This window comes from Hevea brasiliensis, chromosome 12 (genome assembly GCF_030052815.1).
Source record: "Hevea brasiliensis isolate MT/VB/25A 57/8 chromosome 12, ASM3005281v1, whole genome shotgun sequence".
Taxonomy (NCBI): domain Eukaryota; kingdom Viridiplantae; phylum Streptophyta; class Magnoliopsida; order Malpighiales; family Euphorbiaceae; genus Hevea; species Hevea brasiliensis.
Window position 1 is genome coordinate 11,666,422 of NC_079504.1, and position 124,077 is coordinate 11,790,498.

A 124,077-nucleotide genomic window follows, 5' to 3' on the forward strand; every position below is an offset into this window, starting at 1 on the left:
CTGTCGCCTCCACTTGTAAATGTGGAGAAGCTGTAAAACGAAATATTTATAATGGAGAACTTTTAGCATCATTCAAGATGGAATGGGGTATATTATTATTTCTTCCATAGAAACAAGAGAACAAACATATAATAGTTGGCAAAGTACAAGGTAACAACATGAGGAAGAGGAAAATTAAGTGAAACCAAGTACCCATTATTATCCCTTGAGCTCCTCTGTAGTAAGAGCTAGTAAGCGTTCTAAATCTCTCCTGTCCAGCTGCAAAATGAAACAAATCATAAAATTAGCCTTTACTAACCAAAGCATGGCTAATGCTTGCTAACAGCTAAACCATACTCCCATAACAGATAAAGAATTCACATTATTGAGAAAAGGATTGAAGCTGTACATAATTAGAATAAAGAAAAACAGCATGGCCAAAAATATTGAGAACCTCATTTCTCTCCTTATAATCAGCATCTTTCAATAATAAAGAGTAAGCCGTTAAGCTCTTCTATTAATTCATCATTCTTGGAGGAGAAACATTTCAATCAAATGAGAAACTGCTACTCCCTAATCCACAATTTAGGTCAATAATGATATATCAACTATGGAAAATCAGCTCTCTGAATTACAGCATCATATTAAGAGCATAAAAACCTATTGAAGAAGTTCCGCTATTTTTATCCCAAGACAAATAGAGGATTATAAATTAACAAGAGACATACAAACAAGATTTAATAAATATTACAGGAAATAAATCATTAAGAAACAAAGTATTACCTGTGTCCCAAATTGCAAGTTTCAACTTTTTCCCACCTATGGTAACATGCTTTACCTTAAAATCCACACCTACAAAATTTAGCAAAATTTAAAATCAATCAAGGTGCTTCTTTGTAATCCCACAAATGGAATGTTGATACTCTGAAACCAGGATTATATCAATGATGTAAAAGACAATATATTTCTCTTTCCCAAATGCATGATATCCATTGAAGATGGGCACTAACTTCACATACGCTCAAAGTGCACATAGAGCATAAATAGTATATTAACGCCCCACTATTGCAATTTAAGCATAATTCTACTCCTGTGGGGGCATAAGCCCCACTACTCCAAGTTATGTTCTACAATTCTACTTGTCATGTGAAAATAGCGTTCATGAAGATGCATAAACTCTCTCAAAAAGTACCATTTCCTGTTTCCTCAGCGCATGGGAAAATCAAGCAGCACTAAAGCATGTCATTTCAAATTACATTTCAATTAACACAGAATAATTGAAACGACCCAGATAAAATTTAGGGAAGATAACAGGAAAAAGGTAAGCTCACCAATTGTAGGAGAGAGATCCTCAAAAGTCTTGGAAGTGAAACTCAATAGCAGACTACTCTTCCCCACACCAGAATCCCCAATCAACAACAGCTTGAACAAGTAGTCAAACTCTGGCTGACTTGAAGACGATTCCATTTGCAACCCAATAATCCCAAAAACAAATTCTCCTATAAATCATCAATGCACAGCCTCAAAAACACAAAATCGCAGATAACAATCACTACTCTACAGACGCACCCAGATGACAGAGAAACAAGGAGGGAGAAGAAATACCTGGAAATTGATTAAAGGGAAGATTGTATTAGATCCGAAGTTACACGTTTTGGTATAGGAAGGAAGAGTATAGATATGGAGAGCGAGAAAAGGGAAAGGAGAGATTGCAGAGAGACAAAGGAAGCTCTAAAGTCTTCTTCTTTCTTTCTTGTAAGTTGTAATGGCTGTTTTCATTTGTGCGCAGGTTGCTTTGCTTGTGCCAGCAAGTAATGGTTTTGGTACGGTGATACAAGGACTATTTGTTTACATTGTTTCTGAGGTATGTAGCCGTCAGATCAATTGCGATTAATATATTTACTATTGAGCTAAAGTGATTGATTGATTTTTTTTTTTTAATTAGGGATCTAAAGTGAAACAATTAAATTATACATGCCTTGAGCTGCCCAAATATATATTTGATTATTTGTGCAGAAAAAATTGGAAAAAGAGAATTTTGTGGAGATGATGAAGAGAAGATGGGAGGAAGAGAAAAAAAATGGGCTGCCTGTGTGTTTTGAATATTTTAGATTACAAAGGTATCAATAATCACTTTTCATTAATGCATTAATTTTTTTTATCCATTCATTTTTGTGAAATGATAGGATTGAAATCCATTAACTTTTCTTTGACAAAAACAGAAATCAATTAACTTTTCTTTGACAAAAACAGAAATCAATTAACTTTTCACATTAAATTGCCTTGTGACTTGAAAAATACTACACAAAGATCAATTTATTTTTATTGATATATTTACTATAAATTTAAATTTATATAAAAATAAATTTAATAATTATTAAATTAAATATTTATATTAAAATATATTTATAATTAATTAAATTTTATATAAAAAAATATATAAATTTAGGTTTTGTTTATTTTATGAAAAATATTTTTTTAGAAAATATTTTTTGTATTTTCTGACGTTTGAGACATTCAAAAAAATTGATCAATATAAAATATTTTTATGATCAAAGAGAAAATTAAATCGTTTTTAAGAAAAATTATTTTTATTTTTTAAAAGAAAAAATTATTTTTTATTTTTTAAATTTTAATAATATTATAAAAAATAAACATACTTATACATATATAATACATAAAATAAACACATATTATTAATTTAATATTCTAATCAAATAATGAAAAATATTTTTATACTTGGAAAATATTTTTATTCATATACAAGTTGTTTTTAGCAAAATAAATGAAGCCTTAGATAGAAATGTTTAATATGATTATTGTTAAATTCATTTTCACATAAATTCGAACTTACAGTAGTTATACCTTGCTTTTTATTTTTATATAAATTAAGAAAGTATAATTAACATAGTTAAAATAATAAATTTTATTTAATCTTTTTTTATGTACCTTTACTCATATTATTTTATTAAAAATTAAATAATTTATGTTACTAAATTATTTTTGAAACTAATAGATTCCCTTTTTCAATACATATTAAATATAAACATATTAGTAAGTTCATAAATAAATTACTATATTAAAAAGAAAAAGAATTTTTTTTCTCTGAAAATAAAAAATAAAATAAATCTATCTTTGTGGAGAAAAAAACTATATAATATACATTTAACTTTATTTTAAAAAAAAAGATATAATAATTAAATTTATTAAAAGTCAAGTTCAAATAAATATAGATATTAAACTTTATTAATCAAAATATGAGTAATTAATTGGGTGATTTATAATTTAGTCCTTATATGTTACCATTATTTATAAGTCAATCCCTACATTTTGAAAAATTCATTAAAACATCCCTATCCTTTGCCACCATTAACAATTTAGTCCTTCCATCTATTTTCAATCTTTTTTTCCGTTAAAGCAATGAATAAAAAGACTGCTTTGCCTTATTAATGGAGGAAAAAAAAAATTTAAAATCTCTAATTTCTAAATCGCATGAATTTACAGGAATTAAATCTATATTATGTTTCAGTTCTTGAATCTGATGATGATGACTCTGCAAAGAGAGGAAAATAAAAGAAGGTGATGACCGAAGGAAGCATCAAAGAATGTGCAATCTCTTTTCTGAGGTGATGAAGTTGATTGATGGCATTGCTGAGTTCCAGATGGACTAATATAAAGAAGTTTCTATTCTCATCATATGCATATCGCACACGTGTAAATCTGAGGGATAATGGAGAAATCTTCTAAGAGCTAGCTCTGTGCAAAAGCAGAAACTGGAAAAGAATTGTGATTTCTCTGGCATTCCCACGAGCTACACCTCCAATGGCAGTAACACTTCTCATTACAATCACAGAAAGATCACGGCTCCTACTTTGTGAAGCTCGATCGAGTGGTAGTGCTCACCGATACTCGGGGCTCCTTGTTTGTTGACTGTGATGGAAGAGGATGACCGGGACGATGAGCCTACTGAGCTCAATAAAATGGTGTTTGCATGAAATTGCATGAAATTGATTTTTAATTGATTTTGTTTGTATATGATTTGAGCTACACAAGAGTTTCTGTTAGGACCTATTAAGGATTTTTGTATGCATCAAATAGAATGAGATGCACTCTAATTTGTTTCAAACAACTTCCAAGATTACTACTTTAGCAAAATCAGGTTGTATTGTACACGTTCACAAACCGTTCAACAAAATGCCATATAGAGCCACACTTGCTTAGAACTCATTGCTTACTAGCTATTCTCAACTGGGGCTGATCACTTCACCTTCGATTCAGCAACAAACTCCTGGCACTAATTTCTTCAACAATTTGGAGGACGATTTTGATGACTCCAACATTGAACGGATCTGAGACCAGTTCACTAAATTTAAGAAATATCATTTTATAAAAACAAGTATATACATAAGAGTAACTATAATAATAATAATAATAATAATAATAATAATAATAATAATAATAATAATAAGCAATGCTCTCGTTTTATTGTTTTTTTTTTAAATGAATGAGCCACCACTCCCATAATGAACCATGGAGGGAGAGAGATTTCTTGTTTTAAATCGAAATGAGAGTTTTTTAGCACTTATTTAAAAATATAAATATATAAAATAAATAATTTTATTAATTTTTAATTTTTAATTTTTTTTTATTTATTTATTTTATTATTTTTTTTTATTTTTTTATTTTATTTTTAGAGAAAATTTTTTTTTAATTTTTTTTCTTTTTCTATGTTCTCTTAAACATTAATTTTTTTTTCAAATTTCTTCTCTTCATTCATTTTTCTTTTTTTCATCACATTTATTTATTGTCATCTCTCATTTCTCATTTATATTACATTGTTTAAAAAACTTAATTGAATTTTAATTACGCCTTATTCAAACAGAATTAGTGTTTTCATGGAGTTTGCTTGAGAACATGAAAATCTATTATTCATTAGGAGAATCCATCAAAACCCATAAATTAAAATAAATAGATAACCCTAAATTCACTAATAAATAAAAAATAGGAAGAAAAAAAAATCATATCTAATTTATTTGCCTTATGACTTTTTCTTTTCTTATTTGATTAAATAATTTCTTTTTTAATATAGTTTGCTTGATATCTCATTGTTTTGAATACGGTTTAATACTATTAAACTAAAATTTACAAGTTAAATAAAGGTTTTTTTTTCTAAATAATAAAAAGAGTAAGAGATAATTATAACGAGGCAGCATCTATTTTCGGGCCCATTAGGAGTATGAATTTTAATCAGTCTCTAAGATTTTCTTCCTATTCTATTTTTGGTTTTAATTATGATTTAATTTGGTTCAATCAAATTTTAGTCAAATTCAATTATTTACATTTTTGAAAATTTTAGTCAAATTCTATTTTTTATTTTTTTAAAATTTTTTAATTTAATTAAACCAATTGAAATTTGTTTTAAGTTTAAAATTGATATTAATATTTATTTATTATTAATTGATTATAACTTTCGAAATCTAATCACATCATTGAAAAGAGTTTATTTATTATATCTATATTTATATTATATTTTTTTATAAGAAATTTTATTTTTTTCTATTTTTCTATATTTGATATTTTATATATATTAAGGCTAAAATAAAGAGAAAGTCTTTTCCATTTTTTAATTTTTTTTATGTCCCGACCCAACCTATGAGCTAGACCAGCACTAAGACCTAGGCCAGCCTAAAGCACCCGAGGCCCGTAGTAAGCCTAACTATTCCTCAACCCAATTCTAAGGCCTATTTGGGCCCAATTTCAAGAATTCAACCGGATAGAGTCCGGCCATAAAATGGACCATTTAATGGGGAGTTTTTGACTCGCCCAACCTGTAAACACAATATATAATAAATTGGGGAGCTCACCGCACCCTCCTCATAATCAAATTATCATAATTCAAATTGGAGCTCAGCTCCCTCATCCAATCTCATCATGCATGCAGATAATAATTTTACAAATCCAACATAACTTTTATAATATATGCCCAAAATAAAATAAGTGCTCCTAACACATGCGGAGTCTAAAAATTTAACTCAATTATACATAATACATTAAGTACTATCAAAGGACCTACGAAGAAGAAGAGCAGGTTAGCCACAATAATAATCCTCCTGTAGCCTGAAAAATAGATAAACAGGAGTGAGCGTTCTACTCAGAGAGTAAAAAATCAATTTTAACCATAATCTTTATAGCTATCTAAAGCTAATGCACCATGTGAAGTGAAATGCAACATCATCATAAATTTCATACAAATCACATAAAAAAGGCAATCTGGAGCACTCACACACCCACACTGTCAAACAATATATATATGGGAGCTGATCCCCTATACAGCCGTTTTAATCCAACCTCTGCCAGCGAGTGTCTCTCAAGCCGGACTTTCACTTAATAAACCAAATGTGGGGTCCCAACAAGTGTCTCTCAAGCCGTATTTACCCCGAAGGACCGAGTCCCAACGAGTGTCTCTCAAGCCGTATCTACCCGTCCTGTCCATATCCAATACCATACCACACGCACGTCACGCACACACACTGCTCCAAATTACCACAAACAACATCCATGGCACTTCAACATTTATGAATGCAATATAAAACGTGCCTAGTGTTTAACTACATAGATACATATTTATAAGTGATGCATGGGCATGCTTGAACATATAGTAATATCGAAATTATAATTAAAATTAATATTTTACTCACAGACTCAACTGAAATCACTGTGGGGGCTAGGCGGAAGAGGAAGGCTGTCTCGACTCACCTGATAATTTTTATTACAATTATTTAATAAATTTGACTCAATACAAACTAAGAAAATACCAAAGATGTCCTAAGTCGTGCCGAAAATCTGGCAGAGTCTCCCTATACCTAGGACCTACCTAACCTGCAAAATGGCTTAAAACGCACTTCTATATCCATAAATCATACACTCACAACTCAATCATATCACATAGCCTCTCCGGGCTCATCCAAACAGTCAACAATCATAATATGAAAAATTACAGTTTAGTTCTTATAATTAACCCTTTTGCAAAAACTACCCAAATGAGCTCTAAAAATTCTAAAACTTCGCCCCGTGATCCTTAACAATATTACTAAGCTAATGCAAAAGGAATTATAATTTTCTAAGCTACTACGAATATTTTATGAATTTTTAATCCAATTCAAGCACTAAATAATTAAGAAAAAGTAAGGTTCAGGTTTACCTATGCCGATTTTGACCTTGGGAACGCGCTCGGGACATTTGACAATGGTGGGGTAGCCAAAATCTCGACCCAATTCCAAGACTTTTTCGGTAGCCTGTCTGTCGAGTCCGATATTTACAAACCCGCAATCATTGAATTTTCATGAATTGAAGGTACCTACACGAAGCCCACAATACAGGGGTTAGTATATAATTTTTACAGAATTTTCTAAGCTCATTTAGTGCTCAGAAAAACACTACAAAGTTTCATGGGACCCATCGAAAAACGGTGTCGAAAAATTTTGAAATTTATATTGCCGCGAAGCTCTCGACGAGTGGAGTGCTCCAGTACTCTCGGTTTTCTCATGGGATTCACGGTTTGCAAGAAATCTAGCCCAAATGTCACAATGAGCTAAAACTTTCCAGACAAAAATTGGGCAAACCGCTAGATGGATTTCAGTGTTCTTGGTATCTATGGAAAGCTCTCGAGGTGTAGATGAGGTTTGACATAAGACCAGGTCCGATCGTGGCGGATCAATTTTGGTGGGAAGGAGAAAAAGGAGGTTTCGTGAGAGTCGGAGTGGAGAGGGTTGGGATAGAAGAGGTGAGAGGAGAGAGAAAACGGGAGAGGAAGGAGGAGTGACGAGCGCGCGCCTTAGGAAGGAAGAAAAGAGAAATGGCCGATCCGATTCGACCGGTCCAATCCAGTCTTGTTCGATTCGGTCGATCCGATTCGGGATACAAAATGTTGAATTTTTACTCTGCCTTGGGACTAAAAACGAGACCCAAAAATTCTGAAAAAATTCTAAAAAACTCAGAAAAATTCGTAGAGTCCAAATATATCTTTAGTTTTTCCACGTAGTCTTTAAATTAATTTTTAAAAATTATCAAAGTCTTATATTTTCGAAAAATCGAACCCGATTTCTAAAATCTAAAAAATTTTAAATAATTTCCTAAAATTTAAATAAAATAAAATATTAATATTTACCCACAAAATAATAAATTTAAAAATTAGGGGTGTTACATTCTTCCTCCCTTACAGAAAATTCGTCCTCGAATTTTACATAAGGCAGAATAAAGTACAGAATTACACATTGAATAGATAAGGGTACTTGCTATGCATATCCCGCTCTGACTCCCAAGTGCACTCTTCCACTGATTGGCTTCTCCACAAAACCTTAACCATAGGGATCTGTTTTGATCTTAGCTGCCTCACTTGGTAGTCCACTATGGCTACAGGTTGCTCCTCAAATGTTAAGTCTTGTTTCATCTCTACTACATCTAGTTGTAACACATGAGAAGGATCAGGTATGTATTTTCTAAGCATGGAGATATGAAATACAAGATGAACATGAGAAAGGTTGGGTGGTAACTCCAACCGATAGGCAACTGCTCCAACTCTATCAGTAACCTCAAAAGGTTTAATATAACGAGGTGCCAATTTGCCCTCTTTCCAAATCTCATGACTCTCTTCATTGGAGAAACCTACAAGAATACGTAATCGCCCATTGCAAACTCCACATCCCTCCTTCTGGGATCTACATAACTTTTCTGCCTACTGAAAGCTGTTTTCAATCGTTCCCTGAGCAAAGGAATCATCTTTGAAGTGTACTGCACTAGGTCTATATCATACACCCTCGCTTCTCCCATTTCTGTCCAACACAGAGGAGACCTACACTTTCTGCCATATAATGCCTCATAGGGTGCCATCCTTATGCTGGAATGATAACTGTTGTTGTAGGCAAACTTCACCAAGGATAGCTGATCATCCCATTGACCTCCAAAATCCAAAACACACATGCGAAGCATGTCTTCCAGTGTTTGGATTGTTCTTTCAGACTGCCCATCTATTTGAGGATGGAAAGCGGTACTAAAGTTCAACTGTGTGCCAAGTGCCTCTTGCAACTTCCTCCAAAACTGAGAAGTGAACTGGGGCCCTCTGTCAGATATTATGGAAACAGGAACTCCATGCAATCTGACTATTTCTCAAATATAGAGCCAGGCATACTGTGTAACAGAATATGTGGTCTTCACAGGCAAGAAATGAGCTGATTTAGTCACACGGTCTACAATTATCCATATCGAATCATATCCCCGCGTGGTATGAGGCAACCCAGTCATAAAATCCATAGTAATCATTTTCCACTTTCATTCTGGGATAGGGAGCTCTTGCAGCTTCCCCGACGGCCTCTGGTGTTCAAACTTCACCTTCTGACAAGTCAAGCACTTGGACACAAAGTTTGCTATGTCTCTCTTCATGCCATTCCACCAGTAGCTATCTTTCACATCATGGTACATCTTAGTGGAGCCTGGGTAGACATTGTATAGTGTATAGTGTGCCTCTCACATGATTTCATTTCTAAGATTATCCACGTTGGCACATATATCTTGGAACCTTGCATAAGGGCACTATCATTGGCAAATCCAAACTCACCACCTTCACCCTGCTATACTCTTTTTACGATCTTCATCAATTGTTGGTCTCTGTGCTGAGAAACTCTAACTCTATCTCGCAGGTCTGGTCTCACTGAAAAATGGGCCAACAATACCCCCTCATCTGAAAGATCTAAGATCAGACCTTGATCCATCAGCTCATGTACTTCCTGAATTAACGGTCTCTTCTCCGTTGATATGTGCGCCAAGCTACCAGAAGATTTTCTACTCAAAGCATCTGCTACTACATTGGCCTTCCCAGGGTGGTACTGGATGGTACAATCATAGTCCTTCAGAAGCTCCATCCATCTCCTTTGTCTCAAATTTAAATCCCTCTATTGGAAGATGTACTTCAAACTCTTGTGGTCGGTGTATATCTCGCACACTTCACTATATAGGTAGTGTCTCCAGATCTTTAGTGCAAAGACTACAGTCACCATTTCCAAATCATGAATGGGGTAGTTCTGCTCATGCCTCTTTAGCTGCCTTGAAGCATAAGCCACTACTTTTCCATTCTGCATCAAAACACACCCTGAGCCAACTCTGGAGGCATCACAATACACGGTATATCCTTCACCACTCATCGGCAAGGTCAACACAGGAGCAGTGGTTAGACACTCCTTAAGCTTCTGGAAACTTTCCTTACAATCATCTGTCCAAATGAATGGAACATTCTTCCGAGTTTACTTAGTCGGGGGAGCTGCTATTCTAGAAAAATCCTGCACAAAACGCCTATAGTAGCCAGTTAGGCCCAGAAAACTTCACACCTCAATGACTATTGTAGACCTAAGCTAATCAGTTACAGCCTCAATTTTCTTGGGATCCACTTGAATGCCTTCACTAGAAACCACGTGTCCTAAGAATGAGATATTTTCTAGCCAAAATTCACATTTTGAAAATTTGGCATATAACTGGTGCTCCCTCAAAGTCTGCAACACCATCCTTAAATGCCACACATGTTCTTCCTCAGTCTGAGAGTATACCAAAATGTCATCTATGAATTCGATGACAAAACGGTCTAGGAATGGCCTGAACACCCTGTTCATCAAGTCCATAAAGGCTGCTGGTGCATTAGTGAGTCCAAAAGACATCACCAAGAACTCATAATGACCATATCTTGTCCTGAATGCTGTTTTGGACACATCCTCATTCCTGATTCTCAACTGATGGTAGCCTGATTGTAGGTTTATCTTGGAAAAGAATCTAGCCCATTGGAGCTGATCAAACAAATCATCGATCCGAGGAAGTGGATACTTGTTCTTCACAGTCACCTTGTTCAGTTGTCTATAATCAATACACAACCTCAAGGACCCATCTTTCTTTCTCATGAATAGAACAGGAGTGCCCCAGGGTGAAGTGCTCGGACGTATGAAACCCTTGTCCAAAAGCTCCTATAGTTGCTCCTTTAGCTCTTTCAATTATGCTGGTGCCATCCTGTAAGGCGGCATTGATATGGGGTTTGTACCCAGCACAACATCAATGCAGAACTCTATTTCCCTTCCTGGTGGTAACCCTGGAAGCTCCTCAGGGAAGACATCCATGAATTCTCTGACAACGGAAATATTTTTCATGTTGACACCTTCTACAGATGTATCTCTCACCAATGCCAAATACCCTTGACATCCACGCCTCAACATTTTTCTAACACTAATTGCTGACACCAAATTATATAGAGCCACGCTCCTATCACCATCAAAGCTAAACTCTTCCACACCAGGTATGTGGAAATACATCTTTTTGTTCCTACAATCTAAAGTAGCATAATGAGTTGCCAACCAATTCATTCCCAAAATTACATCGAAATCCATTACTAGTAGAGGAACCAAGTCTGCTGGGAGGATCCTTCCATCCACTACTACTGGACTACCTGGAAAACCATATCTACATCTATGTTGTCACTAAGTGGGGTAGCTACAGACAAAGGGCATTCTAAAGTTGTATGATTCCTACCCAATCTCATGGCAAACACTGGTGAGACAAATGAGTGCGTAGCACCGGGATCTATCAAAACACGAGCCTCATAGGAACAGACTAGAAGAATACCTGCCACAACTGCATTGGAAGCCTGAGCATCCTGGTGGGTCATGGTGAAAACCTAAGCTTGACCCCTAACCTACATTGCAGAACCCTGATATTGACTTCTACCTCCTGATCTGCCTCCAAATCCATGTCCTCCTTGTCCCCGGCCCTGTTGGCCATTGAACTAACTGCCTGCCATGCTGGAAGCACCAGGATACAACTGACGATGAACATTTGCAATAGAACCCTGTGACCCCATCTGTGGCTTGCTGAACACTGGACATTTTCTAGCAAAGTGACCCTGCTGGCCACATCAGAAACATACTCCTGAACCCATCATACAAGGTCCTAAATGTCCTCTTCCACACTATGCACAAGGTGCAAAGGAGGATCCTAAACCTATAAGATCCATACAATCCTCAAGATTTGTGTTTAAAACCACCGTTCTTGTTGCTTCTACCTCTTCCTCTATAGTGACTTTGACTGCCACTATCTGTGGTACCCGTGTAGGGAACACCTGAAGAACTTTCTGCTCTATTCTCTTTTGCTCTTCCACTGTCATCTCCTGTATAGCTAATCTCAATCTGTCAGGCTCGATCAACTACTATATCAAAAGGACATCATGGCTTGCATACCTCTGTCCGCCCCTTTAGGAACCTTTTACCTTCATGCTTGGGGCATACTTCTAGAAATTCTATAGCATATTCATCTACAGATCTGTCATTCTGCCTTAAGGCCTCGAAGGCCCACTGCTTTTGATCTCTAAAGCTTTCTGGCATAAATCTGTTGATAAACAGTTCCACAAACTGAGTCCAAAACAAACCTTCAATTAGAGGTAGTACGTAGTCTGTCATCCACTGTCTTGGCACTGGCCCCAATACATGCTGCACACACTCTATAAGCCTCCTATTAATCAACTGCAACTCCATTCCTGCCTATTTGTAGGAATCCAAAAACCGATAAGCATCGTCTGACACATCATAAGTACCAGGTACCAACTTTTTAAAATCAATTATTTGTTTGTAAGGTTCCCCTCTTGGGAGGGTGGACCATATCTTTGTGCCATCATATCGATGGTTCTCTCCATTGGGTCCATGGGACCCTGCGCCATAAAAGATTGATCCTGAACTGGTGGCAGTTGCTCTTCTACTTGAGCAGCTGTAGGCATTCTACACCGCCTCCTCGTGGCAGGCGCCTCATCCTATGCCGACACCTCGTCAGACACATCCGGTTCTGGTGCAGTGGCAGCTCTTCTGCTTCTACACATTTTCCTGAAATTCAGTAGCATTAGCGCACAAAAATTGAAAACAGCATGTTACACATATAACACCCCTACTTGTATAGCCTGGTATATTTCACTGTTCTGGTAACTGGAGTCAGTCCGGACAATTAAGGGGATTAGAACCACATCTAAGACAACTAAATAAGCCATAAACACAAATAATTAGTAATTGCTAATTAGTTAAGTATAAATAAGAAAAACAGAACATAAGAAGTTAAATGAGCAGAGAGTCACAGCGATGGGTGACCTTCTCAAAAAGGACTCCAAAGTCATTTTAAACTCAAATTTCGAACCTTAAAAAGTGACGCTACGGTCCTTAGGACCATTACGAATACAGTGAAAAAGAGAAAATCATGAAAAAGAACTGTTAAGCCAGTCAAATAATTAGGTCAGAGAGCCGAAAGAAATATTGAATTAATTACAAACCGGGATAAACCGGCGAGGGGCAATTTGGTTAATTGACCCCGAGAGCTGACTCCTGACCTAACTGTCAAATAAAATCGGAGAAAAGAAAATTTTGAAATCGAGAATTAAATTAAAGAACTAATAGAAAAATAAATAGAAAAAAAAAAGAAAATGAAAAAGTTAAAAAGGTGATGACATCATGCATGACATCATGCATGATGTCATAAAAATAATAATTAATATATTTAATTAATTAGATTTTTGGTCTTCCTAAGACATAAAAGAAAAGAAAAGAAAAGAAAAAAAATAAATAAATAAAGTCTTCTTCTTCAAAAAAAAAAAAAACGTGACCCATCTCTTTCCTCCCTTCCTCACCAAAAACTACCATTGAAGCTCATCTTTGAGCTTAAAGACTACAAAATCCCACCATAGAAAATTGTCTTACCATGGTTAAAGTTTGTTTTGGCAACTAGAAAAGAAGATTCAAGGGAAAGAAAGAAGGAGAAAATTAAGAAAATGGAGATTGAAAATTCTGCATTCAAGGTTAGTAGCTAAACTTGGAAATTATAGTTTAATTTAAGTATTTATAGCATGAAGAACATGGAAATATACTTAAAATGAAAAGAAATTAATTGTTGGAGGACTAGATGGAAATTTTGGCAGCTAGGGTTTGTGATGAAAAGCATGTATTTTGATTGAATTTAATGTGTTAGGCAAGCTTATGTGAATGTGGCAGTGAGATTGAAATGTTTAGATTTGGTTAAATGCAAAGAGATTGTGAACTAGGGTTTTGGACTTAGGATTTAGAGATAAAAATGGGAGAAATTGGTAAATAATGTCTTTAACCTAATGTGAAATGAAAAATGGTCATTTGTGACCAAATGAAGTGTGTTGGAATGGTGGGAGTTAAGGCCAAATTCGGATGGAGTATGGTCATGCTGCTGGCAGCATGACCAAATTTCCTTTAAGGGACCAAAAATGAAATTTTACAAATCCAATTGGTATGGGACCAATTGGGGATGAAAATAGACACTAAATGACACAATTTTCATTTAGAAAGCATGCCCAAAAAGTGACCAAAACCTAGTGAACAAATTGATCAAACTTGGAAAATCTCAGTCTGCCCCTGTACAAACTGACCAAGTAAACAGTGTTTGTTCATTTGGCCATAAGTCGAGCTAGGCAGGTCTAAATGATCTGAAATTTAACCAGTGGTTAGATGAGATATGGACCTAAAACTTTCATGAAGAACACCAATCCAAATTATGCCATTAACCAAGTCATTTGGCCACCCCAAGTTGGTGACCCAAAACTGCCAGCACCAAAAATTGCCCAAAATTCTGGGTTGAATCCAATCTAGAAGCCATGGTTCAAATGGCTATAACTTGGGTTACAAAACTCCAATTGGAGTGATTCAAAAAGGAGAATAAACTTAAGACAATAGGGAACATTTTCTGTGAAGAAAGTTTTGCCAAATTCTAACAGAAAAGTGACCAATGGAACAGTGCAACCTTAGACACCAAAACTGAAAATTTATCAAATTTGCCTAAAAGACTTAAAATTTGGATAAACAACCAAAACCAACAAATTTAGTGACCAAAATGTGGTATGTGGGTGAAGTTGGAATTTCCATACCTATTAAGCCTTAGAAAGTCAACAATTTGACTTGAATAGTAGTAAATAGTAACCCCGAAACACAAAATTTCAAGAACGTCGAGTTTAGCACGTTAGAGCTAGGTAAAAGTGAAGTTAAATTTATTTTTGGATTTATGCTAAGTTATGATACTGAAACACTATAAAATTATGTGTTTCAGTTGAAAAGAATATCGGGAAAGAACCCGAGGAACCGAGTCAAGGCCAAAAGGCGACTCGCTTGAGGTTTGTGCACAACATCACTATGCTTTAAAATTCATTGATAAAGTGAATGAAATATGTATTTTACTTTTACTTTGAATTGTTGAAAGTTTATTTGTGACATTATTTATGATGTTTTGATTTAAAATGTGAAAGTTATTGTGTATATTTGAAATAGTAATGTTTGGCAAATTATTAAGATAAGTTTTGAAACCACAGTGTCATGACCATATATTTGAACACCTCACTAGCATGACTAGTGGGGGTAATTAGTTTCGAATTTTGATTCCTTCTCTGGAGAAGTTTTGAGGTGTGCTAGTAGAAGAGGATTTGAATGGATATCCATATATTTGAGCTAGCTAGCCTTGTGATGTGACTTCTCCTTAGCCTCTGGCTATTGAGATTATATTTGTTTCGAATGGCATGATCTAACTGTGAGTTTTATGAAATATGATTTGATATTTCAAAATGAAATTGTTTGGGATTGAAATCTCATAAATTATGTTTTGTGTTTAACTCGCATGCTCAGTTCAAATTTTGAATAAATGTGATTTTATTTCTGCATAAAGATTATTTTAGTATGTTGTGCACCACTGAGTCCTAGTACTCTGCGATAGCTTTAATTTAGAGACTAGAGGAGCGAGGTGTGAGGAGCTATCAAGTCATCAGGTATAATTTATACCCTGCCTGTAAATATTTCTTTTGATGTATGTATTGCACATAAATGTATGGACATGTAAAATGGGTCTTGAGCAGCTTGTACAAAGTTTGTATGAAGTTTGTAATAAAAATTTAGTTTGAATTTCCTTTGATGTAAAATTTGTAATGATGTATATATATAAATTGTTTTGTCTCTAATGAAAAATGAATGGAACTATTTTATTTAATTTGAATGACATGAATGGCTAGTATTTTGAGGATTATTGAATTTTGGAAATTGAGAAATGTTGATTGTGGAATCTTGAGATTTGAGATTGATTGAGAATTTGAAGTAGTGGTTGAGAAAAAATTTTAGAAGTGCTTTTTACAGGTATTTGAAGAACTGTTTTCTCAAAATATAAACAGAACTTTGTCAAAATTTTTATAAAACTTGCTGAAAAATAAAATGGGCCAAAAGTTTTAACTAAGTTTTAATTTCAATTAAATATTTTAAACACCTATTAGAAAACGCTCACCACTTAACAAAAGTAAGAAAATTGTTTTAAAATCCCTTGTAGGGTACTTAATGAGTTATTGGTAGGTGAAGTGCGGTAGTTCATTAGGTATTCTACAGGATCATGTTATGCCTTACAAAGGGGTAAGGTGTGACAACACAACTCTAGAGACTTATATTTACACACAATTATATAAAGCAGAAACTAGAAGCAAAGATGACAATGCAAGACAAATATGAACCCTATTTTCCGCATGTGACTCCTATTAGATTCTTCCCAACATTTTAGATGAATATTCCCTATGAATCTGGAGCCTAAGCTCTAATACCACATTTGTCACGACCCAACCTATGGGCCAAACCGGTACTAGGACCTGGGCCATCCTAAAGCTCCCGAGGCCCGTAGTAAGCCTAACTATTCCTCAACCCAACTCTAAGGCCCATTTGGGCCCAATTTCAAGAATTCAACCAGACAGAGTCTAGCCATAAAATGGACCATTTAATGGGGAGTTTTTGACTCGCTCGACCTGTAAACACAATATATAATAAATTGGGGAGTTCACCTCACCCTCCTCATAATCAAATTATCATAATTCAAATGGGAGCTCAGCTCCCTCATCCAATCCCATCATGCATGCAGATAATAATTTTACAGGTCCAACATAACTTTTATAATACAGGCCCAAAATAAAATAAGTGCTCTTAACACATGCGGAGTCTAAAAATTTAGAATACATTAAGTACTATCAAAGGACCTGCGAAGAAGAAGAGTAGGTTAGCCACAACAATAATTCTCTTGTAGCCTGAAAAAATAGATGAACAGGAGTGAGCGTTCTACTCAGAGAGTAAAATATCAATTTTAACCATAATCTCTATAGCTATCTAAAGCTAATGCACCCTGTGGAGTGAAATGCAACATCATCATAAATTTCATACAAATCACATCAAAAAGGCAATCTGGAGTACTCACACACCCACACCGTCAAACAATACATATATGAGAGCTGATCCCCTATATAGCCCTCTTAATCTAACCTCTGCCAGTGAGTGTCTCTCAAGCCGGACTTTTGCTTAATAAACCAAATGTGGGGTCCCAGCGAGTGTCTCTCAAGCTGTGTCTACCCCGAAGGACCGAGTCCCAGCGAGTGTCTCTCAAGCCGTGTCTACCTGTCCTGTCCATATCCAATACCATACCACATGCACGCCACGCACACACACTGCTCCAAATTACTACAAACAATATCCATGGCACTTCAACATTTATGAATGCAATATAAAACATGCCTAATGTTTAACTACATAGATACATATTTATAAGTGATACATGGGCATGCTTGAACATATAGTAATATCGAAATTACAATTAAAATTAATATTTTACTCACATACTCAACTTAAGTCACTGTGGCGGCTGGGTGGAGGAGGAAGGCTGTCCCAGCTCACCTAATAATTTTTATTACAATTATTTAATAAATTTAACTCAATACAACCTAAGAAAAGACCAAAGATGTCCTAAGTCGTGCCGAAAATCCAATAGAGTCTCCACTATACCTAGGACCTACCCAACTTGCAAAAGGGCTTCAAACGCACTTCTATATCCACAAACCACACACCCACAACTCAATTATATCACACAGCCCCTCTTGGTCCCATCCAAACAGTCAACAATCATAATATGAAAAATTATAGTTTAGTCCTTATAATTAACCTTTTTGCAAAAACTACCAAAATGAGCTCTAAAAATTCTAAAACTTTGCCCTGTAGTCCTTAACAATATTACTAAGCTAATGCAAAAGGAATTATGATTTTCTAAGCTACCATGAATATTTTATGGATTTTTAATCTAATTCAAGCACTAAATAATTAAGAAAAAGTAAGGTTCGGGTTTACCTATGCCGATTCCGACCTCGGGAACGCGCTTGGGACATCTGACAACAGTGCGGTAGCCAAAATCTCGACCCAATTCTAAGACATTTTCAGTAGTCTGTCTGTCTAGCCTGATATTTACAGACCTGGGCAACCGTTAAATTTCCGCGAATTAAAGGTACATACACGAAGCCCACAATACGGGGGTTAGTATATAATTTTTATAGAATTTTCTAAGCTTATTTAGTATTCGAAAAAATACTACGAAATTTCGTGGGACCCACTGAAAAATGATATCGAAAAATTTTGAAATTTATATTACCGCGAAGCTCTCGACGAGTGGAGCTCTCCGGTACTCTCGGTTTTCTCGTGGGGTTCACGGTTTGCGAGAAATCTAGCCCAAATGTCGAAATGGGCTAAAACTTCCCGGACAAAAATTGGGCAAACCGCTCGATGAATTTCGGTGTTCTTGGTGTCTATGGAAAGCTCTCGATGTGTAAATGAGGTTTGACACAAGACCCAGTTCGATCGGTGGCCGGATCGATCGGATTTTGGCCAGGAAAGCAAAACGGCATGCTGCGCGAAGGGAATGTTTTGCGCAGCTTTTCTGGTGCCCTGGAGCGTCGGCCGGTGGCGGGGAGGTGCTGAGGCGGCCCTCTGACGAGTGGAGAGGGCTGAGATGGCAGTGGCGTGGAGAGAGGAGGTGAGAGGAGAGAGAAAACGAGAGAGGAAGGAGGAGTGTCGGGCCACGCGCGAGGAAGGAAGAAAAGAGAAATGGCCAATCCGATTCAACCGGTCCGATCAGGTTTGGTTCGATTCGACAAGTCTAATTCAAAATACAAAATTTTAAATTTTTACTTTGCCTTGGGACCGAAAACGAGGTACAAAAATTTCCAAAAAATTCTAGAAAACTCAAAAAAATTCGTAGAGTCCAAATATATTTTTAGTTTTACCACGTGGTCTTTAAATTAATTTTTTAAAAATCATCAAAGTCTTATATTTTCGGAAAATCGAACACAATTTCTAAAATTTGAAAATTTTCAAATAATTTTCTAAAATTTAAATAAAATAAAATATTAATATTTACCTATAAAATAATAAGTTTAAAAATTATGGGTGTTACATTTTAATTTTTTCATTGTTTTTCTTGATTTTCATTGGATCACTTGAGATTTTTTTAAAGTTTAAAAATTAATATTAATGTTTTTTATCATTAATTATAACTTTAGATAAATCACATCTTTTAAGAAGTTTAATTTTATTCTATTTTTATTTTTTAGGAATTTTAAATTTTTATTTATTTATCTATATTTTAATATTTTATATATATTAAGGCGAAAATAAAGAGAAAGACTGTTCCATTTTTTAGAAATTTTTGAATTTTTAATTATTTTTCTTTATTTTGATTGGACCACTTGAATTTTTTTTTAAGTTTAAAAATTAATATTAATATTTATTTATCACTAATTATAATTTTAGAAATCTAAATCACATCATTTAAAAAATTCAATATATATACATTCTATTTTTCTTTTTAAGAATTTTTATTTTTTTTATTTTGCATTATTTTGATATGTTGATTAGACCAATTAAGATATTTTTAAATTTAAAATTAATATTTATTTATAATTAATTATGACTTCGGAAATCTGACCATATTAATGAAAATTTATTGTATGCTATTATTTTTCTATTGTATGATTTTAATTATATATTTTGAATATTATATTAAGAAAATGTAAAGAAAAATAGAATATATATATATATATATATATATATATATATATATATATATACGTCTTTTTAAGTTTAAATTAATATTTAATTTATAATTAATTATAACTTTGAAAATCTTACCATATTAATTTTCATACCGTTGTTTTTATTTTTTTCCTAAATTTTAAATATTATTATAATATTATTGAATATTTTATAAGATTATATCACTATTTTTCGATATCAATACTATTGATAGTAGATACTGTCTAATTATTTTATTAATTGAGTGAAATTTTTTTATAAAAAAGTAATTATTTATAAATTCAATTATTGACTATATGTAAAATATATGCTAATGATTAAAAAAAATTTAAAATTTTCACCCATTTTTAATTTTAATAAAATTTTTATTTATTTAATTTTAACAACTAAATTAAAAATATATAAAATTATTAACATAACATGTTAATTGATATAAAAAAATATATTTTATCATTATCTTTCATATTTTCATTAAAAAAATAAATTCTTATCAATCTTATAAGATCTGATCATACATTTTCAGCTTCTTAGATATTTATGAATTAAAAAATTATTTTTTTTTTTATTTTTTCTAATTACAGATTAGGAAGCTCAGAATCCAGGCTCTATTCTCAAATTAAAAACGAATGGAATAAAGAAAGGATTAGAATATAAGGAAGCTGAGAAAGAAGAGAAATTTAGTTTGGCAATTGCAATATCAAAATATTTAATTAGTTTCCAATTATATTTCTTTTTTAGATGCAGTTTCCAATTATGCTTTTAACTTGTTATATATTATTAATTTATAAATAATGATAATTTAGTGAGATTCTTAATTTTATTTTTTTTAAAAAAAATGTAATATTCTCAATTCTTATTTATTTTTAATATATAACTTTTCAAGAAATAAAAATATGCATGGATATATAAAATATAAACAATAATTTAATTAAAATATATTTTTATTAATAACTTATATTTTAAAAATTAGCAATCCTATGAAATATTTAAATTCAATTTATTTAAACATAATTAAAAAAAATTTGTACATTGTAATTAATTAATTTATTTTAATAAAATTTAATTAAATTAAATATTAAAAAAATCATATTGGTCCAAATTCAATGGTCTTTTCAGTAAAATTTACACTATATAGAAAGTGGTAAATAATATAAGTAACAACGTTCGGTGTTAACCGTGTTCATCTGTATGCATGTTAATATGGTAAGATAATTATGACATGATGTCCATATTCTCTGCTCATTCATCATTATGTATATACACATTCATGTCATGAAATCAATACATGCATATAGCTCTGTTATCAAAATATTATTATTTTTTTTAAATATTACATAAAAATTAATGAAATATACTTATTTTCTTACGCTAGCACATGTAATTATCAACTCAACTAAACATTTATACAAAAAATTTAGGGTCGGCTAAGCACCTGCAATTATCAAATAGGAAAAAAAAGAAAAAAGGTAGGAGCCAATGATGGGCCTATTCTGCTATAAATATTGCTCAGGGCGTTCACTCTCATTCCATAGCCAAACAGTAAGAGTAGATTGCTACAGCAATGGAAGAAGTAGTGGTCATTGTTGGAGCTGGTCCTGCAGGCCTAGCAACTTCTGCATGTCTCAACCGTCTCAATATCCCCAACGTAGTCCTTGAAAGAGAGGATTGTTATGCCTCTCTATGGAGAAAAAGAACCTACGATCGCTTGAAATTACACCTCGCAAAACAATTTTGCGAGCTTCCCCACCTGCTTTATCCCTCTGATACGCCTACTTTCATCCCCAAGAATGGCTTCATTAGCTACTTGGATAAATATGTCTCTTATTTTGGCATAAACATTCGATACCATCGTTCTGTGGAGTCTGCTTTCTTTGACGAGGGTGCAAAGAAATGGTGTGTTGTTGTAGAGAATAAGGCTTTGAATGTAACTGAGGCTTATGGTGCGAAGTTTTTAGTTGTTGCGAGTGGTGAAAATAGTGAAGGTTTGATACCAGATGATGTGCCTGGACTCGATAGCTTTGAAGGGAATTGCTTGCACTCAAGCGAGTATGAGAATGGAGAGGAGTTCAGAGGCAAAGATGTTTTGGTTGTTGGATGTGGAAATTCTGGCATGGAGATTGCTTATGATTTGTATGACCATGGTGCTAATACTGCCATTGTTGCCCGTAGCCCAGTAAAAATCTCTCTTTCTTGAAAAAGTAAAAAAAAAAAAAAAAAAAAAGAAGCAGCTAACGATTATATTTACAATGTTTTCATTTTACGATTAATTATTTGATCTGCAGGTACATGTGGTTACCAAGGAAATTGTGTTCTTAGCCATGAGAATGTTGGAGTTTCTTCCTTGCAGCGCAGTGGATACCATTGTTTTGATGCTCTGCAAGTTTAAGTTTGGGGATATCTCCAAATATGGCCTCCAGAGGCCGAAGGAAGGCCCATTTTATCTGAAAGAAGCAACTGGTCGATCTCCCACCATTGACGTCGGAACCATAGGGAAGATTACATCAGGGGAAATCCAGGTTCATAAATAGTTACTCAAGCATGTTCATTTCTTCTTTTCATGTTTATAATGTAATTCATGTATAATCAATTCCTGGTGCATGATCTACAAGTGCAGGTTTTTCCATCCATGACAAGTATAAATGGGAAAGAAATCACGTTTGAAAATGGCAAGATTAATTCGTACGATGCTATTATTCTTGCTACTGGCTTCAAAAGTACTGTCCGAAACTGGCTCAAGGTATGTATGAATCAGCAGCACTAGTTTTCCATAACAAAAACAATTTACTTTTTTTTTTTTTCATTATATGGGAGAAAATTTCAAAATCCCATTAAATTTCAAAATCCCATTCTTTTTCAGGATTTATATTCATAAAAAAAAAATCCCAATTGATATTTTTTTTATGATGATAATATCAAAATGATTCTAAATATGAAAAGAAATCCCAATTGATACATCTTTTATGATGACAATATTAAAGTGATTCTGATAATTAATTTATATTTGATTGAGCAATACAGGGTGGGAATGAGCTTTTTAATGATGAAGGAATGCCTAAGCGAAGTTTTCCAAATCATTGGAAAGGGGAAAATGGGCTTTACTGTGCTGGATTTTCAAGAAGGGGATTGATGGGCATTTCAAGTGATGCTAAAAATATAGCCAGGGATATCAGTTTTGTAATGGAGAGTCAAACTCCTAACTAAATAAAGACGAATGCAGGGATTAGCTGAATTTGATTATGTAAAATTTTTCTTATTTTTTAATAAAATTTTGCTTATAAAAAAGAAAAAAGACAAATGCATGAAAATTATGGGTTATATCATCTACCTTTTTATAGCATATGGTCTGTCTCTGTGAGTTTGATCACTTGTAATGATAGTGGCATTTTATCAAATTATTAGCATTTTTGGTTCAGCCATAAATTCTCCTTTGGTAATCCTTTCTTGACTTAGTTTACTCAGTTTTACGGTTAATTTTATTTACTATCCCTTCGATTATTTTAATATCATTTTTGAAATTATGTGGAAAACGATCAACCGAACTGAATTAAATTGATTTTTTCAGATTGATTCAATTTTTTATTTGATAAACGTTTCCTTTTTTATTCTTGGATGGGTTCAAATTACTCTCTCTTACTTCCTCTACATCCATTTTTGCCATAGGTCCTTGCGCTCATGAAACCCAGCAGGTTACACTAGTTGCATTTTCTGCCTTCACCACCGAACCATCCATTACTCCTTTCACTCCGTCTCCTGAATTTGTTCAGCCATCTACAACTTCCCTAAAGTTCCATTTGCTCAACTCCTAACGTCTTCATCTTACCACTAACAATTCGGATTTTTGAGACCCACTCATGTTTCTGTCTCCCGACTTATCCTACCCGACGTGGATCTCTCCTGGTTTTGCAAATCAGTTGTTAGCAGTCTGTCTCTCCTCATGTTGCAATACTTGGATGGTGGTGGCTATAGCGGATAGTGCAAGAATCCAGAGCCATACTTGCCAAATCCCATTCACAACTGCTAGACTTGGCTATTACAGGTAACTTAGTATTGATTGAAATACCACTTTTTGGTCTGGTATAGGCTTGGAGGACCAAGTTTGTTGAACTAAAGGCTATCTAGTTGGTCAGAACCACTCATATTTCAAGTGAATTTGCTGCATATGTGGAGCACGTAGTGTAGGTTGTGAAGCATGGTTTGATTTGAAGAGTTGGAATTACGCACACGAATACTGCAAAACAACATTGAATTATTTGTCCATTGTATATTTTGTAAATTTTGTTTGCTTTTGTATATTGAGCGGATCGGATTTGGTTTTCTCATTAATGAAAACTTTACAGATGATATGTAGTTTGATTTGTTCTATTTTGTACGTAATCCGACATTTTTTTGGCATTAAATTAATTGATTCTGTTAATCTCATAATTGCTTGATTTATGATGGATTTCTATTTTTTTGATTTGAGAAATGTATTGGATTCTTGGGTTTAGGGTGGAGAGAGAGCATGTAACACTCTAGGCAAATCCCACATCGACAAAACACGGAAGAGATGCTGGGTTTATAAGTTGGTGGTTCGTAACCCTAGTGACCCGTTTTAAAACCGTGAGGGCTTTGGCCCAGAGCGGACAATATCACTAGTGGGTTGGGCCATTACATTTGTGGTGGGCAAACCTCAGCGAGGACGCTGAGTCCCATAAGGGGGTGGATTGTAACACCCTAGGCAAATCCCACACCGACGAAACACGGGAGAGATGCTGGATTTATAAGTTATTGGTTCGCAACCCCTATTGACACGTTTTAAAACCGTGAGGATTTCGGCCCAGAGCGAACATGTAACACCCCTGATTTTTTATATATTATTATTGGGCTTCGTGTAGGTATCCTCAATTAATTTAAAGTCTGATCGAGGTTTTAACCTTTCTTTTTCGTAATTTTCTAGTGCTTAAATAGGATTGAAAATCCATAAAATATTCGTGGTAGCTTAGAAAATTACGATTCTTTTTGCAATAGCTTAGTAATATTTCTAAGGACCGCAGGGCAGAGTTTTATAATTTTTAGAGCTTATTTGAGCAGTTTTTACAAAAATGATCAATAATAAGGACTAAATTAAAATTTTGCGTATTGTGATGGGTGATTGATTTGATTGATATGATTGAATATGGATTGTGAATATAGAAGTTTTCTTTGTTTGTATTGAGTCAAATTTATTAAATAGATGTAATGTAATTATTTGTCGTCAAGTTTGTGAGTAAAATATTAATTTTAATTGTAATTTCGATATTATTATATGTTCGATGCCCATGCATCACTTATATGCATATATTTATGTAGTTAAACTCTAGGCACGAATTATGTTGCATTCATAACATATGTTATGATTGATAGTGTGAGTGCTCCAAATTTCCTTTTGATGTTATGATGTGAAAATGATGTGGATGTTGCATTTCACTCTACATGGTGCATTAGTTTTAGATAGTTATAGAGATTATGGTTAAAATTGATATTTTATTCAAAAATTTTTACGAGGATATTTTATTATGGGTTAACTTTTATACTTAGTTGTTTATCGATATTTGTGTAATTTTATTTACTCCTAGAATTTCATGTGTTAGATAATTATTTGAATTTGGTGTAATATTATTATCATGTTGGACTGTAAACTTAATATTTTAAGTCTGTTTTGATGGATTGGATTTGTTTCTAGATTCTAGTTCCATTATAGGAATCATATATAAATGGATGTAAATCCTTTGAATTATCTTAAGTTTTGGAATTGAGTAAACATGGAAAATAATAATAATAATAATAATAAAAATAATAATAAATAAAATTGGTATTAAGGGTATTATGTAAGTTAAAGGATAAGAATAGAGATCATACAATAAAAGTATGAATTTCTTGAGTTCCTTTCTAATTTCAAATTATTCAAAACAATAGTATAATCTAATTATAATAGTGTTAAGAGTAATAAATTAGGAATTAGTGTTGGAAGAATTTATTAGTGAGAGAAATCTTTCTGATAGATATGAATCATGTATAAGTAAAGTTAATAAATTATAAAATATTATGTCAAGAAGGAAAATTAATGATAACGAGATGATGAAATTTGGAGATAAAGACCAAGAAACTTAGGTGAAACGTTATAATATGACAATCGGGTGTAGTTGAATATAAGAGGATATTTTCTTTCTTTTCAAGTTTAGCTTGTGCTTTTGGTTCTGACCTAGTTATTGAGAGTTTAGTAGGCACAAATTCATACATAATTTATTTATGGTTGAGATTCAATAGATGAAATTAATTTGAGGTTGAAGTTTAAGTATCTTGTTTGGAATTAAGGCATGACACATATTTCCTATGGAACTTATAGTTTATGGGGCTCATATTCATCCAGATAAGCAATTTAAAAAAAAAATTTTCTATCTCTCCACCCATGATTTGGAAATGGCGTCTTTGCACTTAAAATCCACAAGAGTTTAAAGTACATCTTAGATGGATGGAGCTTAGACTATGATTGCATCATCCGAAGGCCAATGTAGATGCTTTAAATTTTTTTAATCCTAGATCTTTCGGATGAGGATACGTTGGCTCACTTTTGAGGCTAGACTTGAAATGAAATCATGCGAGAGGCACACTACACCACCGAGTTCCACCAAGATGTACCATGATGTGAAAGATAGCTATTGGTGGAATGGCATGAAGAGAGACATGGTGAAGTTTGAACACTAAATGATCACTATGGATTTTGTCGAGGATATGATTCGATATGGGTAATTGTAGACCGCTTGACCAAATCAGCTCACTTCTTAAAGACTACATACTCTGTTGTCCGGCTCTACATTCGAAAAATAGTCTTGCATGGAGTTTTCCATAATATCTTTTGGAGAAAGTTGCAGAGGCACTTGGCACTTGAACTTTAGTACGGCTTTCCACCCTCGAAGGACAATATAAACATCGGAAGACATGCTTCGCATGAGTGTTTTGAATTTTGGATGATCGTGCATGATGTAAAACACTTGAGAGATAGTTCCTTTAATCGAGCTTAGAAAATAGCTTTCAAAAGTTATTTTCTCCAATGAAACCACCCAACCTCTCTCACGTTCATCCGTGTTTCACATCTCCATGCTCAGAAATACATTCCCGATCCTTCTCATGTGATGTGATAGAGCTAAATTAATGTAACAGATTTTTATATATTATTATTGGGCTTCGTGTAGGTATCCTCGATTCGAGGAAATTCGCGGTTGTCCGGATGCGAATTTACGGCGAACAGACCAGCTAGGAAAAGTCTCCGAATTGGACCGAGGTTTTGGCTAGCCCCCCATTGTCAGACGTCCCGAGCGCGTTCCAGAAGTTGGAATTGGCAAAGGTAAACCCGAACCTTGCTTTTTCGTAATTTTCTAGTGCTTAAATGGGATTAAAAATCCATAAAATATTCGTGGTAGCTTAGAAAATTATGATTCTTTTTGCAATAGCTTAGTAATATTGCTAAGGACCATGCGGCAAAGTTTTAGAATTTTTAGAGCTTATTTGGGCAATTTTTGCAAAAATGGTAAATTATAATGACTAAATTGACAGTTTATATGTTTTTATGGATGATTTATTTTGTGTGCCCATGAGGGGCTGTGTGATTTTATTTATTTGTGTACATATGTATTGTGAATATAGAAGTGTGTTTTTAGCCCTTTTGCGGGTTGGGTAGGTCCTAGGTATAGGGAGACTCTGCCGGATTTTGATGCGACTTAGGGCGTATTGGTCTTTTTCTTTGTTTGTATTGAGTCAAATTTATTAAATGATTGTAATAAAATTGTCGTGTGAGCGGGACACCTTCTTCCTCCGCCCGACCATCACGTAATTTGTCGTCAAGTATGTGAGAAAAATATTAATTTTAATTATAATTTCGATATTATTATATGTTCAGCATGCCCATGCATCACTTATATGCATATATTTATGTAGTTAAACTCTAGGCACGATTTATGATGCATTGATAACTGTTAAAGTGCCATGATGTTGTTGTGGTAATTTGGAGCAGTGTGCGTGCGTTGGCGTGCGTGTGATGTGGTGTGGACTATGGATAGGGCCAGGCGAGTCACGGCTTGAGTTCTTGGGGACCCGATCCTTCGAGGGGTAGTCACGGCTTGAGTTCTTTGCTGGGACCCTCGATTTGGTTTATTAAGCGAAAGTCCGGCTTGAGTTCTTCGCTGGCACCAGGTTGGATTTAAGAGAGCTGTATAGGGGATCAGCTCCCATATGTTATGATTGATGCTACAGGGTGCGTGAGTGCTCCAAATTACTTTTTTGATGTTATGATGTGAATTTGTTGCTGTTGTTGCATTTCACTCTACAGGATGCATTAGTTTTAGATAGTTATAGAGATTATGGTTAAAATTGATATTTTACTCTCTGAGTCGAACGCTCACTCCTGTTCAATATTTTTTCAGGCTACAGGAGGATTTTATTTTGGTTAACCTGTTTTTCTCCTTCGCAGGTTATTTATCAATATTTGTGTAATTTCATTTACTCCTAGAATTTCCGCATGTGTTAGAAGTATTTATTTGATTATGGTCTGTAATATTATTATCATGTGGGACCTGTAAACGTATAATGATATGCATGTTTGATGGATTGGATGAGGGAGCTGAGCTCCCATTTATTTTTATGAGGATATGAGTATGTGGAGGGTGAGCTGAGCTCCCCAATTGAGTATTTATTATGTTTACAGGTCGAGTGAGTCGAAAACTCCCCGTTGGAAAGTCCATTTTATGGCCAGACTCTGTCCGTTTGTTTTCTTGATATTGGGCCCAAATGGGCCTTAGAGTTGGGTTAATGAACAGTTAGGCTTACTACGGGCCTCGGGGGCTTTAGGCTGGCCCAAGTCCTAGTGTCGGTCCGGCCCATAGGTTGGGTCGTGACAATTATTAATTTGATTTTATTTGAATTTGGTTATCATAAAAACCAATGCTTATGAAGCCTACAGTTTAGATTTAAATTATTATATATTATTATTATTATTAAGTAGATATTTGATTAATAAATTATTAATTTAATAATTTTTAAATATTTATATCGTTATTTATCTTATTATTTGAATTAGAAATTACAATGGAGTGAGTTAGGAGCGAAAATAACTTTTTCTATTCCCACTCTATAGAATATTAGGGTTAGGTGGAAATTTCCTGTCAAGGAGCAAGGCAAATTTCTCCATGAGAATTTTTTTTTTAATTTTAATTTATTATTATATAATATAAATTTATTTATTAAAAAATAAATTATAAGTTAAAAACAATCTTAATAATAATATATATTTTTTTAAAATTATAATATTTATAAAAACCATTATTTAAATATTAATAAAATATAAAAATAAATAATTTTTTAAAATAATATATTATTATAAAAGTGGTTACGGAGATTTAAGGTGGGAAGATATTCTCCCATCCTTGCTCGCATACATAATATCTGAATAGAGGTGAGATAATAATATATTTTTTTTCTTGGCGTTCTCAGTGGGCCTAAGGGTGCATTTTCATTTTGATTTTATAATTTTAATTTTTTTTTAATTCTCCAAAAGGCTATATTGTGTGGTGCATTTAGAGTGTGTGATTCTAATTCAGATTAGAAATAGTTTTAGTTTCGTTTTGTGTTATTTTGATTTCAATTTAGTGTGTTTCTCGATTTTTCAATTCTGATTTAATTAAGTATAATTTTATTTTAATTTTAAAAAGAATTTTATGTAATTATTTTTTAAAAAAATCATATTTAAATTAATATTTAATTTTAAATTAAATTATTAATATATATAATATATTTTTTAATTATTTTAAATATATAATTTAATATAAAGTGTATATATAATTTAAAATTAAATATATAATATAATATAATAATATAAAAATATAATATACATTTAACTATTTATTTAATATTTAATTATAAAATATAAATACAATTATAATTATGAATTAATATATATAGCATAATAATATATTTATAATTATGAATTATAAGATAATCTAATATATTTATAATTAACATTATTGAGAAAATATAAAGAAATAAAATATAATATTAATGTTATTTAATTTATAATTAAATATAAATATATAAATATATATAATTATATTAAAAGAATATGATATATCTAAAAAAAATAAAAAAAATAAATATATAAATTTAATTTTCGATTTAATTTTGTTAAGTTACTAATTCAATTTTTAGTATGAACTAAAATCAAATTAAAATATCAAAATAATTTTAATTTTTTATAATTCCTGTTAATTCGATACGATTCAAGACCCTAAAAATTGTGTATAGCATTAAGTACATCTAATCTTTTACTTGTTCTTGGATTTTCATTCTTAATTTGCACAGAGGAAAATTTTTTCAGAAAATCAAAATTTTAATACTTTCATGAGATTTCAGTAATATATATTTTATTTTATTGTTTTTATATTATTATTATTATTGAAAATTTTTAAGATTAATCTACAATAATTAAATGAAAATGTCAATAATTAAATTATAATGAAAAATTCATAGTTTCACATATTAAGGATAAGCGAGGATGAAAATATATAAAATATGGTTGGTGATTAAAAAAAAAAGAGAGAGAGAGAGAGAGAAAGGAAAACCGCAACAACTAAGCTTGTTTTCTTATTTTTTTTTGTGGGGGCGGATACGTAAAGTTCAATGCTCTAGGAGTTTGGTACGGTACCCAAACGAATGACATTGGCGTGCCCTTTAGTTTCAGGGTCCTAAACTAAAAGTCTATTGATGTGTTTCCTGGAAAATTCTCTTCTAGATTGTTCTCGTCAGAAGACAAAACCTTTATTTTTAATATCTTGCGGACTAAGTCAGCCCTACGCCTCTACCTGCCCCACCACCAAATGCAATGTACTTCTTGGTCAAACGCATAGCTTTTCCAGGAAAGTTTCATTCAAATTGATTCCAGGAAGTGAAACGAAATTCACAAAGCAAACCATCAGATCGTTTTGATTTATAACTTCTGAAGATTAAAAACTGTATTACAGGATCAGTAGCATTGGAGGAAAAAAGAAAAACTATTGCAGTTTATTTTTCTATATAATTATACATAAGCATGAACTTGTTCTCAAACTTCATATTGCTCAAGCTGGACGTCCTTAGCCTTCAAAGGAACATACTCTCCAAGCAGATAAACTTCAAGGTGATCTGATAGGGCTGATTTGTCGATGTTTTCATGGTGATATGATTTGCAGACGAAGTAAATCACTGTTTGGATTACAAGTAAAAACAGAAACAACTTAAAAAGCAACAAGAAACAAATTATCCCATATGATACCCTATTCACCATGCCTAAGGATCTTCCATGAACCACCAGCTTCTCAAATGCTACCTGAATTACGAATAGAGACACATTCAGCTTGAAGAATATGATGGTTGTTACCCACATCTTACCTTTTATCAGAGCCCTGCTCTTCACCATGGCCTTAACTCCACAAGCCTCCTCTAACACGGACACAACACTAGACAGCTGCCAAATTATGCTCATGTACACAATACCCACGAAATACAAAATCAATAAACCAATGAAAGTCAACACCCCAATACTTGTTTCTGAAATAAAAAAAGCCCATGCGATAAAGAGCAGGACAGCAACTATGTTGTAGGCAAAAAGAGCAGCAAAAATACACAAAAATGTGACCATGAGCCTCTTCCAAACCTTAGGGACTACGCTCATAACCTTGGCGAAAGTGACTTCTCTCCCTGTATAAATGCAAGCAATGGTGTAAACAACTGCTGCGGTTGATAGAAGGGAGAAGATAAGAAAGATAGTGAAGTATGCAATCTTGAAGAGCCAGAAATAGGTCCATTCGGAGGAGAGGAGATTGTTTAGTTTCTTGTTTCTTGGAGAGCCAGCGCTTGTATGATCTAACTGTATTTCGTCATCGATGATATTGGAGAAGATGAGTTCGGATATCTGGATGTGAGCTAGGAAGATGAAAGATAGAGGAAGAATCAGGCTAAGAGTGATCTGGCTGAAGATCCTCCTCCATGTGAAGATGATCTTGTAGGATTCTTTGTAGATGTCGAAAATTCCAAGAAACTGCATCTCTTCTTGTTCTCTATCCATGGCTAGATGGTCAGTTTCTTGAATGATTTTCTTGGGAAAGGAGGAGGGTTGGGGGAGAAGGAAGAATTGAACAGATAAGAGGATAGAAAATGGTTAAGGACGATGGACAAGAAGATTGGACGGAAACTGCTATAGAAAACAACTTGCCAAGTCAATTGTATAATAAATACTGAAAAATAATTTAATGTCAATTGGGTATATTTTTTAATTTTTTTATTTTAAAGTAAATAAAATAAATCTTTTTATAATCAATTAAATTAATAAATCATTGAACTGAACAGTTCTCTGGTTAGTCTATTTTAAATTAAATTTATGCATTAGGTAGATTGGACTCAATGGGTTGAGATTTTTTTATACATTTGCAATTTTATCTAATCACAATGGTTGGGAGTTGAAACCAAATATATATATATATATATATATATATATATATATAACATTATTAAAAAAAAAAAAAGAACCAGGGGCGGAATTGTACATTACATAAAAGCTATGAAGAGGGAATGATGGGATGAAAATATATATATATATATATATATAGTTGAATTTTATAATTATAAATTATTCTCTATTTTAATTGGTTAAAAAATAATATATCTATTCATTATTATTTAGAAATTTTGAATTCGATTATATTTTATTTAAATTTTATTTTTATTTTATTAAGAAATATAATATAATTTTATTAAAAATTCTTAGTTTTAATTAAAAAATAAATTAATCAATATATTATAAATATCTTCTTTATTATAAATTAAAACATTTAATTTCAAAAGGACATTTAAAACTTAATTCTAATGGAGACGTATTGTTATTTTATATGTAAAATCAAAATTATTATTTCCTAACTCTCTCGTTTTTTTTAGTCTAACTTTGTGGTAATATTTAGAAACCCATATGTTAGATAATAAAATAAAAAATTTTGCATGTTATTATAAGAAATATGTGATACGTTTTAAAATTTCAAATAAAATAATACAATCATTTTATCAATTTTTTTTAGTAATAATTATTTTATTAAATTTTATTATTCAATGAAATTAAAAATATATATAAATAGAAAAGTATTTTTTTAATAAAAATAAAATTATAATATATGATTTATGAAGAGGCAAGATATATAATTTATTTATCTATTTGCAATATGTAAAAAGAGTACTAATTAAAAAAAATAATTAGTAAAATTTATTATTTGTAAAAGAGGAAAATTGATTAATAATTATAAAATAAATTTAACGTTGGACCTAGGAGTTTTAATTTATGTTTTAATGATAATAAATAATTAGTGTGCTACCAATATACCTTGAAAGTGTTTGTGTTAAGATTGTAGATTACAAAATCAAAATTAAGAAATTACTTGAAATCGAGAATGAGAGAGAGCAAGAATTTGAAGCAAAGGTCAATGAGATATTATAATAAAAAATTTTCTTTTATCTTGTGAATCTCAATTGGTTGGTTATGTTAGCTAAAGTTTAGACTTTTCTAAATGTTTTAGTGTCTCTATTTTAAAAGTTTTCTTTATAAAGGGAGAATAAAAAGAAATTTTCACTTTTAAAAAATATAAATTTATTTTTGAAAGTATTTTCATTGAAAATTTGATCAAATTAGTTTTCCAACGATTTAAACAGATCGAAAATTTGAGTTCGAGTAAAAAAGTTATGAGTTTTTAAAACTTAAGTGTCATTTTGTACCTTTTTATTTAGAGAGCATTTCAGCAATCAAAGTTGAGAATTTCAGCAGCCGAAATTCACTCTAATGATAGTTTTTAAGTTTTTAAAGACTAAGTGCTCTTTTTATCCAGATAGCACTTCGAAGTTAGGAACTTCGGTGTAACACCCCTAATTTTTAAATTTATTATTTTTAGGTAAATATTGATATTTTATTTTATTTGAATTTTAGGAAATTATTTGAAATTTTTTGGATTTTAGAAATCGGGTTCAATTTTTAGAAAATATAAACTTTGATGATTTTTAAAAATTAATTTAAAGACCATGTGGCAAAACTAAAAATATATTTGTAGTCTATGCATTTTTCTGAGTTTTCTGAAATTTTTTCGAAATTTTTAGACCTCGTTTTCGGTCCCAAGGCTGAGTAAAAATTCAAAATTTTGTATTCTAAATCGAACTGACCGAATCGAACCGGTCGAATCGGACCGGCTTCTTCCTTTTTCTTCCTCCCCACGCGCGTCCCGACCCCTCTCTCTTTCTCTCCCGTTTTCTCTCTCCTCCCTCCTCCCCTTGCCACGCCGTCGCCTCTCCAGCCACCCGGCCGCGCGCCTCCCGACCACCTCCTCGCGGCGCTGCACGAACGCAGCAAAGCGCCGCGAGCGACGCGACGCGCAAGCGCGCCGCTTCATCTTCCCCGCCGAAATCCGGCCGATCCGGCGACCAATCGGATCGGGTCTTGTGTCTAAATCCATCTACTTGTTGAGAGCTTTCCATAGACACCAAGAACACCGAAATCCATCGAGCGGTTTGTCCAATTTTTGTCCGGGAAGTTTTAGCCCATTTTGAATTTTGGGCTAGATTTCTCTCAAACCGTGAACCCCATGAGAAAACCGAGAGTACCAGAGCACTCCACTCGTCGAGAGCTTCACGACGATATAAATTTCAAATTTTTCCGACACCATTTTTCGGTGGGTCCCACGAAACTTCGTAGTATTTTTCCGAGCATTAATTGAGCTTAGAAAATTCTGTAAAATTTATGTGCTAACCCCCGTGTTGTGGGCTTCGTGTAGGTATCTTCAATTCACGGAAATTCGACAGTTGTCCAAGTCTGTGAATTTCCGGCCAGACAGACCGACTACCGGAAAAGTCTCCGAATTGGAATGAGGTTTTGGCTACCCCACCATTTTCAGATGTCCCGAGCGCGTCCCCGAAGTCGGAATTGGCATAGGTAAACCCGAACCTTACTTTTTCGTAATTTTCTAGTGCTTAAATGAGATTAAAAATCCGTAAAATATTCGTGGTAGCTCATAAAATTATGATTCTTTTTGCAATAGCCTAGTAATATTGCTAAGGACTGCGGGGCAAAGTTTTAGAATTTTTAGAATTCATTTGGGTAGTTTTTGCAAAAAGAGTCAATTATAAGGACTAAATTGAAATTTTACATATTGTGATGGATGACTGTTTGGATGGGCCCAGGAGGGGCTGTGTAATGTGATTGAACTGTGGATATATGGATTGTGAATATAGAAGTGTATTTTGAGCCCTTTTGCAGGTCGGGTAGGTCCTAGGTATAGGGGAGACTTTGCCGGATTTTCGGCATGACTTAGGACGCATTTGGTCTTTTCTTAGTTTGTATTGAGTCAAATTTATTAAATGATTGTAATAAAATTATCAAGTGAGCCGGGACAGCCTTCTTCCTCCGCCCAGCCACCACAGTGATTGCCGTCAAGTCTGTGAGTAAAATATTAATTTTAATTATAATTTCACTATTATTATATGTTCAAGCATGCCCATGCATCACTTATATGTATGTATCTATGTAGTTAAACTCTAGGCACGTTTTATGTTGCATTCATAACTGTTAAAGTGCCATGGATGTTGTTGTGGTAATTTGGAGCAGTGTGCGTGCGTTGGCGTGCGTGTGATGTGGTGTTGATTATGGATAGGACGGGTAGACATGGCTTGAGTTCTTCGCTGGGACCCCGATTTGGTTTATTAAGCGAAAGTCCGACTTGAGTTCTTCGTTGGTACATGTTGGATTTAAGAGAGCTGTATAAGGGAACAGCTCCCATATATTATGATTGATATTACTGGGTGTGTGAGTGCTCCAAATTACCTTTTTACTGTTATGATGTGAAATTATTGCTGATGTTATATTTCACTCTACAGGGTGCATTAGTTTAGATAGTTATAGAGATTATGGTTAAAATTGATATTTTACTCTCTGAGTCGAACGCTCACTCCTGTTCAATATTTTTCCAGGCCACAGGAGGATATTTTTGAGGTTAACCAGCTTTTCTCCCTCGCATGTCATTTATTCATGTTTGTGTAATTTTATAAACTTCTAGAATTTCCGCATGTATTAGAAATATTTAATTGATTTGGGTCTGTAATATAAATTGTTATTTTGGACCTGTAAAATTTTTATCACCTGCATGTTTGATGGACTGGATGAGGAAGCTGAGCTCCCACTTATTTTTATGTTGATATGAGTATGTGGAGGGTGAGCTGAGCTCCCCAATTGATTATTTATTGTGTTTATAGGTCGAGTGAGTCAAAAACTCCCCGTTGGAAGGTCCATTTTATGGCCGGACTCTGTCCGGTTGATTTCTTGAAATTGGGCCCAAATGGGCCTTAGAGTTGGGTTAATGAATAGTTAGGCTTACTACGGGCCTCGGGGGCTTTAGGCTGGTCCAGGTCCTAGTGCCGGTCCGGCCCATAGGTTGGGTCGTGACATTCGGCAACCGAAGTTAGGAACTTCGACAGCTGAAGTTCACTTTTTAAATTATGTTTTTGGTGCCCAACCTTTGGCCATTGAAGTAAGAGACTTCAGCAGTCGAACTTGTATTTATACAACTCGATAGAATAAGATTTTGAATGGTTGAATGGCTATATTTGCATTTAATATACTCTCAATAATCATTTTCATGCCAAAACTATAAATAGAGACCATTTATGATCGGAGAAAAGTGACAACAACTATTTTCTTTTAAAATTTATTGTGTTTAAAAGATTATCTTCTTCTCTCTCTCTAAAACTTGAGCTATCATAATTAATTATTGAGAGCTTGATAGTTTGAGCTGTAATTTCTTAGTTTTGATAGTTTGTTCAAGATTGCTGTGAGCATTTATTATAACTTGAGTGTAATAGAGCATTAAATTGCTCTTAAGTGTAAATAAATTTGTAAAAAAGTTAAGATTTGCTAAGGGGTTTATTTTTTACCTAAAGAAGAATTTTAGTGGAGTTAACTCTTAATGAGAGCCTTGAGGAGAGGACATAGGCTCGAATAACTGAACTTCTATAAAATCTTTTGTGTTCTTTCTTTCCTTCCTTTTCCTTGAGCATTTCACTTAAAATTCTCCACCTACCATTCAAATGTTGCTGCAAGGGACAACATTTAACCTTAACTTTTAATTAATAGATCTATATCTATATAATATATAAATGTGGAAAGGGGGAGAGAAACATTGAGGTTTGTCTAAAATACCCTTCATTATTTATATTATTTACAAATTATAATTATATAATTTTATTATTTAAATCATTTTTAATGTTATTGTAAATTTAAAATTCTTAATCTATTTATATTTAACTTCTACTTAATTTAAAATAAAATTTTACAATAAAGAGTTAATTAAAATAAGAATTCATTTAAAAAAAAACAATTTGCATGGAAGTTTAAAAAAATATATAATAATCTCATAAAAATAATTAACTAAAAAATCGTATATATCCAATTTGATTGAAACTTCTCTTTTTACAATTTTAAAATACAAGATGTTGTGTAATTTAAAAACAAAATAAATGTTGAGTAATATTAAAATTAGAGTTTTAGTAAAATTAGAATTATATAAATATAATTTGATTAAACAAAAAGAGAAAGCTATTTTTTTATAAATTAAAAAAATATTAATTATTGACAAAAAGAAATTATTTATAATTTTTTATTAAATAAGATTTGGATAACTCTTATATATCAATGTTTTTTATATATAGGTTTTATTTCAAACTAAAAATATTAGGTTGATCATTAATTATTTTATTTTATAAAATATAATTATTATAAAATAGCAATATAATATTATAAAATAATTTTTGCATGATGCATATTTAAAAGTATAAAATATTTTAAACATAATAAGAATATTCTAAAATTAAGAGTAAAATATAGTGATCATAATTTGATATAATAATAAGGGACTAAATTTAATTGATTATTGAAAATAAATATATTATGATAATATTATATTATATACAATAAATTAATATAAAATTATATATAAACAAATTAAATCACGAGTGTATACGTGCAATGCACATTTAGTAAAAACTGGTTATATAAATATACGAAGGAGGAAGAATATTGGTTTTCTTCAAATTGCCCTTTATTTTTAAAATTAATTATAATTATATTTTTATTATTTAAATTTATTATAAAATTTATATAAATTTAAATTTTTTGTAGAGTTAATATAAATTAAAAATTTTTAATACTATTTATACTTAATTTCAATTAAATATAAAATTTTATAAGAAATAAATAATTAAAATAGAAAAATTAATAAATAAAAAATACAATTTCATTGTATTACAATATTAAATAAAATACTTTATTAGTATCTAATTTTTTAAATTTAGATTTACAATTAGTTATTTATTTATTATGTATATTTCAAAATATTTTACTAGTTGCATATTATTTTTTAAATTAATTTCCATCTAAGATTCTTTTTATTACAATGAAACAATATATTAATATTTATAAAATTATGAATATTAATCAAAATTAAATATTTTAGTGACTATAATTTATAAAAATGATAATAAAAATAATATAAATCATTCAAAGGATATTATTAATTTTAAAATTTTTTAAATGAACAACTTAAAAAGAATTTTATTTAATTTCAATTAAAGATCAATACTAATAAAAAATCATTAAAAACAATTAAATTTAAAATTCATTAATTTATTCCTATGTATATATATATTATTACAATATGATTTCTTAAAAATTGTTATTATATAGCTAGCATTATACCACATATAAAATATTATCTCTTGTATTAATAATAAATAAAAAAGTAATATTAATAATATATTAATTAATTAAATTTATATTTATATTATTATGTTATTAATATTTTTTATTTTTATTCTTTTTAACATTGAAAATAATATGTTCATGATTTTTTTTTTGAATGGAAAAAAAATGGATAAGAGTTGAAATAAAAAAGATATTGTAAGAATCAAACTGTATCAAACTAAATTTGTTTTATTGTGTTGATATAATTTTAATTTTTTGTTAATAATTGAATCAAGAATTATATTATATCCAATCATACTAAATACCAAATAAAGATATAATTAAAGCTGAAATTAATTTTATAAAAATATTTTTTTAATTAAAATTTAAATATTTAATACATACGATGCATTTATAATAATAGACTATATGCACTATAATATATATATATATATATATATATATATATATATATATAAGTATGAATAAAGAACCAACTTTTTAAACTAATAACAATATTCTTGTAAATATTAATAATATAAATTTATATTTTTTTTGTATAAATTTTATTTCTTTAAAATTATTATATATATATCTAAAAGAATGCCATATTTTCCTTGAAGAGTTTGCCACATGTCACTTTTTATAAAAAAAACTTTATTTTATATTAATTATTATTTAATTTTTTTTATTTCTCTTTTAATTATTATTATTATTATTTATATTGCTATTTTAATAATTATGATTTAAATTATTATATTCTTTAAAATTTGATTTTTAAAAATTAAGACATTTTGTGATTAAATACAATACTTAAAAATTATTTATATTATTTCTTTTATAATATAAATTTATTTATGTAAAAATATTATTTACCACATGTCACCATCCATCATCATAATAGTAATAATAATTTAAAATAAAAAATAATTTAAAAGATAATAATAATAATAATAATAATAATAATAATAAAGTCACTTATCACCATTAATTTAAAGAAAATTAATCATTTATTTATGATCTCACATTCTTATAATATATATATATATATATATATATATATATATATATATATATATATATATATATATATATATATATATATATATATATATATATAAAGAGAGAGAGAGTACTTTCAAATCTATTATATTTATGCTATGTGATAATTTTAAATTACATTTATGGATGACAATTTTTCCTTCAAAGGAAAATCAATACCTACATTTATTTAAACAAAATAAAAATAATTTAGCAAAATATTTTTAAATATAATTACTGTAACTGAATTTAGTATTTAATTACAATTAATTTATCACACTAAATTTAATGAATATTATCATGACTCTCTAGTTATAGTCATGATTGAAGGTTTAATTTTCTTTAAAAATATTTGCTCTAAATTATAACTAAGTATCAAGAGGTATTTGAATTTTTATAAGAAATTAATAATTAAATTTTTTTAAACATGTCTAATTATTAAAGATAATATCCATTATTTTTAATTTTTTTAAAAAAAGAAAAAAGGTCAATATTAAATTTTTCCGTGTTTCATAAACAGTTGTAATATATAATTATTAAATATAATTATTATCCACTATCATGTTCTTAATTTTTAATTTGAAAATGTCAATGACAGTTATAAAATCAAACCCATATTTATTTTGAAGAAAAATTAAAATTATTTAGTGGAATATTTTTAAACACATTGGCTATAATCATATTTAGTAGTTATCTAAGTTGTTTAATATTGCTTTAAATTATAAAAAAATTAAGAATATTATTTTTATTATTATTATTATTATTATTATTATTATTATTATTATTATAAACAAAGAATAATTTACAACCATTAAAAAAAAATTATAGCCATTAAGCCCTCTAATTTGAGAGTAGCTATCAATTTATTTGGACTAAAGTTTATGGTTAACGTTTTAAAGTTTTAATATTTTAAATAGCAATATTAAAATTCTTTCAATTAAAGAATAACATTTTTTTTAATTAACAATGACTTCATAGCCCAATTAAATCTGATATAAATTTTTTTTATTTATCTCTCTGCCTATAAATAGTTAATACTTTCTATAATTTAACACGCATAAAACCTGTTTCTTTTCACCAAATATTTTCTATTCATCTAATTATTCTTAAATTCTCTTTTAATTTATCATATTATTTGTATTGCTTCTTTCAAGAATTATTAGTCTCGATTCATAAATCTTATTATTTTAATTTTTTATTTTACTTTTCTCACTCTATTAAGAATAATAAAATTAAAATACTAATTTTTTTCTTAAAAAAGATTAAACTGATATAAAGTATAAATTAAATTAAAAGAATAAAATAAAAATTAATATTATATTATCTTCAATTAATATAAAATCAACCTATATTCTTTATATATACTCATCCAAATGTACAATTTATACTCTTTTATATAGTTAATGTAATTTTTTTCTTAAAAAGTTGAAAACTACATTTCAAGTGTGAAGGAGCTAGCAATCATTTTTTCTCATTTCTTTTTTATTTTTTATTTTTTGTGTTGGATCAATTTCCTGTTTTAGTTAATAGCTATATTCTTATACATAAAAATAGAATTACATAAAAAAATTTGACTACAAGCAAGAATAATTAAAAAAATTAAAAAATAAAATATAAATAATAATTTAGTCAATGAATCAAATGTTAAAATAATCAAGTTTGTAATCTTATCAGATTATATATTAATTTAGTGTCTCTCAATTTATTTAACTGATAGCATCAATAAATTTTAAATTATTTTTAAAATAAAATAATATTGTTATATTTTAAATAAAATAATTACATAAATTACCATTAATTTATGTATGAAAAGTATTAAAAAATATATTTATTTAAATAATGTTACCATAAATTATTTTAGAAAGTTACATTAAAGCAAAAGAAAATTTATTTAAATAAAATTAATTAAGTAAAATTTTTTAATAAAAAGTAATTTAATAATAAAAACTTATTTATATATACATAGAGAGACACACACACTACAGTGCTATTTCCCTATTTAATTATGTAAGCGTAGAAGAAACTACGCAAATCAGCTTCTGATAGGATTAATCAACTTTGTTCTAGTCCGAGACATATGTGGAATTGAAAACCACTACGTTTCTTTCAGTACTATATAAATATACATAGAAATATCTCTAATCTTTAGTATTTTGATTTCTCACAATTTATGGATTCTGCGACTTACCACCGCTATGTTGTTGAAGTATCAGAGGAGAAAGACTATCCCATTTCCACAGCAGTACAAGAAAAGAAGAGCCATTCCTATGATTTCAACATAATTTTGCAATTTTCCCATAAGATTGAAATCCACGACCATCCACATATCCATGTCCAAACTATGGCCACCATGGAACACAACTCATATCTTCCTCATTCTGATTTACATCTCCTGCGCCAAAACTTCCAGGCTGCAGGGCTACCTGCCTCCGCCCTGGAGGAAGAGATGATGCAGATCATCTTTTTCGAGTTGCAGTTCTTAACCAGCCATGATTTTTATCTTAAATGTAACATATTGCCGGTCCGTGTTTGCGTTGAGCTTGTGACAGTACTTCCAGAGCAAGAATGCTCGTCTAGGGTTGCCAGAGCAGTTAAAGTATTAGGCGGGGCGTTGGAAAGAGGGAGGTTCAAAGAGGATTGGAGTCTTTCAGGACAATGTGTCATATGCCTGGAAGATTTATCAGTTGGGAAGGAAGTTACTGCCTTACCATGCTGGCATATGATCCATCAAGATTGTGCATTCGAGTGCCTGCAGAGGAGTTGCACGTGCGTTCTCTGCCGGTACCCATTACGCTGAAATTTTTTCACCCTTCTCAATTTATGAGTTCTGGTAGGGTATTATTAAAATCGTCTACATAATCATAAAATTATGATATTAATAGATTTTTGGTAGTTCAAATGTGTGATACCTATTGTTCAAAATTGTTGGTATATGAGTTGTTCCACATCCATGGAAATCAGAAGGGGGAAAAAAAATCTTTGTCTACACTGAAAAGTATTATATTAAGTTAACAGATAATTGTTAAACATGTAAATGTGTAATAATTAATATGTATTCAATTTAATTTAATTCAATAATTAAAAGTATATTACTTATTTGATAAAGGTAAATTTGAATCTCCACTTACTTAAAAAAGGTTAAGTATTTGACAATCATTTATTAATTAAGTGTAAAACAATTAAAATAATTAGCATTTATTTATTGATTTGATATAATAAATTTGAAAAAAGTATTTAAAAGAAACAGGGCACAAAATAAAAATTGTTCAGGTTATTTTAAAACAGAGGTGAGTCCGTTTGCAAAAGCTCATTAATATGCGCCTTGTATTGATGTTGATCGACGCTCTCTAAGGCCCAGATTTCAACAAAAACTAAGTAAATGTGCCGACTGCTGCCAAATTAAGTCCAAATGTGATCCTTGTCCAAACCAATACTAGCATTGTCTTAAAATCCAACACCAAACTACCAAAGCAATTAGAATTCACCAACTAAATCCAAAAGTCACTAGTTTCTTTTAGGCTTCGCATGAAAGAGGATGGGTTTTGGATTTGGTGCATGTTCCATCTTCTTGGATGGAATACCCTCAATAGAAATGCAAATCATGTCAAGTGTCAAAGAAGCTTTAGTTTTGATTTTTAGCTAGGATTCGTTCAAATGTTAACATATTCACCAATTGAGCCTTTCAGAACACAAAGACTCTTCTATCTCTCTAGCTTTTTCTTTTCTCTAGAACTTGTTTTCAGTCTTTTGTCGTAGCGTTAGTCTTACTCTAACCCTCTAGAGAGGGGAGGGCCTTCTTCCACTTGTCCTGGCAGTGGGTTCCCTCCCCAGCTCCGGTGTTGGGATGTAAATATTGATTTTGGTTTGTTTTTGAGCAACTGGGCAATTGTGCTGAGGGTTCTTGATGCTGCTTTATACCTATGGTTATGTTCTGTTTCTTATTGTTTATGTGTTTCGCAGATTACGACAAATCAGACATCAATGAGAGTCCTTGGTTATTGATGGTGAAAGGTTGTTCTGAGTCGAGGTCGGTATCTCGTTGGGTTCTTTGTATCCCATAAGGCGAGAGTGGGTCGCCAAGAGCTCTGCTATTTCCTTCCTTCGCCGATTGTTGGGATGTTCTGAGAGATTAATTATGCTTTCTCTCGGCCTGAGATTTGTTGAAATCGCTTGAAGCCATGTAAATCCAGAAGATGTCAGTGTTTTATAGAGGTTTTCTTTGTTCTAGAATCTGAACCAAGCCATGTATGGCATATATAGGATGGAAGTCTTCTATTTTCTTCGCCAAACTTAGCACTGGTCGACGTCTCCGACGACTGACAATAGCACCTTGGTGAGTGGTGCTATCCATGGCTGCCTCTTCTTGGTTGTTGGGTCATGGGTTTGGGTGGTTTTACCTGCTACAGATTATGGTCTTAAGAGATGGGTCTATTTGGGTGGGCCTTGTTGTTGCTCTTAATTATTTTTTGTACCCTTCTCTATATTGGGCCCTCGGCCTTTTTAATCAATGAAAACTCTATCTTCTGAGGAAAAAAAATGAGCCTTTTAGATAACTTTGCTTTCAGTCAAAACTTTATTTTTCTCTCCCTCTCTACAATTAGAGAGAGAAACTTCTTTTGTTTTCTTTTGGTTTTAGAGGGTCTCCCTTTTTTTTTTTTTTTTTTTATTCTGACTCAACAGTTATCCCCTGCACTTCCAGGCAAGGGATGACTCTCCTTTCCCCCCTTGGCCATGGGTTTTTTTCCCTTTCACCTCCGAACAGGACTTGTATATAGTTTTGGTGGTGTTTCTTGCAACAGGAGCGCTGAAAAGAGAGAGATCTTACTGACCCTACGATGAGGTTGTCATTTGTCCAAAAGAACCATGTATGGATCCACAATGAGGGCAATAGGGTACTAAAAATGCTATACATACTAAGTTTAGCTTTAAATTGTTTATTAATATTTTTATATTTTTTCTTATATCCATCAAATCCTAATTTACAATATTATTTTTTTATCGCTATTTTTATAAGTTCTTAAATTATCACTTAATAATTTATATAATAATATTTAAGAGGAAACAAGACAAAATTCAAATCTCACCCATAAATTATTACTTAATATTATATTAAAAAGTAATATTTTTAATAATACTAATTAAAAAATATTTCCTTAATCTAATATATAAAATTGAGAATAAATTTTAGCAAACACTTCAGTTAAAATTTGTCCTCCTTCAAAATTTGAAAGCAAATTAATAAAAAATTTTTTAATAATAAATTTAAAATATAAAAGCATTGAAAAAAAAAAAAAACTGTGACAAATAAGAAAATATTATTTACACTTGTTTTTACCTTAAAGTAATTATGAACATTTTGCAATTATATAAAATAAATATATACATACACGCACGTGTGTATTTTTACATGTGCATATTTATTGCCGCCTCTAACATAATTTTCTAGATTCATCCTTGGTCGTCTTGGCGTTTGCATCTGACTTAGCTCGCGAGAGGGTGCTCTAGTATCGTGAGGATGGGCATCTCTGGAGTTCCATTACCCTCTAACGCACATAAGCAACATGAGCTTTGCCTGTCGACTCTCCTTGCAGATCGTCGAATCTAGTTGATTTCGTCTTTGAAGGACTTACCTTTTTTTCTTTTTTGAAGGTGGCTTCTTAGGTTTGAGCTTTGTTGGTTTGGTGTTTCCATTCGAGAACCCGATGATCCTCTTCAAGGTGGCGATGGAAGTCTAGCGGTCCTGTGGTTTGGTTGTCTTATCTTTCTCTGTTAGCTCCAGGGTTTGTGATTATGGGCCTTGGGCCGTTTATAATGTGGAAGCTAGTTTTTCTTTAGATCTCCTTTCTGATTTGTATTCTAATGATATATTGAGCTTATTCTATGCCTTGATCTTGTACTGAACTCTCTTCGATGAAATTTCTCTGCCTTCAATTTTTAGGAAAAGAAAAAAAAAGAGGCCACCTACACCCCTAACCCTTAAATTACCAAAAGTCATGGATTCAACACTTGGGCCCTTTCCTCCAAAAAGGAAGATATATACATCTCAACATAAAAAATGAAATATCAAGATCAGCATAAATTATAAGAAAAATACATATGTCAACAGTGCTGTTTAGGCCCGTAGGACACAATCCAGAAGACTTTATTAACTCTGAACAGTAACATAGGATTCCAAAGATCTGTGAAGGAAAAGACATACACACAAGTTTAATAAGCCACTCTCACACGTACATTAATAACAGTACTAGTCCATATATATACGTATATGTGTATACGAGGGAGATAACCCTAAAGCTGTAGTTAATCTGAGCTTTTACTTCATGCAGCATTAATAGCAATCTTCATTCCAGACTGACAGTGCCCAGAAACGCTGCATATGAAGTAGTTTTGTCCCTTCACCAGTTGAATTTGATCTTTCCCTGATTTGTACACTTTTGCACCTGCTGGAGCACTACAGCTGCTGTAACCTCCTCTGTTCACAGCTACCACGTTGTGGGCTGTTGCATCATAATTGAATACTGAAACATTTCAAAGAGGTTAATTAATTTGGTATGAAACGTCCTTAATCACACTTAAACGTTAAAAATAGTAAGTGGTGTTCATGTAAGAAGTGCAAAGAATTTTGTACATCAGTTCCCTTAATTTGCTAGCTTTGTGGAATATTAAAACTCACCTAGTGTGTCACCAGCTTTAAAGCGTTTGCCTTTGGGCCAACTATCGACATTAAAAGTCCAACCACCACTGCCTCCAACAGTGTAAGTTGCTGCATGAACATGGTGGGTGATAGCCATTAGGCAAACTAGTGCAGCCACAGTGAGTGTGGCTGGACTTGCACTGTCCCTTCCCCGAGCCATTTTTAGAGCTGCTTTGAGTGAGAGGTTAAGCAAGAAAGGATGGTAAAGGCGCCTTTTTATAATAAGAACAAGGCAAAGAAAGCTATGGCTACGTTCATATGGGGGACCTGCCTGTTTGAAATTGGGACAAGGACAAGACAAATTGGTGATTATTAAATATCTGTATTGATTAAAAAATAGGTCAACAGCTACTCCACTACAGCTTCTAAATTGAGCTTTTAGTATCAGATTAGATGGTCGGTAACCAGTGCAATTTAAAGAATCATCTCTGCATAATCTAAACAATATATAGATTACACGTATGCAGTTAAGAATAGGAAAATTCAAGCTAGTGATATCCACAGGGTACTGATTGCAGTGTTCAAAAAGATGTTGACAGAAAAATTCACGAGTAGCTTCAATAGGCCACCCGTGAACCCTGACTGGGCCATTTAGTCTAAGCCTGGGATTTATTTATTTTTTACTTTTTTTTTTTTTGTGGAAAAATCATTTAAGGCTGAAAGTTTTGAAGGGCTAAAAACTTTCTTTTGACTAAACTTGAGCTTGCTTTGAGCTGAAGTATACATGATGTTAGCTATTAATTTAATGTTATTAAAAAGTATTGCTTGTATCATTGCATAGATTAGTGGCATGAGACTCTGCATAACAATTGCATCAAATTGAGGCATGTTTTCTGATGATCTCCATGACCAAAGTTCCAAAGAAAAAGGGAGTATAGGTCGACTATTGACGAGCAAATTTGGACCTGACGTGTGTTTATTTTAGCTGTATTAGTTTTCCAGTTATTGGCATTAAAATAAATTTTCTGCTTAATGGTAGAGGAGTTTCAAATTTTAGTTGATGCTATCCAAAAGCAGAAGAGCTGACTTGATCAAATCCAACGAGGGGGTTGAGAGTAGATCAGAAGACCTTATATGAATTCTGATTACAGATTCTGTCTGGTACAAATATTTTTCACTCGGTAGCCAGAGTTGAACAGCTACTCTCAAGTTTTGAACTCACATGAACAGCATTTATGCCACCAACGATCAAGAGTTGCTTTATTTATTTATTTTTTTTAATCATGTTTTCACTGCAATTCAATTTTTGAAAGTCGTATACCGTTCTGCTAGCTCAAACTAAGACTAGCCATTTTGCGGAGTTTATCTCTAGTGGTTTCATTCTACTTCAGAGTTTTAAGGAAATCAACCAATGCCCGGGCTGAGGCATAGATGGAAGTAAGTGGCTGCACAACCAAGTGAAATCGCATTGCCTTCAGCTCCTCTGGTGCGTGCAACGGTGTGATCCCACTTTCAATCCTATTACAAACCCTGTACCCTTTTGTCTTGCGTCCAATCTCCCTAAACTCATCATCATCCCTTGGTGCTTCCACAAAGCAGGCATCAGCTCTTACTTGCATAATCAAATCACAATTCAATAACATAAAAATTGACAAAATTAGGCATTTAATGAGAACGAGACGTGAAGATTGACCAGTTAAATCATAAATTTTTAAATAATCAATAAAGTTAATAGATAAAGAAGCCATGCCAGAAGATGCGCTGGTAACAAGTAATAAATCGAATAACCTATAATGAGATGACCAAGTTGAACAAGCATCAACCGAGCTAATAAATTGAGTGTAGAGAGAGATTTTGTTAGATCGACCCAACACTACTCAGCTTCGATAAAACAATGCATATTCAATATTTAATAGGATAGGACGCCTACCAACTACCAATTGTCCATCTTTAGATAAACTTGTTAAAATTAGATAACCCTCTATGCACTCATGAATAACTTATCATGATAATCTATTTAATGGAGTTTGCTCTCGCCTATTATATAAAGAACATTCCTCAAAGACAGATAATTTTCTTTTAGCTACATAACATTTACTCCCTTAATGCCTCCTTCCTCTTCATTTTTCTTGTCTCCATTAAAACAAGAACTAACATAAGTATCAAAATATTCCCACCAGATTCCACCTGATCACTCTCTTACATTTCTTTTCTCTTATTGCAAGTAACCCATAGCAGAAAGATTAGTATACGCACATTCGAAGGAGAATTGAGATCAAAGGGTAACCATGCACCCGAAGGAATTGAAGATGAATACAAGTATGCAGATTAGATTACTATTAAACACAAATATAAATCATACATTCTAAAATCTGAAAATCATAGTTAACTGCTGAGATAACACTCCAGTAAATTAACTTGGAAACCTTAATTATACTTTAAGACTTCAAAAGAAAAGGTGCATCCCCAAAGGCTGCCACTAACAATCATAAAGGTATAAAAATAACAGATGCAGTGCACCAAAATGAAAGGAAAAAACTTTAGAAATAATAATAGTTTTGTCATGTCAACCTGAATAATCCAAGATGGGCAGAGACTTCAGAAGTTTGAAACAGTAGCATTATGAACAGAGAACTTACTGATATGCTATCCTACAAAGACTGAACATGTAAAAGTAACCCAAACTGAATTATCCATGAGCACTGTAAAAAAGAGTACCTCATCCTGCAACAAAAGGAAGCAAAATGCGAGATAATGTGTACCTCCATGTATCAGTAGCCCTTGAATGGCATATGAGAAACCATTTTTTACAGATGTCGCACGTGCATCTGTCCTAGCCACAAGGAAGAGGGCAAAATCCCCAATAGCATCCCTGAAATTTCTAAGCGACTGTTGACATTATTATTTGAGTTTCGTTTAAGAAAACATGTTATCTCAAACTTATTTATTAATGATCTTTAAATTTTATAATTTAATATATTTTAATCATAAAAATTTAAAGCAATATTTTCAAATAATTTTTTAACTTATAAAAAAATAATTTAAAAAAATAATAAAATCTACTTAAAATAAATCAGAAATTATGAGTAAGAATATATTACTTGTAACTTGTTTATTTATTTTAAAATTACTATTTGATTAAATAAAAGACTATATTATCCTAATAAATTTTAAAATATTAATATTATTTTTATTTTAATAATTATAACACTTAATTATATATCTTTTTTTGTAATTTTAATCAATTAAATTACTTTTAAGCACCTTTTAATGAAATATTTAAACTATTTAAAAAATATTTTTAAGTAATTTTATTAAATAATTAATTATTTATTTTTAATTTGACTCATAAATTTAAAAATATATTTTAAATTAAAATTAAAAGTAAATAGTCAAATTAAACACCCTCGAGTAACTGGAAGCAAAATTTGATTTAAATTAAAAAAAAATACCCAAATCTATTTAAAATGGAAATTTGATACTTTTTTTAATAAATAAGTTTGTTTCTGTTTTTAAGAAATTTGATTTATTCAATTCGATTTTCTATGAAAAAATCAATTCAACCGATTTGAATAGTTTTTTTTTAATAATTTATTATTAGTCTTAAAATTAATCTTAAAAATAAGAAATATAATTGAAATTGAAAAAAAAAATTCTTTTGTACTCTCAGCTAAGGGCTAAATAGACTCAAAATTAAGTTAAAAATATCTTATACTTTCTAATTAAGGTGAACTAAGTCCATACTTAATAAAATATTTTTTTAATAATAAAATATTACATTTTTTATTTTTTAAATAAGAAAATATTAAGAATAATGTTTTTAATATTAAATAATTTTTATTCACTATTTCAATTTTTTTAATTTTATTTTAATTAAAATTAATAAATTTAATATTTACAATTAGGAAAAAATAATAATATTCTTAAAGTGTGCACATACTTGACCTTGTTAGGAAATAATGAAGTTTATTTGGTTTAAAACTTAATTTTAAACTCATTTCACTCCCTATTAAAAAGTATAGGAGCTTATTTACTTTTTTTTTCTAATTAAAATTAGATCCACAATAAATTAAAAAAAAAAACTATGATAAAACATAAACCAATAAAGCGAACTAAACTGTCTATTGGATTTCACTCTATCCCTAATTCAGTTTAATTAGATTTAATCTATTATCAATTTCAATTTAATCAATTTCTTAATTTTTGAGACTAAATCAAATTAAACTAATTGATACTCACCTCTATTCTAAAGTATGAAAAAAACTGAAAATGGGCAGTGGAAGAAGATAATTTTGCGGTGAAACGGCACAACTCTGTGAGTTCATAATCCATTATAAATTTAATATACAAGATATATAGTGTGATATACTCATTAAATATTTGAATAATATTTATTTGTATTTTAAATTTATAATAAATCAGATTTAGATAATAATTTTTAAGTTCATTTTCTTTTCCTTGAGCTTTTATAATTTAAATTTTTCAATAATTAACATGGATTATTATAATCTAATTTACTAGTGAAATTATATAAAGTATAAATAAAATGAAGTAAAATTGAACTAACTAAAGAAGACACCATAATTTATTAGTGATGTCCACCCATTTCACTATCCTTTAAATGTGGTAGAAGCCCATTTTTATCATCTTTTAAAATAATAAAATGATAAAAGATGTCAATATTAATAATACTACTAAATGTTTAAAAATTGTATTTAGGGATTGAATTTTATTTTTTTTAATTTTTTATTAATTAAATTTAAACTATATAATTTTCACCAAATTTTTTAAATTACATGAATAATACACATAAAATTAGAATTTAAGTTTCAATCGAATCCATTTATATTAAAAAAAATTAGGTTAAGTCTGTCTTTTTTTTTTAATTTTTTTTATTATTTTTTTAATTTGAACTGCTTGGACTTTATCCGTCAAGTGAATTAAAATTTCAAATTAATATTCGAGTTTGCCCCTTCTTTCTAATATTTTATTCAATTTTTAATTCGAACCACGTGAAATTTCATCACATCAATCGAATACATAGACACTTGAAAATTAAAATTTCATGTTAAAGTCCGCTATTCCTTTTATTTTTCTTTAAATTTGTTTTTTTAATCCAAATTCTGTGGACCTTAATCTCATCTAATCAGTACGTAAACCGCTCAACATTCTGGAAATTGAGCTCATGTCTGAATAATAAAATATTTTATTAAAAATGCATTCAAGAAGTGATGTTAAATGTGTATATATATTTCATAAATTGTTCTGTTAATTTACTTTTGTTTTTTGCTTGACAAAAGCTAATGCTTCGAGAAAAGATTAAAAGATAATGATTAATTTAATGAAAAGTTACCTTTAAATTTTATTAATTTAGTGTATCTCTCTTGTTTTTGTTTTCCTTCTAGAATTGTCTAAACAATATGGCTGCATATATTTTATTAGTTGTCATTTACAAAATTGACACTAATGGTAACATCTCACCGCCCACCCATTACCACATTATTAGATATGAATTGGTTAGAGAATCTTAAATAGCTTAGATTCAATTGCAAAAATTAACTTTAGTTAGGCTTTATAGTTTTTAAAGCCTTAAAATTGTTTGGCGGGTTAGATTTGGAAGTGTGATAATTGATACTGATTTTGTAAGAAAATTGTGCAGAGTTAGAATGTCGCCACCGATAGGACTATTCATAATGTGGCAAGGTATAATTAGAGATGAGGTATAGCTGCAACCAATAAGACTATCTGGAATTAGAGACACGGTAGAGTCACCACGAACTCTAACGATTTCCACATTTACGAGATATGGGCTGATTAGGGTTACGTGTAGCTAGAGACAAAGTAGAGTCACCATCAACAAGACTACTCGATCGTAGCTATACGAGTTGGTTAGAGTTACTTGTAATTAGAGATGAGATAAAGTTGTCAATGAAAGCTAATCATAATTAGAGACAAATTAGACTCTATCGATTCTCAAATATGCTAAATAATGCAAATCTAATTATTAAAGTTAAGTGGTATAAAGGCTGAAGGTTATTTATACCAACTTTTAATATTAATCATATAATGCTTTATTCGTTAATACTTATTAAGTTAATGGGTTCATTATAAGACTAATTTAAATTAAAGAGTTGATTTATTTAATTTTTATGTTAAAAAATGAATTTAATTAATATGATGATGTGAAAGAAAGTTGCCCAAGGGTGAACCAAGAATATTAATTAATAATATTATAATTATAATGAAATTTTTTTATGTTGCTTATTAAGATGATTGTATTTTGATTATTATAATTAATTAAGCTAGTGATGGCTAAAACTTAAAACTAGCTATAGATGCATTCACTAAATGTTGAACCCAAGACAAAATGCGTAATAATTTCAAATGAATTCCATACTTTATATCAAAGAATTTGCATTTTTCAATTCGAGATTATTTATTTATTTATTTATTTAAACATATAGTACAAAACATACAAATTAATTAACTACGCTAGACCTGTGACTTTCAAATGTTGTGGCTACGAAAGGCAGAAGCAGCCTCAGGAGAATAAATGCACACATTATTGATTTTAAATTTTTTAATTAATATTCTGTTACAATTTGACGACCATAGATAATCCTACCCCCCTAGTATCTTTATTCTTTGCACCTCAAACTCAGAAGTCAGACCTATACTCATCCTGCGACGACGAGGAGGAGGTGGAGGAGGAGACGTATATGTAAGCACGTATGCATGAACTATTATCCAATATACAAATCTTTATGTACGTGGATTTTCACATTAAACCCAAGATACGAAAACTTTATATTATATTGTATATTGTTTTTCTTACCATCACCTCCTTATAAAGGTTAAGAAGTTTCAAGAAATTAACTCAGTCCATGATATAAAAACTTGCATGTTTAGAAATTATAAATTTACACGAATTCAATTTAATTTTTTAAAATTTTTGTATTGAAAAATATAATAATTAAAAAATTCAATTTTTTAATTTTAAAAAAATTATTTAAAAAATAGAAATTAAATAAAAAATATTATGATTATATGAGAAAAATTTCAAATGAAGCCCAAATAATTCAAGAAGTGGAAACAGCATACAACCAAAGCTGAAAAGGGTAAAAGAAAAGTGATTTCAATCAAGAAAATTTTAATTTTGCTTCAGTTTTAGCATCTCACCATGATCGGTTCTGCGGATTGTAATTGTTATTGATTGTGAAAGATTATCCAGGAACTATGAATTGATCGAACCTTTTTCATCTTTTACACTATGACATAAACACACAACAATTAAGTTATTATAGTCTGATGACTCGATTGCTTTACATAAAAAAATTGGGCACTGGAAAATTGATGAAATATATATGTTTTCTTGCACTTCAATGCATTGATGGAAAGAGGACGAAGTGAAAGAAAGGTAGCTAAAGCTTTAAATGATCCACACAAGGAAAACCTAGAGAATATACAAGGATGTCTCTTGAAACTCGCAGAACTGTCTAAATCATATTTCTGATTCAGAGAATATATAAATATGACATATAAAAAAAAAGAATTTCGAGGAATTAATATGACAGCTGAACTACTTCTACTTCATTTGCATGCCATCAACATTTTTCACAAGAAGATGAAATAGTGAAGCTAAAACTACCATTTATATGAGAAATATATAATTTTAAATAAAAGAAAGCGTCTTTTTTTGTTGATCAAGAAGATATACCCACACCAAGAAAATCTATGAATTGAACCTCCTTGTGTCTGATCATAGATTCTTGATCTCCTTGTTCTGCCTGGTTACTCACTTTCTTATTATTCTTCAATGTGGATGAGTTATAGCAAAAATTGGCCAACTCTTTCTTGATCATTCCATGGTTTTCATGCTCATCTCCAAGTTTTAGGTGCCCAAACGGATTTGGAACAACCCTTCTGTAGTTTGGAAGCCCCCAAACAGTGGAACTCCGATGCATGGAAGAATTTGGGTAGCATCCATAAATAGATTGTTGATCTAAAATTGAGGAGTTCTTGGTATTGTAAAAACTAGAATTATTGAAGTAATCTCTTCCTTCTAATTTTCTGGATGATAAATGATCAACTACTGAAGGCGAATTGTATGATGGGTCAAACGTCCAGGAAGGTGAAGAAGTATTAGAGGAAGAGACGACTGAGAATATCCTATCTGCACTGGGGTTTCGAAATTCCAAGACTCTAGTTCTATTTTCAAATCCAATTCCTGAGCTCAACAGGTCTTGAGACCTTAATTTTCTTGGATGAAAATAATTAGGGGTGGTAGTGTTGGAGTCACTTGAGCCTTCTTGATAACTTCTCTTTCCACTTAGTTTGGATTGTTCCCTTTGTTTTCTTGCTGTTATTACATGCCAGTGGTTCTTCACAGCATTATCAGTTCGACCTGGAAATAGTCTGGCTATCAGAGCCCATTTGTTTCCATGAATACGATGAGCTGCCAGTAATCTCTCCTCTTCTTCTTCTGTGAATGGTCTCCTGTTGATTCTAGGGTCGAGTTGATTAAACCACCTCAATCTGCAACTCTTCCCTGAAAAAAAAAAAAAAAAGCAAGAAAATCAGGAGCCAAATACTGCAAGTTTAAGACGGATAGAAAGAGGGACATAATCCCATATCTCTTAGATTAGAACATTGAAATATATAATTATATTAAGAAATTACATGTAGTATGATCCAGAAGAATCCCATGAGCGAGATCATTTACTTCTGCCAAAGTAGGGGAAAGAAAGAAAACCCTGAAACTCAGGTTTTTGGTTTTTGACAAAATTTCTGATTCCCAATAATTTCATGGAACAGAAGTTTAAGCTATTAATATAGAAAGATCCTAACATAAACTCAGAATTATATATATATATGTGTGTGTGTGTGTGTGTATGTACGTATGTATGTATATACCTGATCTTCCTTGAAGCTTGTCAGCAATAGAATTCCAGTTCTGTGCGCCATATTGCTCAACAAGTTGCCTGAGTTTCTCATCCTCAGCTGGTCTCCAGTGACCTCTAGCACAAGTTGAACTATTTTTAGCATCATCATACGAGTTCGCAGCCCCAGGTCCATCCATTATCGAAGGCCAACAAGAGTTGCTGCTGGCACCCTGAGCTTTAAATTCTTTATCATCAAAATACACCAGAGAGAAGTCGAGAAGAAGATATATAGGAGCATAAGAAACGAGAAACCAATAGAGAGAATAAGAAAGTGGGGTTGGTTTAGCTGTGGATGGCAAGTCACTTTTGTTGGTTTTACACGACACATTTGGCCTTTAGCCACCCCTTATATTGTGTATGGGTTCCTGTAGAACCACTGACCATTTCTTGTTATGCTATTGCCCCATGAACTTATTCTCACCTATTTCTTTTTCTTTTCTGTTTTTTTCCCTCATCTCCTGTAGCTAGCTTTATCCATCTCTATCTCACCATTTTAAGCCATGGTACTACGTTAAATCAAAAAAAAAAAAAAAAACTCATTGATGATGATTTACTGTTTTTTGTACTAAAAGAGACAGCTCTCCTATTGCAAAGACTACTTTCCTAATACCTTTGATTAGGAAGTTAATGAAACACCCAATTATTAAATTGGGAGACCGAGGATTTTTGGTGCAGTAATCGATCTTAATCATTAATTTGATCAATTTCTAAGAGACCAACAAAATTTTGGCAGGCATATTGCAAATTCATACATTTACATGTCTTGGTCACTCTATATATGTACAATCCCAGTTATGATGAGCACTAGTCATTGCTGACCAAACGAGCAATATGTTGATGAGTACTCTCTCAATATTAAATGCATTTAGTAAAAAACACAGGTCAATGTCAACCCAATTAATATGCCATTAATTGAAGTTTTATGTTTCTAGCAGTTCATGGTTCTCTTTGGTACCAGTTTTGAATGGTGGATCTATATATACAAAAGCCTGCATAAATTGTGTCAAAGCAAGTTGGCAATTTCAAATTTGGCATGCCCTAATCTCGCAACAAGATTTTGTTATAATTGATAACTTCTGAAAGCATAACTACATCATCGCCTTGCTTATCAAAAAAAAAAAAAAACTACATCATCTGCCATAGCTTGCTTTAGCAGTTCCTAGAACTGGAATATAATTAATAATACCACTTGATTCTTTGGTATCGCTAATATGTATATTGTTCTGAAATAGCATTTTTTTTTAAAACAAAGAAATAAAAAAGAAAGGGTTTTGAGAAGCAATGAAATTAGCTTGTAATTCTTAAGAAAATGAGTCAGACTTGACTCCCTCTTAAAAACTAGTTAAGGGGGAAGAAGTGTCCAACACTTTATAAAAAGCACATTACTCTTATCTCAAGTTAATTTGAGATATTAATACATCTCTTTCATATCTAAAACCGAATATTTAGAGCGTGAAACACTTATGAAAGCCTATGAGAAGAAAAACTCTGATATCATCTTTAGAAAATGAGCCGAATCTAACTCATTTATAAAGTTATCTCAAGGAAAGAGGTGTGGCCAAGGCTTTATAAAAGACATTTTCCTTTCCTATCCTGAGGTGGGATATTAACAGTAACTCTCCTGCAATAATTAAATAATAGAGGTGTAGACTATATAGCTAGGCATAGCCAAATGTTTGAACAAATCAAATTAAATTATTAAACACTAAAAGGGTATATTAAGATATGGTAGTTGCAGAACAGGGAATAAATAATGACAGTTGAGCTTAATTAATCACATATATGAAAAAAATAATTAATTTGTTAATAAAAATTAATTGATTTTAACTAGAGTATGGGGAAATATAGAAGACCTCTAACTAAATATTTTTCAAGGCAGTCTTAATAAAGGGTTAATTGATGAATATTAATTAATGCCGTGCAAGCACAGCATCAGGAAAAGTATGTTATTGGTAAACCTTTCGATAATCCATGCAGATGGCAAATCAAATAAAAAAGTTGAAAGATTATGTGCACTAATCATTATATTAATTAATTGTTTCTTAACTGATTGAGATTTTATACCCCACGAAATTAAACACTTGAAAGCCCATCTAAATTTGCTTAAAATAGACTATCTATTCACATCATAAGCATATATCAAGCAAACTATACATGAAGAATTGGTGGGTATAAAATCAGTATCTAATTAGAATTGGTGGATGTGCCAATTCAGCTCCTCCTCCATATCCTTTCAAATTCAGTCTTTCTCTTTCTTTATCTAATTTAATGTCTTATATTTTTTCATATATAACAGAAATTAGTTGTTCAAGTACAGGCCTGATTTGATTTATTCAAACTCAATCCTCTCTCTCTCTCTCTCTCTCTCTCTCTCTCTCTCTCTCTCTATATATATATATATATATATAGGTTTTTTTTATAAGCGATAATTTTATTAATGAAGAATAGAAGAATTATATACTATTCTATTAATTGGTAGGAATAATAATAATTCACTTGTTTACATTGGATTAATTTGTCTACTTTCAGTTAAGGTGTAATTTAGATTAGTCAATTACAACGACTCAGTATAAGAACCTCCAACCTAATTATTATGACAATAAAAACTTATATATCACCACACTAATAATAATATTAATAAAATAATAATAATTATAAAACGTCTTAGAATAAATTTTTTTTAATTGTTGATATATATTAAGTTAACATTGCTTTTTGTTCATCCAATCTTAGAGTTATAATTGGAAATTGATTGATATGATTTAAAAAAAAAAAAATTGAAAGAGAGATAGAAACACATAAGAAGTTGGATTCAAATTTTGCTAGGTCTAGCGATATCATCACGGTCATCAAACAACTATTGCAGATTAAGATGAAGTGTCAAAATTAATGGGTCTAATTAAGGCAGATAACTTTATAAAGAAAACAAGATTGTGATAGTGATTTATATCTCAAATTTAAGAATGACCATGAACCTCATGCTTTCTGACAATTATTACCCACCACAAATGCTAGGGAAATTAAGTTAGTAAAAAATGAACTTGGATGTTACATTTATTGGCTGTACATTGTAAGGTCAAAAATAATAATAATAATAATAATAATAATAATAATAATAATAATAATAATAATAATAATTGTTGTCCCAAAGAAAGTGACCAAGAGGGGGTGAATTGGACACTTTAGACAAATTTTCAGCATTTGCTCTAGAGTTACTGAAAAATTGAGGCTTTGCACTTCTATGTATGTGTATAACTCTGTTCCTAGGGTGTAATTTAAGTAATCAATCAAGTTATGCACAAATACTAGTTCATACATAAAATAATTACTTGATATCAAGTGTATTTTCCCACATAAAATTCAGAGTTTGCAATATTAGCTCAATAAACAAATTCTCAACACATTCAATATATAATCAGAAAATCAAAGTGCTGAAAATTAAAGAGTTAAGGGAAGAAGAGAATCAAACACAATGTTTATAGTGGTTTGGCTCTCTTAGCCTACATCCACTCTTCCCAAAGTCCCACTTTGAGAGTCACTCCACTATTTGATCTTTTCAACAGGCAAGATTCAAAGCCTTTACAATATCAGCAAGCTTCCCAGGTGCTTGAGGACCTTTACAACGTCTTTGCTTCCCACAAAAGACCACAAGCTTCACAAGGTGCTTGAAAACCTCCCACAAGCTTCACAAGGTGCTTGAAAACCTTACACAAGTGTGTCCTCACACTTACACAACCTTAAATAGGTTTTGGTGTAGAAGAAATCACTCTCAATAACTCTCAGATACAGAATTTAATGCTAGAAGATTGAGAGAGAAGATTTGCCACTCAAGCTCAAGAGAAATTGAATGAAAGCTTTAAAAACCACAATAAATTCACTATGAATAAGAGCACTTTCATTAGTTAGAATTGCAGTAAATGATGCCTTTTATAGGTGCTTTTCATTGCAAAAAACGTCTGCTGGAGAGTGTGTTTAACGGCTCTTTAATTTTCAAAAAACTAGCTGTTATTACTTAAAAAGTCGTGCAGCAGAGTTGAGTCAGGTCAGATCATAAAAATAGTTAACTAAAATTTTCACCAGTTAACTAGTTTTGTAAGACAGAGAATTTTAGACATCAAAACTAGTTAACTAATTTTCGCAACGGGTTAACTAATTTCGCTACTGCCTGACTTAAAAATTGAAATTTTGAGTTTTTGAAGAAATGTTGTAAAAATTATTTTGACCATTCAAAAACCTTAGAAATGATATAAAAACACTTTTTAAACTCTTAAATCTAAAAACAAAATTGATTTTAGGTATCAAATGACATAAATTGTCCAATCTTGTACAATGAACATAAGAACTTAATTTCTATCTTATTTCTTCATGGACTTTGATTCGTCTTGTGTTATACAAGATGATAAACTCCTTTTATATCAGCCATGTCAATAGAATAGTCCTTCCATCAGTGTCTTTGCATATCATGACCTATAAAATTACTTCAAATACTTATGCACAAAGGGTTAATGTATATTTCATTAAGTTTTGTTATCATCAAAATCAAGCTTATTATAGCTTACAGGGCCTATAATCTCCCCCTTTTTGATGATGTCAAAACTTAATGAATCTATGAAGTCATAAAAATTCAATTGTATAACTATCTACATATGTCATGTATGCAAAAACTTGCTTTTAGACAAGCTCCCCCTATATGTATGCACACAATCATTCAAAATGCAAGAATGTTGAGAAGCTACAAAATAGCTCCCCCTAAATCTGATATTCAAAGCATTTTGAAGATAATAACATGTTAAGCAATTTCCAAGATTAATTCATCCAAGATCAATTCAATCATCATACATAAGATATATCAACCATAAGTCAATCATAAAGGATCATCATCATATCTTCAATAACTTTCCAAAATAAGTCCAAAATATCTATATCAGAATATGAACCATATAACCACTGAACAAAATTAGTTAACTAAAAATGTACCCAGTTAACTAAAATCATTCTGTCAGTTAAAATATTTTCCTATCTTCTCCTAATTTCTCCCCCTTTTTGACATCAACAAAAGGATAGGCTTTCTCCTATTTTCTCCCTTGTTTAAAAAACAAAAAGACACAACTTTGAAAGTCAGAAAGCATATTTCAAAAAATCTCAAGATTTTTCTTTGCTGCTAAGAATTCTGCCACTTCTCCTAAGGTGAGTGGGATCAACAAGTTTGGCTTGTTGCTTCTTCTTTGGGGGTTCTTTTTCAGGTATGGGTACTTGGATTTTTGGAGGAATGGGTAGAACTGATTTTCTGGCTTGTGTTTTGGTTCTTCTAGGTCCGTATTGCATGGGTAAAGAGATGGTTGATTCAGGTACTGGTTGAGAGGCAGTAGGAACAATGTTTGGTTGTTCAGAGGATGGGTCTTGTGACTGCTCTTCCTTCTCCTCTTCTTGTCTTGAACCATTTCTGCCTTCACTTTTTCCATTGTCACTGCTGCTGTTGCTTGTAGTATGAGATGAGGAGGATTCTCTTGATGTCTCTTTGGCAGGTTCTTGTTCTGCTTCTGATGCCTCTTCTGCAGATTTTTCCTTCTCATCATTTTTCTCTACTTCTTCAACCTCAGCTAGCTTACTTTCTTCTTGTACCTTTTCAGCAGCTTCTACATGCTCCTCTGCTTCTTCTTCCACTTCAGAAATTTTTACTCCACTTGGTCCAGCAGCCTTTGCATTGCTAGGACCAGCAGTACCCTGTGGGTAGCTTCCAAAATCTCCAAACTTTCCAAAAGATTCACCAAACAGCATTTGAGCCATCTTCTTCATGAACCACTCTTGTCTATCCAATCTATTAATCAACATATCCATCTTTGCATTGTGCTCAGCCATAATTCCCTTCTGCAATTCATGAGATTTTTCTAAAATACTCAAGGTCAGGCCACTCATTTCTTTTATTTCCTTCATCATGTCCAGATTTGCTTTACTGATTTTCACAAAATCTAACATTTTTAGCTTCATTTTCTCTTTCTTCTTAGAGCTTTCCCCTTCATCTATCTTAGAACTTGTCTCTTTCAACTTGCTTAATGGGATGTCCGATTCTGCTTCAGAATTTGATTCTGATTCAGATTCAATCTCAATCTCAGTCTCTTCTTCTTGCTTTTTGTCTTCTTTCTTACTCCTTTTCCTACCATCATCAGCCTTGAATATCTCCTTAATGGGAATAGGATTGCTAAACTTCTTTTCTTTGCTCAAATCAACTCCCATAGCTTAAAATATAAGAGTCAAAGGCATAGCATATGGCAACCTTCTATGCTTACTAGACTTAGCAATCACTTTAAAAATCAAAAATGGCAAATTAAATCTGATGTTGTTAACCAAGTGCCACATAATGCATAAATCAAGGCTATTTGCATATGAGTGACTACCACTTCTAGGATTGAGCAAATAGCGAATGAAGGATGTAGAATCCTAAAATTTTGAGGCACTAAACTGATGTTGGTCATTTCATTTTCAGGTTTACCCTCAGGAAAAAATTGATAATTGAAATGCCTTCTCATCATATCCTTCAAGCTTCCTAGAATCTTTGAAGGTTCCAATCCTATTTCCATCATTTGGTAGGTTTAAAATAGAGGCTAAGAATTCAACATCAACAATTTAACTTTTCTTCTTAACTCTCACACTAAAACTTTCTCCTTTAACAACTTCTTTCATACTTCCATAAAATTCTTGAATCAAATAAGGATAATAATATTCATTCAACTCATAAAATTCCATCCAACCTTGAAAAGTAAATAATTCTTCAAATTCATAAGGCAAGTCAGAAAATGAATCCCATTTAATGTACCTTGGCTCGAAAATATTTTGTTGCACAAAAAGTTTCGAAGCAGGGGCCTTCTCCATTTTCTTCTTTTTCTCAGAAGGCTCTGACCCAGCAATACCCTTTCCCTTTCTTTTTCTTGCTCGTTCTGCCACTGTCTCTGTTTCGTCATTACTGTTCTCAACTTTAGTTCCTTCTTCTCTCTCCTTTTCGGAATTGGCAGCAGCTTTCATGGCATCACCCATGAATTTTTGAGGTTTGGTAGTCACTTGTTTTACCCTTGCCATCGATCCTTGAAAAATTTCAGTGAGAAGTAGCGGCATAAGGAAGAACGGGATTTTACCGTTTAGGGATTTTGAGAAAGAAAATTGGGGATTTCTGGTTTTGAGAGTAATTTGGGGTTTCTAAGAGAGTGGAGAATCAACTTGCAGCAGAGAAATGAGGGAGTTTTAGATTGATTGAAGTGATATGCAGCAGTTACACAAAAAAAATTTCAAATTTTGAAATTGTGTACAGTTTTTCATGGAGAACCGGGAATCCCTTTTTGCCAAAACCCAATTTTACCCTTTAAAGACATAAAAAGAGCATAACTATGGTCAGGGGTATATTTGTCAAAATAGATTACAAAGAGAGCAAAAATACCCGTTAGAAAGAAAGTAATTTTAAATCAGGCACGTTTTGTCAAATGTACACAGAGGCAAAATTAGTTAACTAATTTGGAAACCCAGTTGGCTAAATATTATACAGGTATAAAACTAGACAACTGCAGTGAGAAAGTAGTTAACTAAAAACACATGTATGCAGAATATAGTACTAACAACATATTTAACCAATTTATGCACCAAATTCATATTAAATGCAATAAATATCATTCAATAGCTTCACTCATGCCAAGTTCTCTTCTAATCCTACAAAAATTTTCCTCATTTAGTGGTTTTGTAAAAATATCTGCAAGTTGTTGTTCTGTAGGAACAAACTCTAACTTAATGTCACCGTTTTGAACATGATCTCTAATAAAGTGATGTCTAATTTCTATATGCTTTAATCTAGAGTGTTGGACTGGATTTTTAGTTAAGTTGATGGCACTAGTATTATCACACCTTATAGGAACATGATCAACCTTTAAACCAAAATCTTCTAATTGTTGCTTCATCCATAGAATTTGAGCAACACAACTTCCTGCAGCAATGTATTCTGCTTTAGCAATAGAAAGAGCTATAGAAGTTTGTTTCTTACTATGCCAAGACACTAAGGCATGACCTAGGAATTGGCAAGTACCCGAAGTACTCTTTCTATCTAATCTACTTCCAGCAAAGTCAGAATCACTATATCTAACTAGATCAAATGTGTCGCATTTAGGATACCATAAACCAATTGAGTGTGTGCCAATGAGGTATTTGAAAATTCTTTTAACAACAATTAGATGAGATTCCTTAGGACATGATTGAAACCGAGCACACAAACACACACTGAAATGAATGTCAGGTCTAGATGCAGTTAAATATAAAAGTGAGCCAATCATGCCTCTAAATAGCTTTTGATCAACATCTTTACCTTTTTCATCCTTTTCCAACTTGATGGTGGAGCTCATAGGAGTTCCAATACTCTTCAAATCATCCATCTTGAATTTTTTTAGCATATCTTTGATGTACTTGGATTGATTAATGAAGATGCCACCATTGAGTTGCTTAATTTGTAGTCCAAGAAAAAAGGTAAGTTCACCTATCATGCTCATCTCAAATTCATTTTGCATCATCTTAGAGAAGCTTTTGCATAGAGAAGCATTAGTAGCACCAAAAATAATGTCATCAACATAAATTTGAACGATAAGCATATCATGTTTATGTGTTTTTGTGAAGAGTGTGTTGTCTACTTTTCCTCTTTGAAAACTATTATCTAAAAGAAACTTACTAAGCCTCTCATACTAAGCCTCTCATACAAAGCTCTAGGGGCTTGCTTCAATCCATATAAAGCCTTAGTGAGTTTATAAACATGATTAGGAAATTCATAGTTTTCAAAACCTGGTGGTTGTTCAACATAAACTTCTTCATCAATATAACCATTCAAGAACGCATTCTTAACATCCATTTGATAGAGCATAAAATTTTTATAACATGCAAATGCACATAAAATTCTAATGGCTTTAATTCTAGCAACTGGAGTAAAAGTTTCATCAAAATCAATACCTTCCTCTTGATTATATCCTTGAGCTACTAATCTAGCCTTATTTCTAATGACATGTCCTTTATCATCCATTTTGTTCCTAAAAACCCACTTGGTGCCAATGATAGAATGATTTCTAGGTCTAGGAACAAGTTTTCATACTTTATTTCTCTCAAATTGATTGAGTTCTTCTTGCATAGCAAGAATCCAACTCTCATCACTTTGAGCTTCATTATAAGACTTTGGTTCAAGTTGAGAAACAAATGCAACATTACCAAAGTATTTTCGAAGTTGAGCTCTTGTCATCATCTTTTGTGAAGGGCTATCAATTATGTCCTCCTTTGGATGATCTCTATGATATCTCCATTCTTGAGGTAGGTCATCATGATGTGGTTCATCAATTTGGAGTTCTTCAATATTGGGCAATACTTCTTGATCACCTTCTTGATCTTTCTCATTAGCATCTTTATTGTCAACATCATTCCCAATTGCACTTTGGGGCTCAATAGGTTGACTTTGTTGCTTTTGAGTCTCATCCTTTTTTCTTCCAAAAATTTTACCTAGTTCATCATCATCACAAACAATCTTTCTTTCCAAGAAGTTGTTAGTTTCATCAAATATAACATGAATGGTTTCCTCAACTAACAAAGTTCTCCTATTAAAGACTCTATAAGCTTTGCTATGCATTGAATATCCTAGAAAAATACCTTTATCTGATTTTACATCAAACTTTTTGAGGTTATCTTTCTTATTGTTCAAAATATAACACTTACAACCAAATGCACGAAAGTAAGAAATGTTAGGCTTCCTCCCTTTCCATAATTCATAAGAGGTTTTCTTTAAGATTGGCCTAATCATTGCTCTATTCAAGATATAGCAAGCAGTGTTTATGGCTTCTGCCCAAAAGTATTTTGGAAGACTATGTTCACTAAGCATTGTTCTTGCCATTTCTTGTAAAGTTTTATTTTTCCTCTCTACAACTCCATTTTGTTGTGGGGTTCTAGGAGCTGAAAAATTATGAAAAATGCCATTGTTTGAACAAAATTCATCAAAAGATTGGTTTTCAAACTCTCTCCCATGATCACTTCTAATGGAGGAAATGGGTAAGTCTTTTTCACTTTCTACTTTCTTACAAAAAGATATAAATACACTAAAAGTTTCATCCTTATGTGCAAGAAAATATGTCCATGTATACCCAGTGTAATCATCTACTATGACCAAAGTATACGCTTTACCACCAAGACTAATAGGTGTAATAGGACCAAACAAATCAAGAAGTAATAACTCAAGGGGTCTAGATGTTGAAACAACATTTTTTGATTTGAAAGAAACTTTGGTTTGTTTCCCAAGAGAACAAGGCTTGCAAACATGGTCTTTTTCAAAGTTAATTTTTGGCAAACCTTTAACAAGGTCATATCTTAAAAGTTTTGAAATCACATGCATACTAGCATGACCAAGTCTTCTATGCCACAACCAACTATCTTCTTCAAGAGATACAAGACATCTTTCATTTCCATTTTCAATAATATTTAAATCAAGCAAATATACATTTTCACTTCTAGGTGCAATGAATAATGTATGATCATTATGCAAACTTCTAATCTCACAATGTGTAGAATTAAAAATAACTTTGTAACCTTTATCACATAGTTGACTTACACTAAGAAGATTGAATTTCAAACCTTCAACTAATGTGACATCCTTTATGCTTGGATTTTTCCCAATAGAGCCACTTCCAATGATGTAAGCTTTGCCTTTGTCACCAAATCTCACATGTCCACCACTTTTCAAGGTAAGGTTTGAGAATTTTTCTTTGTCTCCAGTCATGTGTCTTGAACAAGCACTATCAACATACCATTGTTCACACTCTTGCTTGCTTCTAAGACATACCTGAAATTTATTGACTATTTCTTAGGTACCCAAGCAAGTTTGGGTCCTTGAGGGTTAGAGACATTAGGAATTGTTCCTTTAGGCACCCATATCCTTTTTACTTTTGAGGAACCTTTCCTTATGGGACAATGACTAACCATATGACCATTTTGGTTACAATAAAAACAAATGACATTTGATAATGAATGAGATGAAGCTTTTACAAAGAAATTTTTGTATTTTCCATAGTGCATGAATCCATCATAACCAAGACCAGATTTTGATTTGATAATCTTTGAAAACCAAGTAATGTATCAAGAATTTGTGTGCCATTTGTGAATTTAGCTAAATCATTTGTCAAAGATTCCACCTTAGTTTCTAAAATCCTGTTTTTCTCAATGAGTTTTTCACAAGCAATTTTTGAATCTTCTAACTCCTTATTCAGCTCTTCAAACAAGAGCATTTGATTTTTATAAAACTTATTTTCTTGTACAATAATACTCATAGAATCATTTTCAGCTCTTAAGGAAGCAATTTCTTTATTTAAAGCAGAACATTTTTTCTTATAAACTTTGTATTCTTCATATAATTTGGCAAATGCATCTTCATAATCCTCAATACTAAGAGAGTCAGAATTATTTACCTCAGTGTTGATTTCTCTTTGTTGGGAACTTTCTGGTTTATCCTCTTCTAGAGCCATGAGACAAATGTGTGCAACCTCCTTGTCACTAGAGTTATCACTTGAGGAATCATCACTATCCATCCATCCAGCAACTAAGGCTTTCTTGCTCTTGTCCTTTGAATTCTTCCTTTTCAGTTTAGGACAATTTGGCTTGATGTGACCAGGTTTGTTGCATTCAAAGCATTTAATCTCACTTTGATCCTTGCTTGTTTCACCTTTGGGAGAATACTTCTTTAGGAATTTCTTATATTTCGAACCTCCCTTTTTGAATGCTTTCTTGAATCTTCTTGTAATCATGGCAAGATCATCTTCATCACTTGAGCTATTGGAGCTGTCACTTGAGGCAGCCTTAAAAGCTATAGTTTTCCTTAATTCATCCTCTTGGCTTGACTTTAAGGCAATTCCTCTCTTTTTCTTTTCATCATCTACATTGCTCTTGCTCTTGTCATAAAGCATTTCATGAGCAATAAGAGAACCAATAAGCTCATCATAAGTGAATTTGGAGAAATCTTTGGTGTCAAAGATCACTGTAACTTTTGTTTCCCATGATTTAGGTAGTGACCTCAAGACTTTCTTGACTAACTCTTCTTCAATGAATTCTTTTTCAAGATCTTTGAGAACATTCACCAGATCAGTAAATCTTGTGCTCATTTCTGAAATGGTTTCTCCAGGTTTCATCTCAAATAGTTCATATTCCTGAACAAGCCTATTTGCTTTTGATTCCTTCACTTGATTAGTCCCTTCATATGTGACTTCAAGTTTATCCCACACTTCTTTTGCAGATGTACAACCTGAAATACGATTATACTCAGTTGCATCAATTGCACAATGAAGAATGTTTAAAGCTTTAGCATTTAAAGAAACTTTCTTCCAATCAAGTTCATTATATTCATCTTCTAGTTTTTCTCTATAACCATCAGCATGCAATTCTAATGGAATTTCAGGACCTTTAACAATTCTTTGCCATGCTTCAATATCAACAGATTGAATAAAGTTTCTCATCCTCACTTTCCAGAAAGAATAATTAGAACCATTAAACAAAGGTGGTCTAGTGATAGAGTGTCCTTCAGCTAAAGGTGCAAGGATACCAACTGTGTTAGATGTGCCAGCCATTGTAGGATCTCTCTAAGGTGTTTAAACCTCAAGCAAGAGAGACAAGCTCTGATAACAATTTGTTGTCCCAAAGAAAGTGACCAAGAGAGGGGTGAATTGGACACTTTAGACAATTTTTTAGCCCTTGCTCTAGACTTAATGAAAAATTGAGGCTTTGCACTTCTATGTATGTGTATAACTCTGTTCCTAGGGTGTAATTTAAGTAATCAATCAAGTTATGCACAAATACTAGTTCATACACAAAATAATTACTTGATATCAAGTGTATTTTCTCACATAAAATTCAGAGTTTGCAATATTAGCTCAATAAACAAATTCTCAACACATTCAATATATAATCAGAAAATCAAAGTGCTGAAAATTAAAGAGTTAAGGGAAGAAGAGAATCAAACACAATGTTTATAGTGGTTCGGCTCTCTTAGCCTACATCCACTCTTCCCAAAGTCCCACTTTGAGAGTCACTCCACTATTTGATCTTTTCAATAGGCAAGATTCAAAGCCCTTACAATATCAGCAAGCTTCCCAGGTGCTTGAGGACCTTTACAACGTCTTTGCTTCCCACAAAAGACCACAAGCTTCACAAGGTGCTTGAAAACCTCCCACAAGCTTCACAAGGTGCTTGAAAACCTTACACAAGTGTGTCCTCACACTTACACAACCTTAAATAGGTTTTGGTGTAGAAGAAATCACTCTCAATAACTCTCAGATACAGAATTTAATGCTAGAAGATTGAGAGAGAATATTTGCCACTCAAGCTCAAGAGAAATTGAATGAAAGCTTTAAAAGCATAATAAATTCACTATGAATAAGAGCACTTTCATTAGTTAGAATTGTAGTAAATGATGCCTTTTATAGGTGCTTTTCATTGCCAAAAACGTCTGCTGGAGAGTGTGTCTAACGGCTCTTTAATTTTCAAAAAACTAGCCGTTATTACTTAGAAAGTCGTGCAGCAGAGTTGAGTCAGGTCAGATCATAAAAATAGTTAACTAAAATTTTCACCAGTTAACTAGTTTTGTAAGACAGAGAATTTTAGACATCAAAACTAGTTAACTAATTTTCGCAACGGGTTAACTAATTTCGCTACTGCCTGACTTAAAAATTGAAATTTTGAGTTTTTGAAGAAAGGTTGTAAAAATTATTTTGACCATTCAAAAACCTTAGAAATGATATAAAAACACTTTCTAAACTCTTAAATCTAAAAACAAAATTGATTTTAGGTCTCAAATGGCATAAATTCTCCAATCTTGTACAATGGACCTAAGAACTTAATTTCTATCCTATTTCTTCATGGACTTTGATTCGTCTTGTGTTATACAAGATGATAAACTCCTTTTATATCAGCCATGTCAATAGAATAGTCCTTCCATCAGTGTCTTTGCATATCATGACCTATAAAATTACTTCAAATACTTATGCACAAAGGGTTAATGTATATTTCATTAAGTTTTGTTATCATCAAAATCAAGCTCATTATAGTTTACAGGGCCTACAATAATAATAATAATAATAATAATAATAATAATAATAAATAAATAAATAAATAAATAAATAAATTTCCTACTATTAAAAAAAATAATATATATACATTTATTTGATTTTTTTTTTCACTTCACATTTCACAATAAATGATATTAAATATCCGCAGTATTAGAATAATCTTTCATTTCAAGTTTGAGTACAGTCAAACTCAATTAAAAAAAAAATATTCTTTATTTTTGTGTAAACATATAAAAGAAAATTATTTTATGTATACATTACTCCACTCCATGCCTCTATGGTGAAAGGTGTAAAACATAAATCAATTTCAAGAGGAATTAGCTCCAACAACTACAAGAATAAGAGAGTCCAATTAACGAGCTCAAAAGGCAGTCATCACCAGAAATGAGAAAGGGTTCCAACTTGCCATGAAACCATTGGATAAAAATGGGGAGACCTGCTGGTTGCTGCGGATTTGTTGCTGGTCTTTTCAATTTTGGGTCTGCTGTTCCTTTTTGTCCCGTTTTAATTTGTATGCAGCAGCTCTTGATACTGTTTGAACTTACTGGGTTTGTATCAGCTGTCTTGTTATGCTGTTTGATGTACTCTTTCATCAGGTATGTTCTAAGATATATATATATATATATATATATATATACATAATATCTCTCTCTATCTCAATTTGTTTTTGTTTGGATGTGAATTTAAGTTAGAGAAGCATAAATAGTAGGGTTTGAGATAGCTTTCAAATAGTGAATGCAAAACGTTTCAGTTATATATATATATATATATTAAAATATCTCTCTCTATCTCAATTTGTTTTTGTTTGGATGTGAATTTAAGTTAGAGAAGCATAAATAGTAGGGTTTGAGATAGCTTTCAAATAGTGAATGCAAAACGTTTCAGTTACTTGCAGGGTTTGAGATAGCCTTCAAATAGTGAATGCAAAACGTTTCAGTTACTTGCACAGCCAAAAACATCCATTTTTTTTCTTCAAATGTCCTTGTATGAAAACCATGATATTTCCCCTCTCATACCCTTCCATAGAAACCCATACAAGCAACCCACAATACCTTATCTTCCCTCAACCACACTCTTGGTTTTTTTAACATCAAAACACCAGCCTTGAAAATCCTCAACAAACAACTTTGACTCCTCCCAATTCCCATCCATTAGTGTCTCCTCTTCCTCTAACCCTATTCTTTGTCATTACCCTAGCTAGCCCTCCCAATGCTTAATTGCTGGCCCCTTTTTGGCATTCTCAATAAATGCATTTTGTTGCTTGGCAGTTGATAATGATGTTATCATCATTTAATAATTTTCCTTTCTAAAATAAGCAATATGCTTTGTGGAAAAATTGATCCGCATTTATTGTGAATTAATATGAATAATTATATAATTTTATTATAAAGTGTTTTTCCCATTTTAACGCCCTAATCCCACTCTCAATTGATTATGTGGAGTAACAATGTTTATTCTAACTCTAACTACTAAATAACATTAATTATTTTTGACTTAATGAATGAGAGTGTAAAATATTTTTCATATTTAAATTATTTTTCACAGCTTTACTGTACGAAGAATATATAAACAATGTACATGGCATATCTTAGATTAGTAAGACGTGTTATCTAACACAAATGGTGAAGTGAAGTAACCCATAAGAATTTGTTTATTAGACTTTTCTTGCGTTTCATATATATATATATATATATGCTTGCTAAAACTACAATTTATCATCACTAAAATAACCTCAAGAAACAGTTAATTAGTTGCTTTTTCTTTGCTCTCTCCCTCTCTCTCTCTCTATATATATATATATATTCTCTGGTTTCAGGCGGCAGCAAAACAATGACATCTCGATTATCTATTATAAATTATTTATGTTTATGTATTTTTAGTGCTTTCTGATTATGACACTTTAGCTACCTTGGTCATCATCAGTTTATTTTATTACAGATTTAATTTGCCTTCTCTCTCATCTTTAATAATTAACACAGGAAAAAAAGTTATACTCTTTTAGCCAACTGTCTTCGAACTGCATGTCTGGTCTGTGACTCTGCCTCGTCTGGTTATATATAGTTAATTAGAGATACCTTAATTAAACCTGATTTCTTGCACTTTTTCTTCTAACTTCCTATTAGAGCATTCTTTTAGCCTGGTGATAAATATATCTCCCAATTTGCATAATAGTTTACGCTCTGTTTGAATAAATTATTAGAGAGAAAGGAAAATAAAATAAAGAAAATTTTTCTTATTTTTCATTTTTTATTTTTTTTTGTTTGAATAAGTAGAAATTAAAGTATAGAAAATCAAAAATAGCAAAAGGTAAGCTACTTTTTCTTTTGTTTTCTTATTTTCTCTCTAAATTGAAGAGAAAATAATTAGAGGAAAATAGGACAAATTTTCCTTCTTTTATCCAAACAAGGTGTAAGTTTGAGTCTCTTTTTTCTCTGAACTCCGCATAATGCAAGCGTAGCAAAACATAGCCAATATCAAGTCCGGATAAAAGTAAAGGGTTGTGATAAATTGATAATCAGTATAAAATTCTGTCATCTGTTATGATATGAATAGTCGACCCAAACTAATTTGGGATTAAGATTTAGTTATTGTCTCTTTGTTATCTAAACATATCCTTCAATTTGATCATGTTAGTAATTTAATTTTTGAGTCTATAATTAAGGAAGTGAAGAGTGGAAACTCTTAGGTTTCGCTTGAAAAAAAATTATTTATAAGAAAAAAACTCAATTTAATTCAATTCAATTCTCATATAATTATATTATTTTTGACAAGATTTTAATTTTTTTAAATGAAATATAATTTTTTTAAGTTAAAAAGAAGTCAATTCTTTCACTTATTAAGTTTTCAAACATAAGAATTGATAAAAAAAAAATTCAATTAAATTAAATTCTCATAAAATTCCAGCTTTCAAATAAGGCATTAATGTCGATTTCCAATATATTTTCTATGAAGACCAAGGTCAATGGGAAAGAAAAAATGATTCACATGCTAATTAATTACTTTCAAATTAGGTTGGCTGAGATATATTCTGCATCCACACTTGAACTAATGATGAATCCAGTTAATCAAAAGCCTAATTATGCTAAGAAAGCTGTTGGAAAATTGAGAAATATGTTAAATACAACTGTGTAAAAAAAAAAAAAAATGTCAACATTTAGCACTCAAAATCAAAGGTAGGTGAAGCTTTGTAGTATTAGCCGCCTTTCAGTTGAGCAATACATGGTGATGTGAAAAAGAAAATTGAATGAGTCTCAGTTGCTTGCCAATTCTAGCTATGTATCTTCTTTGTTCAATTCATTTGCCTTTCAATTTTTAATTTTTTTATGTGAGGAAGTTAATGACTGTTATCATATACTGGAAATGTGACATTCCACCTACCAATTCACATTTATCCATCACATATACCAATTAATAATTTTGCATTTAATTTATAGGTCACAATGCTAATTTCATCATCCCATTCAAAAATATTTTTAATTTGTTTACATCTGTAAATTTCATAATCAACTATATGATTTAATCCGAAATTAATTTATTTAAATTTTATGTAATCAATTTTACATTTAGTGATGGGAATAAAAATTTTGTTGCAAAAATTATCAATGAAAGCATCGATGATAATTTTCGTCCTCCAAAAATTCAGCAATAAAAAATTTAGTTGTTAATTTCTTTTTTCTTTTCTTTTTTTTTTTTTTTTTTTTGCTTTAGATGATATATATAATTTATTCAAAAGTAATATATGAACCAATAAATTATGTATATTAAGAAAAATATTTAATAAAAAAATTAATAACTTTTTCATGTTAATTCACACACACTATCTTTATATTCCTTTGTCTTTGATTCTTTTACAAAATAATTAATATCCCTTCTATTTTCTCACATACTTTAAAAATGTTTATAGATGATTTTATTTTATTTTATTTTATTTTCAACAAGAAAATTGAAATTTCTATTGGACTTTATGCATTATATTATAAAAAGCCCAAGTTCAAAAATTACTTCCCCAAAAAAAAAAAATTGGGTTTTGTTTGTGGGCTCTGTGAGTGGGCTAGGTTTTGAACGAGCCCATCATTTGTTCTATAGAGGTTGGCCTCATTCGTTAAAAGACTTTGTTATTTGAATACAATGACTAATGAATTTTGCTTTCAAAGATCGATTTTTAGTAATAAAATAATAAAATAATAATAATATTTAATAGTTGGTAGTTATTTATTTATAATTATTCCTTGTTGAGTCGGTGAGGTCAGATTCTGGAGGACCAAACTTGACAGGGTAACTAAATACCATTTTTTGATCTCTGCGGGCGCCTCTACTTAAATAAATAAAAAAAAAAAATCATTTTCAAGGTTGACTAAATAAATAAAGGATTTACCTCTTTCTATTAAGCCTCTTCCTCTAAACACTCTCTCTCTCTCTCTCTCTCTCTCTCTCTCTCTCTCTCTCTCTCTCTCTCTCTCTCTCTCTCTTCTCTTTTCTAATATAAATACTTTATTAATAATAAAAAATAAATAAATAAACAAAAAAAAATTTATAATTAAAATATAAAATAAATAAATTAGTTCATATTAATTTTTTTTTATTTAAATAATTTTTTTTTTTAATATTATTAATTATTGATAGTCTATAATTTCTAGCTTTTAAAAATTTTAATAAAAAAATTTAAATAATAAATTACTTTTAAATAAATTTTATCAATTATCAAATTTTTTATTTTTTTCAAATTTTTAAATCTCAAGAAAATTAGTATTATATTTTGTATAAAAAATTTGTCTTAAATTCTTTTATGCAAAATAATAATGGTATAAAATTTCATATTTCAGAATTGTATTCTGTTTTCATGAAAGCTTATTTTTTATTTTAAAAAAATAAATAAATAAAATTAAAACTAACAAATAAATAATGATTAAAATTAATGATAAAATTATTTTTTGTTTAGTAAGATGAATTTTCTGCTCGCATGGAATCAAATTTCAACAGCTCAGTAATGCCATTATACTAAAAGAACAAATATTATTGGGTTTGTGTAAAGGTTTGGATGATAAAGAAAGACTAATTAAATAATAATAATAATAATAATAATAATAATAATAATAAAATCAGTATCAGTAATTAATGGATGAATGCCTAATTCTCTCATATTGATTACATTATTCATTCCTTTCACACTTTCAATAAATTGACATTTCCATTTTAATTAACTATTCTTCCTACAACTACAAAATAGCATTCAATTCAATTTTTCTGTTTTGAAAAGAATAATGCCTTGTCCTACATGAATGTATTTTTTATTTATTTATTTTTAATTAAATTTTGAATTTTCAACCTCACAAATTTAAAAATAGTTTACTACTATTGAAATTTATTTTCATCATAATGCTTCACAAAAAAGTTTACTTTCAATAAATTTAAGTATGTGCTTTCAATGACAATTTTCCCTTTTTTTTTTCTTTTTTAAAGTTTTTTTTTGTGTGAAATTTAATTTCTTATACAATCGTCTCCTTTATGGATAATGCTTTGGTGTTTTTTACTAAAAAATATTTATTAATTTATTCTATAAATTAAGAGATATAATAATTATGAGGAAAATTTTACTCAAAATAATACTAAACATTGAAAAAATTTAAAAATTATATAAAGAATTAAAATGTTTAAGAGGTTTGTTTTATAAAATTAATTCATAATTTTTTACTATGAATGTAAACTTTTAATATTTGCTTTATTAATTAAACAACATTTCAAATAATTAATTTTCAAGTTAAAAAAAATAATGTTTAGTAGAGAAATTTTTAAATAGACTCATTATATCACATTATTTATAAAATAAGACTTGTTTTATTAAAAAGGAAAGTTGAGAAAAGAAAAGTAAATAAAATTGTAAGGAAAGTAAAATCTTGGAAATAATTCCTTACAAACCTTTTTCAAGGAGAAAGAGAAAGGAAATGAAAAGAAATAATTTGTATATTTTTCATAATTTTTTTATAGAAAAAGAAAATAAAAATAAATAATTTGTATATTTTCTTTGTTTTAAAAAAAAAAGAAAATTATTACATTTTTATTATATTATTCATGTTGAATAAATAAAATTATATTAAAAATGACTATATTAAATAGTATTATATAATTTTATAGTTAAAAAATTTTTTATTCAATATAGTTATTCATAATATAATTTTATTTATAAAAAAAATTATACTAGTTGAATAATAATTTATTCTCACATTAAATCTATATTTTGCTAATATATATTATTTTAATTTGACATTAAAAACTAAAATAAAATGTTTTCTAAAATTAAAATAAAATAAAATAAAAATTAATTTTATGAAAGTGCATGTGAGGGCATAAAGGGAAAATAAAAAATTTAACATTATTTTCCTCTCTTTTCTGCTCAATTTAAGTGAAAAATAAAATTGCTTAAAATGTTCTTTGATGATTTTACAAATAAATTCTCACCAAATTTTTCTTTTCCTCTTTTTTCTTCTTACAAAACAGTAAAATTGAAAAAAAAAAAAATTCTGTCTTTCCAACAAGACAAAGGAATTGTTTTTTTCTTTCTTTTCTTATCCCTTTTCTCTTTTTTTTTTAATCATTACAAAGCAAGCCTAAATCAATTAAATCACTTTGTATATCATTGATATCCAAATAAATGATTTTTTTCTCTTTATGTTTCATCATTGAATAATAATTAATAACAACATTAGAGCTTTCAAAAAAAAACTTAATTAATTCATTTTTAATTTGATTTTAATTAAAATTTAAACTCAAAATTTTATATTTTAAAAATTATTTTGATATTATTAAGTTAAAATTCATCCATCAATTCTCCACTCTCTTTATTTCCTCTAATGTCTTAGTCTCTATTGAGTCTTAAGATTTCAGATTTTCAATTAGGTGACTAGCATGATATAAATTTATATAAAAATAATATAAAAAATAATTTGGTGATATCATTTGAGTTAATAAAGCATAAAATTTTTAGCCAAATAGAGGGAAACACACTTCACTTAGCCAAATAGCACAGTATATAGATAAGACTCTATAAAAAAAAATTATTTACATTTAAAGATAATATAATAAATTTACATTTAAAGTTTTATAATTTTATTGTTAAAGATAATTTAATTATTAATAAATTAAAATTCATTAGTCACTAAAATTTGCAGATTGAATTGAATTGGATATGTAAGTAAACAAGAGTCCAAAAATCAAATGTATGGATAAGATAAGGGAAGGATGATAATAATGACTTAGCAGTAATAAATTATTAATAAACTTTAATCTACAAGTGTGTATATATATATATATGGACCTTTGAAAAAATTTTCAATGCCTAATTCCACTAATTCTCTTTTTAATTACATGATTGACACATCTTTGATTCATTTCACACTTGCAAATTGCATAACCCCACGAGGCTAAAATTGACATTTTATCCATTGATTTCAATAAAATTGATGAGCCCACTAATTTCTTGGCAACAGAGACATTCTTCGCTTTGACTAATTCTTATATTTTATGTGATGTTTTTGGGCTTTTTTGGGTCTTCTTGTCCATACTACACTAACACGCCTTTGAAAATTCGCTTCCACGCCAAGAGAAGTTTTTACCCTTTTAGATTTTAAAAAACTATTACATCAATAATTATATAAATTATTTTTATTTCAAATCATAGCAAATTATAAAAAAAAAGAATCTTATTTAAATAAAAAATTTTTAATTTTTCTTTAAAATTTTAAAAAATAAAATTTTATTTTTTTATAAAAAAAATTACGAACGAGTTATATAAATTATTTTTATTAAACATTTTAAAAGAATTTTATTTAGTTATACTTATTACTCTCTCAAATGTTAAGCTAAAATCTTAATGCTTTTCTTATAAATTCATTCATGAAATATTTCATTTAAATTAAATGAATTGTATAGCAAAATTCATTAGGAGAAGACGAAAATCATTGCTTTTTATTTTTTTTATTTTAAAATGTTATTTAATTAATTTATGTAGAATTAAATTAAGTTATACACCAATTTTATTTAAAAACAAAAAGCATAAAGCATTTAAAAAAAAGCATGAGAATTTTTTGTTTTTAAAAAAAGAGAGAAAATACAAAAAAATTGGCCTTTGACCCTACCAAGTAAGTAACCATTATATATATATAAAGGCCATTTAGTTTATTTAAAAAAAAAAAGCCATTTGTTGAATAAGCAATTACGTTGATCTATAATCACAAACCACGTTCGCAGCTTTTGCTACAAACTTTAACTATTACGCTACATTTTGAATAAATATTACACTTAGCACTCAACTAACTTCGTGACTATTTTTATAAAAGTTATATAATTTTAATATAATTTTATAAAAGTTATTATAATATAAAATTAAAAATTTTTAAATTAATTTATTAATTTAATAATTATTTTATAAGTAAAATTATTTAATTAATAATTATTAATAAATAAAAAATAAAAAAATAAAAAATTTAAGGACAAAAGAGTAACTAAATTCATTTTATATTTTTTTAAATAATTAATAAAATAAAATAATTATATTTATAAAATATTTAATAAAGCATGTTAGCACATTCACTTATAAACTTTTAATTACAGTCACAATATTATAAAGTTAAATGAAATTTAAAAAACAAAAATTTAATAATTTTTATAAAAATATTCGTAAGCTTAAACGATCACACGTGATATTTTTATATCACTCTCTATTATCGTCTAACTTTTTTTTTTTTTTAATTATAACTCCATTCACCTCCATTAGGACATTTTATAAAAAAAAATTATAAATTAATTTAATTAAAAGTAACTTTATTTTTTTATTTTGTTAACTATTTTTTATATAAATATTAGGTTTAAATTCACACTTTCTCAGTCTCTCTATAACGAAAATTAATTAAAAATTTTAATTCATATCTGAATCAAAATTAAATATACCATATCAAAATAATTAAATATTTTCTCAAAGGATACGCCAAATTGATATTCCAACTTCTCTATTTAACGTTGTTACTAAAATCAGAAAATTTACAAGAATTGATGAACTTTTCAATTAAAAAGATTATATATTAAGAGATAAATTAAATATTCAGTCAATCAAATTTGTCATTCCATGGATGGATGGTTCCTAGCAGTCTCCTTACTTATCCCAATAATCCATAGCAAATCGCCTAATCATGAGAAAAAAATATTAATTTTGTGATTATCAAGTCAATAATTACAAAAACATGTACGGTAGGTAACAGAGATGAAGGGTCAGGATTGAGTGATGGAAATGGAAATCAAATTAGTGTGGTGCATTTGGACCATACCAGAGAACTTAGTCTGACACGGTTTGGTATAAACATGCGGAAAAAGGGAAGACAATAATTTAATTTAGTTAAGCCCTAAAGACAAAGGAAAAGAAACTGGTGGGATGTTGAGTTGAAAGAAAGCAAAGCAGCCCTACAAAGAGAAGAACAAGAACCAGTAATTTTGTCTTCTGGTACAGCCAAAATTTTTGCTCATTTTCTCACTACTTTTTCCCATTAACTTTCTTAGATTCGAGAAGATTAGATTTTCTTGGCGGATGGGCTGTTGGAATTTTTCATTTTGATCAGATTCTTTAACTTTTGGTTGCTAAAATATTTTCAAAGTTTGTGTTTGCTTTCACTATTGTTTTTTATGTGATTTGTTGCCCTTCAACCTACCTACCTAACCTCACAGTCCATGGGTTTTTTTAATTAATTTTTTTAAAAAAAATTTAAGATAGCATAAAGAGGCAGGTTTACTTTTGGCTTCCCTGAAATTACTGTTTTTTTTTATAGTCAAAGGCTCAAAGCCTATGTTTCTCCCTTCCTTCAAAGCTAATCTTGAGGTTTATGCCTATCTGATTGTCTCCTGAAATTGCAGGATTAGCTGTTTATATGACCCTTATTGCTTCTTCTTGAGGTCCTTCTAATTCAGGTGAGTATCTTATTATCTTAGCCTTTGATCATTTTAATTAACTTGGGTGTTTTTATTTAGACTATTTCTAGTTGATTGTTTTTCTCTGGATTTTCCATGGATCTCTTCTTTTGAGAAGATACCTTTGTATATGTTGCACTTGCAACCTCGAAAGGTTTGATTGTTGAGATCTCTGCAGTGTTTTGCTTAATCAGTCTTCATCTTATTGGAAACATTTCTCCCTATAGCCTTTGTCTAAATTAAACCATGATTTTCGACCATTAAAGTTCTAAGCTTTCTCCGTTTTTATAATTAACAGAATCAAAGGGATCATGTGTTCAAGATATTTTTGTTAAATTGAACGCTGGTTCAATCAGTGGAGGAGCAGAATCTGTTCTATGCTTCTTCTGAATACATGATGAAGCTGGATTTGTTTGGAACAACTCTGTCACGTTACCTTGAATTAGGATTTTGTTAATGATACGATAGTCCATGCTTCATGCTTGTGCGATCATGGAGTTACAGAATTGAAATCTACATGATGGATCAAAATTGACATTTCGGTGAATGTGATCTTCTTCATAAGCTTTGAGTCAAATTTTGTGAAGTATTTGCTTGTTAGGAATTTGAAGTATTTCATATAACACTGGAATAGCAACTCTTTCTTATAAAATCAAGCACCCAATTATTTTGGCTTATCAGAGAGCTCTTAAAATTTGATTTCTTCCCTTCTGAATCCTTCCCAGTGTTGTACTGGATGTGTGCATATCTCTCCTCAAATCTTCCTTATACCCCTGGAAAGTCATTCTCCTTTGTGTCTATATTTCAGATTTCTCTCTTAGAAACACATGTAGATATATATCAACATGAACCCGAACTTTTGGATTGATAGGTTTATGCAGTTGTATTACTTACCGGCATCCTAGAAAACAGTAGAGGGATTTCAACACCAAGTGGCTAACTAGCTGCTTTTTTTTTTTTCTTTTATTATAAGTAGATCAGTATATGCTGTTTGGTGGTTTTCATGTTTGAAAAATATTAACTAGTTGTTGCCTGTCATATCTATGTGACTGATGCAGGCCTTAAAATATATCATACAACCGTTTCTCCAAGACTGAGTTAATTTAGAGAATCATGTCATTAGTTAGACCTGCAGAGCTTTCTGCCACACCCTACCGAGATCATAAGCTCTACTCATTGAATGGGAGCAATGAGAATTCTGGCTTGTCCACCCAAATATTTGGCTCTGATAAACGAAAGACCATGTATATGACTGATTCTTACTCTAGTGAGAGTTATGAGAAGTACTTCATTGACTCCCCAACAGAAGAACTAATACGGCCATCTAGTTCTAGCATTTCTGGGAATTCATTTCACCTACTAGATGCATCATCTTACCAGCCTAGAATTGGCTCCGGATCCTCCATCACTACTCAAGATCCCTGCAACACTTTTGCATCAGTGAGACATTGTGGTACCTACCAGTTAAATTCTGAATCAGATTACTTGGAAATTCAAAGCCCAGATCCAGTGGACTATGATGCAGATGAGATGAGGTTAAAGCTTCAGGAACTCGAGAGAGTACTGCTAGATGATAATGGAGATGATGATGAGGATGACATGTTCGGAAATAGTCAAAGCATGGAAATTGATGGTGAATGGTCTGAACCAATCCAGAATGTGATGTTCCATGACTCACCGAAGGAGTCTTCATCTTCAGATTCTAACTTGAGTAGCATTAGCAGTAGCAAAGAAGTGTCACAATTATCTCCCCGGGCTCCCAAGCGATTGCTTTTGAATTGTGCCAATGCAATCGCAGAAGGAAATTTTGTGGTAGCTGATGCTTTAATAAATGAGCTCCGTCAAATGGTTTCAATTCAAGGAGATCCTCCTCAGAGGATTGCAGCCTACATGGTGGAAGGTCTTGCAGCTCGTATGGCTTCCTCTGGAAAATATCTCTATAAAGCTCTGAAATGCAAGGAGCCTCCATCTTCTGATAGGCTTGCAGCTATGCAAATCCTCTTTGAGGTTTGCCCTTGTTTTAAATTTGGATTTATGGCAGCAAATGGGGCCATAATTGAGGCATTTAAAGGTGAAAAGAGAGTTCATATAATAGATTTCGACATAAACCAAGGGAGTCAATACATAACACTAATACAAACACTTGCCAATCAGCCAGGTAAGCCACCATACTTGAGGTTAACCGGGGTTGATGATCCTGAGTCAGTACAGCGTCCAATTGGTGGCCTGAAGATCATAGGGCAAAGGCTTGAGAAACTAGCAGAAGCATTTAAGGTGCCATTTGAATTTCATGCAGTGGCATCTAAAACTTCACTTGTTAGTCCGTCAATGCTGGACTGCAAGCCTGGAGAAGCACTTGTAATGAATTTTGCTTTCCAGCTCCACCACATGCCTGATGAAAGTGTATCAACAGTAAATGAGAGAGACCAGCTTCTTCGAATGGTTAAGAGCCTAAATCCAAAACTCGTAACTGTTGTTGAACAAGACGTGAACACTAATACTGCCCCCTTTTTCCAAAGATTCGTCGATGCATACAATTACTACTCTGCAGTGTTTGACTCCCTTGATGCAACTCTGCCAAGGGAAAGTCAGGACAGGATAAATGTTGAAAAGCAGTGCCTAGCACGGGACATAGTAAACATAGTAGCATGTGAAGGAGACGAAAGGATTGAGCGATATGAAGTTGCAGGCAAATGGAGAGCAAGAATGATGATGGCTGGCTTCACTTCATGTTCAATGGGTCCTAATGTGGTAGATATGATTCGCAAACTCATAAAGCAGTACTGTGATAGATACACGTTGAAGGAAGAAATGGGTGCACTGCTTTTTGGGTGGGAAGACAAAAGCTTGATTGTTTCTTCAGCATGGAGGTGAACAGAATCATTTGGTCACTGCAAAATCATTCAGCAGAACTTCAACTTTTGTTTAGTCGATGTATTTATATTTTTGTGTGGGATCAAGATGCATGCTAATGTCCGTTCTTATTAGACCAAAACAAGGACTTCCTAATGTTGTGCAAAGTAATGCAGGGGGATTGCTAATTACCTAACAATATCAAATTCTCTTAATCTCTTGTTGCCTTGCACACCATTCTTTGTTTCATTTTTATTTTCATGATCATTATTTTGTGGATACAGATGCATGCCACTTATCTTCAGAGTTTGCATTGGACTTGATTTTAGCATTATTATCAATAAACCAAATTGTAGTTTATGAAGGAAAGTGTGGTGTTACTCCTGCCACTCTCTCCATTAAAATCAACTTAGCCTGCCATGGCAAAAACTTGCATCAGCCGACTGGTTCACAACTTGAAGCGCTATGTCCAGTAAAATCACCTCTAAGGATATGTTCATCAATTATCTAAAGTTGAGGTGCCACAGCTCACCTCTCTGCCTCTTTGGTCAATAATAGTCGTCATGGAACCCAGAGCACCAGTCATTCAAATTACAACAAGGGAAAAGAAAATTAAAGAAAAATACGGAAGAGTTTCAGGCAACTCATATTTTCTAGTCAAATTCCACGGTTCCGACTTTATTAAGTATTTTGTGAAGAATGAAAAAAATCATTGGAAAAATTGCTATTTTAGTACATCTATTTTCAGAAAATTAATTATTTGATTTTTTTATTTTAAAAAATATATTAATTAATTCTTATATTTTTATTTTATTTACTTTTTAATCTCTCCGCTCAATTTAAATCAAGTTTTTTGTTAGTCAATGTATTAAAAGGAGAGAAATTAAGACTAAATGAGTCAAGACTTAGAAAATAGAACTATATAATTGTAATTTTTAGAGATTAAATAAAACTCAACCAACAACTTATCTAAAATTGAATTATGAATTTAAGGTATTTTAAACTTTTTATGTTTCACTAAAATCTAAAATGAAGAGGGGAGGAATTAAAAATATTAATATAAGATCCAAATAATTAATTCATTAAAATAAAAGGGTTAAGTAATATTTTGCAAATTAAAAAGCCAATAAAACTGTCATTCCCTCGGAATAATCAATTGATGCCACTTATATCCTTGCCACATTATTATTATTATTATTATTATTATTATCTTCTAAATGAGAATAGGAAATTGAAAAACAAAAAAGAAAAAACCAAGATCAGACAACATAAAACTTTCTGCTAGCAATTTCATTTCTTTATAACCTTAATTCACACCATTTCATTATCATTCAATGAATGAATGTTTTACACCAAAACTTTGGGACATCAGTACTAAAATCAACACTAATGACATTTTAATTATAAAAAAACAGAGACAAATATATATATATATATATATATATATATATATATATATATATATATATATATAGCTCATATTCAGTTCTTCACACCTACAAAACACAAAGCTACTTCAGCTTGGGCCTGAAGCTCTTCCAAGACTTTTACAATCTTCTCCCGGCATATTGGGGTTTCTTTCTTCTCTCTCAGCAATTTCCTCAATCTTCATCCATGTTCAAAGAAATAGATAAACAACACGAATATTAATTAAGAGTTCATTTAATACGCAAGGATGTAAATAGAACAGTATCCTTTTGGCATGCACTAATCAGATCCATATGGTTCACATTGATGTCAGGTTCTGATAAACTTTCAGGCATTAATTGTGAATATTTAGAAATGGGATGTGAAATGCAACTTTGTTTCAGATGAGGCATAGAGTAATCAGGTTTGTTAAGCTTCTTCCAGTAATTGAAAGGCACTGAATACAAGAACTTCAATTGCAAAACAGTACGCGTAGACATTATGATAACTTAAATGTGGGATGCAAAACCAGCCAAAGCATTGATGGTGGTTCTTCAAAATGAGGAAGTAATTTCAGGAAATGTAAACGTCCATCATTTTGAACAACTAAAGATATCATTTACAGGTGCATCCAACCTTGTATTCAAAAACAAGATGTGGATACATCACCATACACTTTCCTATAACCCAAGCATAGCCTAAATTTAGAAAGAGGTTTATATTGCGTTAAGCCCAGAAACAATATACATATTTGAGAGAAACTAAATGTCTTCTGTGTTCCTTACCAATGAAACTTATTGAGTAATGCGGAACAAAGTTCTCATTCCCAAGTTATATCCACTGCAAGAGTTTGGAAAAGAAAGCTGCCCTTCATGTTAAAATCTTTCTAACAATTAAATTAAAAAACCCCAATATGCATGATTTTCATGTTAAAATCTTTCTAACAATTAAATTAAAAAACCCCAATATGCATGATCAAAATTTGAGAAAAATTACCATCTGAAACATTCTAATTGCTTGGCTCATTTCATTTACATGGTTTCAAACTCTAAAGCTCAGTTTTTAAATAATATTGAAAGGAGACAAAGCACACCACAGAAAATGAAATTTCTAACCTACATAGCAAACACACACCTTAGGACAACTGCTGTATCCCCATGTCCAGTGCAAATTATGAGCATTGTATTAGTTGGCAATGAAGAGTATAGGGAACGGACCCTAGCATCCATGCTAGTTAGAATTTCCTTTAGATCAGATGTTATAATGCATTTGGTGCCTTTACTGTTGACAGACTTCTCTTGACACGTAAGCAATGATATCATCTCTGCAATTTTTGCATTTAGCTTCCCTTCATCCTCTGCTTGCTTCTTGAAGTAGGAATTCAACTCTGAAAACTGGGTCCAGACAAAGTGTACTCGTTCATTCTTCACCTACAATGGAGCAACATTTAAACAAGTGGAAAGCCAACAATAAAAGAAGAGAAGTATAATTATTTACAAACCAATTGTATACCTCCTTAATGGCTCTTGAAAGCGCTTCATCATCAGAGTTCACAGGAAATGCATGGGATGATGAAGAAGCATACCTCTTCACTATGGAAACATCATCAATGACAGAGGATGCTTTACCACATTCACTCAAAACAGTAAGAAGCTTTGTCCGTATAAATGATGGCGGAGCACCAAAATCAGGTCCTATCAGAAGAGCGAAGGGCATATATAAGGGTTAAGAAATACATAATAAAATATTAAAAAAAAAAAACACACACACACACATAGATAAGCAAAAAAGTAAATGCAGTTATATAAAAAAGTCACTTGCCATTTTTTATCTTTAACAATGCCAGTTCCATAGCTGCTCTTGCATCTTCAATACTGTCATGTCCAGCCCCAGACTGCTGTATCTCTCTAGAAAGAAATTTTTTGGCAAGAATTCGAAGAGCAGTTTTATAAGAACCACCTCGGGGATGCTTGTATAACAATGCGGTATCAATCACCAAGTCATGAGAGATCTTCAGAGCTAACAAATCATTCTCCAGCGAATGGCCAATCAAGATGGTCTCTTCGTAAACCAGCTTTAGAAACTCTTCCTGAATACAGGAAGCAACTGTAAATGCATATAAATATAATATCTTAATGAAAGAAATTTAATAGTAAAGCAGGCATTACACTAAAATTAGTTACTATATGAAACATAAAGTAAAGGAAATGACACTTGTATCAAACCTGAACATCTTTAAGACTTGTAGTTACATCATTCAGCATCTCACATGTAATTCCACTAAACCTGCGAAGTCAATTCATTGTTAATAATTTATTTTCGAAAGGTCACTTTTCAAATGGTACCCCCATCCCTCCTTCACATCTAAAAAGAAATTGTTAAACAATAATTAGTATTATTATTATTATTATCAAAGCTAAAATGCCTTGAGCACCTTGATACGGATCGAGATAAAACAATTCTTGTAGGTTTGACAAGCATTAATGATTAACCTACCTGGTATTGTAGTCAATGATGACATTTGATGGTTTAACCAATTTATCCAATACCACCTGCAACAGGTCAGCCAATGTTACACACATTTGTGGAACTGAATATACCAAATTTTAAGAGGTAGTAAACCAGGAACTCAACAAAGTTGTAACACATTTTCAAAGTTGGAACCAAATCTCAATGCTGCTACATCTGTCATATCCGGATTCTATAATAAGACAATGTACTAATGACAAATGTTCATAAATTCAGTACAAAATACAAATATCTAATGAGCCAACTAAAGACAAAGAAGCAGATTTACAGAAAATTAGTATGCAATGCTAACTAAGGAAAACTTCCCTGCACCCGCCCCACCCCCTCAATTGTTGCAAAAATGGTCTTGGTAAATCAATAACCCCATCAGGACAACAGTTCAGAAAAACAATAAAAAAAAAGGTTGCCTGCTGTAGACCAAATATCTTAATGCAATAAATACTAAGCAGAGATCACTCAAACAGTTTCATTCATATTAAGTTACTCATGCAAGCCAATACATAAAAGTGGCAATTAGGGTATTTCCCTATAGGTGTTATCGTATGTAAGTGCCTCACCAGCAACAAATATTAAGAAAAAAAAATCGTTTTTCAACATAGACAGCAGAATAAAAATTTTTTTAGCATACCTGTCCTTTGATATCCACCATGGTTACTCTTGTCAGCTCAAAGCCCTCATTTGTGATACACTATCAGAATACAAACAGAAAAGACCAAGTCACTAAGAGTACACTATTAACTATCTGCCATTTGGGATAGTCATTAGCTGCCATTTGCCAGCTAAAGGCACAGAGTAAGAACACTAATGTTGATGTTTGGATGGAATAACTTCAACTGATGGATTTGGGAATGATTTAAGTTTAAATTACTTGAATGAAAGTTCATCCATGCATAAATTAACTAGATTCACAAACAAAAATTAGATTCATTAATGTGGTTAACAACTAATTTGAAGTGGCATGAATTTTATTATTACATATTGTAAGTATTTGATATCCACACTCTAAGTTTTTCCTCCACATTTATGAACCTAAATTAGATTCATGAATCAAATCCCTCCATCCAAAAGAAAGGTAAAGGTATTAGAATATGACAACTTTGTTCAATGACGCTTTAGATAACCTAGAGCAACTATTGAGTGTTATGATGACATATGAAATTTAAAAAAAAAAAAATCACATAATCACTGAAAAAGTAGCAAAAGTTGCAGCATTATGATAATAAACCAGTTTGGCATTGAGGTTGGAGGCACCAAACTGCTTTTCAAGGAAAAAAAATATACTATTTTAGATGCTGTCTGAACAAGTTGTTTTTTCATTTTAGTATTCTTAAGACTAAAGCTTATCAAATTTAATTTTAAATCATTTTTTAATACTCTTTAACTAATCTATTTAAAAAAATAATTTTCTCAACAGCAGCTCAAACAGTAATGCCAAACAGACCCAATAGTTTCATTTGATGGCCTTAAAGAAAGCTTTACACTCAAATAATAGTAAAATGATGATATTTTTTATGCTTATATTATTCCCAGCTACAACATTCATACAAATTTATTCTTAATTCATATCTCAGTGCCATTTCCAATGCTTCAAAACATTTTCTAATCTTCAATCATAACCGATATCATACCATTTCACAATCCAGTGCCAGTATATCATAGGGTGAAGAACCTGAAGGTGCAGGAAGGGTATGAAGAAAACCTACATGAAATAAGTAAACAAGTTATGAATTGCTTGAATAGCATAGTAAAAATAATCATATGCAAAGAATAAAATAAGGAAAATAACAAACACCAGTGCTTTCTATCACCTGGTTGATTGATACAATATCCATTTTCTTCCAATTGTCTAGCCGTAAGTGTGTAACATGTTAGTGGGAAAGGTAGATCTTTCATGAATTCCACTGATGATAGATCCCCTGTACCAGAATCTTTTGCTTCTGCATAGTGATGATAACTTCTTGTTACCTTGACATGGAAATTTTAAGTAGATCCTTATTTTACTGTTTCATGTACATGCAACCTTCACACTTGAAACCAATTAAAGGACAATCCAAATACAAGCACCACCTATCTTTTTAGTTTGAATGAAGCCTATTATAACATCTTTGTTATAGAAGCTGATTAAGAGTTCACAAGAATGAAAATCCCTTAACAAATGTCAAAAACATCAACATCACTAAATACAACATACAATCAAATAAGAAATCATAACCAAACAAGGTCAAGCAAATGTTTTTCTTTTAATAAATTACTAAATAGCACATATTACTTGAAGCAAAACCCAGTAGTTGTGAAATGCAGCAAAAGATAACATTTATTTACTTGTGAAAAGCCAAAACAAGAAGCAAACAATAGGAAAAGGTGTCTACATATGAAATGCAATTCCGGTCACACCGTTGGCACTCTGATATCATAAAACTCAAGATGTGAAACTGGTCTTCCAGGAATATGTTCCAACAAGTTTGCTTGTGTGTGAAGGGGTTGATAAAATAACTACTTTCAGTAATTCCTGCTCTTGCATTTCAAAATCAAGTGTCTGGACAATGACCACAATCACATATTTCAGTATACTAAATTACTAATTCACACATATAATAAAGCCCCCATGCTAAAACTGAGGACTGCTAACCACATCAGGGTGAGTAATATGAAAAAGAAAGCAATACTAAAAACAGGAGTACAAAAAAACATGTATGACTTGTTTTTGTGTCATGCAAATTATGGAAACATCTACGAAAGTAAAAATGCTCTTCTTTGGGAGCTTCTGGCTTGGTTTTCTACTTACAAGAGTTAGACTAGCACTCCCCTTGTAACAAAATCGTTAAAACCCGTAGAACGGCTAATTCATCATGTGTAAGATATTCAACTAACACAGTAAAAAAAGAATAGAATGGCCTGAGTTTTGAGAACAGATATAAACCTTGTTCAGATATCTTGATAGATTTCCTCAAAACTGAATCAACTCCATCTCTCTTTCTTTTTGTCTTGCATGTTAAAAGTGCATCAATTGTCCGCATACTATCTGATATACAGCTAGCAATGAGCAAAGACCAAAAGTCATATTGTTGTGGTATAGAATGATACTACAATACCATGAAATAAAAGAAAAGAAAGCAGAAGCATTCCTAACCTAAGAGCCAAAAGTGCTGTTGGATTGCCACAGAATTCTTTAAAACTACGAAGTAACTTAGACTGTGATAAGTATAACGCTGCATCCAGGCCAGGTATGAAAAGCAAAGCCACTTTTGGAATTAGAGGCTTGTTCTGCAAAAAGAAAAAAAGTTGCGTCATTCATTCAGACTATAAAATTAATCAAGAAGGGCGTGAGGCCATTGTCTAGGGTTCTTATATACACTGTAATGAATCATAATAAGAAGGGAACTCCGTACAGACTCAAGCCCAATGACATTTTATATACAAAAAGTATAAGCTGTCAACTACAAAGTGCTTCTAGGTGTAAAAACACGCTAAATTTAAGCACCCAGAAGATAAGGAGACATCGTATTTAGAAATTTTCCCTCAAAGAATAACTAAATTGCTGTAGAATGGAATCCACTCAGGGATACAAGAAGATAGCCAATTCCACATGGCTAAAATTAAGTAAGAAGATCGCAAACTCATCTTTTTCAATTTTTTTTTTCAATTTCCACTAACAGACTCAAGTCACCAACTTGCTAATTAAGCTGGAAAACTCTACCCCATGTCAGGTCCTCTGAATTTTATTAAATCTCTCAGAATAAATTAGTTTTCATAAGAAATGCATGATAGCAAACATATATATTTCTAAAACACAGTCCAACTGGCGTATGTGCAAATCAAAAACTAAAAATAAGAGGCAAGGAAGAAAGTATTCTTTACCTTGATAAATACCCATGATGGCATGAATCCTTCAGCAAGCACCCAGGTTACAAGCCCTTGGACGTCCTGTTTCAGAATAGGAACTCCAGTCAAAGTGTTCCAACTTCTTCAAAGATTGAGGAACTACTCTAAACATGAAACTTACTTCCAAATTCAGAGTTGAGTTAGATTCTGGCATCTTGAAAACTACTTCTGCTTTCGCCTGCAAAGGTTTATATGTGAAGAAAAAATCATACTCCCGAGAACAGTTCAATTTAACAAAAACCCACAAAGCCAAACTTAGTTGTAGGCATAATAAGCAAATCATATATAGGATTTTCAGCCCTTAATTGGGGTTTACATCATCAAGCACGCCCATTTCTCTTGTATGTTAATTCCACTATGGTATCAGGAAATATAACTCCAGAAACCAAGTTTCATTTCACTTTCAATAAAAATTAAGAGCAATGACAATTGAAAAATACATAATTACTGAGAAAAAAAAAGGAAGAGTACTTGTGGTCCATAGATATCGTAATAATTGTTGCTGCCGTTATTAATATTATCTCTCGACTCCTCTTTCTTTGAGGCTAGAGCTTCTTCGCTCTCACGCTTTGGAGACGGCATTTTTGCTTTCTTCCCTCGCCTGTTCCTGTACAGAGGGAGAACAAATAGCACGACTAAAGGCGTAGGGCTGCTTGGATCTAATTGGTAAGGGTGTATATTATATATTTTATTTTATTATTTAAATAAATATAAATTTATATGATTTTTTTATTATATTATTAAATTAAATATATAATATAATTATTAAAATAAATATATAATTATTAATTTATTGAATTATTTATTTTATTATTTAAATAAAGAAATAATTAAATTTTTTAAAATAATAATTAAATAATTTTAAAAGTATAAATAAAATAATAAAATAAATATTGTTGTTAATAAAAAAAATTTATAATTAATTTTAAGTTTTTAGATATAAATAAATGATTTAAATTTTTTGTTATTAATAAAAAATATTTTAATAAAGTTAAAATATATTAATTAAAATATTAAAATTATAAATAAAAAAATAAAAATATTAATAATATTAATTTTTGAGTTGAATAAAAAAAATAATATGATTAAATTAAAAAATAAATTTAAATCAGTTATGAGCCGATGAGAAATAACTCTACAATAAAATTGACACAAACTACAACGATAGATAATTGATAATTGATAGATACCATATCAGTTACCTATTAATTATCAATTATATTTTTTTAACTTTATCAAATACTCTAATTCATTTATTTGAATATTTATTAGCCAAGTGAACCAAACACCCCCTAAATAATTACTAAAGAGAGAAATCTCATTATAACGTTCCAAGCAAATGTTTTATGCATTTTACTAAAAATACATAGTGCATAAGAATAAAATAATAATTATAAAAAAAATTTAAATTTAGAATTAATAAATATATATAATTAAAAATACAATCAAATAATAAATTGATTGTCCATAATTAAATACAACAATAATTAAGAAAATTAAAAATTCAGGCAATGCACAGATAAATGACTAGTTTAAATTGGTCACGCGCATTCCATGAAGAGACAAAGAACAGTTGAAGGAAAACAGCTTCGAGCATACCGAGAGCAGCATCAGAATGAAGACAACATGGGTCCTGGGGTGGGCTTCGGCTTCGTTATGTCTTGACGTAGCTGGACAGATCATTGAGGAGAACAAAACAAAGACAGGGCCATTTAAATGTAGGCATTTTAACTCTTGATCAATCTCTTCCAAATTTTGAAGGGAAAGCTCATCGTTCTCACACTCATAATCGCCAGGGAAGTGAGGAAAATATAACCTCGATTCAGAATAAAATCGCTGCTTATAAGCCATTTTGAAAACCCAACTCGTGGGTTGGATCTTATCCAATCTGGAAGGTGAGAGGAGGTTATCAACATCATCGTCAAACAGCATATGGACTCCACACTTGACTATTGCCTTGCTATTGCGGACATTTCCTTCTTCCTCAGCGTAGAATTGAAATGAGGCCTCACTGATACGGCATTTCGAGTCAAAATCATAAGCCGAATACCAAATCAACACATTATGCATCTTACTCCCATCTGCAAAGCTGGTGTCATACCAAGAGGATTCGAAATGAAGGGTTTGGCCTGACTCGGTTGTGAAGCAGCATTCACATCCAATATCAATGAAATCACGAGAACTATAAACATGGGTTGCAACAACAGCACAAAAAGCGATGTGAATGCAGTCACTAGTGTAGCAGTATGGCTCAGCTCTCATCGATAAATTCAAAGAAGATCCGTTGTTATTTTTGTACCTCATCCTTGAAGGAACTTGGCTTCCTGGGATACATGCCTTATCCATCCATCGAAACAATGCTCCATTGCTCTGTACAATGAAATTCACAATGTTTTATACATTTACCAGGAAATTTCTTTTTGTAATAACACAAGACACGCACAGAGAGAGAAAGAGAGAGACCTGGTCAATCACACTGGATTCCCATGGCCGTTCAATGCTTTGGAATCTCAGCAGTATAGAATCCATTAATTTGCTACGTGCATTTGGATCCAAATTGATGCAATCACCGAGATCCAGCCACAAAAACGTATCCTCACAACCTTCCGCCAACGAAGTTGATACTGATTTCATGGATGTGCAGTTGCTCGCCACTAAATATCTCACAGCTGAAGGAAGCTCTGGTAAATATTGAAGTCTCTTGCAATCTCTTAAATCAAGTTCGTATAGCTCAGAAAGGTGTTTGATGCTTGCAGGTATACTCTTGAATTTGTTTCCTCCTAAAAATAACCGATGCAGTGATGATAAAGAGCCGAGACTGTCAGGAATTTCTAATATACCACATCCCTCTAGAGAAATCTGCTCTAGACTCGAAAGACCTGTTAATGGAGGCAACACCAAACCCTTACATCCACTGCATCTTAAATCCCTCAATTCCCTCAATTGATTGATGGAGCATGGCAATTCTTTTATGCCACTTCTAACTGCGTAAAGCGCCGTCAAAGATTTTAAATTGCCCAAGTTCTCTGGCAATCCCTTGAGATTTACACAATCCGTGACATCAAGGCGGGTAAGAGACTTAAGATTGCAAATGCTGCCTGGAAGACTCGCTAGTTTTGAGCATCCATTCAGATAAACAATCTCACATTTCAACTTGCCAATGCTGATTGGAAGGTGTGCTAGCTTTGAGCATCCCTTGAGATCAAGATGCTTAAGACTTGTCAACTCTCCGATGCTAATCGGAAGACCTACTAGTTTTGAGCATTCCTTAAGATCGAGATGACGGAGACATTTCAACTCACCAATGCTGCTTGGAAGGCTTCCTAGTTTCGAGCATTCCCCGAGATCAAGATGCTGAAGATATTTCAACTCGCCAATGCCATTTGGAAGACTTGCTAGGTTTGAGCATCCTTGGAGATCAAGATACTGAAGAGATTTCAACTCCCCAATGCTGCCTGGAAGACTTGCCAATTTTGAGCAACCTTTCAAAGAAACATTTTCGAGGTTTCTCAAATAAAGGCAGCTTGGAAAATGACAAAAACTTCTGCAGTTTTCAAGATTTAGATCATTAAGCTTGCTGTCATACTTTAAAGACGTGGAAATCCCAACCAAACTTGTACAATCCTTCAAATGCAAAACCTCAAGTTTTGGGAATTTAGACAACTCTGGTATTTTAATTAGGTTCATAGAATGGCTGAGGTCCATAAATTGTAAATTTTCAGCAATCTGAAATGACAAACACAAGCTAAGAGTAAATTACAATATCCACACATTTTTCTTTTTATAAAGAAACACTCAATTTTGTAAAGAAGCGTAGGACAGCATACCTGATCTTCACCCCAAAGTAGTTTGAGTTGGCTTTTACGCATGTGAAATTCAATGAGATTCTTGGGGGAAAATTTTGATGGAAAAAACTTCAGAGGATATTCATCCCACTGAAGAAACCTTAGCCCATCAGGAAGCAAGTTGAGGCCTTTAGGAAAGTGCACTTTTATTTTTGCAGAGCAAGGATTGTAGAATTTCAGGAATCTAAGATTTTCCATTTTCATGAAGACTGTAGAACTTAGTTCGATATCTTTAATTTGGGACATGTTCAGAATTATGCCTTCGACTCTAGCAGTCCCCTGATGAACCAAAGCAAAGGTTAAATGAGCATAAATGCACAATACAGGCAAGCAACCATATAATGAAATAAGCATCTAGTTCCTAGTGCAAATCTTTAAAAATCCAGTTTGAAAATGGTTCTTACCTTATCCTTTGTTAATACATGGTAGATATCCTTGTAGTTCCACAACCTGCTACGCTTTCCAGGTTGTTTTATACATTCTTGGTCAACAATATCCTTGCCCATTTGCTGTAGCAAATCATGCACCTCTAACCTGTTTTCTGAAATAGTTATGAGAGACTTATCCTTGAGATGACTTATTCCACTTTTTGCTGAGAAACCAAAGCTATCTAATATATTTATAACACGATCTTTGTCTTCCCCTTTAAAGAAACACACAACATCAAGAAATATATTCTTTTCATTCTGATCTAGTCCATCATAACTAATTCTCAGAATGTTTTGAATATCCTTATTGGGAGTACCTTCTAACTTTACTAACTCACTTTCCCATTCTTCAATATGCTTATCACATAGGTTGGAACCTAACAATATAAGAGCTAATGGAATGCCTTTAGCATAGTTTATAGCCCCTTCTAACAAATACACATGTGCTTTTGAAGGTTGATTTTGCCTGAATGCATGAAATTGAAAGAGCTGAAAAGCTTCATGGTGAAGCAGCTCCTTAACCTCATAAATTTTGGTGCACCCATAATTAAGCACTTGCTTATTTCTACTTGTTATAATAATTCTGCTCCCTGAACCATATGAACCGTGCTCTTCCAGCAAAGATTTTAACTGCAGGGGACTGCTCACATCATCAAGAACGATAAGAACCCTCTTCTTCAAAAGCATGTTCTTAATGAAAGATGGTAAAACATTAGGTGTGCCGATCTTTACATCTACCCCCAACACTTTGGAAAGGATTTCATCTCGTAAATGAACGGTGGTGCGCTTTTCTAATTCTTCCCTCACATTTGCAACAAAGCATTGACTTTCAAATTGAGCAGAGATTCGATTGTACAAAACCCCTGCAATGGTTGTTTTACCTATACCACCAATTCCCCAAATTCCTAGGGAATGCACACCTTCCGATCCAGTACATAACAATGATTCAACTTCTTTGATGCGTGAATCAATTCCAACTATGCCATGATCAAAATCATTTGTGGACATTTGGTTCAATTTCTTCCGAATGTCATTGACAATTATCTTAATCAATTCGGATTCAGGCCTAACGAATATAAAGAGCAAAACAATAGTGAGTAAAAATATAAAGCACGAGAAATAGAGCAAATGCGTAATTTGCCAATTCAATTCCAACCTACCTAATCTTGAGCAACCAACGACTAGCAAGCAACTTGTTTTCTATCCGCACAAAACCCAAAATGACCCAAATCTAAATGACCAACAAAATTGAGCGTTCAATTGATGGTTAACTTGACGACTCGTATGACTCATGCAGCAACTAACCTGTTTGGATTGACACAATCAATTTGAATTTTGGCCTAAAAATAAATGTATAAAATTAAGTTTTTGAGAAAAAATTTATATTTTGGCTTGAAACATTCCGCAATGTGAAAATTAATCTCAAATTTGATTCGAAAGTCATTTTATATAGTGACTCAATAAATAATTGAATGAGTTGACTTGAACCCGTCTAAAAAATATAAGACCTGAAATGACCCATAATTGGAAATAACTCAAACTCGCTTGACTTGTATCCCATTTGACATATTCACCACCTATGCCCTTCCCTACTCTCTTTCTTCTTCCCTACCCTCTTGAAGTTTGAGAAATCTTATAATATTCATTGATATTTGATAGGGGTGAACATCGGTTTGTCTAGTTCGATTCAATCAAAAAGTTCGAAAAACCAAATAAATTGAAATTATTAGTTAATAAAATCAAAGCAAACTGAATTAAGAAGAATATCAAACTAAATTGAACTGAACAAATTAAACTTTTTAGTGGAATAAATTGAATCGAACCAAACTGAATTTAAAAGAAAATCAAATCAAACTAAATCGATTTGGTTCAATTTGTGATTCATCTTTGGCTTTTTTTTTTACTGATTTCATAATCAATTTTAGTTATTATTTCTTTTTGTAACTCTTATTTGGGACCTAATAATAATTAATTAAAAAATAAGCTATTTTATTTGATTATATTGATTTTTTCTCAGAAAACCAAATCAAACTGAGCAGATCAAATTTCTTAAAATGAAAAATTCAACTGATCAATCAAATCAAATTACTGAAAAAATCAAATCAATAGATTTTTTTAGTTTCAATTGAATTCTACTCACCTGTATACACTAATTAGTCTTTGTAAATAATATTATTACAGGTAGGATACTTGTGAAAATCGCTCTACCCAAATCCAAATTCGATTAAATTTTATTTTAAATTATTTGAACTAGTTCCAAATCTGATTATTATCTAAATAATACTCAAACTTATTTAAATTTATATATTTTAATTAATAATCTATATAAAAAATATTTTTATTGATAATTTATACTTTAAAATTTTATATAAAATATATTATATAAAATTTTACCAATATATTTAAAAAATATATTTTATATTTAATTAATTTTTTTTATATAAATGGGTTCGAATAATGAATATCTAACACATAAATCACATAAACTTGAATTCGAACCCAAACTTGAGCTCGTCCCCAAACCCGATTATATACTATTTAAACTCATCATACTAGGGTTTTAACTGTTGAATGTAGCGAATGACTGTTAGCTGGTAGTTAATAATAGCTGATTTATGTTAAGTGTTTGGTAAAACTATATTTAGCTATTATTGTTGATATGTGAAATGACTAATAAGGATATATATCATATAATTTATTTTATTATTGAAATAAATATAAAATTATAAATTTATTATATTATATTATATTATTATTAAATTAAATATATAATATAATAAATTAATATGTTATATCATTTATTATATTATTAAAATAAATATATAATTATTAATTTATTATATTATATCATTTATTTTATTATTAAAATAAGAAAATAATTAAATTCTTAAAAAAATAATTAAATAACTTTAAAAGTAGAGATTATAAAGTAATTATTATTGTTGATAAAAAAAACTTATAATTAATTTTAAATTTTTAGATGTAAATAAATATTTTATATTTTATGTTATTAATAAAATATATTTTAACAAAATTGAAGTGCATTAATTAATATGTTAAAATTATAAATGAAAAAAAAATAAAAGTATTAATAATATTAATTTTTGAGTTAAATGAAAAATCAAAATAAAAAATAAAATCAAATCAGCTATCAGCTGATGAAAAATAGCTCTATTTTTTGAGTTGATACAAACTGCAGCGGATGAATATTATATCACTTATCCATCAACTATCAACTTTATTTTTTTTAAATTTATCAAACATTTTAGTTCATCTGTTTAGATGTCTATTAGCTATCAGCTGCACTCAATAACTGAACCAAACATTCTCTTAATAAGATTCATTTTGTTTCGAATACTTAAAAAAATCTGACATGTTGTCATCCCTTATTAGTTATTATAAGGCCTAAGTTAAGAGACTCAAGGTGAAATTAATCCATAGATAAAAATTAATTAGATAAAGCTTGAAGTAAACTAAAGAGAACAACAATAATAAGCAAAGACTAACATAAGAACAAATATTAAAGCTGACTTACTTGATGTTCTTTGAATCCCAACCAGTTAACTTGGCTACTTCCATCAACGCATGGCTCCATCTCTCAACCTTGTCGGAATTGTTCGTGAATTTTTCTCTGTACTTAGCAAGTGCATCTCCAATACTCCCTTTGAGCTCTTGAAAATCTTCGGGATCCACGTGGTAAAAAATTGGGAAAACTATTTGATCTATGGAACCCTTGCATTCGAGTATTTTTTCGAGTTCTTCCAGACACCAAGGAGAATCAACATAGCTTTTGGAGAAAATAACTACTAAAATATTTGATTCTTCAATTTTTTTCAAGAGGGTAAGAGAGATTTCTTCTCCCATTTCAAGGTTTTCATCCGTGAAAGTATTGATTTGCTGTTGACACAGGGCTTCGCGGAGATGACTAACAAAACTATGGCGGATGTCTTGGCCACTAAAACTGAGGAAGACATCATATTTCCGCATAGGGGCGGCAGATGAATGAGAAGGCATGATTATTAACCTGATGATGAAGGCTTGTGTAACACTAAAATGAAGTGCAAGATGTTGAAGTCAACAATAATTTAATTTCAAGATTTAGCTGCCGGTCAAAATCCTCCAATTTCTGTGGATTAAGTCTTTTGTTAGACTTACATAAATTTTCATTAAATGCAATGGGACTTTTATGTGCCTATAAATAGACAAGCTCCTTCAATATTTTTGTAATAACCCGAATTTTTTTTAATATAAATTTTATATTTTTATATAGTATTTAAATATTATTTTAATCTTATCTAACTAAATTATAATTCTTGTAATACTATATATATATATATTTGTAAACATATTTTGTAAAATTATTTAATAGTCCAATTTCAATTGAAATGATTAGTTTTAAATATTAATATTAAATCAATTAACAAAATATATTATTGCATTATTGTTAACTTTTGATTTTAAGATTTGATTAATTGTTATTATTATTATTATTATTGTATTTTCTTTATTATTTAATCATACACATATTTGTTTTTGGGACCCAATTGAAAAAAATTTTGGACCTATTTGATTATATCCAAAAAGTTCAAGGATTAAAAAGGGTAATAATAATAATAATAATAATAATAATAATAATAATAATAATAATAATAAAAAAAGAGGTTAGCCAAGTCTAGACACAATTGCGTCAGGAGAGGAAAAAAAAATTTGAAAGTTAAAATTCCCCCCCCCCCCCCCTTTTGTTTCTCACATCTCTCTTCTTTCCCCCTCTCCTTCTTTCCTTTTCTCCATTTTTTTCGGCCAAATACCATCACCGTCGACAAACCACGAAGACTAGATCCATGGCGACCTCCAGCAGCCATGAATGACAGCTAGAACCACTAGAAGAGGGGAAAAATGAGGGAGGAAAGAGAAAAACACGCGCGCAAGGGTAGCGACTTCCAGGCGAAATTGTGGCTTCATCCGACATTCGATGAAGGCGATTCAGGTGGAGTTGGAAAGCTTATTCTGAGAGCTTTTTTTTTATACCAATTTTACAGCATTTGGTGGTTGAATGAGTGAGATATGGATGAGAGAAATTTCAGATTTTTCAAGCTTTCTGATCAGATTTAAGATTGGATTGACGATCCAAAGCCACCGATGGACTCAACGTATTGAGACATTCGAGATGGGACCGATCTTGCTTTGATCGTACACCGTTTAAAAAAGGAGATCATCGGACGATCCAGATCGCTTGGTGAGATTTTTAACTTTTTTATCCCTAAAAATTAAATATAATTATATGATAATTATTAACAATTTTTGGGCTTCATTTAGGTGTAATTAGATTGATGAAGGCTCTCTGGTGCCCGAGATCGAGTTTTCAGCCAGATCTGGTTGCTCGGCAGCTCGTCCCTGAATATAGTCAATATTACAGTCGATCTCAGCATTTTCAGACGTCCTGGACGAGTTCCAGGTAGCAGAATTTGCAAAGATAGTCCCAAACTTAAGTTGTGTAATTTTTACCTTGGTTAAGCAAGCTGATAAATCTGTAAAATATTTCTGGCTTAGTAAAATTAAGTAAAATAATTTTAATTAATAGAAAGACTATGAAGAGGACCTCTAGGAATATTTTTATAAATTTTAAAGTGCTAAAAATAATTATTTAGACTGTAGAGAAGTTACGGACCCGAGCTATAGGTTGAAGGATTAGACCTAAATTAGGACTCTTGTAGGCCCCGGATGACCATTATAATTATTGTTGTGGGCCTGAGGCCGTGTTATTATTGTTGGTTGAATGCAAGGAATTAGGTCCAATTATAGGGAAACTCTGCCAAAATTTCGGGAAAATCTTAGAATTTATTTTGATTCTATGGTTTAAATTAATTATTTAATTTTGTCATTTTTTTTATAAAAGTCAGTGTGTATATTTAGGTAATCGGTGCCGCCCATCTTCTCCTTCCAGCCAAACCAGCTACAATCCAGTTGACCAGTCTGTGAGTTGGATATTAATTATTTTTGCAATTTCAATATTAATTATATATCTGACATACTTATACATTTTGTATATATTTAATTATGCACATGTATAGTTAATATATTAGGGCATTTTAGTTGCTGCATATTTAGTTATTACTATTTATTTATGATTACTGTCCTGAGAATAATTTGAAGCCGTATGCCTGTGTCGGCGTGCGTGTGGTATGATATTGGTTATGGTTAGGATGGGTAGAGCAGCTGGAGCTTGACTCGCTGGGACCTGATCCTTTTTGTGGATAAGTCAAGGTGAGTACGGCTTTGAGTTGATCTCGCTGGCCCCCGCATTTGGATTATTAAGCAAAAGTCTGGCTTGAGTTGACCTCGCTGGCTAGTATTGGATTAAGAGAGCTGTATAGGGGATCAACTCCCATATATATATGTTGATGTGATACACTAGGTGTGTGAGTACCTCCAAATTAACTTCTTGTACCAATATTGGGTGAATTACTTATTTTATGTGTTGGATGTGCATTCATGGTAGGATTGCATTAGGCTTAGATAGTTATAGAAATTGTATTTATAATCAATATCTAAACTCTCTGAGTCAAACGTTTATTCTTGTTCAAATATTTTTCCTAGGTTATAGGAGGAGTGTGTTTATTTCTTCGAGTCTAACCTACATTTTTCCTCCGCTGGTTGTGTTTCTTAGTTTAATAATTTCTTGTGTCTACTTATTTATTTATTTATTTATTTATCTGTTTAATAACTAGAACTCTGCTATGACATTGGGTTATGTATTTATGGTATTAATTAATGAAAAATTTTTATGATATTAAATAGTTTGCACATGATGGTATCAAGATTGAGCTGGGCTTCCTTAGCTTTAGTTTCTGATGGTTATCGGGTTGGGTTGGCCTGAATAAAAATATAATATTTTATTTTATTTTATTTGCATGTTGAGCCTTAATTTTAGCCCTGGTTATAGATTTGGGAATAATAAGGCTTACTACAGGCCTCGAGGGCTTTATGCCGACTCAAGTCTTAGTGCCAGTCTTGTCCAAAAAATGGGTTATAACAAAGTTGATATCAGAGCTTAGGCTCTAGATTCATGGGAAAGTGTGTACCTAGAATTGTCACATACAGAGTATAAGATCCTGTTTTGTCTTCTTCTATAATTCCTTATTTCTAGATTTTGCATTGTTCCTTGGATAGTGTAAGAGTGCTTCAATTTAACATCTCGATTTTCATGGAGTATATGGTGATGTGAACTAGAGCCAGTAGACATGTTGAGGTCTATCGTGGGGATACATACTCCATGAAATATTGTGTTTCTGTTAGTTTGGGGCTAAGTGGCGTGCCTGTCTAGCATAAGGCACGAGTACATAAAGGTGAGTTATGACAGTGTAACTATCCTAAATAGGGGTAAAGGTATCACTGCTGGCAGTCGTCAGTGGATAGCCCAATCAGAGAAAGTTATGGTATCAATGGGTTTGACATAGATAAAAGATTGGAAAACCTGGTTTGTTGGAATATACCGTAGTAACTATATAATGTTCTTGACGTTTATGTTATAAGTTACAGATTACAGTACCGATGTGGGATTATTATGTAGAGCTGCATGCTTCTCCATGGTGTTCCATGATGAGTGTAACACCCCTATTTGTATAACCTGGTAGATTTCACTGTTCTGGTGACCGGTGTCGGTCTGGACAATTAAGGAGATTAAAACCATATTTAAGACAACTAGAGAAGCCATAAATACAAATAATTATTAATTGCCAATTAGTTAAGTATAAATAAGAAAAACAGAACATAAGAAGTTAATCGAGCCGAGAGTCACAAATGATGGGTGACTCTCCTGAACGATCAAGTAGTTTTAAACTCAAATTTCGAACCGTAAAAAGTGACGTTGCGGTCCTTAGGACCCTTATGAACACAGTGGAAAAGAGAAAATCACGAAAAGAATCATAAGTCACCAAATAATTAGGTCGTGAGCCTAAGAAATATGGAATTATTTGCAAACCAGGATGAACCGGCGACGGGCAATTTGGTCAATTGACCCCGAGAGCTGACTCTTGACCTAACTGTCAAATAAAATAGGAGAAAAGAAAATTTCGGGATCGAGAATTAAATTAAAGAACTAATAGAAAAATAGAAAAAAAAAGAGAAAAATGAAAAAGTAAAAAGGTGATGACATCATGCATGACCTCATGCATGATGTCATAAAAGAATTAATTAAATTATTTATTAAATTGATTTGTGGTCTTCCATAAGCCAAGTTTATAAAATAAAAGAAAAGAAAAAAAAATGGTCATCTTCCCACTTTCCCGTCCACACTCTCTCTCTCTCTCTTTTCTCCTTTGTTCCTCCATAGCCATGAAAAATCAAGCTTTTAAAGCTTGAATCAACCCCATAAATCCCACAAATTTCTTATGTAAATCTTATTGTTGGATCTTGACAAGCTTATTGAGAACAAAAAGAAAGAAGAAATTAGAAGAATTGGAGCTTTTGGAAAAACTTCAATTGAAGTAAGTTGATCCAACCTTTTTTTTTTTTAGTAAAAATGTTTGAATTAGAGTAGAAATGGATAGAATAACATGAAAAATTGAGAAAATTATGTATGAAAACAAAGATGTAAATTTCAGCCAGCCATGGGATTGTGAAGTGTTGATATGTTTTAGTTCAAGTAAATGTGTATACAAGCCTAATTGAGCAAGTAGATGTGATTGGCACACTTTGATTTGATGAATTTTAATAAATTAGAAATTAGGGTTTATGGCACTTAGGGTTTGATGCATTAGAATGAGTTTAAAAGCTTTAATTAGTTGAAATTCTTAAATGTGATTAATTGCAACAAAGTAGTGAGATTAGGATTTTGAGGCAAATTTTGGAGAAATGCATAAATGATAACTTTGGTCTATTGTGAGATAAAAAATGGTCAATAATGACCAAAAGAGATGTGTGGAAATTGTGAGAATGAAAATTAAATTCGTAGGTCAAATGCAGCATGACCAAACCAACTTTAAAGGACCAAAATTGAAATTTTACAAGTCCAATTGATATGCCACCAATTGGAGATAAAAATAGACATAAAATGACACAATTTTTATTAAGGAACCATGCCCAAAAACTTACCAAAACTTGGTGAACCAATTGACCAAAGTGAAATGAGAGCAGGCTGCCACTGTATAAACTGACCATATATTTGTTCATTTGGTCATAACTCGAGCTAGACAGGTCAAATTGACCTGAAATTTTATCAGTGTAATGAGATATAGACCTAAAACTTTCATGAAAAACACAAACCCAAATTATGCCATTAACCTATTCAAATTATTGAGCAAAGTTAAGTTACTGAACCTGTAAAACTGCAGAATTGCCATTGAGCAGTAATGTTTGAATGGCTATAACTCTCTCTAAAAAACTCCGATTTAGGTGATTCTTGAACCGATGGAAACCTAAGACATAGTAGAACATTTCATATGAAGAAAGTTAGACCAAATTATGGACTTAACTTGATCAAATTACTAAATGAAGTTGGATAAAAATCGCGTAACCAAAATTGCAAAGATGAACGAAGACGTGAACAGTAATTGTATTTTGGCTATAACTTGAGTTACAAAACTCCGATTGAGGTGATCTAAAAATGAGAATAAACTTAAGACAATAAGGAACATTTTCTATGAAGGAAGGTTTGTCAAATTCTAACAGTAGATTGACCAATGGAATAGTGCAACTAGGAGCACCAAAACTAAAATTTGACAATTTTGCAAAAATGACTTAAGCTTTGAGAAAATGACCAAAACCAACAAGTTTGGTGACCAAAATGTGGTATGTGGGTGAAGTTGGAGTTCCCATACCTATTAAGCCTTAAAAAGTCAACAATTTGACTTTAATAGTGTAATGAATAGTAACCCGAAAGACAAAAACTTCAAGAACGTCGAAATTAGTACATTAAAGCTAGGTAAAAATGAAGTGAAATTTATTTTTGGATTTATGCTAAGTTATGGTACTGAAACAAGGTGAAATTGTATGTTTCAGCTGAAAAAGACTTGGAAGCTCGGAGAGACTGAGCCAAGGCCTAGAGGCGACTCCAGTCAGGTTTGTGCACAATAATAATGGTTTAAATATTTTAATCTCAAAAATTTGACTTCGTTGATTAATTATGTATTGTGTTGTCATTTTATAATCGTAAATGTGACTTTGGAAAGTGATCAGATTTCTCATAAATTGTTTGCATAAATTGTTTTGAATGGATTTTATGTTCACACTTAGCATGACAGTACCACATTATTCCTCCTCCATTTATGGGGTTGAGATCGTTTATTTTCCTCCCTCTCCGCTTGCCGATTGAGGTTGTAGATCGGATGAGTACTCATTAGCTAGCTAGCCACCTCCCTCATTGATTTCGATTAATGGGGTTGAGATTGCTTTGTCGTGGTGTACAACGCGGCATTGATCGGAAATTTTGTGTCATGGCTTAAGTTGTGTATGACTTTGGCAACACTGTGTTTATGAAATTGTTTGACTAAACTGTGTTTAATAGATTATTTGACAAAATGGTGTTATTATGAACTTTGATATTTGTGAAATGTGATTGAGAAATATTTAAATTGTGTTTGGCAATGAATGATTTATTTATTGTATTTTAAATTTTTATTGTGCACCACTGAATATTTTTATACTCGTGATAGCTTATTTTCTTGTCACGCAGATAAGAGCAAGGAGAAAGCAACAGAGTGAGTCATTAAATCGAGGACTACTCTAACCATTTTGTACGTATTATTTTATACCCTTGTAGATAATCTTGATGTAAATATAAAATGTTATATGTATCAATGTAGTTGAGCATTGTAAATAAATTGTAATAATATTATTTTGGATTTTTTTCTGTAAATTTAATATTTGTACATATGAATTTCCTGCTTTATGCTTTTGTGAATGGAGATATTAAATATTTTGAGATGAGAAATCTTGATTTGTATTGTGAAATTATTTTGAAGTGCATTGAATTGAGATGATTGAGTTATTGAAGGTTGGGAGTTGTGAAACATTTTTGGAAGTGTTTTTTATAGGTATTTTAAGAAGTGTTTTCTCCATTTCAAAACTAACTCACAAAATTTTTATAAAATTTGAGTCAAAATTTAAATGGACAAAAATTTTTACTAGTCTTTAAGCTTTGAATAAATGGTTTTTAATTCTCACTAAAATGCTCACCACTTCCAAAATGTAAGAAAATCGTTTTAAAATCCCTTGTAGGGTACTTAATGAGTTATCGGTAGGTGAAGTTCGGTAGTTCATTAAGTATTCTACGGGATCATGTTATGCCTTACGGAGGGGTAGGGTGTGACATGTTTTAGTGGTATCAGAGCATGGTTTTGCAATAAATTTTGACTATGTGTATGAACATTTCATTGACAAGTACAACTGCTCAAGTGTCTTTAATTGATACATATGACATATTTACATCATGAATATGCACTAACGAGGTCAACCTCCTTGTGTTTGATCACAGGAAGTAGAAAATTTGAGAAAACAGAATGGAAGGAGGAGATCATTCCGAAGAACAATCTGTTGAGGCTGAGGTTCAAGGGGAAGCCCCAGCACTCCAGAATGTGAGTGGGTCAGCCACTCCAGCTCTGCCCAAGACTACGCTTCTGCTCAATTTATGCAGATGGCTACCTTCTTTCAAAGAAATGGTGGGTAATGTGCCACCCCAAGCTCGATGCCGATGCACAGAGCACAACCACAGCCCTCACTCTAATATGAAAAACTGATGAAATTTGGGGCCATCGAGTTTAAAGGCACCGTGGATCCACCGGAGGTAGAAACGATGGTTGGAAAGAATGGAACGAAGTTTTCGTAAAGTCGCAATGTACGAAAGAGCTGAAGTTTGAGTATTCTGTTTCCTTGTTGCAAGGGGATGCGTTTGAATGGTGGAAGACCATCCCCCACAGCCTGGTTGAGCCGCCTGTGCTGACATGGACAGACTTCCTGAGGGAATTCAGGCAGAAATGGGTTCCCGATGCATATGTGGATATGAAGTTGCAAGAATCTTTGAGTTTGAAACAAGGGAACCGAATCAGAATATGAGAGAGATTTCTCAAGGCTAAGCCACTATCTTTGGAAGCTTAGTCTCCACCCCTGCAGACAGATGCAAGAGGTTTGAGTCCGGCTAAGGCGAGTCCGAGAATGCAAGTCGTGGGTTTTCGACATCAGAATTTTGCTGAATTGATCTCACAGGCTTTGGAATTAGAAAGGATAGAATCCGAAGGGGCAGTGAAGAAGGGTTCACAAGAGAAAGAGAAGGCTGAAAAGACTACTGGACAAGCATCTGAAAGTGGTTCTGGCAAGAGGAAATAGTTTGGGGGATCCAGCTCCCGTAGAGGCAGAGGCAGATTTTCTGGCCAAAGACCACCTCGGTCTGGTCAGCCGACCCAACAAGCTTCTCGAGGATCTCTATCAGTACGACAGTGTGAAACTTGTGGTAGAACTCATGGTGGGGTTTGTTTCAAGGCCACCGGTGCATGTTTTAATTGTGGAGGGAGCGGACATTTCGCCAAGGATTGCACTAGTCCGCGCCGGTCTGGACCTCCTGCTACATGTGAGGGATTAGCCCAAGTCTCTGCACCTAGAGGGTCACAGTCAGCTGCTAGAGGTAGAGGCAGAGGTAGGGGCCTGCAACACTCCGGAAGTCAAAGCATTAATCGATCGGTATCGATGGCGCACTGATCAGAGTGTATACCATGCGTTAGAGGGAAGAAGCTGAAACATCAGACGTTGTAGTTGGTATTTTCTCCATCCTTGACCAAGATGTGTATATTGAAGGAATGGAAGCGTGAAAAACACAAGTTTATACCATTGAATTCAAAAATTTTCACCTAGGGTCACATGCATCATGCAAGATTTATTTTTATCTATTTGATTTCAATGATAAACAACATATTAAAACTCTTTTAATATGTTTTTTGGATCTGTATTTGCCATTTAAGATTTTAAAATTAATCAGATTAATTTTAGAACCCTAGATTAAATCAAGAACGATTACACTAACCTCTTGATGCACTGCAGCGTGCGCCTTTGAGATTCGTCTTGAGACACGGATGTTGTCCCTCTAGCTTGTCCACACCAAGAACACCTATGGCAACCCTTGAATAGCTTCTAAAGCTTTTTCTATTAATTAGAAAATCAAGTTCTGCCTTTTAAGAGATTAAAGATGTAAACAGGACACTAGAAACAATTTCTAGTGTTCTTAATTCAAGAGATTGATGGCTAATCTCTTTGAATTGATAAGAGATGAAGAAGAAGAGATGAAAACCCTCAAAGTGGCGTGACAAAGGAGTGTGGCTGCTGGTTGTGTTTTATTTTCTCATAACAACACTTAAATAGCTAGGTTAACACATTAAACCCTTGCCACATGTCACCCTTTGATTAGCTCTAGGTTTAAGTGACCCAATCATATTGTGCCAAGTGTCAAACCTATATTTAATCTTGATTTTAATCATCTTACATGATTAAAAAAACATTTGACAAGCATATGTGTTATGTCATGTGTCACCATCTCATGGTGCCACGTGTCACACTGCAAAATGACCAAAATGCCCCTGTCTTAATTTTGAGTTCTTAACCCAAAATAATTATTTTCTTCTTCTAATTAATTTATATCAAATATAAATTAATTAATTAATCTCTATTAATTAATTTCTCATTGATTAAATTCATATTTAAACACTTTAAATATAAATTTAACTTATATTATACATCCAATAATCTAGATTTGGTTTCAAGTCATGCTAGGGACTTTGCAATCTAATTGCAAACCAAACCTATTTAATTAATCAATTTAAAATCTTTAATTAATTAATTAAATCATATTTAATTAGGTGATAACTTGTGTATGTGTGTGACTTACTAGGCTCATCACTAATTGGCAATGAGATATGATATCAACTCTTAATATCATCAGAACTCTTTCTTACCATAAATGATTTCTCTAAATCATTTTATGAACCTCATAGACCATGGTTAACACCTAGCATAGCATGCCATGGCCACCCAATTAGTAATAAGGTTTACCTTAAATGAACCTATAATCATATGTTACCATGCACTAGAATCTCTGTTACAAAATCCCAACTCAAATTTGAGTCATGGTTTATGTCAAACTCCATTTGCTATGAATATTATGTTCTCTTTTAATTCCAGTTCTTGATTAAAAGATTTTCTCATCGTAAACTCTTTTACAATAAATCTATCTGTCTGGCCAGAACTTGAAACATCAAGAACAATTAAATGAACATAGGATTTTATCTCTATTTACTTAGAGGAAGATTCCATCTTGATCAACACCTACCTCCATATATAACTAGTAGGAGCCAACAGATGCCCATATACCCATACACAGTACAAGTATGAAAGCGATTAAACTCAAACTACCTATATACAAGATAAACTGTGCTATCTCAGTCTAAAGATTATATGCAACGATATGATTTATGACAAAATATTGACAAGAGTAAACTCCATGTGCTTGTCATAAGTGTCACCGGTTCTACCTACTTATCATTTATAAGTGCCTATCATATTTGTTATATGGCATGAGACTCACCATTCCATCTTATTTATATCTCATATAAATAACTTGGGAACAAATATGAATACAATCTTTCTGGATAAGTCATGTCCTTATTATGAAGTATCCTCGATTGTGAACCTATTTATGATACTTTGTGCTAGAAATATTGTCACTCATATTCTTAACAACTTAAGAATAATATTTCTAACAAAATATCAATGGACCTTTTCTATTACACATAAATATATTATGTAAACGGAAAAGTGGAAATGCCTTTTATTAATAAAAATATGTACAAGATACATACAAAATGATATGCTCTAGGGCATACTACTAACATATATGTTATTTGATCCTGGCTCCACACATTCATATGTCAGTGCTAGTGTGATGTGTTCTACTGCTATTCAGTGTGTACCAATGGACTATGATGTGTTAGTAACTAGTCCATTAGGCCAGGAGGTCAGGGTAAATAGGCTATATAGAGATTGTCCTTTAGTGATCCAAGGACATATTTTCCTGTCAGACTTAATTGAAATGCCCTTGAGATTATGACATTATCTTGGGCATGGATTGGTTAGCGTGCATCACGCCATGATTGGATCAGAGATCAAGACAGTCACTTTTGGTCTCCTCGGTATGGTGATGTAGTAATACATGGGGAGAGCGATTATTACCTTCAAACATCATTTCATTTTGCCGCCGAAAAATGATTAGGAAAGGGTGTGAGGCGTACTTGGCACATGTGATAGACACCCAAGTGGGGAGTCCAACACTGAGGGACATTCCTTCTGTATGTGACTTTCCGGATGTATTTCCTGAAGAATTGCCAGGATTACCTCCAGAAAGAGAAGTGCAGTTTGAAATTAATGTTATGCCTGGTGTGGACCCAATCTCCATAACACCATACAGAATGGCACCTGCAGAATTGAAGGAGTTGAAAGTACAATTGCAAGAATTGCTTGATAAGGGCTTTATCCACCCTAGTGTGTCACCTTGGGGAGCGCCAGTATTATTTGTTAAGAAGAAGGATGGCACTCTCCGGTTATGCATTGACTATCGGCAGTTGAGTAAGGTGACAATAAAGAACAGATATCCATTGCCCCGTATTGATGATTTATTTGATCAGTTGAGGGGTGCAGCTGTGTTCTCCAAAATTGACCTGAGATTAGGTTATTATCAGCTGAAAGTACAAGAACAGAGTATTTCTAAAACTGCCTTCAGAACCCGCTATGGCCATTATGAGTTCTTGGTCATGCCATTCGGGTTAACTAATGCTCCGGCTACTTTTATGGATATGATGAACACTATCTTCAGACCATACCTCGACCAGTTTGTTGTGGTATTTATTGATGATATATTGGTCTATTCGAGAAATGCAGAAGAGCATGATAGACATCTGCGGATTGTATCACAGACTTTGAGGAGAAATATATCGCCAAATTGTCGAAATGTGAATTTTGGCTGAAGGAGATATCATTTTTGGGGCACATAGTATCAGCAGAGGATATTAAGGTAGATCCTAGCAAGATTGAAGCTGTCCTTAATTGGAAGCCACCCAAAAATGTCATAGAGATTCGCAGTTTCAAGTTAATGGATACTACCGTCGATTTGTGAAGGGATTCTCTATGTTGGCATCTCCATTGACCAAGTTACTTAGAAAGGATGTGAAATTTCAGTGGACGGACAAATGCCAGCAAAGTTTTGATGAATTGAAGAGATGTTTGACTGAGGCTCCAGTCTTGACTTTACCTACACCGGGTAAAGAATATACAATTTACAACGATGCTTCTCATAATAGGTTAGGTTGTGTATTGATGCAAGATCGAAATGTCATTGCCTATGCATCACGCCAGCTGAAACCGCATGAGAGGAATTATCCGACACATGACTTGGAACTTGCAGCCATTGTGTTTGCTCTTAAGATCTGGAGGCATTATTTGTATGGGGAGAAGTGCTATATCTACACAGATCATAAGAGTTTGAAGTATTTGGGCACCCAAAAAGAGCTTAATTTGAGACAGAGGAGATGGTTAGAGTTGATAAAAGACTATGATTGTCTGATAGACTATCAGCCAGGAAAAGCTAATGTTGTGGCTGACGCCCTAAGTCGCAAGACTATGGCAAGTCTACAGGTTACTCCTTTGTCTTTGGTACATGAGTTGAGGTTATTACATGCCAGTTTAGAGATTAATGATGAGGGGCAGACAGCAGTTGCATGGCATGTACAGCCAGTGTTGATTGATCGATCGTAATGGTCGCTCGTAATGATGAAAGGTATCAGAAGCTGTTGGAAGAAGTCCGGCAGGGCAAAAAACCAGAGTTCTCAATCAGAGATGATGGGTTACTGTTACACCAGGGCAGAATGTGTGTTCCTAATGATGTTAATTTGAGGCAGGTCATTTTGAAGGAAGCACATGAGTCTCTTTTTGTCATGCACCCTGGTGGTACAAAAATGTATAGAGGGCTAAAGGAGCATTACTGGTGGATGGGTATGAAGAGAGATGTGGCAGAGTTTGTATCAAAATGCCTAACTTGTCAGCAAGTAAAGGTAGAGCATCAAGTACCAACTGGGTTGTTGCATCCACTACCAGTGCCGGAATGGAAATGGGAAAGAATAACGATGGATTTTGTAATGGGACTTCCAAAGACACAGAAGAGTCATGATGCAGTATGGGTCATTTTTGACAGACTAACTAAGTCTGCTCATTTTCTGCCAGTCCGAATGGACTACAGTTTGGACAGATTGGCCAGATTGTACATTGATGAGATTGTGAGACTGCATGGAGTGCCAGTATCTATCGTATTAGACAGAGATTCTAGGTTCACTTCTAGATTCTGGGGTAGTCTTCAGAGAGCCCTAGGAACTAGATTGAACTTCAAGATCGCATTCCACCCACGCATGCATGGCGATGCGAGAGAGTAATTCAGATCTTGGAGAACATGCTACGGGCTTGTGTGATTGAGTTTGAGGGTAGTTGGGATACACACTTGCCTTTGATTGAATTTGCTTACAACAACAGCTACCAATCAAGTATTGGGATGCCTCCATATGAAGCTTTGTATGGCAAGAAATGTAGAACCTCGTTGTGTTGGGATGACGTGGGTGAAAGAAAAATGATCGGACCCAAAATTGTTCAACAAACTGAAGAGAAAATCAGGGTGATCAGAGATCGACTTAAAACTGCATCAGACCGTCAGAAGTCCTATATTGATTTGAAAAGAAGAGATATTGAGTATGCAGTGGGTAAGAAAGTTTTCCTCAAAGTTTCTCCTTGGAAGAGAATTATGAGATTCGGCAGAAAGGGGAAACTAAGTCCTCGTTTTATTGGGCCATATGAGGTATTGGAAAGAGTGGGTCCTTTGGCTTATCGTTTGGCACTACCTCCAGAGTTGGAGAAGATAAATAATGTCTTCCATGTGTCTATGTTGAGGAGGTATCGATCAGACCCATCTCATATACTATCAGTAGAGGAAATTGAAGTGAATCCAGACCTCACATATGAGGAAGAACCCATAGAGATTCTGGCTTATGAGGTGAAGTAGCTACGGAACAAGCAGATACCATTGGTAAAAGTGCTGTGGAACCATCATTCGGGCCAAGAAGCTACTTGGGAACGAGAGGAGGACATGAGGAGACAACACCCACAGCTATTCAGAGATTGATACCAGGTAAAATTTCGAGACGAAATTTATTTAAGGGGGGGAGAATTGTAACACCCCTATTTGTATAGCCTGGTAGATTTCACTGTTCCGGTGACCGGTGTCGGTCCGGACAATTAAGGAGATTAGAACCATACTTAAGACAACTAGAGAAGCCATAAATACAAATAATTATTAATTGCCAATTAGTTAAGTATAAATAAGAAAAACAGAACATAAGAAGTTAAACGAGCCGAGAGTCACAGCGATGGGTGACCTCCTCGAACGAGCATCGCAAAGTCGTTTTAAACTCAAATTTTGAACCGTAAAAGTGACTGCGGTCCTTAGGACCCTTATGAACACAAATGGAAAAGAAAATCACGAAAAAGAACTGTTAAGTCGGTCAAATAACTAGGTCGAGGAGCCGGAAGAAATATGGAATTATTTGCAAACCAGATGAACGGCGACGGCAATTTGGTCAATTGACCCAGTGACTTCGACCTAATCACAAATAAAATCGGAGAAAAGAAAATTTCGGGATCGAGAATTAAATTAAAGAACTAATAGAAAAATAGAAAAAAAAAAGAGAAAAATGAAAAAGTAAAAAGGTGATGACATCATGCATGACCTCATGCATGATGTCATAAAAGAATTAATTAAATTATTTATTAAATTGATTTGTGGTCTTCCATAAGCCAAGTTTATAAAATAAAAGAAAAGAAAAAAAAAATGGTCATCTTCCCACTTTCCCGTCCACACTCTCTCTCTCTCTCTTTCTCCTTTGTTCCTCCATAGCCATGAAAAATCAAGCTTTTAAAGCTTGAATCAACCCTATAAATCCCACAAATTTCTTATGTAAATCTTATTGTTGGATCTTGACAAGCTTATTGAGAACAAAAAGAAAGAAGAAATTAGAAGAATTAGAGCTTTTGGAAAAACTTCAATTGAAGTAAGTTGATCCAACCTTTTTTTTTTTTAGTAAAAATGTTTGAATTAGAGTAGAAATGGATAGAATAACATGAAAAATTGAGAAAATTATGTATGAGAACAAAGATGTAAATTTCAGCCAGCCATGGGATTGTGAAGTGTTGATATGTTTTAGTTCAAGTAAATGTGTATACAAGCCTAATTGAGCAAGTAGATGTGATTGGCACACTTTGATTTGATAAATTTTAATAAATTAGAAATTAGGGTTTATGGCACTTAGGGTTTGATGCATTAGAATGAGTTTAAAAGCTTTAATTAGTTGAAATTCTTAAATGTGATTAATTGCAACAAAGTAGTGAGATTAGGGTTTTGAGGCAAATTTTGGAGAAATGCATAAATGATGACTTTGGTCTATTGTGAGATAAAAAATGGTCAATAATGACTAAAAGATATGTGTGGAAATTGTGAGAATGAAAGTTAAATTCGTAGGTCAAATGCAGCATGACCAAACCAACTTTGAAGGACCAAAACGGAAATTTTACAAGTCCAATTGATATGCCACCAATTGGAGATGAAAATAGACATAAAATGACACAATTTTTATTAAGGAACCATGCCCAAAAACTGACCAAAACTTAGTGAACCAATTGACCAAAGTTAAATGAGAGCAGGCTGCCACTGTATAAACTGACCAAATGAACAATATTTGTTCATTTGGTCATAACTCGAGCTAGACAGGTCAAATTGACCTGAAATTTTATCAGTGTAATGAGATATAGACCTAAAACTTTCATGAAGAACACAAACCCAAATTATGCCATTAACCTATTCAAATTATTGAGCAAAGTTAAGTTCAACTCAAAAATCGCAAATTGCCATTGAGCAGTAATGTTTGAATGGCTATAACTCTCTCTAGAAAACTCCGATTTAGGTGATTCTTGAACCGATGGAAACCTAAGACATAGTAGAACACTTCATATGAAGAAAATTAGACCAAATTATGGACTTAACTTGATCAAATTGCTGAACGAAGTTGGATAAAAAATCTGCCAGAACCAAAATTGCAGCATGAACAGTGCATGTGAACAGTAATTGTATTTTGGCTATAACTTGAGCAAAAAACTCCGATTGAGGTGATCCAAAAATGAGAATAAACTTAAGACAATAAGGAACATTTTCTATGAAGGAAGGTTTGCCAAATTCTAACAGTAGATTGACCAATGGAATAGTGCAACTAGGAGCACCAAAACTAAAATTTGACAATTTTGCAAAAAGGACTTAAGCTTTGAGAAAATGACCAAAACCAACAAGTTTGGTGACCAAAATGTGTTATGTGGGTGAAGTTGGAGTTCCCATACCTATTAAGCCTTAAAAAGTCAACAATTTTGACTTTAATAGTGTAATGAATAGTAACCCGAAACACAAAAACTTCAAGAACGTCGAAATTAGTACATTAAAACTAGGTAAAAATAAAGTAAAATTTATTTTTGGATTTATGCTAAGTTATGGTACTGAAACAAGGTGAAATTGTGTGTTTCAGCTGAAAAAGACTTAGAAGCTCGGAGAGACTGAGTCAAGGCCTAGAGGCGACTCCAGTCAGGTTTGTGCACAATAATAATGGTTTAAATATTTTAATCTCAAAAATTTGAGTTCGTTGATTAATTATGTATTGTGTTGTCATTTTATAATCGTAAATGTGACTTTGAAAAGTGATCAGATTTCTCATAAATTGTTTGCATAAATTGTTTTGAATGGATTTTATGTTCACACTTAACATGACAGTACCACATTATTCCTCCTCCATTTATGGGGTTGAGATCGTTTATTTTCCTCCCTCTCTGGCTTGCCAGTTGAAGTTTTAGATCGGATGAGTACTCATTAGCTAGCTAGCCACCTCCCTCATTGATTTCGATTAATGGGGTTGAGATTGCTTTGTCGTGGTGTACAACGCGGCATTGATCGGAAATTTTGTGTCAAGGCTTAAGTTGTGTATGACTTTGGCAACACTGTGTTTATGAAATTGTTTGACTAAACTGTGTTTAATAGATTATTTGACAAAATGGTGTTATTATGAACTTTGATATTTGTGAAATGTGATTGAGAAATATTTAAATTGTGTTTGGCAATGAATGATTTATTTATTGTATTTTAAATTTTTATTGTGCACCAGAGTATTTTTATACTCAATGATAGCTTATTTTGTATCATGAGATAAGAGCAGGAGAAAGCGAGAAAGTGAGTCATTGTTAAATCGAGGACTACTCTAACCATTTTGTACGGGTATTATTTTATACCCTTGTAGATCATCTTGATGTAAATATAAAAATGTTGTATGTATCAATGTAGTTGAGCAGTTGTAAATAAATTGTAATAATATTATTTTGGATTTTCTTCTGTAAATTTAATATTTGTACATATGAATTTCCTGCTTTATGCTTTGTGAATGGAGATATTAAATATTTTGAGATGAGAAATCTTGATTTGTATTGTGAAATTATTTTGAAGTGCATTGAATTGAGATGATTGAGTTATTGAAGGTTGGGAGTTGTGAAATATTTTTGGAAGTGTTTTTTTTAGGTATTTGAAGAACTATTTTCTCCAGTTTTAAACGGAACTCTGTCAAAATTTTTATTAAATTTGCGACAAAATTTAAATGGACAAAAATTTTTACTAGTCTTTAAGCTTTGAATAAATGGTTTTTAATTCTTACTAAAATGCTCACCACTTCCAAAATGTAAGAAAATCATTTTAAAATCCCTTGTAGGGTACTTAATGAGTTATCGGTAGGTGAAGTTCGGTAGTTCATTAAGTATTCTACGGGATCATGTTATGCCTTACGGAGGGGTAGGGTGTGACAATGAGGATGTTTGTAGATGTCCTTTGTTTTGGTATAGTTATGCTAGAACAGAGTTCTATTAATATGTAGGAGAGTTTGGAACTCCTAGTTAGGGGTTTAAAAGTCTTGAGCTAAAATATCGAAGGTCACAGTTGGGTGGTAACTAGAGTTAGTGACTCGGTTACTCTAGCATGAGCTAGAGTTATATCAGGAGTTGCCATAAGACTAGAGGGTTTAGTTTAGTTGCAAAGTAAAGGTAATACAGACAAAGTGAGACCACTTGGTCTTCGATATGAGATCCTGGATAGTTTTTTCATTACGATAGACATTTTACCTAAACTTTGGTAAGAATAGTATATTCTTTGTGTTCAACGAGGTGCAAAGTACAACCTTGATGGCTAAATGAGATCAGAGGCTAGGAATAATGTTCATAGCCTGTGAGATGATGTTTTAGGGAATTTTAGAGTATAATAAAAGAGCAGATAACAGATATGGTTATTGCAAGATAGCAAATGCAGTACCTTTATTGCAGTCAGTTGTGATGTGGGGTATGATTTTATCCTTTTAAGAGAGACAGCAGATTACTATTGGTATTGGTGACTAACTAAATGATATCCCAGTTAGGATTGTAAGCTATGATAGAGAGTTGTTAGTTCAGGTACCCCAAAGAGGACACAAATCCCACTATAGGGATCATAAGTGGTAAGATCGTGATGTATGTAAAGCTTTTGAGTTGATGATAGGTTTGGGTACCCAGTACCTTAAGTTGGGCTATTCAAGTTGAAATGAGAAAATAGAATCCCTATAAATCTCCATCTCGAGGTAGTAGAGGGTGGTCTGTAGTCTAATGGGCAGGAATAGAGATTACGCAGTGAATGTTCAACTATTATTCTCTGAGTTCCTCCTTAGCCTCTTATTGCTCAAGACAAGAGTATACTCTAAGTAAAGGGAAAGATAAAATAGTTGATTTAGATGTAGCAAAGAAATAACACAAATGCCAATGGAAGTGCTAACTAGAGTGGTCAAAGGACCAATTCAGAGTAACATTAAGGTGTTAATGACTTGATAGAGACAATGAAGAGGTATAAGTTTCTGACATGACAGTCGAGTCAAGAAAGAGAATAGAGCTAAAGAATAAAATAGTTAAAGTTCAGTTTTGGGTAAGATAAAGGAGTTGGCTAAAGAACAAATTGAAAAGGCCAAATTAAGATAAGATTAGGAAGAGTAGAGTCAAGATACAGAGGAGGCAAATGATGTGTTAGCTATGAAATAGCTTTTGCAAGTGCACGGGTCACAGTAGTATAGTTTTAAAAAAATAATATCGTTCCCACAGGGAATTGTGCTTAAATTGGAAATAAAATGATAAGCTAATTAGAATGGTAAAATTTAAAGATATTAAAAATAAAATTTAAAATTAAAATTGGTATTTGAGGGATTTAAACTAAATCAAACAATTAACTAAATTAATTAGACTAGATTACCAAAATTTAAATTGAAATTGCTAATTATGAAATTGGGAGGAATTAAATCTAAATTCAATAAAAATTAAAGTGATTCTAGAGATAGGGTTTTCAATATTGTTTGCATGTGGTTTATCCCTAATTTAGCCAAACACATGAGAATTGCAATTTCGAGGGAAATCAATTCTTAGTTCTTTGAAATCTTTTTCAAGCATTTCAAAGTTGGTATTCATCAAATCAAACCTTATTTTCACGGTATTTCAAACCTGACAAAAACCCAATTAAAGCTCTAATTGATTTTTGAAAGTCCCCTTAATCCTCTTAGCTTATCTCTAACACCAAGAAAACTAAGTTTATTGCAAGATTATCTATCCCAAACATTCACTTTTCAGTCCATCTGTCAAGGATTAAAACTTAACTTAATGAGGGCCCATTCATCAAGCAAGGCAACAAGCTCACAAGCAATAAATCAAAATGCAGCAAATCTCATTTAAATGACTAAATCAGTTCAAAAACCATAATACAAAGCAATATTTACAAACCCATCTCTAGAATCTCAAAGATCTACTCACAAATCATAGTTTCAAGACAAACCCAAGTATAGAAATGAAGAAATAATGAAAATCTCAGTTAAGGAATAGAAAAACCCAGTAAAATGATGAAGAATCTGCTGCTAGAGAGTTGCAGAAAACGTCTTCTGCTGCTGCAAAATGGTCTCTCATGCTCCTCGTCCTCTCTCTCTCTTGCAAAAATCTCCCTCTTTTTCTCCTTCTTTTGAAAGAAAGAGATAAAGGAGTTTTTATATGGTTCAAAGGTCTGCCCTAGAATGGGTAAAAAGGCAAAAGATTCTAGAGAAAGTGATGTATTAAATCAGAGGGACGAAAGTGCCACGTTAGCCATTTTCATTAAAACGACACAAGCTAAACCGGTTGTGTCGCGCCTTGTGTCGCAGGTTGTGAAACCTGCTGCCTGAGAAAAACTTCATATCTGACAATCGACACAACCTGTGACACAAGCTGTGTCGCAGGTTGTGCAACTTTCGGTTTCTTAAACTCAACTTCAAAATTTTGCAATTCAATTCTAATTTCTTTCAAATGGCTGCTCTGATCAAAATACACCAAAATTCTCCAAATTTAACCTACAAAATAAATAAATTCAAAAAATTAAACTAAGAAGTGTAAAAAGGCAAAATTGACTAAATATATACTAATATCTATAGTAATAGCTATAAACAAGGGTAAATTATGTGCAAAAATTATACCTAAATGATGATATAAAATGCATGCATCAAATTCCCCCATACTCAAACTCTTGCTTGTCCCCAAGCAAAATTTCATTAAAACTCATTTGGAAGGGAATAGAATCAGTCTTTGAAAACACAAAAATCACTAATCCAAACCACCAACTTACCTCTAGCCACCAACATTCCAAATTCCCACCAGCAAAGCACAAAGAATGAAGCAATCACTCTCAACAATTACAGAATAGCTAAGAATTAACCAATCAACCCAAGCAACAAATACCAACCAGCTACAAGAGTCAATTGTGCCTAAACAAACCTAAATGAAATAGATAGCCAATGTGTCTCAAATAGATGGTGAGTAACGTATAGAGGATTATATTGCCAAACCCATATGCAAGCATAAAAGATCTAACTCCACTAATGTAACAAGCATTTTTCAAAGAATCATTAGGTCTTTCAAGGGTTGTAATGGGGTCAAATAAGGTAAAATTGTAGTTAACAAAGAAAGGGAATAAGGAAAACAAAATATGAGAATAATATTAATCATGAAACTCAAAGTGCATCCAATATTCCTTTTTTTTAATAATTTTTTTTACTATTATTATTTTTTTATAATAATTTTTTTTCTTTTAAATCAAGAGGAAAGAAATTCATAATGAATCTCAAGTGCTATCACAATGATTATATAAAGGGACTACTTTTTATACCTTTTTTTTTATTTTGTACTTGTCCCTATTTCATGTCATACCCAAAATTACCTTTGGGATTTTTTTTTTATTTTTTTAAATCAGCTTTTCACAATTACTCTAGCACTTTTCAAGATGTTTCAATCCTCCAAGTTTTTTTTTATGTGCACTTAATTGCTAAAATATTATTCTCATAAATAGGTGGTAGTGTTTAAGTTTTATGGCTAGGTAAATGATTTGGGTTCCAAAGAAATTAGGGAATTAAGGTTCAAGGGGGGTTTGCAAGGGTTGAAATGAAATTAAGGTAGGTTAAGGCTAAATATGAGGTTTAAAATATGAAGGAATGCCTAAATCATATTCTTATCAAATGCAAGTTAAAAATTTCACTTTGAAAGATCTAAGATGCTTGTTCTAGGAATGGTGAGACGACAATGACCATTTTCTTCCTTAAAGGCTTATTCAGACACTCAAAAACTCAAAATAACTAATCAGAATCTGCTTACCTAGATGAATATATTAATTTTCAGCTATTAAGTAAGAGAAAGAATAATGCTTAAGACTTTGTATCCAACTGGAAACTTTCATTCCACTAACCATCTAAAGGCAAGTTAGATTGCTTGAATAAGCAACTTCTGGAATTTAAAGACTGGTTTAAAAAAAATCCAAAAATTTTAAATGAATAAATGAAATGTATGAATGTATAAATGTATAATGAACCTATATGCAACTAAGTATGCATAACTAAGTATATGAAGCTATATACAGTGTATATAAGTGAATATGTACAAGTATGAATTAATGAATGAGTATGTCACTATGTGCAAATGAAAAGGAAAAATAATTTTTGCAAAAAATTTACCCTCTCCCCCATACTCAGAATGGACATTGTCCTCAATGTTAAAAGATTGCAAGGAATGGGATAATTATAGCTATAAATTCAATGGGTTCTCTCAAATATTGTGCAAAAAATAGGTGGCTAATATGTGCATAAAGAATGGATATGTAAGCCTAAAGTGGATAAGTGGTAACCTATTTCATAGGTGGTAGCACAACTTGTGCTGAAAATGACACAAGCTGAGATAAGAATTGTTACCTCATTGAAGGTGCAGCCAATTTAATTAAATAAAATTTGGACAGCTGCTGCACTCATTGCAAAAGAAACAGTGGAATGGAATTTATTAAAGCAATTAAACTCAAAAAGTTGAAATAGGGAGGTTAAGCTCAAAAATATAACCATGAGATATTCACTCATCAAGTGAAATTCCGAAGTAGCATATAAAAGCAAGTGAGCAAAGCACTAAAGATTCAAAAGAAAAATGTACTTATGAGCAACTAAAAAAAATACTGAATAAGCAAATATTTCAAATAAAAGAAAAGTAACACAAGCAAAATATTAACTAAACAAGTTACTAAAAACACTAATTAATTAAGCAACTAAAATAAAGACATGAAATATGTAATCTGAAACTAAAAGCTGGTCAGTCATGAATGATAACTCCTTTGCCCTTGCCATCTGGTGGAGGTGGTGGTGCTTTTGGTGGTTGCTGTGGAGAAATGGTGCTCAAAATGAGTGCCTAGTTAGTTTCTATCTACTCTAGCTTAGCTCGCATGGCTTTCTTCTTCTTGTATGTAGCAATAGGGGCATCACCAGAATGGGCTACCGGCGAGTCAGTATCCATGGGGTGGGTGGGTGGAGGTTGCGGTGTAGGGTGTGAGGAATGGGGAGGAGAGTTTTCGAAGGAAAGAGGGGAATCGATCATGGTGAAAATGGAAGAGAGGGAGTGGAAAAAAAATGAGGAAGAAAAAGAATACGAAGGAGTATAAGAAGAAGAAAAATGTGGTTATGGATCGTGGGTGGCGGAGGTTGTGGCGTGAAGGAAGGAGCGGCGTGGGTTATGTCAGGGGTTATGGCTAGAGAAAGAGGGAGGGGTTTTGGATATGGGTTATGGGCTTTGGGTTTTGTTTAGTTAGTTAGTGGTTTTTTTTTTTATATCAAAATGGGTTAGTGGGCTTTTTGGGCATAGGGTTGGTCGCGGGCCCATTCTGGTGAATTGGGTTGTCAACCTGCAAAACCAAATAAACGACACAAGTTAGAACACAAGGATGGAAGTTGTGCTGGAAGTTGTGAAATTCTCTGCTCAAATTGTGCCCAGTGAACACAAGCTACGACAAAACCAAAATCAATTGTGCCACAGGTTATGAAATCTTCTGCCCAAATTGTGCCCAGTGAACACAAGCTACGACACAACCAAAATCGATTGTGCCGCAGGTTGTGAAATCTTCTGCCCAAATTGCGCCCAGTGAATACAAGCTACGACACAACCAAAATCGATTATGTCATAGGTTGTGAAATCTGCTGCCCAAATTTAACAAAATTACACAGTACCTGAAAATTTGAAACAAATTAGATTTTAAGTGATAAGACCTTCATAACATGAATTCTAATTGCTCAACCTGCTATAATCATCAAACACATTAAAAAAAATTTTCAAAGCACTATTTCACACATCCACATTCAAATAATTTTCTTTTTAAACCAAACTGACAAAGTTTGGATAAAACTTCCTCTTAAAATTAACAAAAAAGGTAATGAGTCCTGCAAAATCCACCAGCAAATAACCAATAATAGAAAGATGAAAAGTATAAGTGAACAAATTTAAAACTAAAATTTAAAGCTGAAATTTAAAACTAGAACAAAAACAAAATGACTAATGCTCATTTGCTTGCAATGAATTGTATCCCATCTGCACAAAAAATTAGAACAATGTCAAACTCTGAATAAAGAGTATAGAAAAACTTAAAACAAATATATGAAAGAAATAAAAAATCAATGAAAAATTGTGGGTTATGCCTAGAAATGCTAAGTTTAGGTCTTTAGCTTGACCTTACTCAACCAAAATTTTATGGAGAATGAGAGAGATAGCAAGTTACTATTTTCTCAATTGGCTCACTAACTGAATAATGCCTTGACCTTTGGCCATTTACCTTGAAATTATCAGATTTTTCACCAAAAATTTCCACAGCACCATGAAGGGAAAACTTTCACAACTTTAAATGGTCCTGACCATCTTGATTTTAATTTTCCTGGAAAAAATTTCAACCTTGAATTGAATAAGAGCACCAAATCTCCTTCTTTAAAGTCCTTTTTCTTGACATGCTTATCATGCCATTTTTTTGTTCTCTCTTTGTAGATCCTAGCATTTTCATAAGCATCAAGTCTCAATTCTTCTAACTCATCAAGTTGCAAAAATCTTTTGTGTCCAGCAGCTTGTAAATCAAAATTAATTGCTCTAATGGCCCAATAAGCTTTATGTTTTAACTCTACGGGCAAATGGCATGATTTCCCAAAAACTAACCTATAAGGTGTAGTTCCTATGGGAGTTTTAAAGGCTGTTCTATATGCCCAAAGAGTGTCATCTAACTTAAGGGACCAATCTTTTCTAGACTTGCTGACAATTTTCTTTAAGATTTGCTTAAGTTCTCTATTTGTGATTTCTACTTGGCCATTTGTTTGAGGGTGATATGGTGTGGCAATCCTATGCTTTACCCCATACTTTCTCATCAATTTTTCAAATTGGTGATTGCAAAAATAGCTACCATCATCACTGATTATGGCACGTGGGGCACCAAATTTGGTCAAAACAAATTTTTTCAGAAATTTCACCACAACTTTTGCATCATTGGTAGGTGTAGCAATAGCTTCTACCCATTTAGATACATAGTCCACCCCTACCAAGATATATTTATTCCGATAAAATGATGGAAATGGCCTCATGAAATAATATATATATATATATATATATATTATTTCTAAACATATTTTGTAAAATTATTTAATAGTCCAACTGTAATTGAAATGATTAGTTTTAAATATTAATATTAAATCAATTAACAAAATATATTATTGCATTATTGTTAACCTTGGTTTTAATATTTGATTAATTGTTATTAATTTGATTATTATTACTATTAGTATTAATGTTATTTATTGTATTTTTTTATTTATTTAATTATACACATTTGTATTTTGGGACTCAATTGAAAAGAATTTTGGACCTATTTGATTGTACCCAAAAAGTTCAAGGATTAAAAAGGGTAATATTATGACGATAATAATAATAATAATAAAGAGGTTGGCCAAGTCTAGACGCAAATTGCATCAGGAGAGGAAAAAAAAAATGTTGAAAGTTTAAATTTTTCCAGCAACCCCCCCTCCCCTTTCTTCCTCACGTCTCTCTTCTTTCCCCCTCTCTTTCTTTCCCTTTCTCCATTTTTTTGGGCCAACCACCATCACTGCCGGTGAGCCACCCAGACCAGACCCACGGTGAACTCCAGCAGCGATGAACGATAGCCAGAACCACCAGAAGCGGGGACAAACGAGGGAGGAAAGAGAA

The 124,077-nt window shown here is 32.0% G+C and overlaps 11 protein-coding genes across 13 annotated transcripts in view; 2 read left to right on the forward strand and 9 right to left on the reverse strand.

The window, feature by feature from the left end:
• LOC110645411 (ras-related protein RABC1) overlaps nt 1–1,772 on the reverse strand; it is a 3,915-nt gene extending 2,143 nt beyond the window's left edge. Inside the window, exons 1-4 of the mRNA XM_021798568.2 lie at nt 1,585–1,772; nt 1,311–1,478; nt 763–831; nt 193–258 (exon numbers count right to left, since the gene is read on the reverse strand). Coding sequence (XP_021654260.1) covers nt 193–258; nt 763–831; nt 1,311–1,446 — 271 coding nt within the window. The 5' untranslated portion in view covers nt 1,447–1,478; nt 1,585–1,772. The remainder of the gene's footprint in view (nt 1–192; nt 259–762; nt 832–1,310; nt 1,479–1,584) is intronic.
• A 19,720-nt stretch (nt 1,773–21,492) lies between these two features.
• LOC110645414 (probable indole-3-pyruvate monooxygenase YUCCA11) lies at nt 21,493–23,132 on the forward strand. Its single transcript, XM_021798572.2, has 4 exons — nt 21,493–22,104; nt 22,214–22,447; nt 22,546–22,668; nt 22,950–23,132. Exons 1-4 carry the CDS (start codon nt 21,493–21,495, stop codon nt 23,130–23,132), a joined length of 1,152 nt encoding a protein of 383 aa, XP_021654264.2.
• A 7,906-nt stretch (nt 23,133–31,038) lies between these two features.
• LOC110645412 (uncharacterized) lies at nt 31,039–32,040 on the reverse strand. The gene has a single exon (XM_021798570.2). The coding sequence runs from the start codon at nt 32,038–32,040 to the stop codon at nt 31,039–31,041; it is 1,002 nt and encodes a 333-aa protein (XP_021654262.2).
• A 13,845-nt stretch (nt 32,041–45,885) lies between these two features.
• LOC110671483 (basic blue protein) lies at nt 45,886–46,669 on the reverse strand. The gene is made up of 2 exons (XM_021833967.2): nt 46,448–46,669; nt 45,886–46,292 (listed from the first exon to the last, which is right to left on the reverse strand). The coding sequence occupies exons 1-2, from the start codon at nt 46,626–46,628 to the stop codon at nt 46,093–46,095; spliced, it is 381 nt and encodes a 126-aa protein (XP_021689659.2). The 5' UTR covers nt 46,629–46,669; the 3' UTR covers nt 45,886–46,092.
• A 7,146-nt stretch (nt 46,670–53,815) lies between these two features.
• Nucleotides 53,816–55,658, reverse strand: LOC110671502 (transcription factor MYB77). Its single transcript, XM_021833981.2, has 2 exons — nt 55,322–55,658; nt 53,816–54,956 (listed from the first exon to the last, which is right to left on the reverse strand). The coding sequence occupies exons 1-2, from the start codon at nt 55,485–55,487 to the stop codon at nt 54,112–54,114; spliced, it is 1,011 nt and encodes a 336-aa protein (XP_021689673.2). The 5' UTR covers nt 55,488–55,658; the 3' UTR covers nt 53,816–54,111.
• A 4,834-nt stretch (nt 55,659–60,492) lies between these two features.
• Nucleotides 60,493–61,584, reverse strand: LOC131171104 (uncharacterized). The gene has a single exon (XM_058130556.1). It carries the CDS (start codon nt 61,582–61,584, stop codon nt 60,493–60,495), a length of 1,092 nt encoding a protein of 363 aa, XP_057986539.1.
• Nucleotides 61,585–66,389: 4,805 nt separating this feature from the next.
• Nucleotides 66,390–67,964, reverse strand: LOC131171105 (uncharacterized). Its single transcript, XM_058130557.1, has one exon. The coding sequence runs from the start codon at nt 67,962–67,964 to the stop codon at nt 66,390–66,392; it is 1,575 nt and encodes a 524-aa protein (XP_057986540.1).
• A 10,841-nt stretch (nt 67,965–78,805) lies between these two features.
• LOC110641386 (scarecrow-like protein 1) lies at nt 78,806–82,480 on the forward strand. Of its 2 annotated transcripts, none has more exons than XM_021793088.2 (3): nt 78,806–78,951; nt 79,359–79,412; nt 80,471–82,480. In XM_021793088.2, the coding sequence occupies exon 3, from the start codon at nt 80,526–80,528 to the stop codon at nt 82,284–82,286; it is 1,761 nt and encodes a 586-aa protein (XP_021648780.2). In that variant the 5' UTR covers nt 78,806–78,951; nt 79,359–79,412; nt 80,471–80,525; the 3' UTR covers nt 82,287–82,480. The 2 variants fall into 2 exon arrangements, with proteins under 2 accessions (XP_021648780.2, XP_057987103.1); XM_058131120.1 differs by lacking the exon at nt 78,806–78,951 and adding an exon at nt 79,711–79,954 and having other exon boundaries at nt 78,958–79,412.
• Nucleotides 82,481–83,524: 1,044 nt separating this feature from the next.
• Nucleotides 83,525–90,732, reverse strand: LOC110641397 (small RNA degrading nuclease 5). Of its 2 annotated transcripts, XM_058131121.1 has the most exons (14): nt 90,555–90,732; nt 90,205–90,261; nt 90,060–90,125; nt 89,332–89,465; nt 89,122–89,234; nt 88,010–88,138; nt 87,830–87,900; nt 86,830–86,889; nt 86,169–86,224; nt 85,898–85,958; nt 85,494–85,761; nt 85,185–85,366; nt 84,807–85,102; nt 83,525–83,871 (listed from the first exon to the last, which is right to left on the reverse strand). In XM_058131121.1, exons 1-14 carry the CDS (start codon nt 90,663–90,665, stop codon nt 83,748–83,750), a joined length of 1,728 nt encoding a protein of 575 aa, XP_057987104.1. In that variant the 5' UTR covers nt 90,666–90,732; the 3' UTR covers nt 83,525–83,747. The 2 variants fall into 2 exon arrangements, with proteins under 2 accessions (XP_057987104.1, XP_057987105.1); XM_058131122.1 differs by lacking the exon at nt 90,555–90,732 and having other exon boundaries at nt 89,122–89,223.
• An 878-nt stretch (nt 90,733–91,610) lies between these two features.
• On the reverse strand, nt 91,611–93,466 carry LOC131171106 (disease resistance protein TAO1-like). The gene is made up of 3 exons (XM_058130558.1): nt 93,454–93,466; nt 92,547–93,406; nt 91,611–92,453 (listed from the first exon to the last, which is right to left on the reverse strand). Exons 1-3 carry the CDS (start codon nt 93,464–93,466, stop codon nt 91,611–91,613), a joined length of 1,716 nt encoding a protein of 571 aa, XP_057986541.1.
• LOC110641387 (disease resistance protein RPV1-like) lies at nt 93,432–98,350 on the reverse strand. Its single transcript, XM_058130520.1, has 8 exons — nt 97,892–98,350; nt 95,368–95,422; nt 95,134–95,259; nt 94,557–95,046; nt 94,333–94,469; nt 93,911–94,207; nt 93,670–93,809; nt 93,432–93,565 (listed from the first exon to the last, which is right to left on the reverse strand). Exons 1-8 carry the CDS (start codon nt 98,341–98,343, stop codon nt 93,502–93,504), a joined length of 1,761 nt encoding a protein of 586 aa, XP_057986503.1. The 5' UTR covers nt 98,344–98,350; the 3' UTR covers nt 93,432–93,501.
• Nucleotides 98,351–124,077: the final 25,727 nt, after the last annotated feature.

Coding starts and splice junctions, on each gene's coding strand:
- LOC110645414 (XM_021798572.2), top strand. CDS start 21,493: ATGGAAGAAGTAGTGGTCATTGTTGGAGCTGGTCCTGCAGGCCTAGCA. Junction 22,105..22,213: donor CCATTGTTGCCCGTAGCCCA/GTAAAAATCTCT, acceptor TTTGATCTGCAG/GTACATGTGGTTACCAAGGA. Junction 22,448..22,545: donor TTACATCAGGGGAAATCCAG/GTTCATAAATAG, acceptor CTACAAGTGCAG/GTTTTTCCATCCATGACAAG.
- LOC110645412 (XM_021798570.2), bottom strand. CDS start 32,040: ATGGATAGAGAACAAGAAGAGATGCAGTTTCTTGGAATTTTCGACATC.
- LOC110671483 (XM_021833967.2), bottom strand. CDS start 46,628: ATGGCTCGGGGAAGGGACAGTGCAAGTCCAGCCACACTCACTGTGGCT. Junction 46,293..46,447: donor TAAAGCTGGTGACACACTAG/GTGAGTTTTAAT, acceptor GAAATGTTTCAG/TATTCAATTATGATGCAACA.
- LOC110671502 (XM_021833981.2), bottom strand. CDS start 55,487: ATGGATGGACCTGGGGCTGCGAACTCGTATGATGATGCTAAAAATAGT. Junction 54,957..55,321: donor CAAGCTTCAAGGAAGATCAG/GTATATACATAC, acceptor TTTTTTTTTCAG/GGAAGAGTTGCAGATTGAGG.
- LOC131171104 (XM_058130556.1), bottom strand. CDS start 61,584: ATGGGAGTTGATTTGAGCAAAGAAAAGAAGTTTAGCAATCCTATTCCC.
- LOC131171105 (XM_058130557.1), bottom strand. CDS start 67,964: ATGGCTGGCACATCTAACACAGTTGGTATCCTTGCACCTTTAGCTGAA.
- LOC110641386 (XM_021793088.2), top strand. CDS start 80,526: ATGTCATTAGTTAGACCTGCAGAGCTTTCTGCCACACCCTACCGAGAT.
- LOC110641397 (XM_058131121.1), bottom strand. CDS start 90,665: ATGCCGTCTCCAAAGCGTGAGAGCGAAGAAGCTCTAGCCTCAAAGAAA. Junction 86,890..87,829: donor TGGCACTGGATTGTGAAATG/GTATGATATCGG, acceptor GTATTCTGATAG/TGTATCACAAATGAGGGCTT. Junction 85,762..85,897: donor CAAGTCTTAAAGATGTTCAG/GTTTGATACAAG, acceptor TCCTGTATTCAG/GAAGAGTTTCTAAAGCTGGT.
- LOC131171106 (XM_058130558.1), bottom strand. Junction 92,454..92,546: donor AATCCAGTGTGATTGACCAG/GTCTCTCTCTTT, acceptor TTCATTGTACAG/AGCAATGGAGCATTGTTTCG.
- LOC110641387 (XM_058130520.1), bottom strand. CDS start 98,343: ATGCGGAAATATGATGTCTTCCTCAGTTTTAGTGGCCAAGACATCCGC. Junction 95,423..97,891: donor TGGGATTCAAAGAACATCAA/GTAAGTCAGCTT, acceptor TATATTCGTTAG/GCCTGAATCCGAATTGATTA. Junction 93,566..93,669: donor GGGATTTCCACGTCTTTAAA/GTATGACAGCAA, acceptor TTTCTTTGAAAG/GTTGCTCAAAATTGGCAAGT.